Genomic DNA, 144,179 nt, shown 5'->3' on the forward strand with positions numbered 1-144,179 from the left:
CAAGTTTTTGATCATGGATCTACCTACTGGCTGATGCCTGGGATTCTTTAAGCCTCTTTGATTTATAGAGCTGGACTATAAAATCTGAGAAACAAGCCTTCCAGAGACACATATACAGCTTTCTGGGAGAGCTAGCCTGCCTATGTCACTAGACTCAGCGTCTCCAAGGACCCCGGAGACACACACAAACCGCGCCAGGCTGGAAATCCCAACCCAGTAGTTGTAATAAAAGTGAGGCAGGGATGCTGCCATGGCCTGCCTTTGGCCTCCGAGAAGATCTTGATGGCATAGCCATACCAGAAAGCCTTTGTAGCCAACTTGTACAAGATTTACTTCTAAACCAAATCTTGCAGGAGTTGTATATGTTTCCATGGCTGTCACACCTGCCCTGACTGGTGCCGCAGGTGCTTCTCTTGGTTAAGCTGCCTTTCTTGGCATTGCTTGTGCTTCCAGAACTGCAGCGCGGGTTGATAATCAATGCCCCAATGTCTTAGGCATCATCTGCAGGCAGGTGCACTGAGCATGATGAACTGGACAAAGAAGGAGGCAGGAAGGGAAAGAGAAAAATGCTAGTGAAGAGCTCAGTGAACTAAGTGGTCATGTAACATATGCTGCTACTGTAGTGCAAGCCCGCAGCCACTGTCCTGTGCTGACTGTGCCCTGTGCTCGTGCCACACCACCTGGAAAGGCTAAACCTCAGAGACTCAAGAAAGTAAAGATTTTTTTATCTGCTTTGCCATAAACTTTGTTAAAAAAAAGCAACTTTGTGCTTTGGTTTCCTGTCTAAAGAAACTGAGGGTGTTGTGGTCTCTGTAAATACAAAGGGGTGTAGAGGGCTGAGGATGTAACATCTTGGAAGAGTTTTAATACCACATAGCAAAAGCCTGTTTCATTTCTGACACTGAACAGTGACCCGTGGGTGAATGCGATCACCTGGCTATCCCCACGCAAAGGTGTGCTTTGAGTACCTCCCGTTAGATAAAAACTTCCAAATGTCTCCCTTCTACTAAAGCATCTGTGCATCCTCAGACACACATTTCTGCATCTTTCAAGGTTAAGTTTCACCTTATTTCATTTCTTCCTCTGTTTTCCTAACACAAAACCACAGACCAAAGCCACAAGGAGACTCAGGCAGTCTAGCTAGCTTAAAAAGTGGAGGAATGCTGACAGACCAGGATTGCCCATGGTCTCTCCTCTTACAGCTATTGATTGATTTGGGGAAAGAGAAGGGCTTTTTGTACTGTGCCTCTGCCAAAACAATAAAAAGCAAAAAGAATCCACTGACAGACAAAGTGCAGATTTGGCCAGGCTCTACTTCAGATGCTGAAGAATACTTTTTTTCATCTTATACGGATGGAAGGAATGTTTTTACACACTGAGACCTCCCAACAAACGTTCTTTCCACTTCCACACCAGAATAAAGTAAGCCTGGACCACCAACTTCATGTGAAAGAGGTGGGTCCAGCAGCACGTTACCGACTTTCTTCTATACCTTGCCTGGTGTACATTTCTGTTGCTGGTTCAGAAGCCTGCACTCTTGCCTGCTGTCTGCCAGCTGTGTGCCAGCTCACTGCATCGAACAAGAGCATCTCAAGGCAGTGGGAAGCCACGTCCACAGCCCTCTGACCTGCAGGAGCAGCACCCGGCAGTCCCTGTTAACAGTTTTTTGCTAAAATTTCTCCCACAGTTTCTCACAGGATGAAGTTACCTCTTCCCAACTCTAAAGCACTACCTCTAAAGTGCAATTGCAGGTCTGGAATCTCTGTGAATTTTTAACACTGGTGGTTTTTATCTTTTCTTCAGCAAAAGACAAGGTCAAGCATTTTGTTGAGTCCCAGAAGACACCAAAGGTAAAGGGCGAGGGAAAAAAAAAAAGCAAACCCTCTGTATAAAGCATTTCAGACATTTCAGAGTACTCATGCAGCATATTAGAGAGCAAAAGGAGCTTTCTGGCTCCTATCTGGCTGTTGTTGCAATTGTTAATGTGGTTTTGTTCCATTATTAATGACATCAGAAAGAGAAATCAGGCCTTCCAACAAACTTGAGAGACTCTCAGATGGCAAAGAGAAGGAAAGGAAAAAATAAAAAAAACTTAAAATAATGGAAATAAGCAAAGGGAAGGGAAACTTTAAAAATTGTGCATGCAGCAATAAAAATCCACAGATGTCTATAGCAATGTAGGGATGGTGAACTGAATCTTTTACAATGCTTCTAAATCATTCCCAGAGCCTGCTAGTTTAAGGGCACTTCATAATTAAACAAGGAAAAACAAATTTCTTAAAGTCTGTACTATATTGCTTGATACATTTGTGTTTCCTAGACCTGCTGTTTAACAGGCAGAGAAAAATAAAACCAGAAGAACAGCATTAATGGATGAAACGTCTATAACCCAGAGCGGTGTATCATTAGCCTCATCTGAATGTGGTTGGACAGGATTTTAATAAAAAGCTTTGTTAGGAAAACGCATCATGAATATGCCAAAGTATGTAATCTCGGGATTAACACTCCAATCTGGCTTTCCTACAAAGTTACTCTGAGTTAGCTACCAAATCAGCATCCCCACCGAAGAGCCAGGCAGGGTGCACCCCTTTGCTCCCACCCAGCAGAAACAGCTCCACCACTGAAGCCTCGCACCGACGCCCAAGCACCGAAGCCCAGGACCCACCACCGGCTCGTCCGCAGCATCCTCTTCAAACCCCATCCCAACAGGAGGGATCTGCTGAAGCTCATTCCCGGTTGCATTTGGGGTGCTGGAGGCAGGTAGGTGCTGGGGGGACTCAGAGGGGCCAAGCATCAAGATTAAATTTGGTTCGACTGGCTGCCAACCAGTAATACAGCTATCATCGGTGCTCCTTGAAGTCAAGTGATTCACTCTGCACTCACTTATTGATGGGGCTGCACCCCGTGGTCCCCAACACCAGCCACTACGGTGCCATGGCCACGCTCTTCCGCAGGCTGCTAGCAGAGACCCTGCCCCAAAAATCCCCCCCCCGGGTCCTCCACGGCTCCGCTACCCTGCCAACGGGCTCCCACCCTGCCCGAAGCGCTCACCCATCGCTGCCGTTTCACACCCCCACTGCATTTCTGCTTAAGAGAAACCTCGTTCCTTGCAGAGGGGATATTTGCAGCACAGCGGGAAAAAACATTGCTTGCAGTGGGCTTTCAGGGAGAGAGGAACCAGTCGGCTTTCAGATAAACAGGGTTTAGAAAAATCTGATTAAATGCTTTCTTAATAGTGGGCATTTTGTCATATGTGTCACTGTATTTCTTGAGGTGCAGTTTATATTAAAAAAACAACCTCTATACATTTTATAATTTTCCCTTTAAAAGAAGAAATCTGAAAGCTCTTTGCTGTTAATTATTGATGCTGAAAACAAACACTCGTTTCTTACCGCAGGACTGTGCATCTGACCTATACTGCAAAGCCAAAACTGCCAATATTTGGGAAGAACTCCAGACCTGGATTTCAATTTCATGACTAACATCTGTCTTTCCAATAGAGTGGATTAAATCAATGCAACCAATGTGATTCATTTTAAATTACTCAAAGTTCAATTCATTTTATATGAGCCCATGCCCCATATGTTGTGCTGCCAAAATAGGTCACTGGGCCAAGGGCTCAAAAATAATTTTAATAAAGGTTTAAAGAAATGAAAAAGGGAAATTACATAAATTTACATTACCATGAGACCTTCTTTAATGCTTTGAAGAATAAAACTGCTGTGAAGCAATGGGGTCAGGAAGAATTTTGCCACTGGGGATCTCATTTTCAGCAGGGACACCCAGACACGATGTTGGCCTGACGCAGCAAAGGGGATTTGGCAAAGCACAAGAGCAGCTCAGACAGGGGTGGAGGGGAAGCACTTCGTAGGCTGCTTTTGCAGATGAAGTGCAACTGTGCTTTCAGGCAGCCCCAGCACCACGGGCAGGCTGCAAAACCTATGTGAGATCAAATATTCGGGCAGTATGTCTTCACTGACTTCTCCTCCCCCTGTCCCTTCACGCAACTCTCATTGCTGAAGCTTCAAGAGATGCAGAAGTCAGGGAAGCTGGAGATTTTATTGCACCCTGAAGAAAAGGTAGACTCTGGAGTCCATGCAGATTGCACCCCGCTCTTGCCAAGGCCTGACCTAAACACTAGGAAGTCCCCCCTGAGGTGTGCAAGTAGGAAACCCTGATGTCACCTGGCCACACATGACAGAATCACACTTGTCTGAAAGACCGGGTGGGAGCAGGGCCCCTACAGCTGAGCCCCGAGTGAGCCCAGCTCCGCTCCTGCTCGCCCCCGCCTGGGGATGTGCTTCGGCCTCCCAGACGCCCACGGGGCTCACTTGTCATCCTCGCAGACAAGCAGTTCGCAGGGAAGCCTGTGCCAGTCCATACAGCGCAGCGGGAGACGCCCGCCCACCCCGAGAAGCCTGTGCTGACCCACAGACTGAGGTCTCTCTGTTATCCACACCCTGCCAAAGAAAACTGGAGGAAAGGGAAACACGGGGAAGAGGGGGATGGAGGATCTGCAAAAGGGCTACCCTACTGTGTAACTCCCTCCCCGGTCAGAGGGGCGGCTCTCCTGGGGGCATGCGGCTTCTGGAAGCATCCACCCCTAAACGAGGACGAATTTTCGGGATTGGGGCACTCGCATGGTTTCTAATCGTGATTCCACCTAACTCACGCTGTCCCGTGCTTTCTGAAAGAAGGGCAAGCATTTCTGCGGACCTCCTGTGGAAGACGATGGAAGGCAGAGAGGAGCCCCGGCTGCTAGTGCTGGGCACAGCGGAGCGAGAACCGGGCTCATTTTCCAGCGCGGCCATCAGAGGTGACCCCTGAGGACACCGAGATGCTGCTGCCCAGCTCCACCACCTCACCCGCGGCATCACCCGAGTCCTCGGGGAAAAAAAAAAAAACAAAGCAGCAGCACACTCGGCCGAACGCCCCGGCCCCCGGGCTCGGCTCCTCCGCCCGGCCGGGGCCCGGTGGGGCGCGGCTCGCTCCCCCACGGGAACGCGGCAGCGGGCAGGGCTGCGCGGCCGCTCCGGGCTGGGGCGAGGGCCGGCGGCCGCGCAGCGCTTCCCCTTCCTCAGCCGGCTGCACCGGTCCGTACCGGAGGATCGCGGGGTGCAGGAAAGAGAGCCCCGGGGCCGGTGCGGCGGGCGCCGGGCGGTGAGCTGCGGCCAGCCCCGGCGCCGCGGCAGGAGGGGGAGGAAGAGGAGTGAGAGGAGCGAGGAAGAGGCCTGGAGCGGGCAGCCCCTGGGGTCGGGCAGCGCTGGCCGGCCCAGCAGCTTAAATGCAACCCCTGGGGCATCGGCTTCTCTCTGATGAGACCGCTCCAGGGCTGCCGGGGACGGGGCGTCGTCGTGGGGACCGTCACCCTCTGCCTGGCCGCCGGGTGGGCTCTGCAGAGTAAGTGTCCCTTTCGTCCCCCCGCTTCCTCCCCCGGCCCTTCCCTTTTCCTCCTTCTCCTCCTCCTCCCCGCGCTACCCCGGCTCAGCCCCAGCTCCCGGCCGTCCCTCCACGGGCTCCGGCCGCGGCCGCCGGGCTGCCGGCAAGCGGCGAGAGCTCTCCCCGGCCCGGCCTTAAGCAGGAGCCTCCGCGGAGCGGCAGGGGCGGGGATGGGGACGGGCAACCGGGGGCCCGGGCGTGCTCTGCGAAGGCTCGTCCCCGCTCCCGCTGCTCGGAGGAGGGGGTGGGGGGGGGCTGAGCGGCGCCAGCCCGGGCAGCGGCGGCCGCGGGGGGACGAACCTCACGGCCAGCGGGGGCGGCCCCGAGCAGCCGCCGTCCCCCCTCTGCATTCCCGACCACAGAGGGGGAGCGGGGAGGAGGAAGCGGACCCCGGTTACCCGGCCCGAGAGGGCTCGGGTCACGCTGGGAGACGCGGTCGTGGGAGGGAAGGTGGATTTCGAGCCAGCACCCCACGGGGGCCGAGTGGGGAGGGGGCAGCAGGCAGGGAGCCGGCCAGTCCTCTCCAAGCGAGGGCTAGAAGAGGCTGCAGCCACCCGCCACGCCTGGGAATTGGAGTGGGCAGTGCCACCAGTGGGTTTGGTTTGGCAACGTCACGCCGTCTCCTTCATCCTGAAGGTGACGCAGAAGCAGGACAACGAAGGGTGGAGGAACTGTCGAACTGCCTCGAGTCTGAGCGCTCCATTTAGCGCTGTCCCTCCCATGCCAGGGCTCCTGCGTGGAGGCTCTGGCTGCCAGCCCTTGCCCACCCGCTCCCCAGCTCGCTGCAGGCCCGGCTGCGGGGCCGCGGCCGGGGCTGGGACGCGGAGCCGCACTTCCAGCTCAGACTCTCGGCCAGGCCAGCACTTCGGGGTGCAGCGGCGTGCCAGGGACGGCAAACTCACCGCACGTATGGTGGCACCGGTACCCTCTTCTCCTCGGTGCATGTTTTACGGGGGGTGAAGTGTCTGGTTCTGCAGCCAGCCGGGCGCAGAGGCCCAGCGCAGGGCGCTGCAGGTGGGTGTGATGTTTGCTCTCTAGGCTGATGCGGTTCTCTTTGGATTAGACCAGTTCAGGTGATCGAGGCAGATTGCGTATTAAAAATATTTTTGTATGGTTAGGTATTGCCTTGCCTTTTTTGGCTTTGTGTGCTGGATAGGGACAGAACACGTTTGCAAATAATTTAATGGAAGGGGGGGTTGTTTTTTTTTACATTTACCTTGCAGTCATATATTCAAAACAAAGGCATGCCTTTATCAAAACACAAAAGGGTCACTGTGGTGAGAGACTCAGCTCCTGTCTAGTCAGAAACCATGCAAAAGGCCTTTAAATAAACACATGGAGCAGAAAACAATTAGAACAATTTGCAGCGATACCAGAGGTTCCCGTCTGTTCTGTTTCTCTAGCTGGCACAAACCCCTCTTTCACAGCTCTGGTGAGTCTCTCCTGCACACAGGGTGAATGGGAGACCACGGCTTAGCCGAGGATGTGCTGGGCTACCTGAAGAGCATGGCATCCCTGCAAGGGGACTGGGCAGCAGGAGCATGACAAGATGCCCACAAAGGGGGAATGCCATGAGTGTTGGACAGCCTAGAGCCTATCTGGTTAAAAAAATACACAGTGGCTGGGCTTTCTTCTCTGCTGGTCTCACAGGTGAGGACCTGGGAATCAAAGTGTCTTCTCGAGCTTCCCTGCCCTACCTTGACCAGCAAATTTTCTGAATTCTGCTAGAGATCGCAAAAAGAACAAAGTCAGCTTGTAATTAATTTACCCATCTCTCCCCATTTGTGGTTGCTCTGGGGTTTTGGCCATGGGAAGTTTTTATTTTTTGATAAGATTTTTAAAAAGAATTTCTTTCCCTTGGAGATTTTTTTTTCTTTGCCTTTTTTAACCATTCTTTTCTCTGAAGACTCTGCAGAACCTCCAGGAGCAGCCCCAGGGGTCCTGCTTTGTGCTCCTTCATGTAGTGGAGGGTCTTGTCCCCTCTCCCCACTGGAGCGGGGAGACATTTGCAGCTCAGCATTATTTTTTCAGTTCTGCTCTTGCAGTCAGGCTGTTCCCATGGTATGGGAGGAGAGCGGGTGAGCTGCTCCAAGCCAAACCAGGAAAAGGCATTCAGCAGTGAGGCTTACTCTGCGCTTTATCTGCCTTTTGTCTGTTTGATTTTTGCAGGCAGATAACAGGATTTCAGTCTCTAGCCAAGTGTCTCAAACACGCCACTAATTATTTATAAAAAAAAAAAAGTATGCCAATTGAAACTCAGATGTTTGGTGTTCATCCAAATCTTCATGCAGAAATACCCACACGCAAGCAGAAATTATTGCAGTTACACATTAAACTAAACAGTCAGATGAGTTTCACAGTGCTATGAACCGCTCCATAATCACATCAGTAGGAACTAGGTGAAAATTAAATATTCTTTCACGTGCATTTTTGGCTGGAAATCATCAGGAACATGAAGTCCCTGACTTCACATAAAACTGTGTACCTTTGATTACATGCGATTTATCTGGCATACAACTGGCTGCCTTTACAAAGCTGTTGTCTCAAACGTTGATTACACATCCTGAAAACGTGATGAAGTCCTTGCCAAGTCTTCACATACTTCAGTCTGCTACAGTTCTCACTTTTGGGGGATGGTAATTAATTAATATGTTGCCTTGCCCATGGCGATTAAACTTTCCATTTAAATGGATTTTAAAGGAAAGACAGTTGCTGATGAATACAAAAGCATTGCTCAGTTTTCAGAAAATGTTACGCTCCCTTACTCAAAAAGACTCTTCCGAACTCTCTCCCCTTGGGTATCAAAACACTGAAACACATGCAATTACTTGTCCTGTACAGTAGAAACATTTCTCCTGACTATCACCCATTAAAAATGTGTATTTAGTCTTTAAGTACATATGTTGTTTTTATGGTCAGCAGAAAGACTACAAAGCATAATCCATCCTCTCTTAAAACAGACCACAGAGATAGGTAGAATGAATCACACCCCTGAGGTCCCATCCTGGCCTGGACGGCTGATGAGCATCACCTCCACACTTATCACCCTCCTTTGTCTTTCAGCTCCCGGAGGAGTATCATTAGTTGTCCCACAACCCAACATCAATGCAACAGTGGCACAAAACATCCTCCTCTCAGTTGAATACTCTTGCAGAGGCGTCGCTACCATTGAGTGGAAGCATGTGTCAAGCTGGGGCACCACCAAAATTGTTGAGTGGAAAAGCGGGAATTATGTCAACATATCCACGGTCTACAAGGACAGAGTGACTACTTTTGAAAATGGCTCTATACAGCTTCTGAACGTGGGCATGAGAGATGCCGGCTACTATTTTATCACTGTAACGGAGGAGTATGGAACCAACATCTATGGCACCATCATAGTCAATGTTTATGGTACAAACTAGATGGGAGTTCTTGGCTTTATCCTGTGTTTGAACATTAATCTGCTCATAATCAATTTTATATTTTTTTTTCTGTCCTCCCTGCAGAGATCATCTATGAAGATTTACATTTTGTAGCAGTTCTCCTTGCATTTCTCGCTGCAGTATCTGCTATTTTGATCTGCTTCATGTGGCTGTGTAATAAATCTCTGCATCTATTTCAGAAGAAGATGACACACAAACTAACAGGTATCTTTCTAAGAATGCAGTCAAGGTATAGGGTTTTCAAGGCTGAATTCTGAGCCTAAAATTCAGTTGTGATTCAAGCCACAAAGGTGCTAAGCAGGGACACTGAGAAACATGACTGGAAGGGCTCAGTTCAGTTATCCTGTTCACCTGTCTGCTAGCTGAGGCATCTGAATAATAAGTATTTAGCTGCAGAACAATCCACAGGACATCTAGCTGATACATCAGAAACCACAAAACACTTCCCAACATTGTTAACTGTGAAACTTAGGGAAAAAAGGCCAGAGCTGCAGTGACCTCCCATTAGAGAGCAGCAGACAAAGTCAAGAGCATCAACAATGCTCGCACGGTCTGCACCTTACGGAAAAATACTCAAACGGCCCTTGGGAGTGGCCCCCTTCACTTCATGGAGGATTGCAGCCCTCCCTCTCCTCTCAAGCCCCGCTTTCTTCTGTCCTCACATTTGATCCAGTTGCGGACTCCAATGAACACTAATATTAAAACCAGACTCCTAACACGCGCCAAAGACACCAGTCATGAAAAGCAGATCAAGGGAACACAAGGACTGCACTGAAGGGAACATTCACATATTAGAGAAGAACTTTCCAAGCTACAGCCAGGGATACTCAGCCTAGGCAGCAAGTCAAGATGCCATGCTACCGGCCTGGGCCCAATCTCTGGGCACATCCTTGGAACACGAGGTTTCTTTTACCACTTCAAAACCATTTTCAGGCATTTACATCCCTTCTTTGTTAAGTACAGATCCACCAGTGGTTTCTTGCCCTGTAGGTAAAAGGTCTGTATTTCTTCTCTAATAATCGCTGCTTAAGCTGTTACGTTACAACAAGCAGCCTAAGTATTAGTATTTTACTAGAGCAACACAGATACTCAAGAATCCTAAGCCTCATGGCCCAGACTTTGTCAACTAATATAAGAAGAGATGAATTTGGCTTGAGCTGTCTCTTCCTTTCTGCTGCTCACCTACAGCTCTACAGGCTGCTGCTGTTTTCACAGTGCACTCACCGCTCACAAGCTTCTGTAGCTTCTGAAAATTTTCCTATCATGTCAGAATACATAGGCTTTTGTTTGGATGAAGCCTCCTTCCTCCATTTAAAACCAATCTTCCTACAGAGCTGAGTCTTGTAGATTATTTGAATAAGCTGCAGTTATTTGTCAGAGTTCAGGAAAACCAGAGTTGTGGAGACTTGCCCTGTCATGTCCCAGAACATGATCCGAAGCAGGGACCTAACTTCTGCCCCAGTTCCACCTTAGAAGAGACCTCCTTTCAGAAGCTATGAAGAGAGGTATAAGGTCGAGCCCTATGGACATCAGTTTTCATAGTGACTTTGGTCATGTATTGGAAGAAAGCAGTGACACTTTAAAGACTGTGAGGGACTCTGCAGTTAAATATTTTGAAAAGATGTACTTAAAACTTAATTGTAGATGAGTAAGCTTGAGCTAATATTAAAAAGTTCAAAATGTCTTGGCTATTAACACAGCATTGTTAATTCTGGAATGCTGGCCTTCCAATCCATTTGCCAATCAATAATAATATCCTTTTATTTGCAGCAAGTACAACTGAAGAGATTGAATTGGACACCATTGAGTGTTAGCCAAGGACTGTCTCATAACAAAAATAACAATTCTACCTCAGGAGAAAGTATTGGCACAGAAAGCAAGAAGAAACCTAAAAGGTAAAATGTTTGTGACTACTGTAGAAACATCCCGACTTGCAAGCTAATTATACATTAAATCAGCAGTGTCTCATGGAGCTGTTTTGACCTGTTAAGTTTTTGGCTCTGCTAGTCAAGGTCAAAGTAAAAAAAGAATATGCTTTCATGCTGAGCACGAACACATTTTTGTGGCTAATTAATAAAATCTACAGTCTCTACCACTCTTAGAAACAAACAACCAACCAACCAAGCCTCTAATATCAACCCATAAAGGAAATGATCATGGTCTTGAAGGACATCTGTATTTTGGCTACAGCAAGTCTCCTATTACAGCCAGAGCAGTCATTAGCATCCTTCAACATAATAAATTTAGTGTCTAATTACAGTATTACATTAAAAAATTAATTGCAAGGATTGAATCCTGTTTATTGTGCCTATGCTGCTACTTTTGGGTGTAAGGAATATCCTGAAGCTCTGAAGACAAGCTGTAATTCTTCATGAGACAAAACTGACTTTGAAACAACGCCGAGCTGGTCAAAGTTCCCCCACTTACGTTTCCAGTTGTTTACGCTGCCACGGGATATTAACACACATTTTATGGCATTACTAGAGAAGACTGTTAAACAAGGAACCGTGCACAGGCACTGAAGAGGACGCTGTCTATAATGATTAGAGGGGTCAGATAAAATACTGACAAATTACACCAATGGCAAATACTAAACAGTTTCATTGTGAAAGATGTCAAGTCCTTTGCAAACTTAGCCCGCTAACAAATGTCTATCTGCGAAGAAAACTTAAAACAGCATTACTTTGAAATTTAGTATTTACAGATACAGTTCTGAAATTGCTCTTGTTGATAAGCCACCTTTGCTCTCCTATGTTCTACGAAAACATGAAGTGATCTAACTAATGTTTTCTTGAATCTGCATATTGCACTTACATTTTCCACCCGAGTATCTGCTGGGTGGAATAACATTTGCTTCTGTGAGTGAGAAAGCACTAAACTGACCAAGCTTCAAATTAGCCTGCTTTGCTTTTGTAATGAGAAGAATCTTGCAGTGTGAAATAAACTTTGAAAATGTAAGAGACCATGGACTAGTCTGTGTCTGCAGATTGCCACGTGGCTTTTTGAGCTGAACTGCTGCAACTGCCTCTCTCACGCTTCAGCTCCCTTGTTTGCAAAAACCTTTTACAGGACAGGCTGACAGAGCTTCCCCTCTGGTCAGGGGATGCTCGGGCGCAGAGATACTATGGGTTAGATTTGGAAAAACAGAGAATTTCTCACCAAGTGCATAATGATGTAAGTAGGTGCCAAACAGGTGTTTTCCAAAGCACCCTGTACACAACACCTTTAAAAAGTCATCCCCAGATTGAACTGGCCACTTGCAGCACAAAGGGCCTCTCACCCACTCATAAGTTTGGGCATCAGATTCATCTGGTTGCTCCCTCCTCCATCTAGAACAACAGGTCAAAAAAGATGAGAAATTTTAAAAAAAGAAATAATCCCAGCTACAGCACAGCTTGGCAAAGTAACAGTTTGTTCTAATTCTTCACTTTAAGTATATATTACCAGTTTTCTGTATCTTTGAGTGAACCAAGCTTTGACAAGACAGAAGAAGTTGTAAGTGCACCTGTTCCAATCACCAAGCTTGAAGTACTTTGTGAAGTACCCATATAGCATATGGAAAACATTATTGATTTTTTTTTTCTGTTTACCTATTCCAGATATCTATTATTTAACCCCTAAATCTTAAAACTTTATGAAGTTACTCATTAGGCTGAGCTGAGTATATAGCAGGTGCTTTGCCAAACTGATTTAGAAAGCATAAAAAGTGCATCTGACACGTAACACCATTATTATCTGCTAACATTGACTTGAATACTGTAATTGCCAAAGGAAAAGTCAGGAAATGTATATAGACATGAATGACCATTTGAATGCATTGCTGTAATTGTAGGCATCACTTAGACTTTCAAACTACAATATTTGAAAGCTGGGATGAAAGTAGGAAATAACCACTTAAAATTCCTCAATTTAAGATGCATTATAACAACAGTAAGAAGTTTCCAACTAGCACAGTTGTTCTACCTCTCTCAGCTTGGCTAAAGATCCAGCAACTTCAGACACCCATACTTGGCTATTGATGCTGATGCCAACCTCGCTTTTAGGTAGTAATATCCTAAATGAACAACAGGGATTGAAATAATATTCAGTGAGGACATACAGTACAGTTAGCCCAGGTACTGCTTTCCTTACAGACAATTCCTCACCCACAAATTTTACCCAGAATTTAACATACTCTACATAGGTAGGGTCACGTATAAAATATTCACAGTTTCTGAAACTGATGTTTGTCAATATGCATTGTAATATATGTATATTGTCAATATGCATTATAATATCAATAATATTTGATATATAGAACACGAGGCTAGGCTGTCTGTAGCAGTATCTTGCTACACTGGAAGTGCCTGAAGTACCTAAAGACTTGTGGCAAGCTGTTAAAGTGGAAGTTTAGAAACTAATAGCTGTTCTTACTCCAGTTGTAAACTCCATGCAGAACAGCAGCAAATTTAATATTTAGAGCATTCCAAGTGATCAAAGGGATTAAGGCATTTTGCCTTTAATTAAAGAGATGTCCAAGTTGACAAGATTGCTTTGGCAATCAACTGTAAAAGTCTTAATCATCTACTAGTATCTCCATTTCACGTTCAAAGATGCGCTACCAAGAATTTCAAGACTGTCCCTCTGTTAGAAGCAGCCTCATCAGTCTGTTTTCCATTAAAATGAGGAATCCCTGTGTATTCAACACTAAAAAGCCAGACTCTCCAGGTCCCTAATAATTTTTTTTTTTTTTTCCCCTCCCTTCAGCTATGCCTGGAAGTCTTGACATATGTCTTCACTGCTAATGTGCAGTGCTTTCACTTCTGCAACACAAGAGAAGTCCTTTTGCATCCGTTGTTTCTTTTCAGAAGGGGACAAATCCTGCAACTATGAGATCCCAATAGTGATCCTATTACTTGGTAATGGAAAGCTTATTTGATGAAAAGGCTGTCACTACATGCAGACCTGGCAATTTAGGTTAAGAACAGTGAATTGCAAAGACATGTTTAAGTTTCATACGCTCAACTTCTAATTATTAGTAAGAGATTTGTTGTGTTGCCAAAACAGCCTCATATAATCAGATGCAGAACAGATGCAGCAGGGTGATGGCTGAACTATTCACCAAGGAACAGAACCGCTCTGTGCCTGTAATCGTACAGGGTCTGCTAGCCAAGCAATAGGGGACCTGGCAGCACAGGTATTGCACAAGATTCACCAATCTTTCAAGAAGATCAAGAGACTATTTAAAACTAGTATTTTTTCATTTTCATAAGTTGTCTTGGGTAACTCATCAGCACCTGAAAGGAAAACCCTTTCTCTCTCATAGTTCAGTTGCACAGAAGCAAATACTTCAAGGAACTGAAATAATAAGATGTTCTACACTGGCAAACACCAACCTAAGTATAACAGCTGCTTTGGATACACAGAGCAGCCGCTTGCCACCAAGCAGTTGCTTAATATATATTTCCTACAACTATTCTTTATTGCTCAAGAACACAGCAAAATAACAAGTCACCATACAAGTATGGTGTTCAATTCAAACATGTTCTATGTGCAAGAAGTTCTCATATATATGTATATACACACACCCCCCCTCATAATACACAATATGGACATAAGTCTGAACCAATTCATACAGGCAGGCTTCAAAGAGACCTTTAGCAATTGATTATCAAACAAAAGAAAAGCTTTGTGCAAGAAGGCTACAATTACAACTAAAAAAAGGCAAAAACATGACTTTTTTATTTTAAAAGAACTCAAAAGAGTTATCTTCAGGAGGATATTATTGTTTCCCTCGATGATAATCAGTGCCAGCACAGAAAAAAAACAATGAAAGAACAGCACAAATGTGGAGTCCAGGGTCTACTGCATGAGAATTACCTGCTTATATCCAGGCATGAACTTACACAACTCCCCCACAAACTCAAATTGTCAGAATTTTGCAAGCACAGTAAGACTCTTTCCTCTACGTGCTTGCAAAAAACAAGGACAGAAAAACACAAGCAAAGTAACTGACACACATAGTTCTCCTCCTATAGACATCAGAGGAGAAAGATATTTGCTACAAGATGTAGCTTCTTAACACTATCAACTTAAACAAATCGTTCAGTAAATGCATCTCTCAAAAAGAAATGGGTTACCCAGAAGCCACATCAATGTACAGTTAACACAAACAAACACCAACTGAAGAATGCCACAGTGAAGACTGTTCCCTGAATCTTAAGTTTTGTTTAGCCTTAATTTTTGACAAGGGAGCTCTGCTTCTCCTCTGTTGTCCCACTTCTAATCAAACAAGTCCATTCGCTTCCACAAGGATAGCCATTCCCTGTAGTATAAGCCACTAAAAGGCTTATTGATAGCACAATTCAATTCTAGTAATGTTCATCTCTCAGAAATACTTGCAAAGTTCTATTGAGAAAAAGTAGGGGCACAAGGGGAAAAGGAATGACTCCAAGCAAACACCTTTCATGTGGGAAAGGACTACTGAATTTCAGTTTGTAAAAGAAAAACACATTAACTACTAAGCTATGTTACTTTAGATAAGAGCAATCTGCAAAGATACTGCTGAAAGGAACGTTTTCAAAAAATTGTATTTTATATGTCATTGAAAAAAGTTTTATTACAAACACTACAACAGACATACATACAGACTACATCTGTACAGGAAATAAATTTGGTTCTGCTTTCTTGGATTACCCTATAGGTTCCATTTCCCTTTGCTGCACAGGCAGTGATCGTTCGCAGCACAGTGATGATTCAAAGCCCCCACAGAGAGGCTGACAGATTATTAGCATGGAGTTAAGGCAGCCATGAGGAGTTCCATTTTATACACAAAGTTACGCCCTTCCATTTTATTCCACTGAACTTCCTTGAATGGCCCTCGAAGATGATTCCACTTGCTGTCTTGCAGTACGTCACCTTTGGGGAGATCCTTGCACTGACTCCGTGGAAACTGAACCATAACTTTGCTGCCACTTTCTGGACCATTACGTACTGCGATGAACAGAGATTTTTATAAGCATTTTTACTCTGTGGAATTCCTCATGTATGCTATACATTACTCTTACCCAATTCCAAACATGCTGAAAGCAAACAAGGGAAATTACCTTTTTTCTTTTTTTTTTTTTTCTTTTTTTTTTTTTTTTTTAGTTTTTCTCTTTGAATTTTCTTTCTTGTCTCCCACTTCTCTATGATTTTGTTGCTTTAGTGCTGCATGTTCTTGGTTAGAGCAAACCAGAGAAACACTTGACAAAAAAACCCACATGTACACTTTAAAAATGCGTTTCTTTTTCCCCTAATGATGCCAGGAAGAGCAAAGGTGTTTTGCCTATTCTTACCTTGGATGTATTCCCCACCATTCTGTTGAAAAACTTGATCAAAAAGATATTGTTTCTAGTGGATTTACCTCATCTAGTGGATTGACATTATTCTATAGAAGTTGAAAGACTTCCTCAGAAAGAGCTTTACAAAGCCTGTAGAATTCGCTTAAGAATGTTAAGATTTCTCCATACATTTGCAATAGAAAACACTACCTGAAATGGCATAGTCTCCATTTGGTGATGCGACAGTTATCGCCGATGCATTGCCAATACTCTCCACTGGCCCCAGACCAACATGATTACTGAAACTCAGTACATGCCATCCCATAACTTTCGCAAGCTGCTGAACTGCATGTACTTGGTGCTGTGACATCTGAAAGATAACAAGAGGTTTGTCTTCTGTTCCATATCTGCACCAAGCATTACCAAGCGTTTTTAATTCTGCTGTACACTAGTTAGTTATAAAAGTGACTTCATCTTACAAGTTCTCTAATTTAGGAAGAACTTTTTTTTAATAAATATATATGCTACGTAAGTGCTAATAGAGCTTTGTGTTACTTGAATTTAGACTAGTTCCTTTGCAGACAGAGAATACCACTATATTACGCAGATTATGCGGTTAGATAAATTTTTCATAGGTATATGGCATTTTATTTAAGTACTGCTTTCAATCTACAAAACCCTTTATTTAGGCCTCAAGAACTAAATAAAGTAATAGGAACAGAATTTTGATATAATCCTTTCTTTGAATGGAAATTAATGTGTAGACGTGGCACTTCAGGACATGGTTTAGTGGGCATGGTGGTGTTGGGTTGATGGCTGGACTTGATAATCTCAAAGGTCTTTTCCAACCTTAATGATTCTGTGATTCTATGAAATTAGACCTCTGCTATAAAATACATAAAATCCATGACAGTATTATCATAGCAAACTCAGGAAAAAAAAAAGTTGAGTTTCTCAGATGCACACCTATCTCTGTTAATGCTCAAGTATAAGCACTGAGCTTTAACAGCTTAAAGTTTAAATGCTAATGTTTCTCTGTATCAAGACTTAGCACTTGTAGCAAGGAAGTATCTATCACTGCTCAGCAGTTCTTTGTGAACAAGTCTGAAAACACTTGACTAGAAAGAGATACCCTCAGCAAAATCTGTTTCAACTTGTTTTCTGTGTCATGGAGTTGCATATAACTGCAATGGGCCAACCACTGTTATTAAAGACCTGTATTTTGACTATTTATAATGCATAGTAGGGAGACTGTCACCTTCTGAATAAAACCATCAGCTTGCTCTAAGCCATTAAGAAAACACGGTTCATTCAAATATCAGCTGATTTAGTAATGGCTGATGCAAAGTGAACATTAACAAGACAATGTTGAAATGACAGTAATTGTGGGCTCATTAAGATCTCTACTCTAGATAGGACTTGGTTACAGTAAGTTTTATATATTAAATACCTTCTTGTCTGCTATGACTCTCACTGACTTGTTCTGAAGTAAGCAAAAATCTTAGTGCTCCCATAATGGGTAGCACAAAGAAATGTATTTTAAATGGAAAGGGAAAAAACTATTACTTACTGACCTTAGTAAAAACTGGCATTATATATTAGTAACAGTTACTAAAGTCACTATACAAACATAGTGAAAAATTCAGTCATCCATCTTCCTATTTTCACTACATTTACGTTTTCTAACATTTTCTACATAGATAAAGGTGAGATTCTAACTTCTTCTGTTTCCCAACACTGCAAGGAAGGGAAGAATAATGTATCTGAGTCTACCTGAGATAAAAGGAAATCCTGCAGTTCTTGCTCTTGATGGGACAATGTAATAACTCTTCCATCTCTGTGCACAACTCTGATCTGTTCAACTCCGATGTTCAGCTGTAGTTGAATGGATCTTTGAAGACAAGACACATATTTATTCAAAACCTTACAACACTTAAGAAAACAGGAAGCTAAGAACACAGAATCCCTCCCGCTCATTGACAAGAACTCTAAGAACATCTAAGAGGATGGTGCAAAGACCATGGAATACGACAGCAACTCCAAACATTTCAGTTTCATCACTGACCACAACAGCGCCCTCTGTACTGCAGGAGATCTGTTCTGTGGCATGTTCCCAGACCTGGTCCACTGCTTGTTCAAGTCAAGGAACTTCCTTGAGGTGCCTCACAGCTCCCTGCCTGCCACTCTGTCTAAGTTTCATTCCAGAGGTGCAGGGGAAAATGGTGTGTGCTCAGGGCCTGTTCTATCCTACAGCCAAGACTTGGGAAGCATATGTACTCTGGAACTGAGACTGCAAATTGCACCAATGACCGCCGTCTGCTCCACACTGTGGACACAGCCAGAGAGGACTGCGCAAAATGGAAAAAAACAACAGTCATCCACTGTCAATGCATTAGTTAATTCACTGCTGGTCAGAATGCAGACATGAGTTTCTGGAACATGAGATCTCTTATTTCGGTGACAATTGTGCATAACTAGTAGCATGAATTACAGGAGTTCCACATTTTGGTACCTATGCAACCAAGCTAGGACTGAGCACTGACTAGCTCTCCATGACCAGACTGGAAGTTTAGAATCCAGCACAAAGACACTAGATTATATGAGACTCTAAAACACTGAAGCACAGAAGTGGACCTAAAAAGATGTGAAGTTATTATGGTAATTGCCTGTTCTTTCTTCCTGGATAGCGCGCTCTATCCAAAGTAAATCCCCCCTTAAAGGGCCACTCTCACCTTGAATTCCTTATTTGAAAGGAAACTGTGCTAGTTACTGACTTACTAAGCTTCATTAAAGTTTAAGGTGGGTGAATTTTTCTTAGGGTGGCTGTTCCTCCCACAACTCAGAAAAACAAACACTCACACACAAATAACGGGCTCCTACTTGTCTGTTTGAATACACTCTGCCACTGACTGCATGCTTCTATGACTAGAAAGACACATGCATTTTCACACTTACTTGCATATCTGTTCGTATCCTTGAGAAGTTATTAGAACTTTAACGCTGGATTCATAAACATCATTTATATTGGACCAGTGGGCCTGAATCTGAGGATCCTCAATACGACTAGCCAGACTATCAATGGTTCGAGCAGTTCTACAAGATAAAGACATATTCCATGCACAATAATCTAAACAGTTTGTGCCGTTATCTTGTTTAAAGGAAATGAGTAGGTTATTAGTTTGGGAGGGTTTTTTGTGGTACACCAGAAAAAAAAAAAAGGCAAATTTAACAGAATCATGTGGATCAAAGTTCTACTTCAGCACTGTTCTGGTGCTAATGAAGCACACTTATTTACTCTGTACATTTCACAAACATTCTGCAGCAGTACTAAAGTGGTGTTACACAGTGTCAGCTACTGCACAGCAAAGAATACTTAAAAAGATTTATACAGTTTAAGAGAAGTAGGGACAATTATTAGCAGCCTACGTCACAACTGTCAGAGATCTCGAAGAAATCCGATTTTTCTTTTTTTTTTTTTTTAGTAGCTGAGTGTTGTTTGCTTATATTTCATGATGAAATGTTATGTTTCACGTTATTGGTTCTTAGTACTTAAAAATAAAGACATTTTAACAGTGACGAAAGTAGCAGCTAGTTTTAAGAACACTGAAAAACGACCAATTGTATTCTACATAATGGTACATTTTATTGTAACTTTAACAAGAATAGCTTGTGACCTACCTGCGTCTCAAAAAGATATGTTTTGCCTGCTTTATTATCTTTTCCAGAAGTCCTTCATTTGATTGTAAAGAACTGATATCATTTTTATCAAAAGCCTGGGGTCCTGCAAGTCTCATTCTCTTATGGCCAAAAGGCGCACTAGCTGGATGTGGCATCACTGTTGAGCTCAGGGTTTGCTTGTGACACTGCAACAAACAACAGATGTTATAAAAGGAAGTGACCAAATACTGTATCTGCAAGAAATAATATGTATACTACAACATGCCGCTTCACATCAGGTTTTTCAAGTGTACATACTTTCAAAAAGTGACACTTTTTTACTTTATAAACTTGACAGCACTTTAAAGCCAGCTTTACACTGATACTTTGCCTCCATGTTTATGCAAGTCTTTCAAACCTTATGGAAAGTGATTTTTAAAAAAGGTGCTAGCTAACAAAAATTTGGTAGATGGCAGCAGCTCCTACTAATAAGTCTGCCTTGTATACATCTCTGGAAACAAACAGAATGGTCAAACAAAAATAATAAAAAAAGCATTTTAGAGATTAAAAAAATGGGGCATGAAAAGATTTAGCAACCTGTTCAAAGTCAAGCAAGCAAATTCACAACAGACCTGGGCATGGAGCCAAAGCTTCATGAAACCTAGTTCAGTGCTTAAAACACTGGAGTACTCCACACGACTGCGTGACTTGCAGAGCCATGCTCTAAGGAGATGAACATTCTCTGGAACACGGTTTCACAACTGCTTAGACATCTAAAATTGTGCTCCTTTCCCGAACAGACGCAACCTCAACCTCCTACCCCAGGTTATTCTGCTAAATTATATGAGCATCTAAAACACTGCAGCAGAGAAGTGGACCTCAAAAGAAGCAAAGTTATTACAGTAACTGATTGTTCTTTCTTCATGGGAGAGTATGGTCTGAACAGATGCTTACTTAAAGTACTTGACAAGCACTAATTAGACACCAAAAAAAAGGGAAACTGATGAGCTGTACTGGAAGAACCTTGCATTGCTCTTCTGAAGTGAGCAGCCAGGCCTGAGGTTAAGTAAAGAACTACTAGCTTTCTTTACTTAGTTAAAGATCTCCCTAACCACTCATACCAAAACTGAACGGTAGGTTGCCTTACACAAATGGATAGAAAGTGACTGGCCTCTAGTGGCACTTTGTTGGTACAACAGTGCCGCACACTAGAAGTCTGAACAAAAGCCCAAAAACTCTTCAGTTACTTGACCATTAATGCATTACTTCTCTGATAAGTTGATGCAAATTATGTTCCAGAACATAGAGATGATCCTCTGGATTCTGTTTTTCAGAAGCGGACTTTTGTGATTTTTTGTCATTGGAAGAGTGACACAGAGAAATCGACAGCTGCAAACCTGTACAAAACATATTAAAAAAATAATAAAATGAGGACACTGATAATTTTCAAGCATGCTACTGAGAACTGCTTTTTCTTCACATTTTATAGTCAGTATTTTTACAACCAGTATTCACTGTATCAGAGAAAAATAAAAAAATTATATTGGAGAACACAGCACCAAAGGCAAGACTGGTGCCGTTGCTACTCACTGAAGTGTTGACAGGCCAAGTCATAAATCACAACCATTTGTATGGGTCAACCCCAAACAAAAAGAAGAGTCCCCAGGACCCCATTCCTTCCCCAAAGAAGGAATGATTTAACATCATGTAAGTTTTAAGCAACACAGAAACATGTTCTTCACATGATATAATCAGTTGTGCACTCCTTGTAAGAACAGAGCATTCATCAGCCAACTCTGAGCCATCTTCATGCTGTTTAATTATCCTCATTGAAGAGTATTAGCCACCATTCTTCTGAAGACCCATTAACTCAAGTCTTAAATTTCACATGCATGCAATCCAGGAGCAATGACTTATGCACAGCTCCAAACTGCAATGTGCACGTGGCATTACAGTTGACAGCTTTAAGTGCTACAACCACAGAGAAAAACAATCCAAAATCCACACAACAGGATATGAGTAAATTAGAAACTAAAGTGCATTAGTTGAAATTTTCTATAATTAGCAAGCAAAATTCAAATTCTGTTTTTCAAAACCTTTGAAAGACATGGAGATTATTTTTTTTTCTCTCCAGAATTTCAGTTTATGTTTAAGCAATAATGGTAAGTTAAGAAGTCTTAAAAAGTTTCCTACCTGGGAAAGGCTGCGAGATTATCTGATTTTTCACAACAATGTGAGGAATTTGTGATTTAATTTGAACAGCTTCTCGTGACAGCTGGGCAAAAATTTCTTTACATAGAAGAACATTCTGTGCAGTCTCCAACTTTGTCTGCCAGTGTGGAGAACCTGAAAAATATAAATCAACATTTGCATAAGGAAAAAGTAAAGAGAAGCTAGAAAGGTATCTTCAGATACCAGATACTGTGCAGTAGCTATAAGTAATCATTAAGATAAGGTAGTCAGTATCTTCTATACAAATCGAGTATTTTCAGAATTTTATCTCAGTTAAGCAAGCACTTTAAAACACCATTACTGCATTTTACTTCAATTTTACACATATGTATATCATGAACTGCACCCCTCTTCTGGAACTGCCTATTGCATTCCCAGGCCTTTTGTGAACTCTCCTTATGAAGCCCTGCTTCTGAAGTTGCAATTTACTTTCAATGATACTTCTAGCTTTATTAAATTCACTCTACAACAAACCACCAAATAATGTTACATTCATGGATGTGCTTTCAGAGGATTTATAGGCCCGACATTGTTGGAAGATACTGGTCTGAGTAAGCTCTAAATTGTACCCTGAATACCATATGAAACATTTACTCCATACAATATCCTGTCTATGTTCAAGACTGCACAAGCATCTGTGTCACAGATCATTGTGAAATAAAATCCGGCCAGTTCATTTTAATCCTAGGGAGTTATGGATGAATTTTTAATCACGAAGGTTTACACCTTCAGATACTGTCACATATTAGTGAATCAAGCTACTATCTGCCAGGCGAGCTGTTGGTAATTAATGCAAACGCTGCCAGCACACTTTCAGATTCAGAGAAAACATATGAGCCACAGAAACAAATGATGCATTTGGGCAAAGTTAAGAGGGAATGGACGTTCAGTCCAGCTGAGCCACAATACCTTGGTTTGTTTTTGGTTATGTGCTCAAACTCTTAACGACTAACAAAAGTTGCTCTAGAATACCCAAAATACAATCCCAGTAGTTTTATTTCAGAAATTGAGTAAACACATATGAAAACTGAAGGAGTACACTTTGAAAGCATCATCTTTCCAAGCCCAAGCAGCACCTACAAAGAAAATTTCAGTTTAAATAAGAATATTCTTGTTCACTCTTCTTTCAAGCTCGACTTTTCAAATCAACATCAGATGCAAACACATTTCTTGCGAATGTGCTGAGAAAACAACATACAATTAGCTATACCTGGTTTTGATTTTGGCATGGGTCTTTTAAAAAGATTGACTGTCCCAAGGTCACCAATGTCTGGAGCTTGTTTCTGAATGGAAACCTGGGCAAAAGAGAACATTATTTGTTGTTTGTTCTTTGTTGCAAGCATACAAATAACAAAACAAAACCCATGCTATATTATTAAAGTTTCTCTGGCAAACCTTTATATAGGCTGACCCTTCCAAATCACTTGGAATTAGAACATCCAAAGGACAGTAATCCTCAGGTATCTTTTTATCCAGGTCAATGTCAGTGTTCTTTATCACCTCAAATGTGCCATGATGAAGAAAAAGGGAGCCTAAGAAAGGAAGGACAAAGACACATATACTATAAAACATCCTCTGCAAATAATGAAGCTCATACGTCCATTTTGGAAGAATATGTACTTTTAAGTCTCCAAACCTCCACAATTGTGCTTGACTCAAATTTCTTAACAATTTAAAAAAAAACAGGTAAATTAGAAAGCTTATTTCAGCACATCAGCATCTCAGTCCTCCTGTGTTTGATGTGTAATATTCTACGCTAAATTAGCAAGTAGTACTTAATAGTTATGGGAGAAAAACAACTGTGTTTCAAAATTGTGTCAGCAGAAGCAGGGAAGGAGAAAAAAAAAAAAAAGACGTTTGGCTAAAACAGCACACAAAAAAAATAACGGCCTGAAGTTTTGCAAGCAAGTAACTTAAGGTGCAACACCCCTACGGATTTAAAGGGATGCTGATGATGTTTGGCTTGCAGTCTTAAAACTATGACATTGTTGATCAGTCTGTAAAAACCAGCCACACAGCCAGCCATTCAGGTGGGACTGATAAAGGCAGATGCCCACATCTGTCCTAGTTGCACCCCTTCTGCATCCAGAACACAGTTCACCTAGTTTAGGACAAATCATCTGAAAAGAGACATATCCTGGGTTACGTCTACAGCTTCTTCATGAACACAAGATTAATAACCTGAAATTTGACAATGATGACAACTGGAGCCCCACATAACCAGTTTAGATGCCTGCTTTGTAGCTACATCTTAAGTTTGGTGAGATTCTGTATTCACTCCTTCACTCCATAAATGGCTCTAGAACTCTGGGTTGGTTACCCTCTCCTACTGTAATCCATTAAATAATGCATATTCTCAGTATCATTTCTTACAAGAGTAGGAATAACAGGTATAATAAATCTGTCTTCACTAAGAGAAAAATGCAAGATGCTTCTCAGTCTTTTAAAAATGCTTTACTGACCAAATGTAGATAAAAGGCAAGGATTAACAAGGTCGATCTGTCAAATGATCAGCTACATGGTCAATGCAGAATTGCTTCTGTAAAGGAATCTTCACTATATAATCCTATAGAGTCAGCTTTTAAAATCACTTTCTAGGTTGAGGATGACAGGATATCTTCCCTGATGAAAAGAACTGGTTTCTTCCTTTTATAGTTCTGTCTCATAACTATAACAATATTGCATTATCCGATATTTTTGTTATTAAAAATATTCCACCTGTTCCTTCAGTTACAAAAAAATTATTCAAAAAATATAAACATCCATTCGTGACAAAAACTAAAGACCCTACTGTTTACCTGCACTTCTGTAGCTCAGATCGCCAAGGATTTTGTCTCCAACTTTTCTCAGCTTCCAGTGTTGTCTCAGTCTTAGCAGTTCAGAGTTGAAGTCTCTTTGTCGCTTATTTTCCTGGTTTTCTGCAACCGATTTGGATAATCTTTCTGCACCTTTCAACAGGATTTGAGCTGCTCCAGCTAATGACTTCTTTTTTGAAATCAACTGCAGAAATTGAGGATTCTAGTAGCAAATAAAGAGAAAATCTTCTTGTATCTTAATTCTGAAAAAATTATTATTAGTGGAACTGACAGTGACTGATAACTTAGTTTTGCTGGATGCTCAGTAACTTATTTAGAATAACTGCCATGACAATATTATATAGCCACAAGTAGCATTTTGACTTACAGCTTCGGCTAAGAGGCCTTTGAAATCAGCCTCACTCCCATTCTCAGCTTTCCCCCGACGCATAAAGCACTGCACCAGCACATTGCAAGGCACGTTTTATTAAATCTTGTATATAGCATACATGAAAAACACCAGTGAAATAAAATCTTTGGTATCAAGTCATAAAAACTGCAGAACTAGGTACAATATACCTGTTTTGGGGGAAGGGGATCCTGCACAACTGGATCTAGAGTCATGAACTTTTTATCCTTGACAATACTAAGAACATCATACAACACACACATCTCAGTCAAGGCACTTCTTAAGTTGTTTCTCACTGAATCCCAAGGCCAGAGGGATGGCTGAAACTTTACCAGCCCTAAAAATAAAACAAGAGAAGGGACAACAAAGGATTGTAAAAAGATATGCTGCAAGGCTCATTCTTAAACCACAGAGATCATAACGGGGTGAAATACAACATAACAGCACAATATCTGGATCTATCCTTTTCCACTGAACCCCTGTAATTTGCTGGGACTCGGTCACGAACACCATATACCTGATCCACAGCCAACCGTGGGAATCCACGGGGGAAGGCAAGCCGGGCCCAAGCGCCTGTGGGGCTCCAGGCCGGGCAGCGCCCCAGCTCGTCAGGCCTCCGTCAGCTGCATCCCGGCGAGAGAGCTCAGGCTCCGGGCCCTGCCTCGGGCCGACTGACATGGACCCGCGGGCCCGCTGCCCCTCACCTTCCTCATCCTCCGCCTCGCTCGGCTCGGCCCAGGCGCGGCCCGCCGAACCCGGCTCGTCCTCCTCGGAGCCGGAGCCCTGGCTGAAGTCGATGCGCTGCGCCAGGCGCGCCAGATTCTGGGACATGGAGAGCGGCTGGAGATAGGTCTCGCTGCCATCCAGCCCCACCTCCTGCACCTGCTTCTCGCACGCCGACTCGATGCTGATACGCACCGCCGGCACGCCCGCCATCTTGGCGCGACCTCCGACCGCGGCTGCCGGGCGTGCGCGCGACCCCCGCGCCGACTACGGGTGCCGGACGGAGGCGGGCCCGAGACGGGGCGGGGCCAGCTCCGAGCGGGCGCAGCTGCCTCCAGAGGGCGCTCGGGAGGGGGCGGAGCCGGCCCCTGAAAGGCGGCGGCGGCCGGGGCGCTGCCTCGCGTGTGCCTCCCACGGCCGCCTTTGCTTCTCCCTGTCACGCGTCGCGGGCAAACCCCCGCCGGGTTCGCTCCCCAGAGGCGGCCACGCAGCTCTGAGCTGCTGCGGTTTCCTTCCGCAGCGTTGTTTTTGACCAGGTGTTGTTTTAATTCCCCGTTCCGAACATAAATTCACTTCTCGTTCCCCAGCACCAGCTAGGGCCATGCAGGAAGCTCCGCCAAAAATAAAAAAACCCCACAATAATGCTGCAGTGAAATTACTGTTTGAATTCAGTCATAACAATTTCAATTACACATATACTCTGAAGTTCTCCCTTTAACAAAATTAAGAAGTCGGCAGTCTACTGCTCTCATATTTATCCTTGACTGTGATCAATGTGCATAATTAAAAGCATTATAACAATCGGAATTTGTATTTTAGAAAGAGAAAGTCGCTATGCCTTCCCCGCGGCACCCCTCTCAGTCCCTCCCGATGAGGTGTGTCTCCCGGGGCCTGTCGATGCGGAAGAGCAGCTCAGCGGGCAGGAGATACCCCCGGTACTGCACGCCGTCCGGGCTGGTGTCCTGATGGTAGTGCCCTCCTTCCCCGTGGTGGCTGAAGCAGTGGGTGTGCTCCAGGCGCAGGTCAAAGCCCTGTCACCAGAGAAAGGACCGTGAACACACTTGTTCATGTCAACGTTATTTAAAAGTCCTGAGGTAGTCTCTTGCTGCCCGTTTCCACGTATCTCTCCAGCCATTAAGAAGTGGAAACTTGCTTGTGAAACTAGTAACACAAAAGAAGAGGAGCTGCACAAGGCTTTAGCACAGGACATCAAAGAGGAAAGAATTTAGAAACCCTAACAGCCGCCAACTTTTGGTGTCCTTTCCTTCCTTCCCCTTCCCTTCCTCTCTTCCTTCCACTGGGATTAAATGAAGCAGTCACACCAAGGAACCTCTACTGGAAATCAGAACCCCTTTGCACTGAACATGAAACAAAGGGACAATCTCTACTCCAATTCTGAGTGCCAGCTTAGATGAAAATGGGAAGACTAGCAAATAAAATAACTAGCATACTAAACCATGAGATCACCCCCACCAGTTCTATGTATCATAGAATCATGGAATACCACAGAATCACAGAATCACAGAATCACTAGGTTGGAAAGGACCTTCAAGATCATCAAGTCCAACCATTAATCCAGCGCCACCATGTCCCCTAAACCATGTCCTGAAGCGCCACATCCACACGTTTTTTGAACACTTCCAGAGATGGCGACTCCACCACCTCCCTGGGCAGCCTGTTCCAATGCCTGACCACCCTCTCAGTGAAGAAATTTTTCCTAATATCCAATCTAAACCTCCCCTGGCGCAACTTGAGGTCATTTCCTCTTGTCCTATCACTAGTTACTTGGGAGAAGAGACCAACACCCTCGTCGCCACAACCCCCTTTCAGGTAGTTGTAGAGAGCTATAAGGTCTCCTCTCAGCCTCCTCTTCTTCAGATTAAACAACCCCAGTTCCCTCAGCCGCTCCTCATAAGACTTGTGCTCCAGACCCCTCACCATCTTCGTTGCCCTTCTCTGGACACGCTCCAGCACCTCAACACCCTTCTTGTAGTGAGGGGCCCAAAACTGAACACAGGATTCAAGGTGCAGCCTCACCAGTGCCGAGTACAGGGGCACAATCACTTCCCTACTCCTGCTGGCCACACTATTCCTGATACAGGCCAGGATGCTGTTGGCCTTCTTGGCCACCTGGGCACACTGCCGGCTCATGTTCAGCCGGCTGTCAACCAGCACCCCCAGGTCCCTTTCCGCCAGGCTGCTCTCTAGCCACTCCTCCCCAAGCCTGTAGAGTTGCATGGGGTTGTTGTGGCCAAAGTGCAGGACCCTGCACTTGGCCTTATTAAACCTCATACAGTTGGCCTCTGCCCATCGATCCAGCCTGTCCAGATCCCTCTGCAGAGCCCTCCTACCCTCCAGCAGATCAACACTCCCACCCAACTTGGTGTCATCTGCAAACTTACTGAGGGAGCACTCGATTCCCTCATCCAGACCATCAATAAAGATATTGAACAAGACCGGCCCCAGAACCGAGCCCTGGGGAACACCGCTTGTGACCAGCCGCCAGCCGGATTTAACGCCGTTCACCACAACTCTCTGGGCTCGGCCATCCAGCCAGTTCCTCACCCAGCGAAGAGTAAACCTGTCTAAGCCACAAGCCGCCAGTTTCTCCAGGAGAATGCTGTGGGAGACGCTGTCAAAGGCTTTACTAAAGTCCAGGTAGAAAACGTCCACAGCCTTTCCCTCATCCACTAGGCGGGTCACCTGGTCATAGAAGGAGATCAGGTTGGTCAAGCAGGACCTGCCTTTCATGAACCCATGCTGGCTGGGCCTGATCCCTTGGTTGTCCTGCAGGTGCCCTGTGAGCACTCCCAAGACCAACCGCTCCATAATCTTCCCCGGTACAGAGGTCAGGCTGACAGGCCTGTAGTTCCCGGGATCCTCCTTCCGGCCTTTCTTGTAGATGGGCGTCACATTGGCAAGCCTCCAGTCTTCTGGGATCTCCCCTGTTAACCAGGACTGCTGATAAATGATGGAGAGTGGCTTGGCAAGCTCCTCCGCCAGCTCTCTCGGTACTCTCGGGTGGATCCCATCAGTCCCCATAGACTTGTGGGTGTCCAGGTGGCTTAGCATGTCCTTGACTGCTTCCTCCTGGATTATGAGGAGTACATTGTGCTCTCCATCCCCGTCTTCCAGCTCAGGGGGCTGAATACCCTGTGGATACCTGGACTGGCTATTAAAGACTCAGGCAAAGAAGGCATTAAGTACCTCAGCCTTGTCCTCGTCCTTGGAGACAATGTTCCCCGCCATATCCAGTAGGGGATGGAGATTCTCCTTGCCTCTCTTCTTGTTGTTAATGTATTTGTAAAAACATTTTTTATTATCCTTTACGACTGTGGCCAGACTGAGCTCTAGCTGGGATTTTGCCTTTCTAATTTTGTCCCTGCTTGACCTAACAAAATCCTTGTACTCTTCGTGAGTTGCCTGCCCCTTCTTCCAGAGATGATAAACTCTCCTCTTTTCCCTGAGAACAAGCAAAATCTCCCTGTTCAGCCAGGCCGGTCGCCTTCCCCGCCAGCTCTTCTTACAGCACATGGGGACCGCCTGCTCCTGTGCCTTTAAGATTTCCTTCTTGAAGACTGTCCAGCCTTCCTGGACCCCTTTGTCCTTCAGGACTGTCTCCCAAGGGACTCTCTCAATCAGTGACCTGAACAGGCCAAAGTCTGCCCTCCGCAAGTCCATGATAGCAGTTTTGCTGACCCCTCTCCTTACTTTGCTCACAATTGAGAATTCTATCATGTCGTGGTCGCTAAGCCCAAGACGGCCTCCGACCACCACATCTCTCACCAGTCCTTCCCTGTTCGTAAACAGCAGGTCCAGTAAGGCACCTCCCCTGGTGGGCTCACTCACGAGCTGCGTCAGGAAGTTATCCTCCACACACTCCAGGAACCTCCTAGACTGTTTCCTCTCTGCTGTGTTATACTTCCAGCAGATGTCCAGCAGGTTAAAGTCCCCCACAAGAACAAGGGCCAGCGAATGCGAGACTTCTGCCAGTCGCTTATAGAATGGCTCAGCTGTCTCTTCATCCTGGTTGGGTGGTCTGTACAGACTCCCAGCAGGATATCTGCCTCATTGGCCTTCCCTCTCATCCTTACCCACAAGCACTCTACTTGGTCTTCACAATCTTCGATTTCTATGCAATCGAAACACTCCCTAACATACAGAGCCACCCCACCGCCTCTCCTTCCCTGCCTATCCCTTTGGAAGAGCTTATAGCCATCCATTGCAGCACTCCAGTCATGAGAAGCATCCCACCATGTTTCTGTGATGGCAACTACGTCATAGCTGTCGCGCTGCACAATGGCTTCCAGCTCCTCCTGTTTGGTGCCCATGCTGCGTGCATTGGTGTAGATGCACCTGAGCTGGGCTATCGATTTCAACTCTGGCACGTTGAACCTACCCCTAGGTTCAACTCTAGTGAGCCCGTTTTTATCCCCTCCCCTCTCCAAGTCTAGTTTAAAGCCCTCTCAATGAGGCCTGCGAGCTCATGAGCAAGAATCCTTTTGCCCCTTGGCGTCAGTTGCACTCCATCAGCTGCGAGGAGGCCCGGTGCCGTGTAAACCGCCCCGTGGTCAAAAAACCCAAAATTCTGACGACGGCACCAGCCCCTAAGCCACGTGTTGATCAGGTGTGCTTTCCTGTTCCTTTCAGCGTTCTTCCCTGTCACTGAAGGGATTGATGAAAACACTACCTGTGCTCCCGCTCCATCGACCAGTCGCCCCAGTGCTCTCAAGTCCTTTTTGACTGCCTTTGGGCTTCTTAGCGCAACCTCGTCATTGCCAACCTGCATGACCAACAGTGGGTAGTAATCAGTGGGCCGAACCAGACCAGGGAGTCTCCTGGTGACGTCTCTCACCCAGGCCCCAGGGAGGCAGCAGACTTCCCTGTGAGTTGGGTCTGGTCGACATATTGGGCCCTCTGTACCCCTCAGAAGGGAGTCGCCTACGACAATCACCCTCCTTTTTTTCTTAACAGAGGATGTCTTGATGCGTGGGGCCGGTTGACTCACCCTAGGCACCCCCTTGGACGGACCTTCGTCAGGGTCCTCATGTTCCTGTCCCTCACATTCCAGAGCCCCATACCTGTTGTGTAAGGGCAGCTGGGATGGTGAGGGAGGCCCAGAGGGAATTCGCCGACCTCTCCGAGGAGGGACCTGCTTCCATTTCCCTTCCTCTCTTAGGTCCTCTCCTTCTGCCCGGCAGCAAGAGGACAGGGGATCCCCTGCTGCTTGTGGAGCCTCCACCAGCTGCCCCTGCTTCAGGGATGGCCGGGTGCGGCTCCACCTACCTCTCTCTCTCGCACACTCCCTAATGCTCCTCAGCCTCTCCACTTCCTCTTTCAGCTCTGCCACCAGGCTGAGCAGGTCGCTCACCTGGTCGCACCGCACGCAGGTGGTGTCCCTGTCGGCCTCTGGAACAACCGACAGGCTCAGGCACTCTCTGCAGCCGGATACTTGGACAGCCGCGTGCCTGAGCGGGAGCTCCGTCTGTGTCGCCACATTGTTTCTGGCCCCGGTTTTCAGCCGAGTGGCGACCATGGCTGAGCCTCCTCTGGGAGGCCGATGGCCACTTGTACTGTACCCCGCCCGCACGCCTTCCCTGCACGCCCTGCCTGCGCGGACTGCCGCGCGAACTGACGTGCCACGCCCTGTTCGCCGCGCTCCGGGTCGCTCGCGCTCCCGGGGGCTGCTCTTGTAGGCGAGGGGCTTTGGCCGCCGCCGCCCTGGGCCCCGCCCGTGCTGAGTCAGAGCTGCCGCTCGTCAGGAGCCCGCTCCGCCGGCCGGGGGTCGGGGGGGGAAGCTGGGGCACTCTCTCGCTCCCTGTGCTGCCGCCTTCGCGGTTTGGCCGCTTCGGGAAGGGTCCCCCGGCGTGATCCTTCGCTCCGTAGCCCTTCGCCTCGGTGGCTTCCTAGTTTGGGTTGGAAGGGACGTTTAAAGGTCATCTAGTGCAACGCCCCTGCAATAAGCAGGGACATCTTCAACTAGATCTGGTTGCTCAGAGCCCTGTCCAACCTGACCTTGAATGGTTCCAGGGATGGAGCATCTACGACCTCTCTGGGCAACCTGTGCCAGTGGTTCACCACCCTCACTGTGAAAAACTTCTTCCTTATATCTAGTGTAAATGGACCTTCTTTTCCTTTAAAACTGTTACCCCTTGTCCTATCGCAACAGGCCCTGCTAAAAAGTCTGTCCCCCTCTTTCTGATAAGCCCCCTTTAAGTACTGGCAGGCTGCAAGAAGCTCTCCACGGAGCCTTCTCTTCTCCAGGCTGAACAACCCCAACTCTCTCAGCCTGTCCTCACAGCAGAGCTGTTCCATCCCTCTGACCATTTTCACGGCCCTCCTCTGGAGCTGCTCCAACAGGTCCATGTCTTTCCTGGGGCCCCAGAGCTGCATGCCGCACTCCAGAGGGGCCTCACAAGGGGCAGAATCACCTCCCTTGACCTGCCAGCTGCGCTTCTTTTGGTGCAGCCGGGATACAGTTTTCTGGGCTGCAAGAGGATACTGATGAGTAATGCTATGGCATTTGAATGCCATCTTCTACTGCTGTCTCTGCAGTGACACTCAAACATTTCCAAAACCATAGGCTCAGCCAAGTCCTGTTGAGCTTGCAGTGGATGCAGATGGGAGTAACCCAGCTGCATCCACTACACAAGTTGCGTTGGTTCTGAACGGAGCGGCTGTTGATGGCTGGTTTCCAAGTACGCATCAGTAGACTCGGGGAAGATGTACACAATTTAGTCCTAGGCCAAAGGCTGCCACATAATGACACAATAAAGTCACACCCTTGAACGTATCCAAGCCTGCAGCATGTCTCATTTAACTCTGGGAAAAATGATTTTATACTACTTATGACTGAATTTTGATTTATAAAATAGTCATTTTCATCTCTGGTTTCCTGGTTCCTTTTAAATAAATAGTCTTCCTAATGATGAACATCTTAGTGGCTTTTGAAACCAGATTATTTTTTATCCTGAATTGTTAGCTGTTGAATTTAGTGCTTGTGAAAGATGCTACGTAACTTCCCAGCATGAAGCTTTGCAGACTTTAATTTGCATCAGCAGTTGAGACACATGCTTCAGATATTTTCACACAGCATTAACAGAGACAGTTCTTATGAAAGTGAACTACATGAACACATGGGTGAACAAGCTTCCATGCTCTTGACATTCCTCCTGGTGCTGCCAACATTGAATGCAAACTATGCTGTTGGGTTTGTGCAAACACTTGCACACTTGCAATTGGAACTAAACCATTAAGTTCAATTCACTATGAACAGCCACTAGGTTTCAGACCAGATTGACCTGGCCTCAATTCAAACCAGTGACAGAGATTAGAAGCTTGTATTTCATTGCACCGCCTCTGGAAGGGTTTAACACAATATATACACACTCCTGTTATTAAAAGAAAAATGTCACCCAAGACAAAATTCATTACAAGTCTCAGTTTACATTTAGAAATGAGAAAGAGACTCACTGGATCTCTGGAAACTATTACTGTCTGGCAAATCAGTGGAGCCTTCATTTCAAAGAATTTGAGCCAGTTATTCACATCCTCATCAGTGTTCAGAGGACAGGCAGAAAATTCCGGAGGCTACAGCAAAAGTAAAAGCTTTATAAGTGAAAGGAAGACACTTGTATGAAGGCACTTTTCCACTAGCAACTTCCCTTCACTTCCCCTTCCCCCCTTTCTGTTCACATTCCTTCTTGCCTAAAAGAAGCTCAGCAGTGCCCATTACTGTGTTTCTGCTAGAAATAGAAGTGACCTGAACATTGCTTCTTTCATTGCACAGGTACTGGGAGAACTACTGAAGTGAGGATTCTCCTCCTGGTATGTTTTAGAAGCTCAGTTATTTAAAAAAAACAGTCTGTTGCTTCTTAAGTATCATCTCAGTTCATGTGTTTCATTTCAATTCATTTTACAATAGTTCTACAGTTCTTTAGCTGTCCGTGGATTTCAAAAGAAAAGATGACAGTATTAAGGCCAAGTAATACAACATCACTAGTTTTGTAATGTCAGTTTTGTAACATCATCTCCTTACTTTAATACACTGCTTATCCTAACAGTTTATGCATACATTTAAAAATACAAAACAAAGTCAAGGCAAAGTGTTACACCCGTATTTACACTTCTGTTTTCAGAAGGATGAAGAAAGTTGTATGAATTGAGAACAACTTACCATAATGTGAATCTTTGCTTTCCCCTTCTGAATGATAAATGTACCACCCATTCCAACAGGCTTTTCTCCATAATGTTTCTCTAATATTTGTCTCAGACAAGACACAAAGTTAAGTTCCCCAGTTCTTCCATTGGCTTTCACTTCAATGACCTGGAGAATAAATTTAATTTGTCATGCTGTCTCCCACTCCAACAGTCTGCAAAGGTTTGTGAAAGCTGCTCTGAAATTCCCCCAAGCTTATAACCCAAGATTACTTTTTGAAAATGTGAGTTTCCCTTGCATCCTTCCAGTACCTGACCAACTCTCCTTCCTGACTTTCTGTTCAACGCTAGCTTTGCCTGTGGAGGGTACTGGACAGCACGTCATTTACTCACAATGAGACAATGGTATAAGCAACCCCTTTCTAACCACCAACCGGCTTCAACTCTGTTCTAAAGAAACTCTTGGAAATAGAGAAGACTGCTCCATTTCCACGCAGTAGCCAGGTTTTTGGCTGCTCTGCCAACACCTCTTTGTGCTACCTGTGTTGGGGGAAGCACTTCTACAAAAAACTACATAAGTGCCCAGACCTGATTTACACAAGTACATTGTACAACTATTACCTTAGATCACTGCTAGTTTGGACTGGATTTGGATGAATGATCTATGATGGAAAAGTTTTAGTAAATTAATACTTATCCCTCAAAAATTCAAATGCCTCTCTGTCTCCAATTCTTCCCCTTGTTCACCAGCATCAGTTCCTTATGCTTGAATATCTTTCATGGAATTACTCTTTACTATTATCACAGAAAACTGATAGGAGAACATTGAAACATGAGTTTCCCTTAAGCCACAAAGCTCTACAAGCAAAGTCACCTTTGCTCCAAGTACGTACCTTACCAGGTTGGCCCTCACTGGCATAAAGGTTGGCCAACAGCCCAAACTCACAGTCAGTGTATTTACTGCTGTACTTCTCAAGCAGGCACCCTTTATCTGCAGGATTTATCTGAGCAATGTAGCTGCCATTTACAGCGGGCTTTTTTTCACTCTTAGTTTGAACAATAGGGATAAGCTGAGAAAAAAGAACATGTAAGAATAAGTCAAGTAAGTCAACAAGAACATGTAAGAGTCAGTCAAATGAACAGAACTCACATAAATGCAATTTAACCTTTGGAACACGATCCCAAGAAATAACCCCCTTTGTCACACAGCTCACTCTCTCAGGATGAGCTCTGTACCGATAAGAAAAATACACTAATATTGTAATGTAATTGAAAACCCCAGAAAACAGTTTTACTTTCTCTGGAGAGTTAAATTAAATGTTATGTGAAGATGAATGCTAGTGTTAAAAAAAAAAAAAAGAAGAAAAAAATCTACAACAAAGACGTCTAACCATTGAGATCTGAGGCCTGCATGGAAGTATTGAAATTCTATGTAATACTTTGTCAGTGTACAGTAACAACCGCTATCATAGTGGCATAGTGACTATCTGATCTGCCACTAAATGCATCAAAAGGAGATGGCAAGACCAGAGGTTTATGCTTGAAAAGACTCTGACTAACCAAAGCCTCCACAGGCAGTAGTTTTCATCTCCCACCTCTCCTGCAGGTGATCATTTTGTATGTGGCATCTTTAAAATTTACAATGGTAAAACAAAGCCATCCAAAAGGGCAAAAGACAGGGCGTATCTCACAGGCATTTACCAGTAACTTTGACAGACATTTCTAAATCTTGTCATTAAAACCTCTGGTCAGGTCTTTGTCAATCAGTTTCAAAAAATAATGTTTCTTGTACACTTCAAAGGAATCACATGCTTCCTGGTGAATTACAAGTTAAAAATTAACCTTTATTATCTCAATAGTATGCACCTCATTGGATGTCCCTCATCTGAATTCCTTCTAATGTTTTTTATGTGCTTTTGGCATAAAAAGAGTTTATTAAATGATCATTTTATTGTAAATGGGAAATGCCCAGCATAATACTGCTCTGCTATTATGATACTTCCATGAATTCTTTGAGAACCATCACACTTATTTACTGACCTCAGCGTTTACTCCAAGAATCTTAGATGAAGCAGCTCCAGCTCCAAGAATGAAAGCTCCAGGCAGCTCTATGTCTTCTGCAACTGTATTTAGATCATAAACCTGCAAAAGAGAAACAATTCTTTGATTTTGATGTGGTATTCTGATTCAGAATGGTCATTTGTTCACTGTAACTTTTGGATGCATTTAATTCACCACACCCTCGTTAACATTTTGGATAATTAAGTTGAAAACAGTTTCTCAACAATCAACATTTGGTAGTAACAAATGGGGTACATGTCCATTTGTTTTCTGAAAGGTAGAGTCTGCCTGCACGGTCCCCTGCCATTTTACCTCAAAACTGAATTATTGTTGTTATTGAAAATTGTGTTTGTGTAAAATAAAAAATGGAAGGGAATATCATATAGAGACAGAGGGGGTGAGGTGTCAGAAAGGAGGCATGATATTCTTGGAAAAGGAGAGTAATGTGAATCCAGTTGGCCTGCAAATACAAAGACAGCCAGTTTTTACAAAGACGTGTGACTGTGACTCGAAATCACAGGCATGCAGCAAGCCATATATAAACATGCAGACAAGCCCCTTGTTTAGTAGTTCCTTCCATGGCTTCTGTCACAGGTGGTATGTTTCCAAAACTCTTGTATTTGAGGGCGGGAGAAGATGAACCATCAACCACTATATGCAAATTTTGCTACGATGTGTAAGATTTCCTGACGTAGTCTATGCTTAACACACGTCAGAATCAATCTCATAAAACGGTGAAAAGTAAACCTCTTTCACAGGTGGAATCTATAGTAGCCATTAGTCCTTAGTTTTGTTTATATTTCAACGAGATACTGCTTTTCTTTTGACAAATATATTAAACCCCACAGCTACAGAAAAAAACTCACTTTTTCTTTCTGTACAACAGGTATGAGGTAAGGAACACCTCCCACATCTGCTATTCTAGGCTTTCCACAGATTCCTGAAAGAATACAGCCAGTTAGCTTGGTAAAATGTTTTTTCTAAAAATCTTAAACAAGCATGCAGTCTAACCCACCCAAGAACCGGTTCCTCAAACTTCTAAACCCCTTTGAGAACACTATTTCCCTAGCATGCTTAAATAAATTGTTGCACTATTAAGAAGTCCAAGGACAGTAAGCCCTGAAATGATTCACAATAGGATTTAATGCTAGCAACGTGTTGTAAAATTAACATTCTCTAAGAACAACAAAATGTTACAGTGGGCAACAACTACCATTTGCCAGTTCTCCAGTAAGATGTCCTCACCACACAGTGGATACCCCTACAGGGACTCCACTTGCAAATTTTCAGCAAAGCTGGATGCCCAAGTCTCAGGACAATTCATCCCACTTATTTAGACATGCATTTTAAGAAGGGATGAATCACCTTCTGGAAGTGTTTCTTTCACTACATTGATGACAGAAGGAACTCAAATAAGTAGCACAGGTGACAGGCCTGTCTTCCAGACAGCTGATGTCAAAGAAGATGAATCCCACTCAGAATAAGACAGTTCCACTTCACTGACATACATAAATGTCAGGAATTTAAAAATTAATGGAAGCGCAGCTCCTTAGGTTCAGATAGTGACTGGCATGCATCTAAAAAAATTATCCAGCTGGAAGATAACAACTTCATTTCAAAATCTTTTCAGTACCCTGAATAAGTGCACTTATGAAATAAATGACTATTGCAATTATAGGTTAAGAAAAAAAATATGACAAGTACTTTGTAATAACTTGTCCTTGTTCATACATCAACTAGGAAGCACAACTAGAAGTAAAACGTAGCTTTCCTCTCATGCACATTCTTCACCTGAAAAACAATTAAGCTCTCCCAACATCTTTAGAAGATCAAAACCAAGCAGGATCAGGTGGAAGGAACTGGAGAGGTCTTAGTGGAAGACAGGAATGCTAGGTTACCTTTAGCAGGAAAGTTGAAGGGTTCCTGAGTCAGATCAGGACAGTCTATAACAGAGACCTGAGCATCAGCAAAGTTTTCTTTAAGCCCTTTCTGCAAAACTATAATAAAGAATAATGGCAAAGTTATTGACAATGAAAAATTACCAAGAATTTGACACGTTACTAACAGTGATGAAACCTGTGTAGGTTTTATTTCAGCAAGAGACATTAAAGGACTTATGCTTACCCTAAGTAACTCAATTGATTTAAATGTTACTGTCTGTAGACACTTGGTTCCTGAGTCAGAGCTCCAGAGAAGAGCAAAAGCTTGTTCAGAGAATTGCTAGCTACCACATTAATTCATTTTAGGAGTTTTAAAAACTTTTTAATTGAAATACAATAACTGACTGCTCCTCATAGCACTACGAGCAGCACAATGTGAAGTAACGTGGGTAAACTTAACCCACGTTCAGCAGTGGTTTTGCTTCACAAGAGCAGACAATTATGATCACAGTCAAATACCATGCGAGAGCAAAGGAGGAAGTAAATTTTAGCTGAAGTGACAATCAGTTCTTTAATTACAGTAGCTTGATTATAATCTCAAACTGTCTCTGCTCTCTGGAAACTTCTGCTGTCACAAGATATTGCCTGTCATGTTTACGTTCATATGGAGATTTTCTGGCAAGCGCCACTGTTAGTACAAGACAGATAATGAATAGTGCTGATGATAACAAACAGCACCAAATCTAAACTTTTGGTTTTGCTTGATATCAATGTTTTTAGGCTCAGAACCTGCAAAGTCACTCAAACAACAGAGAGGATTCTGACTTACACAAGTTCATTGTTTGGAAACAAATTCCAAACCTTAATTGAGTGTGGGATTGCCTTCACAACACATACACTGCTCCAAATACCATGTAGAAGGTCCAGGTTCTTTCTTGCCTGGGGGTCTGCTTTGACAGATATCTCAAACAAAAGAACAGAAAATCCAGTCTGTGGTCTGAAATCAGGCAGTTTCTTATTTACTCAGAAGTCTTTCCTGTCGTTTGTTTCCTCCAGCCAGGGTTTCAGCTGTACTCCAATTCCTGGGAGCAGATTTACCAAGCCGTTTACCACAAGGGTCAGTAAGTGGAAAAGGACATGAAAAGGGCACTCCTCAAATTATACTCAAGAGCTGAACAGCAACAAGCCTCACAGCTTACAGAAGATCCTCAGGACAGACAGGGGAAAAAAGGGAAAATTATGCTTCACGATCCATCTTTTCTGGATCTTTTCTTTTCCGGTCTATAGCAGCCCTGGCCTATTGCCCCAGCCTGGCAGCTACTGGGTGAGAAAAGCACTGAGAACCACCCAGGGTACGCCTGGGACCACATTCTCAAAGCATGGAAACTTCAAACAGACACAGATTTGGGAGAATGGCAGGCTGAACTTAAGGATCTCTCTGAAAGAAAAAAAAAAGAAAACTTTTGTACATCTGCTGCAGGAGACAGACTGCCAGAAGGAATAATGCCTTGCTACTCAGGCAAGGAAAGAAGCTCATGAAAAGGGGGTTGGAGCAGATCCCTTCCAGAGGTCCCTTCCAGCCTCAACCATTCTGTTACTCTGAGTACTTTTTGTGAAGGCTTTGGAAAGAAACAAACTAAATAAAATGTTCCCTGCAGCCTGGTTCTAAGGCAGTCACCAACAGAGGAGCCAAATAGGTTCAAGCAAGAGAACCTCCTGTGCTATACTGCATCTTGTCTGATGTGTTTTGACTAGTCCTGAAAAAGAAATACTGGAGGGTAGAGGAGGACAGATGATCCCATATGTGTAAATAAGTTCGGTCTGTAATTGTCAAACTTTTGCAACCCCTGCAGAAATCTGCAAATGCAGCAGACAGTTTTAAAGGGTTTGAGAGCCTGTTGGTGTGCTAAAATATGTCTTGGGGTTTGGGGGAGGAGTCATTGTTTGTTTTAAAGAAATAGTAACGTATAGAAAAATAGTGCTTTTCTTTACATCTCAGTGTGCTAAGAGCATGAACATTCTGCATGCACTAGCTGTAGAAAGGTTTTGAGAAGAGCTTTAAGATAAATTTTAAGAGTACATTATAAGTTTGTAAAAAGTTACATGCTGCATGACTTACCCCCAGCAAGCTCCTCCAGACTTGGAACGTGAAAAGCAAACCTTTCAACTTTGGCCATTTCCTAATTGGTGCTGATTTCTTCAGGTAAGGACAATACACCACGCTGTAGGAGCAACTGTCTGTCAACAAGGATAATAGTTTAACAATTAAAACAGGCTGTTTTCAGTATGTTACTTATTTTTCAATTTCACTCAATAATACATAGAGAGCAGTAGAATTGTTGTTCTGCTATTGAAGGGAAGACTAACTGGTGCAATATTAATGTTAATTTTCTTACGCGCTTTGGAAGAACATGTGTCTGTCAGCTCTATAGCTGTTTCAGAGCATTACATATGCTAATCCTCAAGCTTACAACTGGGTGTAGGCAAAACACATCCCACGCTGATCCAGTTCAAGGGACAGGTCAGGAGATTTATCTGTCCTTTGTAAGTCTGCAGTGATAATTTACTTTTGAAAGAAAACTGGACTTTTCTGAGCACATTAGCTGCCTCCTCAGGTCTTCCCTACCTTAATGTTTACTTTTCCACCATTGGCTATAGTGGACTTTCAACCTCAGATGTCACATGGTCTCCAGCTTACTCTGGGCATGTGTTTTCCCTTCCAGAAGGGAACAGGCTAGCAACAAAATAGAAAACAACAGCAGCAAGTTCTGCAGTATCAGGCTCTGACACAAAAAGTAACAAAAAGTTTTGTTTGAACATAAGTTTAAGAACGCCTTTATAAATGAACTATATTTCAGTCAGCCTTGCAACAGCAAAGTCAACTACTGGGGCAAACCACTAGCTCAGGGCAGAAACAGCTGATTATACACTACCTCTAAATCAGTCACAGCAATCATTAACTCCTTAGGCACATGCCTGCTGCACACAGCAGAAAAAGAAAATGGGTCCCACTTATCCAGATCTCAGGCCTTGGAGGAAAAAGCCAAAAAACTACTTACATTCCCAGACCTGACAGAGCTTTTGTTAGGAAGGACTATGATGTGAGCTAGCTGTTTATGTACACATTTAGCTTCTATTTTTAAAATATCCTAGCTTTTATGACTGCCAAAAATCATAACTGTGCTTATACCATAGGCCTCTCAGGTCTGCGTAAAGGAGAACAACCCAGAGGACAAAAGAAATAAAGAGAGTTAGGAGATCATAGCTGTCACCTAACTAAAGTCTTTGAGCTCAAAGTTCAGCCACCTCAAATTACTGCTGTAGTAAGCAGTAGCGAAAGGGAGAAATAGTAATAGTATAGTAATTCTCATCTTAGTTGGTCTTTGCAATCTCCACAGGTGACTCCCTCCCTCCTCTGGCTGTGGAGGAGAAAGTGACAGGCTGGATCAGGTACCTCTGGTAGAAGCCTACTGTCAGATGGGTGTGAATCGCACTCCAAGATTGTGTGCACCAAACACAAACAAGGAGTAATTCAGTCAGAGAATGGAATTGAGAAGATGGCTTTGGCAGCATTGTTTTAGATGATCCTCATGCCCTTAAGAATGCTTTGCCATGTCCAGAAGGAGGCTGTGCCAGCGCTCAAGACACCAGTTGAAAAAGTCCTGAAACAAACTGAGAAGACAGGCTAGAACTGCTGTTGTGCAAAAGGCAGCACCAAGACTCGGATATAGTTCAAATAAGTAGGCTCAGATATAACACATAGACCATCACCTGATGTTTAAAGGACAGTAGTCAGCTCCTCACAATCAAGAAAGGAGGAAAAGACTGTGGGAAAAGCTTGATGTACCATAATAAACCCAATGTGATTACAAGACAGTAATCCTTACCGGCAAGGGCACAAGAAGACCTCAAGGAGAGTATTCACAGGGGAATTTGTGTGGTGTGGGAGATGGAGAACCTGAAAGGAGACAACAACAGACAATTAAGATCCATTGTGGTGGGGTGGAATCACACTGAATTACTACAGAAGGCTTTAAAAGAAAGAACACAAATGCTAAAAGGACAGTAAGAGTATTAGATCTGGGATGATACAACAAGAATGGAGAGAACAAGCAACTAAAAAGACTTTAGAAATCTATCTTTCTGAAGCAGGAAGAAAACCTCAAGAGAGAGTAGTCAAGGGCCAGGAGAATGCAGATGAAATGGGACTAGTATCAAAACCTGAATTAAAACTAGTTTGGAGGGCAGAAGCCAGGAAGGAGATGTTATAGGCAGGCTAGAGATGAGTCAGGGTCGGGGGAAAAAGAAATACCAGCGAAAAATTGAAGATGGCAGTCAGTGACAGAAGAGAAATTTAGCAGTGACACCAGGAAGAGCAAAACATCTTCAGATGCGCCCGCAGAGGCTGCGTTCCTCAACTGGGGCCGTGTCAGGAGGTCCGCGCGCGGCAGAGGAAGGCTGCAGGACAGCGGGGCACGGCCGGCGTTCGGGGCGGGATCGCGGCAGGGCGAGCAGAGGCGGGCCAGGCGAGGCTGGACTCCTTAGGGAGAGCACCCGGGCAAAGGTAGCAAAGAGCGCTGCAGCGGAGAAACGCTAAAGCCGACACCGCGCTTGGCATGGCTGCGAGGGGAAAGAAGGGATTTATTCAGGCTGGAGCCGCAGGCTCGGGGCAGACCGGGCGGCAGAGGGAAGGAGAGGCGGGACAGCAGTAACCAGAGGCCGACCAGTGCAACAAGCAGCTCCTCGGAGGCTCACACCGAGCGGGAAGCGCGGGAACTGCGCCCTGAAAGGGAGTCCGGACCCTGCGGGCGAGGCAGGGAGCGGCTGAAGGGACAGACAGCCGGGAGCTGCCCCGCACTGCCCCAGCCTGCAAAAGCGCTGGCGGACGATCCCCCGGCCCCGCCCCCTGCCGCCGCTAGCGCCGGACCGCACATACCTATGCCACCGTCCGGGCTGCGCGGCGTCACTGCCCGAACCCACCGCGGGCTGGCCCCGGGGACCGCGGGCCCGGCCCCGCCCCGCCTCCCCCAGCATGGCGGCGCCGGACCGCGGGCCCCGCCCCGCCTCCCCCAGCATGGCGGCGCCGGACCGCGGGCCCCGCCCCGCCTCCCCCAGCATGGCGGCGCCGGACCGCGGGCCCCGCCCCGCCTCCCCCAGCATGGCGGCGCCGGACCGCGGGCCCCGCCCCGCCTCCCCCAGCATGGCGGCGCCGGACCGCGGGCCCCGCCCCGCCTCCCGTCGGCCCGCGCGCCTCTCGCGAGCGCCCGGCGATATTTAAGACCCAGGCGACCATGATACGCCCTTTGTGCTGGTGGTGGGGGAGGTGAGAGGTGGGCTGCTGTGTGCCTGCTCAGCATCCACCGCCATCCGCGGCGCGGGGAGGCGGGAGCGGGGTGAGGGTGGAGAGTCGGGGCGGTATCGAGTCGTGCTCGCTCGCCGAGCGCCTCCGCCGCGGAGCTTCTCTGCGGGGAAGGGCCCGGGGCAGGCTGGCGGCCCGGCCTGCCTTGCCCCGGCGGAGGTTGTCCACGTGGTGGCGGCCGTTGGTGAGGCTCTGCTCGGGAGCGGTGCCGGTGTGGGGGGGGGTCACTGACCTCTGGTAATGTGGTGGGTGCCCGGGTACAAAATGTCTGCCGTGGCGTCGGCCCCAGCGCGCTGCTGGCAGCCGAGCTCGGCGAGCGCCTTTCAACCTGAGGTAAAGCTGGGCGAAGTGATCGATGAGCTTTCTGGGAGGAGAGAAGTTTGTGTGAAATAATTAGACAGTTACATGTTGCTTGCTTTTCTCCCCGAAGAGATCTGTCTGGTGTGCCAGCTGTTAAGAGTAGAGCCGCAGTAGAGGCGGCAAACGATGCTGAGCTGGCAGCTCTAAGTACCAGCCGCAGCCTGTGTAGTTAAGTGTTGCATGTGTTCGTGCTTTGATGTTAGGCCGTCCTGTTCTTGGACGGTGTGTTTGTCAGGTCTTGGGCGAACTAATGTTAGCGGGGTGCCCGCAGTTCGTCCTGGGCATAGGTGCCGGTTGCCGTCAAAAATCGCCCTTCCTCACAGCGAAGGCAGATTGGGCCCTTGTGCTGCTGTTTTAAGTGCATTAGGATGAGTTTAAGGTCTCATGTACTTCTAAGCCGGCATTTAATGCAGCTTTGGAATGAAATATTTTCATATTGAAAAATGCAACGGGGAAGGTTCTGCCGTGAACAGTTAGATAATGCAAAAAAATCACATAAATGTAGACTGCTTAAAATTCAGTCACTGATGTACAGCTGCAGGAGATTAGTGATATCTTTATCCTCTTTGTTCTGAGAAAAATTTTGAGATCACTGTAGCTGTATGGGTTAGAGAGGAAATGGAACTTAATATTGTGAGCAGTCATGGCTGGCTGTGTCCTGTAGCTATTTGTTCTGGCCTGCTAGTCTTACTCTTTAAAGCTAGTTATATGCATCTACGATATTTTCAGACCTCTCAATTTGCTGTTGTATACCTTTGTCTTCACATACTTTTGGGATGCCTTCCTGCATCTGTGCAGTAATCTGTACTCTGAAACATCAAACACTACCTCCATTCAGCAGCAGGTTATCTGAGGACATTAGATGCGTTCTGCTACAGTGTCTTCAGAGTTGAGATATTAATGGGTATGATGATGGGTCTGTGAAACTGTAAAAAGCACAGTAAAACTCCAGAGGTACAGATCTACTGCTTTTATATAAGGAAAAATGTATTCTTAGTAGGGAAAAGGTTAAAACATGCAGAACTCGTATCTATAAGTTTCTGAATATCTGTTGCAACTCTAAAGTTAGCCTTGCTTTGAGCAGGAGTTGGACCAAAAGAGCTGTACAAATCCCTTCTGACATAAATTATGCTATGAATGTCTTGAGATAAGTGGCTGCAACTTAACTGTTACTCTGAAGGGTAGTACATTTGCTTGTGGTTCATAGGAAAATAGATGTTGAAATTTGCTCACAGATTGTTCTTATAAGCTTACCCTAATAGATGGAGTGGTGGAAGGTTAACTTAGGCTAATTAACATAGAATTTTCTTTAATTTCTTGAATTCTCATTGATTTCTAGGGCAAACTGAAATAAATATGACTGATACAGATGAATCCCAGGCTTCTGGTTCTGATTGCCCTGATGCCCACGAGCTGATATGCAACCAACAGAAAGAACTGTGTAAAGTACATGTGTGTGAAACAAATAGGCGAACGAAGTCTTCAAGGCAGAAGAATGCTGCTGCTGAGCAGTCTTCAGATGAGCTTAACAGTATATGTAAATCACCTGCTTCAGCTGAGGTTTTACTGGACAGCAGTGGTTCAGAAATGTGAGTTTTTATCTCTGTTTTAGAATTTTTCATGTGAAGAACCTGTGTCATATCATAAAAGTATACATTCTTTTGAAAGTAAATATTTTTTTCTTCTTCAGTGATCTCTCTGCTGCTAGTGGCAGTGAGTACCATCCTAAGTGCTCCATTGCACCTTCAGAGCAAAAAAGGAGATCTCAAGCTTCAAGGCAACAAGCTGAATCAGTTGCAGGAGTGTCTGAGAGTGAAAGCTCTTCAGATCTTTCTCTGTCCCCTCCAAGTCCCGTGAAATCATCTGAAACTCACCAGAAGCAGAAGTCAAAACTCAATTTGAAAGCCATTTTTGCCTATCACTTCAGAGGAAAGAAGTTTAAGGCTGCTGCACACCGAAAATACAGAGATGGCTCAGGCAAGAAGAAGAAAAAGTATGAAAGCACACAGATGCCTACAGGGAGGCCGCCCCTAACAGCCTCACCTCAAGAGCAAAAGAGAAGGCTTCTACACAGAGGTTATCAATTCCCTTTTGTTGAAAAACATTATGGGAAGAAACATATTCCCTTAAAGATGGTTCTTGGCTATGAGGTGAGTTCTCTGTCTTGCGAGACAAATGTATTCTTTTTCTGTTTAGTCTAAAAATAGTGAATTTAAGTTTGCTGTGTTGTGCTTCTACCTGATGTGCTACAGGAAATCAATGAAGCAGTTTTTACTTCTGTTAAACAGGACACTTAATGTTGTCTGTTTAATACCTTTAAGAAAAACACAGCTAAAATGTGTGTCAGTATAATACTACATTTCAGTTCATAATATAAATGCTTTATAGTGGTATTTCTAATATCTCACCTGATGCATTTTTCTTTAGCAAGCAGCTGCAAAAGGCTATTTCAAGTACATTGAACTGCTTAAATACGAAGAACATCTTAAAAAAGCTTTACAAGACCTTCAGGCTAGTGAAGACTTAGAAAGAGAATGTCTGATGGTACGGAAACACAAATATTTAGATGATGAAGGCCCCATTTCCCCTATTCAGGAGACAAAGTAAGTTTGTCTTTAGGTGGTATAAAACTTGCTTTTTTGTTTTTAACTAAAACATAAGTCTGTGTGTATACAGGTAAATGCCTAACTCCCCACTCCCCAGCTCTTGGTTACCCCCAGCCTGTTTGCTGGCATGGGAAGGATGCCAGCACTGCTTTAGTGGCAAATGCAAACTCAGCTGCTATCCTGGCTGGACCAATACAAGTCTGCTGTTACAGTTGAGGAATTCAGGAGGTAGTGCAGTAGTGTGCAATCTTGTGACAGATATTGTATGTTGTAAGTATATCAAGTTCAGTTCCTAATGCTGTCTTTTTAGCCTATATCAACATTGTGTAATCTAAATGTGAGTGTCTGCTTATGAAAGCATTGTTTATTTTGGGAACAGTGCTCAGCCACTTGGGATTCTGTGCTTGTAAATGACTTGGAACTTCTTGTAGAAAGATGTATGTTTAAAGACTGATCATTGTTTCAAGTGGTGTCTTCTACTGTCTCCCTAAAATGATGTGGTAGAAATGTTTTTTAAAAAGGTATTTCCTGAAATTAGTTCAGTTTCCTTTCTACTTTATTAAGCATTGAAGTATCATCTTGTGTCTTTATGGTCAGTTAACTTAAATGCAATAAAGGGATTAGTAAATCATCAAGAATAATGAATGTTGTAAGTATACTCAGCAGCTTGAAACTGGAAAGCCTGGAAGACAGCCCAAAGGTACAAAGCTGTCTTTCAGCTATTGTTTGCTTTAGTAGTCACTTAAACTGCTAATTTATGCAAGTTGAAGTATTAGGGTGAGCCTGTAAAATGAGTAACAATTAGTTTGCTTCTGTACAAAAGAGCAGAAGAAACAAAATGCAGTAGAATAAATGCAAGCCAGCTCATCCAGACACTCAACTCTTTGTGTATAGTGAGTGTTAGAGGAGCCACTTCCTAGTTCAGACGGAATCCATTGTATAGCATCAGTAAAAAGCTTTGGGCTGCAAGCAGTGAACTTTCACCTAGATACTGATGAGCTTATACTGAACTCTTTGACTTCGTTACATGAGGGAAGGCCCTAAAACTTGTGTAAATTAGAAGGATAGTCACATCCATCAGCAGAAGTTGCCTCCTTGAGAAAAGGAAAAGAGTGGCTTGCCTGGAGGCAGTGAAAGGATCCAATGAGGAACAAGTAGACCTCAGACCCAAATACTGCTATTGGACTGAACTCCCTCATGAGAGGAGGGGAACTTAGACTGTAAGGGTATAATTGCCCAGAAATTCTTTCAGGGTCCCTCTCCAGCATGCACCCAGCTTGAGCTGTTCTTCACCACTGTATCACTTCACATATGCCAGATGAGTGTGTTATGTCAGAGATTTTGTTTCAGGAAACCTAGGGTCAAGCCTCAGGGAAGAGGAAGCACCTGAGAGTATGTGTGGAGGTGAAAGGGGCATCCGTCAGCTCACTGAGTTTCCTGCTGCAAAGGGACTCTAGCAGTTAGTCTCGGGTGGTGTGTGTGTGACTCCTTGATTCGTGTGTGGATGCTCAGGCAGTGGCTTCTCCAACAGTAATGAGTACTAGAAGACTTCAGAAGTTTTTTGGAACAAGTCCTCCTGGTGCCACTTGCTGAAACCATAGAACTCAAATGGCTCCATCTCTTTCTGGGGAGCTCTGTCTTGAGAGGAAAAACCTGCGGATGATAGTGGAATTTCATACTTGTCTTTCATGGCAGTATGGAGGTGTTTCTCAGTTGTAGTATCAGGAAAACAGCTGTGTACTCTTGTTAACTGAGGCCTATCCTCTTTTCTTCATTGTATTCTGCTCATTTTCTAACTTGCTGACTTTCTAGCCTGGTTGCCAGTGTCATCCTAAATATCAATACTGCTATTGGAGTCTGCTACTGAATCTGTTCTGCTAAGCACTGCTTCCATCTTGCCAGTATTGCTAGTTGGGATGTAATTCTGTGGTCAGAAACTATTGTTTGAGAACAGTCTCGTGTAGATCATCTGTAGAAGTCTTATACCTACAAGCTGTAGTGCTTTATACACATTAAGAGAAACTAGGAGCTGTAGTATGAAAACAGTTTATGCATTTTTAAGCTACTATAAAAGTACAGAGCTTGATTTCTGTATTTCAGTGATGATGATGACAACTTGAATTCTGATAATCAAGATGACCTTGATGCCAGAGTAGTGGTGAGTAAATACTCCTAACTTCAGGAACTCTAACCTTTCTCTTCTGAGGTTAAAGAATTGGTAGATAATGTTTTGAGTAGTTAATTCTTGAGCTTAGATCCAGAGTTAACTGTATGATACCTGTGAATTCTGATCTGTACTGCAGAAGGAAGTTGTTTTTAGAGTCCCATGTTCTCCTCTCTGGAAATAATGCTGGAATGTCAGAGAATTCCAGAATTCCTATACTTAAAAGTCTGCAGAGTTACTACCAAAGTCTTACCCTTTAAGTGTCTGAAAACTAGACTTGTGAGTACTTCTGTCTTCCATTTTCTTAGGAGAACAGCGCTTTCATTATAAGCAGCAAAATTCCCAGTAAGAAGAAATCAAAGCCCGAAACGAAACATGCAAAATCAACTGAAGCTATTGAAATAGAGGAGGAAGACGACTATGCTGCTGAGAACTCTGGGCTTCTGCAAGGTTTACCTAGGAGAAGAGAAAAGTAATAAATGAGGGGGCAGTGGTCACTCTTCAGGTACCTTTTTCATGGGCTACTTGGTTTAAAACTTTGGTCTGAAGTCAATGCCAAACTATCAAACAAGCAACCTAGTCAGATTTGGTTTAAGTTGAGCATGTTGGGCTTGTGTCTGAGACAGTTACAAAACAAGTAAAATCTGTATTTTTGCTAAGCTTTTAAATGTCTTCTGTGCTGTCCTGTATCAAGTGTATAAGATCCTTGATTCAGTGGCTGATAATCTTGCTGAAATGCTAGCTTCTGCAACTTGACTTCTGTTAACCAATGGAACATAGAATTTATGGAATTAAAAATAGCAAAACAGGTTCCAAATAATATAACAAAGCAGCAGCACAGTATAGAAAAGTGTATGCATTTGCATGCATACATATACATGCTTATGTTACAAATGGCAATTTGCGCCCCTTTTTCATAGCTGATTTTTTTTGTGAGTGGTACTTGTATTTTTCTTTATCTTAAGGAAAAGCAGGTTATGTTTTGAAATACTTCGAGCTGAGTTAAGGGTTGACAACAGAATTGAAGCTTAATGGAAATCTTTGTGCCAACAGGAAAAAACACAAAAGTGATTAGCTTGGACAAAATCTATTGCAAAATACAGTTAATGCATTCCAATGATAAAATCAAATTGTATGATTGAGGTTGTCTATTCCATGTGGAATAACTTTTCAGAAAAATAATTCTCCACTCCTGAATCTAAAACAGTAATCTGAAGTTCTAAGCTATCTTAAAAATAACTGTAGCAACATGATGAATCTTAGGTAAAAAGATTCTTTTTTTCCCCTCTTGCCCTCATCTGTCCAGAATGGGGTCTAATATTCACATGTCTTTGCAGAAAATGAAAGCTCTATATAATGACAGTACTTAACAAGCATTGCCCCAGTTGCAAATACCTTTCTCAAACATATTTTTGGACAGTTGGAAACATGACTAGAGAATGTTTAGAAATGGTCTGAATGTGGCTAACTCCTACAAGGCTGTGTTGGTAGCAGTAGAAATAAAAAAATGTTGGAAAAGTTTACTTGTGAATCAACAAGATGTAAATAACCAAAGGGTGATCTGCCTCACTCAAATACTCTAATAACCAAATCTGTCAGCAACAAACCAACAGCTGTTGGGCAGGTAAAAGTAGTCTGTGCTGAACAGGGATGTTGTCAGAGAAAGACTTAATACCTATTGGTTTAATTTCCTTCAAAATGTAATTGACAGTCTGAGGAGATTTACAATAGGTGCTCAGGATAATGAGAGCAGGTCAAGTTGCATTCCTTATATGCTTGAATGAAGGTCCCCAGTCTTTGTAAAGGAAATCTGGGGTTTCCCAGTTGCAACTTGGTAGCTCTAGGGAGTAAGATTGCAAAAATTACTCTTCAGTAGTTGAAGATCACATTTAATACTGGTCCAAAATTAATGGCTAAATGTAACTCTTTTAGGCATCTACCTGAGAAATACTGTATGGCTTGAAAGACTCATCCTGGATCTAGGAGTGGGGTTCTTGCTTGGTAAGGCATAGCGAGGTGGTATGTGGAGTCTCGCTCATTCTGCAGTTCATGTGATGAATTTTTCTGTTCAACTGCTGAGTGACTCAGAAATGAACTAAATTTCGATTCTGATTAGAACTGGATAAATACACATGAAAACAGGCTTATTACAACTGTTAAATTGATAGCTGAAACCTAGCTTTTGTCTTTAGGAATCTTCAGTTATTTGACCATATCTGATAGTTCTTACCACTTTTTTCTTGTAGCTTATGTTAGTTTTGAAGATGAAATATCACTCAATTTTCTTGATGTATAAGGTAAGCTGTTACTTGCTTTGCAGTTCTGTTTTCTTCAGGTAGCTTCTTTGCTTTGCTTCACAATGTTTTGGAAAAAATAGTATTCCATAGTTCAAGTATGTATACATTACAGTGTTTCATAGCTCTGCAACTTCTGTGTGAAGCTTCCAAGGTGTTGAGTTCAGTGCAATGTCTCTTTTTACCAGTCTGACCAAAATTAGAGCCTGTAGCCTCTGCTTGAATGAAAACAAAACTTCTGAGGTCTTGAATACCTGTGTATTAAATGCAGTTTTTGTTAGAAGTTATATCTAGAAATACTTTGGTTTTACCTGATGTTGAGTGCTGCAGGGCAACTTTATCTGATTTGGTTTGGACACTACTTGGGATCTTCTCTGCTGAAGACATTGGACAACTACTCTACACTTAGTCTAGTGGTGCCCCACCCACAGTTTCTGTACTGGGGTGTATCATACAGCTGCAGCTTCTGATTGCTTCCCTATGGTAAAATTTCATCCTAATGCATGTCCCATGCAAGAACAGGAGGAACAGCAGAAAGAAGCTGGTAGTCTTGCATGTGTGTGTTGCTAAAGCTATGAAACTTCTTATTGTAGGGTGTTAACCAAGTTTGTGTGGCTTCAGGAAGAGTCTAGGAAATAGCATGGAAGAAAATGGCGTGTCAGATTACTGGACAGGAAAACATCTTTAATATGGGAAGCCTTGAGCCAAAGTAATGAAACCTCACAAGAACACACTTAAGTAAGAGTATACGAACAGGGCATCTTATCTGGCCATTGCTGCAGGAAGGGTACTGGACTAGGTAACATTGATTTGAAGCAGCATAAATCATTTTTAGGACAGCATATCTGATATTGGACTCCTTGCCACAGTTACCTTAGTCCAAGCTATGGACTAAAAATAGAAAACGGTGTGGAAGGTGACAGTTATTAATGGTAAGTGTATAGTAAACTGTGAAATAGCTCAAGTGCTCTTTGAAGAATAGTAGAAAAATGAAATTGGATGCATTTGATCTGTTCCAGCACGTGTTCAGTTCTTGTCTGTTGCTGTAGACAAAAACCTGGAACCTAGTGCTTAGAAAAAGTCCTTCTTTTGCAACCCACAGCTGATGAACATATTGGTTGTGTTACTTACATGAAGGGACAATATTTGCATGTATTCAGACAGTGATTCATTCAAATACTGGTGGACCTAGGGCATGAGTTTCATGTTCCTGATTTGCAGAAGTGTAGTTCAGTTACATCTGTTTCTTTCTGGACTTTACACATGAACACAACAGCTCTGCAGCAGGGAGCAGTTGTTCCTTTTTTGGAGTACTTGAATTCCTACAGCTGTTTGGCCTTCTGATGTACCTATCTGTTATGTGGGTGGACTTCTGTGCAACATGTTAGTAAAAGAGGTAAGCTTTGTGTTTCTTCTGAACTTCAGCATGAGCGTATTTGATTTCTTGAGACAAGTATTATTTCCACAGCAAGTAATCAGACTAATTTGTGCACTGTATGGTATCTGTACCCAGCAGTATCTTCCTGATGGGGTGTTCAAAAAGCAGTGCTACAGTATTTCAGCAGCTGGCATCGTTGGTTTTCAGGCGGATGTGCTGGTTAAACTTTATTTCTGGTGAAACGAGTAGATAGAAAGTTTCTTATTGGGGAGTTTGTCAAATAAAACACTGAAGAACTGTTGAACTATTATGGGATAAAAGTATAGTTAAATCAATTACTTTGTTCCAAAATATTTCTTAAAGGGGCATTCCTGTGATGTCTGGAACATGGTGGAAAGTCTCTACTTAAGGGTAAGTTTTGAGGAAATTGTTGTTTTTTCCTAGGTGGAGGTAGTTGGATGATGATCAGAAAAGTTGAAGTCTTGGCTTTTTGATTGGCTTTTTACAAAGAAGCAATAATTTATTTTGAAATGCAAATCTAAGTGCCAGAAAGCAGCCAGTGACATGTTTGGTTTTTTAAAGTTAACTGGCTCAGGTTCAAAAACAGAAGCCATTCTACAGACATTGTGGAGAGTTAATTGCTATGCCTCGTTATTCAGCAGATAGGCACAACTCACTGTGTGTCTGAATTGAAAAACGTGGCTAGAAGAGTAACAGGTTATGCTTTCCTCACTGTAAAGTTGATTGCAGTGGTGCCAATGAGACCTGTAACAGGTTTCCTTAACGGGATAACTATGCAAACATAGTTCAAAATGTAGCTACTGTAAAATCACAGGATTAGTTTGTTTTGCTATTTTTGAATTCTGCATCCTGCCTATTAAAGGAAGTAGAACTAGCATGTAGAGGAAGGACATGCAGTGCTGCATTCTTGTAGGTGGTTTATTAGAGCCTATTTGTAAGCTGTCTTAATGGTATGCCATAGGTGTTTTCTTTACATCACGGTACCAGCTGACTGTTAGGAACTCCCTTAGTTGGATCTGCTGTGCTATAGTGCTCCAGTTCCTTAAATTGCAGATAGATGTTGATCGTTGTGGTAGATGGGGCCATGGCTCTGAGTTCAAAAGAAATGCTTTGTTGCATTGTTAGCATTCAGGCAGCATAACTGAACTACAGTCTGCCTGCTTCCTATTGAGTGTAAAAGTACCTAAGTCTTCATAAATAAATACTAGAAACTTGGAACTGTTACTCAGATGCAACAATTTACTTCTTTTTAGGAAGTCCGTGATAGTCCAGGCAGAACAAGTGTCTTGGTAAGTTAGTGTGACAGATTATTGGGCTTTTTTTAATCCTTGCCTGTTGCAGGTTAGCTGTCTGTCTTAACTTGGTGAACTGGTTATATTGCTTTCCTTCTTACTGAGAAGATGCGGTGTTGCTTTAGAAAATGTAAGAGCTTATCTTTTCCCGAACTTGAGAACGCTGTGACGGAATTGTTGTGATGATTGGCAAAATGTTCAACTGCTCTGAAGAGAGTGAGTGAGAATAGCCTGTCTGAACAAATCTACTACATAGGTGTCCTTTTCATGTCACTTTATTCTGGGCATCCATTGTGAGTATTGAACAGTAGTGTTTTGTGTCAGTGAGCAAAGATGATGATTCTGACTTTCTGTTAAAAACAAACAGGAAATTAAGAAGAGTTGTCAAATTGGATAATATACAAACATTACTGTAGCTTTATTCCAGGGAGAGAGGCCATCAGAAATGCCTGTGGTGATGAGAAATCACTGAACTACTAAGTACTGTTCTAGGTTTTGCTGGTCTGTATGCATGTACATGTCAGTTTTTAACTTTATCTTGCTTTTTCAGGTGGTATGTGTTTAGAGAAAATGAGAGAAGAAATATGGGATGCCATTTCACAAAAACCTGAAGCCCCTTCTAGGGTTAGTATGACATCTGAGGTTCTGCATATTCCTTAATGTTTAAAGGGCTCTGGCTTTCAGTGGCTGGAAATCTATGCCAAATCAAGCTTACTGACTTGTGGAGTGTTTTGGGGACTTGTTTTAACACTACATTACTGTATTTTAATGTAGTATTCACTGTCTGTTAGGTGAAAAAAATATTTTTATTTTGATTTGTCCAAAGAACACTCATACAAATTTCTCAGTCAAAAAGGAGGTGATCAGCTTTACTACTTAAACTGATAGCTTTACTGCTACAAGTAGCTTACACTTAGCAGGGAAGTTACAGGGAAGATTCTGGTTTGAGTACAATTCTGTAGTTAATTCCCTTTGTTTACCTTTCAGGTAACACTAACTTTTAATGTTAAAACTGTTGCTAATACAAAGGAGTTGATTTATCTTCCCCAAATGTTAATGTGTCATTTACCCTCCTCCTTCCTCCAAATGTCTTGAAACAAATTTGAAAGACACTTAGTAGAATCTATAAGAGACCTTTCCATTCTGCTTGATTTTTATGTATTATGTTAATTTATAGTATCAGCAATGTTGAGGTCTATCCCGATAGGATCTCCTCTGTAGGTTCATGTCGTTGGAAATGCCTCACAGAATAAACTTGTGGTTTTGCTTTACCCATTGAACTACCTGTTAGCTCTGTGGGGTAAAACTGCAAGACAAATCTTAATGTAGCATCCTAGGAACTATAATAATGCATTATGTTCTCCTTTAGGTAACTGACTTAACGCTTTTGATACAAACGAAAAAGTGATTCAAGTGCAAAATCTTGGCAAGAGTTGACAGATGGTGTGTTCTGGGATTTCAGGTGTAACCTACATTGGCTGAAGAGTAAGTTCAGCCTGTTTTTTGTAGGTACCTGGTTTCTAACACTGTTTCTTGTGGTTTGGGTTTTCTGGATGGCTTTAAACAATCTAATCCCCCTCTGATCATGAAGGAGTGATTCTTTATTCTTGTTTTGGTGGCTGTAGGTAAGAAGAGACAGCACTATGGTGTCTCAGAACTTGAAGTAACTTCATAAACATGGTGCATTTCTGTTCTGTGTCAAGTAGATGCTTGATAAGTTTCATACTGAGCAGCAATAGTTGGGTTATATCTTTCAGTTTGAAGTTTTAAAGAGTTAATTTCTGAGCAGCTCAGCCAGTTTACTATTAAAATTCCTGGCTTTTGTTCTATAGAATGCAGGGTTTAAAGTAAAACAAGCAAAATATTTTGGAAGTATAAATCCTGCATGGTAGGAATATATGAAAACTTAGGATTCTGAAGCTGCTGTTCCTATTAGGTGAAATGCATGGAGTCTCTCTTCCCTGTTTTCTTTTGTGAAATGAGTACATAAATTTAGCTTATCACTAGACACTAACTGGTGCATACAAAAAGCTTGAAAGTTAAAACGAGCTGTTGTGGATGAAGAGCTACAGCAGCTCTTGCACTGTATGGTATCTGCACCCAGCAGCATTCTTCTGATGGGGTGTTCAAAAAACAGTGCTACAGGAGTTCAGCGTTTGGCATCGTTGGTTTACATTCTGCTGTGTCTGTTAAACCTGGTATTTTTGCTGATACAGGCTTTGCCCTTGAGAGGGGTTTGAATGTACTTGCTTTCTATTTTCATGTCCCAGTGTGAGAACTGGATACTGGCCTCTGGAACTTGGCAAGTGGATTCTGTTTCTTCTTAACAGGTGCTTTAGGGTACAGAACAAGGTGAACTTTCCAGCATTAACAGGATGAGCTGTGGAAGATAACCTGTCTGGGAGAGGTAAGCACTGAGTTACCAGTCAGTTCAGATGCTCTCATGCTACTTTTCAGTTTCTGGTAACTTTGTATGACTCCAGTCATTGAAACTTCAGTGAGCTGTTCTAGAAGAGGGTAGAAATGGCTGTCTAGTAGCAGAGAAGACTGGGCAGTGGTTACCCAGTATCTGGGCAGGTTGCTTATCTGTGAGTCATTCTTGTGTCTTATATACTTTAAATGGATGTCATAGTTGTGCAGCAATTTGTAGTACTAGTTTCTGAATTATACTGCTATTGGTTGTGAGGAATCCTTCTGCACTTGAAGCTTTTGACAGATTTTAGGCTTGTTGGTACAGAGCTTGGCTTACATATGGGCAGGATTGACTGGTCCTTAACAAGAAAGGATGGGCAACTTGAATTGATTTAAGTACCAGACTTCAGTTGGTGACAACAGCAGTGAGGGTACCTGGTCATTACCAAGGCTGCTAGGATATTGCTGTTTCTGGTGAGCTGTGGACATGACCATAAAGCAAGTCCATCAGACTCTTTAATTGCTGTGTGATATGGCACTAAGTCTGCTGGGAATAAAGCTTTAATGTAGGTCACAGACACAGTGCTGCCTCCTACTGCTGTTAAGGTAAGAGCAAGTTCCTGCTGAGGTATGTGGCTGTATCCTTGGGCACCTCCAACACTTGAGCTACAGAGGAACAAGAGTTCTAGTTTAGAACCTTTGTAACTTGGACTCTAGGAGCTGCTGCTGAGGGGGTGGTTATCAGGCACAGAAGCAAAAAGACAGAAGGCTGTTCTGTGCAATTTAACATGTGTTAACTCTTTACTTACACTAACTAATCTGACCCTTTAACCCATAGTGTCTGCTACCAAGTCACTGTACCTCAAGAGGGGTGAGAAACACCATCTGAGTGCCACCAAAGCAAATCTGAAGGTAAGTGTGCATAGCAAAATTGCTGGTACTGAAAAGAAATTCAAGGTCACTTCAAAGAGGGTTTGCATGGCTGAAAAACCAGCAGCCCTTAACGTGGTGACCACATACTGAAATCCTCTGCAGGATGCTATGGACACATGGTGTGTGCTATGGTCTATTTATGAGGAGATACACCTTACGGAATGAAAAAGGATGTTTATCTACTGCCCTCAAGTTCTTTTTGAGGTGCAAATGTAGGGAAGAGGCTGCTCAGTTTCATTGTGAAACCAGTTGACTTTTGCAGCACCTGGTTAAAGAACAACAGGTTGATACAGTTGTGGCATGAGCAGTCTTGCACCTTAATCACAGCTTTCTCCTTGGCAATACAGTGTATTCTTGGAGCTGCCTGGAACACATAGGTGAGGGGGGAGAAGTGGGAATGTGGGCACTGAGTGGTTATAGGAAACAAAATTATACTTGGGGAGGTATCATTGGAAATAGTGCTTTTGTTCTTTAACACTTTAAGGGTGTATGCATGTGTTCTCAGTGTTACTGCTTTTATACCAGCACTGTGTTGTGAAATCAAATTGGTTTAGACTAGAGGAAGCCATGTTATGCTAAGAGTGAAGACTTCAGTGTGAGGAAGACAACAGACTTCAAATGGGTTTTTATGGCTTTTTTTCAGTAGAAGTGCTAATAGATGCTTTTTCTCTCTCAGGTCCTGGTAGTATGAGTCTGCTGCAAGGGAGAACTGCACAGCGCTTTATATATTTGAACCATATCTGCACTGTTAATTATTGCAATAATTTAGAATTAAACATGTCATTCTAACTCTGTAAACAGAGATTGTGTGTCGTTTGGAAACCAGTTGAGGAGCAGTGAGAGCTTTTTCCCTTACCCTTTCAGTTTTGACCTCTGGGAACATGTGGCAATGCTTGGTGTTGCTAAAGTGCTTGCTCAGTTGAGTGTGTCAAGCTGTAACATGACTAGAACAGGCTTTATCAGCTCATTTCCCTCTCATTGAAATCAACTGTACTAATGTGCTGGAAAGGTTTATTCTATACAGACTGACACAGCACTTAAACCTGTGCCTGACAGTAGCATCTTGGGATTATTTCCTGTTGGTGTCCTGTGAGCAGGTCATGGCTGATGAGCAGCTGGGGCTTGCTGGTAGTAAAGTGTAGTCCTGGTCTCTTCCCTTCTGTGTGCAAGAATATTCACCTAAGAGCTGGAGCTATGATGAAGATGAGACTATGTACTACAGTGCTCATCTCTGCATGGTAAAAAGCTTCCACCTCAACTCCAAGCTGGTTTTGGCTTATGTTCTTTAGATGGGGGGTAGCAAATTCCTTTAGCTACTGCAGTACTGGCAGTAGAAGTCTGAGAAGGACCTGAAATTCTAGTTAAGTGCTTACCAAAAATAAGCCAAGACACTTCTCTGCTGCATTTTAAACAGGACCAGACTGGATGAAACAACCAGAAGTTTATCCTGTCCTGATGCTGTAATTGTCTCAACTTTTTGATTACAGTTGGTTAGAAGTAGTAATAGTATCAGGTACTTCAGGAAGTGTGGGTGCCTACAGTCAAGAGGTACATCAGTCTTGACTTGCATAGTGCAAAGAATAGAAGAAATGTATGTATGTCCCCAATCCTGAGGATTTGAGTCTCCCTAAAAAGCTTTATTTGAAAATGTTTTATATCTGTATGTTACAAGAGTTAGTATGACCTTCCTTTAAAATACTAATGCACATCAAGACAGACTTCTGTCAATCTGAGACAAACCACATTTAAAGCAGTAGTTAATCTGCTTCTGTAGTAATCTCTGCAAAACAGGAGCATACTACATAGATCTTGTTTACTTTATGATTTTCCTACAGCTGAAAGCTGAGGATTCCTAATGACTCCACAATTAACTTAATGAAGCCTGCATTATTCAGTGGTCCAATGAATTGTACCCATACAGTAGTGTTCATTGTTGCTCTGCTAGTCATGGTGCTTTCCAGGTCTTCTTGGCTCGTAGTTTTTCCAGCATTTTCTGCAAATTAAAACATGTGAGACTACAGTAGTGTTTAAGTGACTGTACTAAAACCAGCATCATTAGGTAGATACAACCAAGGTACTACTCCATGTATAACCTGCACTGTGGGACCATGAGTTCAGTTGCTGCTACTGCTCCAAAAGGCCCAGAGTTCAGGGGGAAGGTAGGCTTACTGTTACTTTGTTTTACAGATTCCATTAATTAACAATGTAAGAGCAGCAGCAATTTATTCCACTACAAGCAAGTCCAGGTAGTGAGCACTAAAGGCAGGGTTTGGGCCTGGGGTCCCTGGTAGCAGCCCCAGCCTGTCAGGATTATCAAGCCTGCCCTTCAGTTGACTGCCTGAGGCCTGACAGGGGCAGAGGGAAAACTAGCAACTCCAGTCCTCCTCTTCATCCCCCTGTTCTGGAGGAACTGCAGGCAAACTCAGACAGGATTCTTGTAACTGCAAGTTCAGGTGTACACAGCTAGGCAGAATCAGACTTCCTAGCAGCTGGAGTCCCTTAATAGCCTTTTTGCTCTACCTCATCACCAGAAAAATTCAGCCTCAGGTAGATGCTTTTTTGGAGAAAATTTCAGCCCAGTCATAGCACTGACAAGGAGATTCTGAAGTAGTATGTGCCAACAGCATCACTTACAATCCAGACTGGTTTGATGGTCTGTTTCAGTTGTACTCACACCACAAAACTATATCTCACTCTGATGAGAACTAATGGGGTGAAAAGACAGTGTTGTAGGCTATTACCTTTTGAAACTCTTTAGCCTTTTCTCTGTTCTTAGCATAAATTTCTTGCCTTGTTTTTTCTTCCTTTCTGATTTTTACTTCTGCAAGTTGATTGTAAAGTCTGTCAAAACAATAGGAAAAAAAAACATCAGGAAGAAAGTGGCAAAGCTGGAATACATTAACAAGCTCAATAAGGGTTTATACTGTCTCAATTGCTAGAAATTAAGAAAGGAAATCTCAAATCAGCTCTCCAGTAATCTAGAATCATTTCAAATTCCTCTTCAGCTGCACCTAACACACACTCCATTCAGGAACTGTACCTGCTGCATGTTACCACTAAGAAGGATGAAATGAGCAGGCTGCAGGTCCTGTTTCTCACTGCCAGCTGTGCAGGGGAGTCTCCCCAACAGATGCCTGTACCAAACACACTTGGCTTCTCCCTCCCAGCTGTTCCCTGTTAAGCTGCATTCCCCCAGGTGTAACTGGAAGATCACAAACCACTCGTACTGACCAGTAGCCTTCCCAAGGCACAGGTGAACTACTTCCATTTTTTTAATCCAAACTTCTCCCACTTGTGATCATGTAATACCTTGAAGTACGCTGCTGCATTTCAGTTTCTCCAGGCCTCCTGTCCTCTGGAGAAGACACTTTAACTTCTCCTACTTTGTTCAACTGATTGGCAATGGCACCTTTTTTTCCTTTAATAAAAAAAACACAAACCCAAACATAGCTGGACTAGAGATTTAAATTGAAGTTAACTGAAAAGCATGAGATGTTTTCAAAGATTTCAAAGCAGAAGGGAGATGATGCCTTGTGTTAAAAACAAATCTTCAGTCTCACACTGTGGCTGCTGCCTGTACTTTAAACCAGCTGTGCTTCTCAACTGCCAACTTCCAACTCCCCATTAACAGACAGTAGAGATGCATCTGTTTGCTTAGTAAGGTTGTTCTTTGATAAACAACTATTATTTGCAGAGACACCCTAGGACTACAAACGTGGGCAGATTGTGAAAATACAAAGAGGACCCATATGGGCCCTTACTACACTGAAGAGGTAAAGACAATGCAAAAAAAAAAAAGCTCCCCACATCCCTGAGAAAACAAATTAAAGAATATCTCAGTTTGCAATAGCAGAGATACAACAAATGTGGAATCTATTCCCCAATATAAAACAGCAACTAAAAGGATACCTAATGCTATGTCTTTTACCCAGATAAACGTACCACAGATAAGAGGAGACTCCTTTTGCCTGCTTAACTTCTCAGACTTTCCTCTTTGATACTGCCTGGCTTCTGGCTTTTCATTTTCTCTCTCTTTATTTTTTATTTCCTCTACTCTTTTCAGAGAGTTCTGGATGAAGTTCTTCTTACTTTTTAAAAAAGATTCTTGCAAACTTCCTGGTGGAGCCGCAAACTCCAGCAGCATCACTGTGAAAGAAAATGAAAAGTCTGAACATTTCTCACTTAGCAATGTGCAGTATCACTTCTAGCAAGTCAAGCGTTTCAATGTATTTCTCCTAGAGTGCTGAGCTTGCCTACTTGTGTAAATCTCACTAGGAGAATGACATGGTGAATGATGAGTAATCTTGCAAAACAAGCAGCAGTTCAGCCCTATGGAATCTTAGTAACTGTAAGCAGGTCTGCCAAGACAAATGAAGTGATAAATGCTGCACTGAAACCATCTGGTTGCCTCACAGCATATCAGACACATGAGAAGTCCCTACTGTGGTTAAGTTCTGTCAATTCCCATCTTTCATGTTATTGCTGTTCATCTTGGGACAAAAAATATTTCAACATTTTACTGATGTTCTACACCATCATCAGAATAGAAAACAAAGACGTTCTTTGTCTACGGAGCTTGGGGGCTAACAGGAAATAAAAACAAGTGAAGGTGTGTACTATATGTACTGTACATGTATAGGCATGTACTATATGACAACAAAACTACAGAACACCACAGAATTTGAGATTAAGTAGTTACAACACAAAAAAAATAGTGTATTATAGATATTATAAACTTTCATGAAAGATAGCCTGGCACAGGATGAGACAAGTCAATATTTCCTTGTCAATAAGACACTTACTAAACCTGGGTCAAACCAAGCCCGAACAGCAAGATGCACTTGCCTAAGTAAAAGAAGCTGGTGAGGTGTATTTTATTAATGATTTTATTAATGATTTTACTACTGTAAATAAAGGCCTCCTCTATCTCAACTTCAGTATATTGAAGTTACATGTAATTACCTGCAGTCTGATGTGATGGGAAGTGACTGCCATTGGGACTCTGGGCTTTGGAAGAACTGCTGGTCCTTACAAACACCGAATCATCTGCATCTGGAGCGAGCGGTAAAAATTCTCTCTCCTGTTTCAAAAGGAGTCAGTGATTGGAAATGCTTAAAATATACCACAAATTTGAGTGAAGTGGTATTACTGTACCACTAGCATAGACTCGATGCAAATAAAAGACTCTTTTGCCTTTGTAGCAGAGGCGAGAAAACATCAGAAATGGATCTTGCTAGCATTAAAAAGCTACTTTCTAAAAACATTTTAAGACTTAAAAAAAGTAATCCACTAAAGACCTTTTGCCCACCAGACTTCAATTGCTTGTTCTTAATATAGGGCTGCATAATTTAACTTCAACAGATGTGTTTTTCTTCCTGTTCTCTCCAGTTCTCTCCCATCACACTCTCACTGCTCTGTCTCTTCCCCCATTCTCAGCTAGAAGGCAACACCCACTGCAGAAGTACAGCCTCCACCTTACTCCCATTTCAATTACTTCACAAAGACCCATCCTTAGGCACTTTTAGGATCTTCTCTGGATGCTTCCTGCAATTGCAATGTGATCTCATCTAATCTATTACTTTGACAAACATTACTTGGTTCTACGTTACTGCTTTAGCACCCAAACTATTCTTTCATTACAAGCCAGTCCTTCTACAGTTTATGGCCTTTGCTTTATATAAGCAAACAGCAAAAAGCATACCACAGGCAAAGTAAGCATTGCAGTATAATGAGCTGACCATATTTTCCCCATAAACTTCAAACTGCTGTGTGGGTCTGGGGTAGCTACATCCACTAGGTACGGTTTCTTTTCCTTTTTGTCCTGTTTAGCTTGTAGCTTTTGTTTTGTCCCAACCTCTCCTCTTGTTCAAGCCTTCAACTAATGGGATACAATTTAGTCTTGCAAACACCAGCAAGGTGGTTCTGCTTCTCAGCAGAAGTCTTCCCAAACTCTATCTACACTGATATGACAAGGTAGTGATTTTAAGGAATAGCCCAAATTTAAGATCTATTAAGATCTATTAGATCTGTCTGGAAAGCATGACATCAAAACCAAGATGACCCAAGCAATTACTAAGCTCAGACAACCCTAACATTCTCTTGTTTTGCAACAGTGGATTAACTGCTACAGTGGGGCCTCTCCTTACTATGGTTAAGGCTAAGTTAAAATCAAAATTACATTAGATAATAAAGACTCACCTCAGTAAAAACATTAAGTTCAGACTGATCCACACATGCTGGGTTACTGATTTTATCCTCCTTAATTTTCTCTTGGTTAGTACATTCAATGTCTGATTCTGCAAAACTGATGTCGTTTGAGGTTATCAGAGTGAGTTCAGGTTCTTCCATAATACCATGCCCTGACTCAGTCTCCTAAAAGATAAATTATACATCAGTGCAAAAAAGAAAAAATTAAAAAAAAAAATAAATCACTATTTCCAGCAATAGCAACAGCTGTTATCTTGCTAGAAAGAGGCTCATTCAGCACGTAAAAGAAAGAAAATCTCCCCCCAAGCAATAAGTGAAGTACACAAAGAGCATTTTTCCCAAGGTTTTGATGTATGCAAACCCTGGAACCCAAGTCCAATGCAAAATATTTTATATACCCGTGATAAAAACAAACAAACAAAAAACCAAACAAATAACCCAAAACAACTAAACAGCAACAAAAACCACCTCTCCTCCACTTACCTTGTTTAAATTACTTAGTTCTAAGGCAAACTCCGCCCCCCCCAGCTAAATCAAAGCTATTTACTTAAAGTTTGCTTATGCTTTGGTTAAATTATTTACCTCCTTCAGACATCTAAATGGGGATAGGGGCTGTTCAGCTAAGTAACCATGTAATACAGATGCACATGCTATACCAACAGCTGCTAAAAGAGGGAGATGCAACAGAGACACTACAGCTCCTCCAACTATCATGGGAACTCCCGCTCATTTTAGCTACCGCTAATTATTTCAGCGTTACGATCTAAAAGCAGTAGTACAGCAGAAGTCCAGGCAACATGCGAGTCAAACTAGAATTGTAAAAAACAACATTTGCCAAGCTTTCAGATATTAAAAGTCTAAAATAATTTGGTTCAACCACAAAAAAAACCCACCCAACAAAAAAGCCTTCAGATATTACTGCTTTTGGAAATCTGTTTTACTCACCCAGACTGGAATACAACATGAGCTCCTGGGCACAGAATTAGAACGTTTTTGATGTCTTTCCAGGAAAGAACCATTCTGTTGTACAACAGCCTGTAAATGGATGTCTGAGTCTTCCAAGTTGGTTTCTTTGGGAACCCTTGAAGATTTTTGTACTTCTGGGAAGCTTTGATCTGGCTCCTTTATATCTGTATTGCACTGAGAATCCAGTTCCACAGCTTCATTTGCTTCATGTACATGAACTGATTTTTCAGGAATCTTCACATACTTCTTATAAAATGCCTGCATAGGTGATTTTTCAGAAGACACAGTCTCCTCTAAAAAGTGTTGAGGGAAAGTTTCATCCACTGGAACTGGTGTGGTATTGAGCTGATAAAATGATTTTTGCCCTTCCAGTGGATTCAGACTTTCATTTCGCAGATCTTCCAGTGAAGACTGGAAATTAATACATTCCATATTTCTTGCCAGTTCTTTGTATTCCTTGGCAGATGAAATACAGTTCTCACTGCCCCATTTTTTAATTCCAGGGGTTTTTTCAAAAGATCTCTGTAACATAGCTTTAAGGCCCACTGGCTGATCAGCGTTCTGACAGTGATTATTCAGAGTAGATTCTAATTGCAATGGGTGAAAAGATTCTTCAGATCCTATTTCAAAAATTATCAAAAGTCAAAATTCTAGCTAACACAACAGAATTTCTACTTTCCAAAGTCCCTCCATAATGAGACTTTTTAGTAATGTATAGTAAGAAGTGTAGTAAATAGAAACATTAACATTACATGATTCCTTCACTGTACCCAAAACAACTTCAAGAAACAACACTTTTTGTTGCTTCTCAGAACATGTTTAGGGACTGACTTCATGACAGTGCTGATGCAACCATGTTGAAAGTCAATGGATTTTACAATTTATATTCTGTAAAAGGTCCCTTTTGGGCCTCCAAGAAAGTCTCTAAAACAGGAAGAAAACAATCCAAAACACCATTACTTGAATGGAAATTCTTCAAAGTGGAAGAAAACAACCAAATTGGAACAATGATTACTGTTCCTACAAGTTACAATATTGCACCCTAAATTATCTTTCCCTTAGAATCTACACACACAAATCAAGATACTATTTTTTTTTTCCAGAACAGGTTAGGAAAAGACTGGCTATCAGCATTTTAATTACTAGGGAGGCATTTCAGCAGTAGTGAATATCAGCCCCTTTAAAAGCACAAGAATATGACACCAAGCTGAGTGGGAGTGTTGATCTGCTGGAGGGTAGGAGGGCTCTGCAGAGGGATCTGGAGAGGCTGGATCGATGGGCAGAGGCCAACTGTATGAGGTTTAATAAGGCCAAGTGCAGGGTCCTGCACTTTGGCCACAACAACCCCATGCAATGCTACAGGCTTGGGGAGGAGTGGCTGGAGAGCAGCCCGGCGGAAAGGGACCTGGGGGTGCTGGTTGACAGCCGGCTGAATATGAGCCGGCAGTGTGCCCAGGTGGCCAAGAAGGCCAACAGCGTCCTGGCCTGTATTAGGAATAGTGTGGCCAGCAGGAGTAGGGAAGTGATTGTGCCCCTGTACTCGGCACTGGTGAGGCCGCACCTTGAATACTGTGTTCAGTTTTGGGCCCCTCACTACAAGAAGGATGTTGAGGTGCTGGAGCTTGTCCAGAGAAGGGCAACGAAGCTGGTGAGGGGTCTGGAGCACATGTCTTATGAGGAGCGGCTGAGGGAACTGGGGTTGTTTAGTCTGGAGGAGGCTGAGGGGAGACCTTATCGCTCTCTACAACTACCTGAAAGGGGGTTGTGGCGATGAGGGTGTTGGTCTCTTCTCCCAAGTAACTAGTGATAGGACAAGAGGAAATGGCCTCAAGTTGCGCCAGGGGAGGTTTAGATTGGATATTAGGAAAAATTTCTTCACTGAGAGGGTGGTCAGGCATTGGAACAGGCTGCCCAGGGAGGTGGTGGAGTCGCCATCCCTGGAAGTGTTCAAAAAACGTTTGGATGTGGCACTTCAGGACATGGTTTAGGGGACATGGTGGTTCTGGATTAATGGTTGGACTTGATGATCTTAAAGGTCCTTTCCAACCTAGTGATTCTGTGATTCTGTAATAACTACTTTGGGATTACATAAACACTTAAGAGATGGGGAGATAATGCAGTTACATTTAAAGCACACAGAATGTTTCTATAAGCAATTTAGAAAGAGGGTGTTTTGAAGTTAGAAGGGAGCTTCCTAAATCCTATTTGCTGTGACCACAGGTAGTCTCAAAGTGTAAGCCTCTTCTGGCTATCTTTTATTACCTTTTTTTTTTTTTTTTTTGGTACTAGCATCTGCCAGCTAAAGACAAAAAGAAATATATAGACATAGAATAGTTGCTTGCAGCTTTAAGCATGACTAGTGTGTGTTTCCAAAAGTTATATTTATGTATATGCAAATAACAAAGATAATTGACCAGGAAAATTTACATTATATATATTTATTACTTAAAATATTGTGCTGTGTTTCCTGTTACTGTTCAGCTTTCTCTTGGAGCACCTTAAAATCCTGAAACACATGATTCTTGGTAAATAAGAGCTTCAGAAATATTTAGATTAGCACTAGCTGCATTTGGAATTTCAGATTGGTCCTTTTCTTTAGAATACATGAAATACCAAGTTAATTTGAATTCAACTGCAAAACATTAAAAAATACTTCTCCTGCTCTGAGCGGCATTTAACTTAATGCTGCTGTAGAATCATAAACTTTTTATCTACTAAATTACTAGACTGTAATCTAAAAGTTTATTCCTTCCTCTCTCCCCACCCCCACTTTATTTTGTGGATAGATAAAGCAATTCAATAATCAGACCAAATATCACAGCATGCAGTATATAACGACTACTGGTGTGACTTAACAATGGAAAAAGAAAATTCAAAGGTTTCTGAAGGACACAAAGTATAAAAGAAAAAAGAGTAAGTTCAGAGAGACTGATGAGGAATTGGTTGGATGGTCGCATCCAGAGGGTAGTGGTCAACTGCTCAATGTCCAGATGGAGATCAGTGATGAGTGGTGTCCCTCAGGGGTCTGTATTGGGACGAGTACTCTTTAATATCTTCATCAATGACACAGACAGTGGGATCAAGTGCATCCTCAGCCAGTTTGCAGGTGACACCAAGCTGAGTGGTACGGTTGACATGCCTGAGGGACAGGATGCCATCCAGAGGGACCTGGACAAGCTCAAGGAATGGGCCCATGTGAACCTCATGAGGTTCAACAAGGCCAAGTGCAGGGTCCTGTCCGGTATCAGTACAGGCTGGGGAAGGGATGGAGAGCAGCCCTGCCGAGGAGGACTTGGGGGTACTGGTAGATGAAAAGCTGGACATGAGCCGGCAATGTGCACTCGCAGCCCAGAAGACCAACAGTCTCCTGGGCTGCATCCCCAGCAGTGTGGCCAGCAGGTCGAGGGAGGGGATTCTGCCCCTCTCCTCCACTCTGGGGAGACCCCCCTGCAGTGCTGCGTCCAGCTCTGGAGCCCTGAGCACAGGAAAGACATGGACCTGTTGGAGCAGGTCCAGAGGAAGCCACAAAAATGATCAGAGGGGTGGAGCACCTCTCCTGTGAGGACAGGCTGAGAGACTTGGAGTTGTTCAGCCTGGAGGAGAGAAGGCTCTGGGGAGACCTTCTTGCAGCCTTCCAGTATTTAAAGGGGGCCTATAGGAAAGATGGGGACAGACTTTTTAACAGGGCCTGTTGTGATACAACAAGGGGTAATGGTTTTAAACTGAAAGGAGAGTAGAATCCGACTAGACATAAACAAGAAATTTTTGACAATGAGGGTGGTGAACCACTAGCACAGGTTGCCCAGAGAGGTGGTAGATGCCTCATCTCTGGAAACATTCCAGGTCAGGCTGGCTGGGGCTTTAAGCAACCTAGTCGAGCTGAAGATGTCCCTGCTCTGCAGTGACGGAGTTGGACTAGATGACCTTTAAAGGTTCCTTCCAACTCAAAGATTCTATCATTCTAACACATATACCTCAAAAAATTTTAATCAATTTAAGGAACTTCCTTCATTTCCTCGAACTTACAAAATTTTGGATATGCACAAACAAATATCTGGAAAAGTACCTGAACTGACAGTTTCAGCCAGATTTGGTATTCATTCACTAACATCATAATTACCACACAAGTAATAAGTAACACAATATCCATTACAGTGACTTGAATACACAGTCTGCTTTTGTATTGAAGTCATAACTGCTGAGGAAATAAAGGACTTAACAAAACTTAGGAGTTTCACCCATTAAAGGTGGTGGAGAAGACAGTGTATGAGAGTGCAGCAGCAGAGTTAAAACATTTCAAAGTAGGTCTGATAAAGAAGTGCAGAGTTCCTTCCCAGTTTCAACACAGCAAACCCACCTTAAGTGCTGGTATTTACAGATGGCAATAGGTTGGTTTTGAAAGCATTGATCTGACTATACTGTACATACCCAGAGTAACGTTTTCTTTAACAGGCTGCTCTTCTGATGTAATGGTGTTTGGCCCGTTTGTTTCCAGACTAGAAGGCAGATTGCTTCTTTGCATATTCAAACTGGAATTTCCCTCTTTTAGAAATGTAGGCATGTCTTGACTTTTTGTTGAAAATTTTGAAGTCTAATAGCAAGAAAAAAACAAAAACAACATACTGTAATTTAAGATTCATTTTCTCATGGGGGATAAAAAGTTAAGGGTGATGTTTGATTTTTGGATCACATTCATGCTACAGCCAGCAAAAGTACCTCCAGTAATAATATAAAAAATTATTATTGTGTTTCTTCTAAAGAAGAGATGGTATAGGGATTATACATTTAAATCTTACAGAAATCTTGAGCCAAACTATTTCCTCTATCAGAGTTTTTCTGTAGTACCTTGCTACATTCTCTACTGTCTTCTGAAATTCCATATTGAGAACAGAATGATGAAGTATCAGAATCAAGACTTGGTTCCAAAGGCTGAAAGAGCTGGTGATGGAAGTTTGGCAAATGTCTCTCTGTTTCAGGAAAATCAAGTTCAGCTGCTAGAGCTATAAGAAAAGAGGTTATTTTAAAAACAAACAACCCCCAAAACCATCCCCTGTCAAAAAACCAACAGACATATCACCCCCAAATTAAAAAAAATAATCTTTACAACATCCAATTCTTTCACTCTGATACAATGCAGGTACAAAGAGCAGCAAGGAAGTGCTACACTGATGCAATTTTTTAAATGAAAAGTTGAAATCCACAAGCACTCTGTTCAGCACTCATGAGACTGCAGCAGTAGTCCTGTGGGCTTCCCAGTACAAAACACACAGTGACACAGCAGAGCAAGTTAAATGAAGAGCCACAAGGGTGATTAAAGGAAGGATGAAGCACATGACGTTCAAAAAGAAGCTAAAAAAATGAGTTTGTTCAATCTTAAGAAAAGGCTTGGGGATGTGGGGGAAGTGGGACAGAAATCTCTGCCATCTACTACATCCTAGGAGACAGTATAGAGAAGATGCAGCCAGTCCTCTTGAATATGGTCAGTGAAAGAAAAAGAGAGAATGGACACAAGGTAGAACACAGGAAATTCTGACTGGTTCAATTAAAAAAAAAAATTAGAAGAAAGTTTAATATTTTCTTAGGTTTTCTTTTTTAACTTCTAAAATTTTAGAAGAAAAGAAAAAAGTTGCTAAAAATGTTGCTCACAGGGGTGTGGAACCTATGATCTTGGAGATATTCAGAACTTGCCTGGACAAGGCCTTAAGCAACCTGGTCTAAGTTGGCTCTACTGTGAGCAAGAAGGAGAATTTGGGTCACATAACTAGAAGTCCTTTTCTGTCTAGATTGATCTATAATTCTATGATTCTAGGCTTTCAAACATTACAGGAGGAAGTGGCTCAAATTAAAATACTGGCATTATCTTCATGATAGGTAATAAAGATGTTCTTATTTTCATGAATCAGTACTTTTTCCTAGAGCATGCAGAACTCCCACCAGTCTGTTAATCAAGTGTTTCATCAACTATGTGACCCTACGTGAATAATAAAGTATTAATATATTATCATCTCTGCCTTCCTCAAGAGAAAGTTGTGCATAAACAAGCAATAAAACTGGCACAGATAACAAGAGTCTAGCCATGGTAGCGGGAAGCTGTGCAGAAATAGACTACAATCAGATAGATACCTGATCAGACTGTCTTTTTTTATCTTTGCACTACAGTAGGCTATGTGGATGTGTACATAAAGCAAAGCATGAAGAACAGCAAAGCATCAAAGTTCTCGCATCTAGAATCCTTACTGACTTTAAAATGTAAGCTGAATATAAGTACTACAAACTAACACATAACACTGAGTAAACTCCTCCTCATTCTGAGCATGCAGCACACAAATACTTTAAAATGGCAAATACCTTGGAAACACGCATTGTCCTCCAAATACGACTTCAAGCCTCCAGTACATTTCCCCAAGATCTGGTGTATCTGACTTCCGTTATAAAGGTACATCTCTCCTTCAGGCAACTGAGTTTCAGATGCTCCAGACAAATTCTCTTGCTTCTGCTGCAAGGTAAAAGGCAGCAAGGAGTTCCAAGGGCGGCTTGCTGCTTCTCTCAAAATTTGATCTTCTGTACTATCAGAAGACAATCCTGAAATCGTAACCTAGATGTTCAGTTTTGCATGTAAACCTCTTACATGAAGTCATCTGAAAAGAGATTGCTTAATATCCTGAAATATTTGTAAAGAGCAATGGGTTTTGTTTAATTGTCTCCTGTCAACGCTCCCACAAACCTTACAACAAATGTCCACAAATTCGAGTTGATAATATCTAATTAGGTACTAGTCAGTACAGCTTAGCACTTTTAGAGTATGTTGACTTAGGAAACACTGAAACAACAAAGTCAGAAAAGAATTAATACTGTTATTTTATGCTGGCTAGCATATTTTTACTTCTTATTGCATATAAATATGTCAATCCTTTAATGTGATCTTATGTATATTTATGACATTGAGCAGTAGTTTTATTCACGTTTAAATAGAAATTGCCTAATACTAACACAAGAAATCTGAGGGAATCGAGGAAAACAAAAATCGTGTTCCTAGTTAGCACACCAACCCCTTTGTCTATACACTTACAGAATTACACAAAGCTATCAGAAAAAGTCATCATTAAGCACTGAGTGTACAGTGAAGACACAGCTAGACTTGAAAAATTTATTCATGTAGCTGAGTAACCAAAACCTTTGGTGTTTTTCTTCCACAACTAAAAAACTGTAGAAAAGCAAAGCTACAAGCAAATGATCTTAGACATCAAAAAAGCACACATTTGTCACATGAGTTATGAAGTTTATTACTCAAAATAACAGTTACCAGTTTAGAACAGTAGAGTTAAAATACAGCCTGAGATTTCAGCAGCTCAAAAACTTCAAAAATTGATTTATAAACATGGAGTAACTCATATACACATATGGTTGTTTATGATATCAGATGTGTGCCTGACTAACACAATATTAAGCCTTAAAGTAAATAAATCCACAGGTCACTATCTAATCACTTCCAAACTCACTTCCCATGTTCACAAGTGATAATGTCAGTGTGTAAAGGAGCAACTATGTTTATTATAAAGGAATTATTTTTAATTTTACAAAAAGCTAACTTAGTATCAAGAGGCAGACTGCAAGCAAAAAAGGATATGAACACATATTTCCCAAAAAACTATTAAAAGTCAATATGGCATTCAAATTACCTTTTCACAAATAAGTTATTAAGAATTACTATGGTGACAAGCAGATATGGGAACAATTCTCTTAGCAGTAAGACAACAATCATAGCTCTATAACAATCTATGACGCGTACTGATTAGAAAACTTTTGTCAGTGTATCATTTGGGGATCAATTTTTTAAACATTTTTGCCACTTGAAAACTGCTACAGATGCTTAATAAAACTCACAATATCCTTTGCCAAAGCTGATGAGCTGTAAGATTAAATTATTATAAAAGTAAAAACATCATGACTACATAATGAAATATTCTAGTTACACTCAACTCTGTAAGACATATTAATTATTCTTAAGAGAAGTTCCACATTAGCCTATTTCAGAAGAACTTATGCCCAGTGAGTTAGACCCGTTCTGCTATAAAATAAAGAGAATACACAATTTTCCTTTTACAGGAACAACGACAAAAACCAAACACTTACCAGTGTCAACAGGGCTTACGTCCAATGTTTCACTAGTCAAAAAGCTTCCAGTGGAAATCGTTGAAGATAAGTCACAGGGTATTCCTTGCGTGAAAGCCTCTGAACGCCAGTTCATGGATATGGCTTTAGAAAGTACTCCCTAAGATGAAATAACATACCTATTACCATGTATTTGGATGTCCACAATTAAAGCAAAACCACACATTTTACTCTGAGCTCAGTTCAAGTGTAGAAGCCCTCATGTTTTGCAGAGTCAGGCAAATACAGGTTCATCATTGCTCAGTACAAAACATTCACACCCAACATCCCAGACACATCACTCCTCAACAGCCCCCTCCCCTCAACACACGCGCACACAAACACACACACACACACACACACACACTTCTCAGAAAAAAATAAAGCTTCTCAGAACAGCATACAAATCATGACACCTGGAAGATTATCTTATCTTCTGGTGGTCAGATTTGGCTATTTCTCATCACAGACCCACTTCAGTAGAATTGTAGATCTCAGAGTAACATATATGCAATACATGAAAAACTCAGGAATTTTACAAGTACTTGCAAGACTGAGCCTTTTGCATACAAGACACTGACTTAAAAATTTAATTCTATGAAATTAAACAAAAAGTGTACGGAATACCCTAAACTATTATCTTCCTTAATTTTGAGATAAGCTTTACAATGTCGTAACAGAGAATGAGAGTTCTTGTACTTCCAAATTTTGAAGAATTAAATGTGAACATTTCTTCCCAAACTGAATTAAAATGTGCACTAAGAAAAAAGATCTAAGAAATGCTTCCCCTACATTTTTCACTATACACTATCCTATATAAGTATATTTAACATATACATGTAAAACATGTATATTTAAAAGTAATGTTATATACACATTATACATAGCATTTTTTAAATACTGTTTCTATCCCCTGACAAAATGATGGGATCTTTGGGTGAGGGAAAAGCAGGGGGTTATCATTGGTGTTGATTTTGGCAAGGCTTTTGACACTGTCTCTCACAACATTATTGTATCCCAGTTTGGATGTCACAACCTGGATGGACGGACAATGAGATGGGTAAAAAAACTGGCTGGATAACCAGTCTCAGAGGACTGCGATGAAAAGGTTGCACTCTACCTGGAGGTGAGGAACAAGTGGAGTAGAGTAGACAGGGCTCTGTCCTAGGACCTGTCCTGTTTAACACCTTTGGCAATGACCCAGAGGAGATGACACCACACTTTTATCAGGTTTGAGTTGGGAGGACCATCCAACACACTAAATGGCAGGGCTGGCATCTCAAATGACCTCAGGAGGCTGGCCCTACAGGAATGTTATGAAACTCAGCAAAAGCAAATGCAAAGGCCAGCACCTGGGAAGGAAGAACCCCACGCATCAGTCCCAGCCAGGGCCTGCCTGGGGAGCAGCCCTGTGAAAAAGGGCCCAGGAGTTTCAGCAGACAGTGAGCTGAGCGTTAGCCCACAGTGTGCCCTGGCAGCAAAGAGGGACAACAGCATCCTGCGCTGTATGAACAGGAATGTAGCCAGTAGATCCACCGTAGCTGACTACCTCTCTTGATTTGGTGCTTGTTGTATACTGCTGTATCTAGAATGCTGCACAGTCTTAGCCCCCCAATATGAGATAGAAAGACTTCATCACAAAATAAAGAGTAAGTTATGTTATATGGTTATTTTGATATGACTAACCGTATTATCAAGTCTGAATGATGGTCCAGAACAGGTTGTAGCTCCCTCTCCTACTTCAGCCGCAAGAACTGGTGAATCTCGAGCCACTTGAGAATCCTGGGACTGGGCTGAATACAAATGTAATAGAAGCAATAAGGAACAGGAAACAACTTTCATGTTCATATTTAGCATTTTTTTTTTTGGAACACCAGATGGCAGTAATACTCTACTGCTGCTGTTCTCACTATTAGGGCACTGACTTTGCCCATCCTTATCACTTTCTTCTCACCTACAACATACTTTCTGCTCTACTCTACCACCAATTTAATTGGCAACCAGTGGTTCTCCTTGACCAGCTTTCCTAAAATTTCTAACTGGCATGACCGCTCTCTGCAGAGCATGCAGGAAGAGGTAGAAATTCATGCTTTGGCCTTGCAGAGTGAAACATGGCTTTGCTAGTGTTATTACAGTCATTTAATTGGGGTGCGAGGAATCTTTTGCCCTCTACCATTACAATGATTACAAAGAAAAGCAGACATTCCAAGTAGATCAGAGAAATCAGAAACACTGAATTACTTAACTATAGCATGACTACTATCACATAACTGAATCGCCTTTGCCATAATGTTCTTACACTTAAAAATAAGTAAGATCAGTATCTGTGCAAAAGATGCACCATAGCAGCACCAGGAAAATGCAATTCCTATATTCAGTGCTGACAAGCACCTTCAAACTTTGACAATTCTAAGATTGTAAATTAATTGCCAACAAACAACTCTAAAATAAGTATTCTCACTTCCAGTAATAATTTTCAAGAAGTGCTAAATATCAAACTGAAGTTAAACAGTAAAAGTGAAGTAGGTATGTTCTCTCCCAATTCTACAAGGGTTGCTAGTGACAAAGACATTTCAAATCCCAGCATTTGTAAGACTCTATACTGTGGCAGATGTCATAAAATTTTGTGAATCCTAACACTAGTTTGCATCTTGTAGGAGCTGAAACTCAAATTTCTTACTGGAATGTGGAATCTAGTTGTTCCATCTTTCCTATTAAAAAGAAAGGTGGAAGAGGTTTCCTCTGTGAGGCTACACCAGTAAAGTATATGATGCAATACTTATGTATCTCTACTATGAAACATTTTGAAACTCATTTCAGGGAAGGGGAAAAAAAAATAATCTAACATTTCCTATAACCACTATCATCCAGCAGTCTTCTAGGAAAAAGTACAAGATGTGAAAGGAAATACATATAAAATATATTTATTCTGATTAAAAGGGAAGTTAACCTATTAATTCATTTACTATGTTATTACATTAAATACTAACTGACTGATCTCAAAATAAAGGGTAAAGAAATTCTCAAATGGCTACTTCCCCCCTGCCGACACTTGCAAATTCTCCAGAAACTTCTAACAGGCTTGATCCTGATCATTTATGGCATTTTGATCGGTAACAAAATCGTTGGCAATGGAATCTGCAAATAATAGGAAGAGTGGAAGAACGGTAAAGAAACACAGTAGCACTGCAATGGTAAAAATTAACTCAGCCTCCTGCAAAGCTGTGTCCATTAAACAACACTGTTCCAATATAGATAAAAACATAAATCTAAGAGCAGAGAATACTGGTTTCTGACCCCTTTTCTACAATTATGCGACAAAGGTCTTCAGGTTCACAGGAAAGATAACTTCTAAGGTTTGAGTGAAACAAGGTGGCAACAAGCTCCTTGGTTGGATTGTTGCAGTAGTGTGACTGAGTCTGCAGAAGTCTGCTCCTCTTTGAAGCAGAACATCAGAGACAGAGAATCCTGAAAATGAGCAAGGCCTTGAAGAAAATTCCTTGTATCAGCACAAAAACTGCAATCATATAATCTCTGGGTATTTATATATCTCCATAGGAAAAAAGACACATAGTACAAAAGATTCTAAACTCAGAGAAAGTAATAACAAGAAGTAGTGGCTAGAAATGGCTGTCAGACATTCAGAAACTGAAAATAGACCATTTATTTTACAATTTGATAAAAAATGAAATGGTGGAACAAGCCACCAAAGAATTCTCCATTTCCTGATACCTTTACATCAAGATTGGATCCTTTTCTTTAAGAAGTGATTTTATTTTCTAAAGGATATCAGCATGACAGGTAGTAATTTAGGATACATATGAGATGAGATTCAAGCATTTAATACTCTCTGGTATATAGAGTCTATGGAGAGCTATGCTACAAATGTTTCATTACTATTCAGTAATAACCTGCATTGTTCTTGTGACATTAATACAAGGGATGAGCAGTAGCAATTTCATGTTAAAAACAAGATTATTTAATTAGAAATACAACATGTTCATATCTCATTACTTTATTACATCAATATCCATAAAAAGTGTATTTGGGGACTCAAAGGAGGGTTTCTTATTGTTCTCTCTCCCTCCAAAATAATAGTGCAAGGTTCCTGTTCCTCACAGCTTCCTGACACCGACATGGGACTTTCACGGTCTAACCTCTTCGCCACCACACTGTGACAAAGTATTTAAAAATTGAGGCTGTAATATCCTCAATTTTTTTTTGTAAGACCTCAAAGGAATTAATGGGTGTTCCTCTGAGAAGGTGACACGGCCGACACCCCAGCTGAAGTGCCTCTACATCAGTGCATGCAGCGTGGGCAACAAACAGGAGGAGTTGGAAGCCACCCTGCTGCTAGAAAGCTACGACCTGGTTGCCATTACTGCACCTTGGTGGGATGAATCCCACGACTGGAGTGCAGCTATAGATGGCTACAGGCTGTTCAGAAGGGACCAGCAAGGAAGGAAGCGGGGAAGCGTTGCCTTCTACATACAGAAATGGATAGAGTGTGAAGAGCTGTCTCTGAAGAAGAGCCATGAGCTGGTTGAAAGCTTATGGGTAAGAATCAGGGGCCACAGCAACAAAGGGAACCTTGTGGCTGGTGTCTACTACAGGCTGCCTGATCAAGGGGAGCCTATTGACGAAGCCTTTTTACTCCAGCTACAGGAGGCATCACGCTCGCAGGCTCTTGTCCTGCTGGGGGACTTCCACCATTCCAACATCTGCTGGAAAAAGAGCACGGCGAGCTGTAGGCAATTCAGGAGACTTCTGGAGTGCCTGGAGGAGAACTTCCTGTGCCAGGTAATAGACAGCCCTACCAGAAGGGATGCCATACTGGACCTGCTGGTCACCAATGCAAGTGAGCTAATTGGTGATGTCAAGATCGGAGGCAGCCTGGGCTGCAGTGAGCATGCACTGGTGGAGTGCATCATCCTGAGGGATATGGGGCAGGTGAGGAGTAAAGTCAGGACCCTGAATTTTAGGAAAGCAAACTTCCAGCTCTTCAGGGAGTCAGTCAATAGGACCCCCTGGGAAACTGCCCTCAGGGACAAGGGAGCAGAACAGAGCTGGCAGATCTTTAAGGATGCTTTCCATAGAGTGCAAGAGCTCTCGATCCCCAGGTGTAAGAAATCAGGAGAGGAAGCCAAGAGGTTGGCATGGCTGGGATAAGACCTGCTGGGCAAGCTAAAGGGCAAGAAGGCAATGCACAGGCAGTGGAATCAGGGACCGGTATCCTGGGAAGAGTACAGCGATGCTGCCCAGTTGTGTAGGGATGGGATCAGGAAGGGCAAGGTGTGGCTGGACCTGAACTTGGCAAGGGAGACAAAGAATAGTAAAGGCTTCTACTATAGGCATGTCAGCCAGAAAAGGAAGGTCAAAGAAAGTGTACCCCCTTGGAGTGAGTCCAGAGGAGGGCCATAAAAATAATCAGAGGGGTGGAATACCTCTCCTCTGAGGACAGGCTAAGAGAGTTGGGGTTGTTCAGCCTGGAGAAGAGAAGGCTCTGGGGAGACCTTATTGCAGCCTTCCAGTACTTAAAGGGGACTTATAAGAAAGATGGGGACACACTTTTAGCAGGGCCTGTAGCAATAGGACAGGGAGTAACAGTTTTGAAGTAAAACCAGGGTAGATTCAGACTAGACATAAACAAGAAATTTTTGACAATGAGGGTGGTGAACCACTGGCCCAGGTTGCCCAGAGAGGTCGTAGATGACCATCCCTGGAACCTTTCCAGGTCAGGTTGGATGGGGCTCTGAGCAACCTGATCTAGTTGAAGATGTCCCTGCTCTTTGCAGGGGGGTTGGACCAGATGGCCTTTAAAGGTCCCTTCCAACTCGGAGATTCTATGATTTTATGATCCAGAATGTGTTTGGGTTTTTTTCCCCCCCCAACAGAAATTGCAGTAGAATAGCAGCAATTATTTTAGGGTGCAATTTGAAAGATAAAAGACTGAACAACAAACCTCTCAGTCAAGGCAATATAAAAACAGCAATTAGTCCAAATCCAACCATGCAGACAAACCAGCAAAACTTGCACTCCATGCTAGTTTGACTAAATTGGTTTTGGATAAGACAATCTGTCATAATAATGCATTATGGAAAAATATTTGGGATTACAAAAAATAAACTGAAATCTTAGGTTAGTTTGAATCACAGAAAAAATAATCATGCTTGGAATAACATCTCTGTACAGGCTAGCAATACATGAAGATAATCACATCTGGAACACTGCTCAAGGGGACTGTTAAAAATGAAGATGAATACAGAGAAAAAAGCCTGTTCATATATAATGAAGGAAAACCGTGAAAGAGATCTGTGTATCAAAACTAGTCACTATTTTCAGGCTGACTTCTGAAGGAAATGAGGTTTATCCCATCAAGGTGCCTGGCTCATCCGTTGGGTTACTCTGCAATTCCATATTTAATAATTTTTATTCTAGTAACTCATTTTAACTGAATTGGATTGGGAAGAAGAACTATCAAGTGTCCAAAGTTCCTAAATCATCTTGTCGTTCATCAGTGGCACGTTAAGAGAGTGCAATCCAAATCTTAGCCTCACTGGTGGCACTTACTGCAACATCACTTTAACAGTTACCTGTCCTCTCCGGCTGTCAACGAGCTGATCAGTTTGTGTAGCGCTTGAACCACTCAATACTGAGCACAAGGATTCATCCTCCCCTAATCAGAAGCAGTCCTCAAGACTTGTTTTACATTCAGACATGTCTGCCTCTAAACTTGAGAGGGTTAAGGATATTTTTCTTCTTGTGATAATTGGAAGAAAGAAATACAGCTAATTACAGAAATAAAAAATTTTCCTGTTACCCAACGACAAGTCTCAAAAGGAAACTCACCTTTCCTGATAAAGTATCCAAGCAGACTTACCAATTTTACCTTTTTAAGAACCTGTATAACTTTTACCTTTTTATCTTTAATGCTTTACTTTGGAAAAGCATGTAAGCAGTGATTATTAGGATTTTTGTACATCTAGTGCGTCTGTAATCACAAAAGCAGTACAACCCTTTAGCTGTAAAGCTTTAAACTATTTTATCGAAGGTAGAAACCACCAAGAACACAGCTTCAAAGAAGGTGGTCAAAGATCACACATACAAAGCACTCATTTGCTCTCACCTTTAGAGATACAATTACATCTTGAAAATACGGGAAAACTGCAGATGTGCTGGTTAGAATCAAGTAGCAAAAAATTTTTAAAATACAGTTAAGTAAAAAAATAATCAAAGCTACTATAATAAGCAACAACTTAAAATGCAACTTAAATTTCCCGTTCAGAAACTTTGTATTTAACATGGACTGTAGATTTTCTCGCTGAAGATACCGCACTAGTTACCTAAAGTACCAGAGTGCTTCACAGCCTTCAAATTACAAAGATACTGTTGACAGTTTTGGTTGTTGAACTGCTTAAGAGGACAATCCTCTTAAAGACATAATCACAGAAAGCTTTTTTAAGTAAATGTACATGTTCACGTGAAGTTTCCTAATCCTCTCACATAAAGTACTGCACCGTTCATATATATTACTCACTAATGTAAAAAGATGCTACAGTAAGATATTTCATATTAATTTGGTAACAGCTGATCTAGCAATGCTTCTACAGAAGCTCAAAAAAATACAAGCCTTTTTTTCAAATACTGTTAACAAAGACAAAACTCTTTAGTGATAAGTTTATATATAGTTATATTTCAAAGAGTATTCTGAGAATTAAAGGAAGCAGCTCAAAGAAAATGAGCTTATTTGTACTTACTCAAAACAACTTAAATTCCTAGTAAATCCTGATTGAATGGAAAGCAATGTCTCAACACAAACTGAGAAGTTAACAGGATTTGTGGCATTGGTGAAATTTCTAGCAGAGCCAGGAGGTACATGTTACATAGCTGTATTGCTCGTAAAGATGTACATGTAAGATAGCAAAGTTGCTGAAAACTACTTTGCAGCTTTAGCAAGTTATTTCTTTTAGATGGATGCCAAAAACTATACTGGACCATGAGACCACGTCACCTTGTAATAAGCTTCAAACTGCTTTAGTCAATGTTTTGCAAATTTTGTGTAACAGTTCCCAGCAAGTCAGGCATAGCATTTCTCAGTTACAGTGACTATAAACTGCCTTTCAATCTGCAGGAAATTTGGAGAAGCAAGTGCATTGCAACTGAAAGTATTGTAGTCTTTGAGTTAAGATTACGCTAAGACTAGAGAAACAAGCTAAATTTGCATAGGCAGGAAAAAAACAGTAAGCATTAAAAACCTTGACAACCACTCGTTAGTCCAATCTCTTGAAAAACTTCTCAGTAACCCCCTTTCTTTGTTTACCTAAGACTAGCCACCTTTGTCCTTTTATAAAGCCAGTCAAGGTACCCATAACATGCTTAGTAGGTTTCAACAACACTGTAACAAAATTATTTTGAACATTCACAAACCACTTTATAACAAAACCAACTTTTTTGATAACCAAAACAACTTGGTTTAACTTATGGAATCGGATTTTGTCATGGACACAATCTATCCTCAAAGGTGGGATCTCTAATAAAAGCTCTTCACAGATTAACACAAACGATCAGAATTAAAGTAATCTTTATTGCACTATTTTTATTTCTGTCACAACTAACAGCTGATTCTTTCAAAGTTGTTTCTTTGAGCTAAGGATAACCCTCAGCCTTCTATTTTTTTTTCTATCAACTGTATTTTTAAGCAAATTCTTATATATGCTGATCTTTCAGTGGACGTAAACATTGGAGTGTTAACACTCCAGAGTTCTTTTTAAGCACTCATTTCCTTTGTGTCAATCCAAGTAATCACTGGGTACTGAATCAGGCACACCACTGGTCTGCTCAAAACGGGTTCCCACCTGGTGGAGCTGCAAACCTGAACATCCCACAGTCTGAGCAGAAGGCACCTCCCTCAGGAGGAAAAAACACACCTGTGGCTTTCTACAGCAGTTTGCTCCCTATGCATGCATGGGATTCTGCTGGTGAGGGCAGGGCAATCAGGTAATGCAGAAGAAGTTTCTCTATAAACAATTCTACAAGGTACAGAGACAAAGCACATGCCTTGGATGAGAAACTGTTGACTAGCAATGAAGTTTACTGCAGCATGGACTTTTGTTACAAGAATCATAACGGACCACAAAAAACCACCCAGTCATTCTGAGACACATTGTTATTGAAACACTCTTTACACTTAAACAGTATTTAAATAGCACTGCAGGTTCTTCAACAAGTCAGATCATATGCCACAAATAAATAGCAGTAAAATTAGCAGTGCTGAATGGCATTCACATAATTCCTCGAAGGAAGAGGATTTCCTCACCTGAATCATATGAATTTTCAGCATTCAGCAGCAGCACCTCTTGTAATAATCTACTTGACTCTTTACTTTGCCTTGGACTTCCATTACAGATTCGTTCCTCGTAGTCTGTCATGCTGGAAGTTAACCTGCCTTCTTCATGAAGAGTGCAACTGTAACGTTTCACATATGCAAACTCCCCAATAGTCGAAATGGGAGAAGATTCCCCACCAACAGAATCTGTTTTATCTGAATTTAAAACATTTGTAATCAGTTTAGGTATAGAAATGCAGTGTTTTGCACTTCATGAAAAACATTAAGATATACATTCTATTCTACAGAAATAACCTGAATTCATACAGTGCTCCATTTTAATAAAGTTAGCCATATCAGGTCAGTAAAAACCTTTGCATTACACAGCCTATGGATTATACAGGTTGAAAGATTATTTTTTGAGAAGTCGATGACCTGTATAATTCCTCACGCAAGTGTTTCTTCCAAAAAAAAATGCAAACTAATTTTTCCCCATTAGTAAATCCACCAAAACTTTCAGTAACTTTTCCAAATCCAGAGGCAATATAACTTCTCCGCTCTGGCTTAAAGATTTCTTTTCTCCACAACCCTCCCAACACAAACAGCCCTTTTTGGACACCCAATCCAATAAAAAAACCCCTCAAGTTCAACTTTTTACTACCTACCATGAGCAATGGTTAGAAAATATCAATATCACCTGTGGATCATAATGGGGTTACACAGCAAGAGTATTCCCTACTCTAGAACTCCACTGAATAATAGAAACTTCAGAAAATTTTTTTGGTATGTATTTTGATTTTTAATCTTTTTTTAATTAAGATGTGTAACACTAAGCCAAGTGCTTTTGAGAATTTAAATATAATCTTCAATCAAAACCTTCACCAACAAAACTTGTTGTCTAATCAACACACCAAATTGGTCCAACACAAGTTATTCCGCATAACTGATGCTGACTAGCATTAATTACTTTTCTTTAATTAAAAAATGTCTGATATCAGCTGTTTCATTATTTTGTTCAAGATGAATGCCACCCTGACAGGCCTGTAATTACTCAGATTGTTCTGCTTAGCCCTTTCAAAAAACACTGGCACAATATTTTACTTTTGTAAAATATGCATTACATTTTAGCTATGAAGAGACTCTAAAAAAAAAAAAAAGTGTTTACATTTAGAAAACCATCAGTTTGTTCTACCTGTTAATTAATGTTCTTTACAGAGAATTACAAAGCATTGCATGCAGACTGTAACAGACATACTTAGGAAATGATAATTGCTTTGCGTAGTTGCTCTCTGGAATTTTTACAAGGAGTGTTCTGTAACTGGAAAAAACCCACAACTAAAGATGGACTAAAAATTTCCGCAGAAACCTGATACTAACTCCTTATTTAAAAGATTTCACACTCACTGTCTTGGTCCGCTCAAAAGCTAAACCTTTAAAACACTGTCCATGAACTTTGATGGTTCTCTTTACAATTCTTGTACAATTGTCTATTAACACAGACCAGGCCCAACAGAAAAATCAACAGGGAATTTGAGTCATGGAATTACAGTGAATTTTCTTTTCTTGGCGAAATTTTGTTTTGATTATGTTTTCCTAGACAGACACTGTCAGGATAAAATTTTCTCAACTATAACTCACTTTGATAGTATATAAATTATACATTAAAAACAGGCAACAGTATAAGCTATTATTTCATAATCAGTGATCTCAAAGACTCTTCAGAAAAGATTAATTTCCGCCAATCTGTATTTCTCAGGAACAGCAGCACTTATTGAACTTTTTTTTTTTTTTACCTGCAAAAGAAATGTTGCAACTCTTCGGTGTGTCTACCTCTGGTATAACACTAAGTTCATGTTGTTCCAAATCAAGCCCTAACTTTACTTTTGCCACAGGTGGTTTGGAAGATCTTCGTTTCTGTTCTCTACATAGGACTTCCTCAGACTGTTCTGTAAAACAAAGTTTTGCATGTTGCAATGATAAACATGCAGAGATGGAAGAGAACTCCACCTCAGCTGCAAAATGTGAAAAATTATAATGAAAAATACTATACAGCCTTACCAGTTTGCTCAGCTGGACTGATGCACTGTGAAATCATTTCACTCTCGTGAAATTTACTCCTGCCACAATTCTCTTGCTGGTAGTTTTCTAAGACTTGGAAAAAGTCAGTCCTATTAATCCGGTCAGGCTTTTGTGCCTCTGTCATTTCTTTGTTCATGCCGATATGTGTCACCTTCGAACGTGGGAGAAGAAGCAGGGGGGAAGCAATTGTATGTAAGATTGTATTTATACTCATTTCTCAAACCAGCATTTTCTTGTTGTGTATTCCATGCAGGACAATATTGAACATTTTGAGAAAGTAGTTCAAGCAAGGAAGATACTTGTACAGACTTGCTTAGTTTATAAAAAAAACATGCCTGAAGGACAGGATGCCATCCAGAGAGACCTGGAAAAGCTCAAGGAATGGGCCCAGGTGAACCTATCATGGTTCAGCCCCAAACAGCAACTAAGAACCACGCAACCACTCGCTCACACCCCGCTCCCCCAGTGGGACGGGGGAGAGAACTGGGGAAAAAAACTCATGGGTTGAGATAAAAATAGTTCAATAGGGCAGCAAGAGAGACGGAAACAACAATGATAACAATAATAATACTGACAAAGGAATGTACAAGAACAAGTGAGGCCCAATACAGCAATTGCTCACCACGTGGTGATCGATAGCCCGTCCCTGAGCAGCGATTCCCGCCCCGCAGCCAACTCCAGTTTATGTATTGGGCATGACGTCGTATGGTAGGGAATACCCCTTTGGCCAGCCTGGGTCAGCTGTCCTGGCTGTGTCCCCCTCCCAGCTCCTTGTGCACCCCCAGCCTTCTTGCTAGCAGGCCAGCACAAGAAGCTGGACTGTCCCTGACTACTTAGCAACAACTCAAAACATCAGCACATTACCAACAGTTTCTCACCCCAAATCCAAAACACATCCTCACACTGGCTTCTGTGAAGAAAACTAGATCTATCCTGGCTGAAACCAGGACAGAACATCATGAGGCTCAACAAGGACAAGTGCAGGGTCCTGCACCTGGGTAAGGGTAACCCCCAGTATCAGCATAGGCTCAAGGAGGAAGGGATTGAGAGCAGCCCTGCTGAGGACGACTTGGGCGCTCTGGTGAACGAAGAGCTGGACATGAGCCGGCAATGTGAGCTTGCAGCCCAGAAGACCAACAGTCTCCTGGGCTGCATCCAAAGCAGCAGGTCAGCAGGTTGAGGGAGGGGATTCTGTCCCTCTGCTCCACTCTGGGGAGACCCCCCCGCCCCAGTGCTGCGTCCAGCTCTGGAGCCCTGAGCACAGGAAAGAGAGGGACCTGCTGGAGCAGGTCCAGAGAAGGCCACAAAAATGATCAGAGGGCTGGAACACCTCTCCTCTGAGGACAGGCTGAGAGAGTTGGGGTTGTTCAGCCTGGAGAAGAGAAGGCTCTGGGGAGACCTTCTTGCAGCCTCCCAGGACTTAAAGGGGGCTGATAAGAAAGATGAGGATAGACTTTTTAGCAGGGCCTGTAGCGACAGGACAAGGGGTAATGGTTTTAAACTGAAAGAGGGCAGATTTATATTAGATCTAAGGAAGACATTTTTCCCACTGAGGCTGATGAACCACTGGCCCAGGTTGCCCAGAGAGGTGGTAGATGCCCCATCCCTGGAACCATTCCAGGTCAGGTTGGACGGGGCTCTGAGCAATCTGATCTAGTTGAAGATGTCCCTGCTCATTGCAGGGGGATTGGGCTATATGACCTTTAAAGGTCACTTCCAATCCAAACTATTCTATGATTCAATGAAAAACATTTAGATATATAGGTCATATTTAGCTCTACAAACCTCATGTGCTAAAACAATTATATAGATGTATTAGATTAGATGAGAATACTCATCATTTTTAACAGGAACAATTCCTGAAAAGTCTGCTTTTAGTTTTTCAGCTCCTGTATTCAGGAATTTTAGCTGCTTGCAGACTGCAAAAGCAAGAGACAAGGACTCTAGGCAACAGTTATTTTTCTAAGATTTTTTTTTTTTTTTTTAACAGAAAACATGAAGAACAAAAGAGGCTTCTTTAGAAAGTCAAAAATCTACTTGGGTTTTTCTTCTGTTACCCAGAAACAAGAAAATTACAAGTCAAGAGTGCAGCTGGCAAACCAATTTCTTAATGGGTGCACAGAAAAAGACAAACTTTAAAAAATAATCTATTCAAAAGGCTTACAATATCCTTTGAGGTATTCCTTAAGTATTTTTAATACAAGAGCTGTTTTACACATACAGCTGCATTTCTTGAGCTGAAAAGAACTACATTTGCAGGTATTTCAGACAACATTAACTATTTCAATACGCATTATGTTCACAGATAAGCACAGAAGTTCATACGAGTTCTGTTAGACTAAATAAAATGTCACTCTTGGGGCTTACAGAAAAGAACAACTGATTACAAATCACATGTCCTAATTAGAATTTTCATTATGGTAAATCACCTAAACCTATCAACACTCCATGAAGTACTTTGTTAATTGGTAGCATTCATTCTTAAGTTTGATCACCAACTAGATGACTCACCATGCAAAGCATTTATAAAGTTTACCTGTTTGTTCAGAAATTCTTTCAAAGCCTCTTGCTGTCTCTGCATCTGTGCCTTCAGTTTATCTTGCTTCTGTAAAAGTAGTTGTTCTTGTATTTTCTGTCTAGAAAGAAGAGCTTCTCTTTGTGCGTCTATCTGCTCTTGCAGTTCTTTCAAATACTTTTGCTGAGCTTGGATGCTTTCGGATGAGGCCAATACTCTGTCCCTTAAATTCAGTATACCAGAATAATTTAACAAAGATGCATTTTCCATTTTTGATATCAAGAATTCCTCTACACCATGGGCTTTAGATTCTTCATGAGATAAAGTCATGGGTTCAGAAAGATTGAAGGATTGTTCAAGGCTTGTTTTGATGGTGGTTTCTGCAGATCCTTGCCGATATGATGAAGAATCTACTGAGGCTGCCTGAACTATATGAGATGCCTTTGTTGCTGGCGTGAGGGGTGCCTTAAGCGGGGTTTTTTCTCCAGCTTCTGTCTCTGTTTGATGGCTAGACATCTTCTGAGATGACTCTTTAAAGTGCACTGTCTCTGATGGCTGAGAGGAATCTTCTGCTGGCAAAACAAATCTAACATGTTGTCCACGTGCTTCTGTTTGTGTTCTTACTGCAGTGGCATCTTTCGTGACTAATGCTGACAGTAACTGGAACTGAGGTGGTTCTCTGACATGATTATTGGAGTTTTCCAACATTCCGACTTGTTCCTGTGAAGGACAGCCACATGGCAAGTGAAACTCTCCATGCTTCAATTTCGATGCTTCTAAAAACTGCACATGTGCACCAGGACAAACGCTATGCATTTGGTCTTCATGTTTCTGTGCAGATGGTTTTTCCAACATATTCAATGTATTTTCAAAACCTGAAAATACAGGTAGCGAGTGTGCATACTCTTGTGCATGAACTTGTTCAGATGACCGGTATTGTTTTGGTTGCACTCCATGCCTCTGTAGAAGTGGACCTGAGACAGGCTTAATTGATTTTGTTTCCACAGAGCTTGGAGGTGTTGCAGAAGTAGACAAGTATCTTTGCTTCAATTTATTCTGATACTCCTGTAGATGCTTTCTAGCTTCTTCAATGGTCTGTTTGTGCAGCCTGAACAGAACGAAAACATGAATCTTTCCAGGGTGGTGCAAAGCTAAACATCAATTTCAATAATCTAATCAATTCAAATTATTTTGTAACAGGCAACTCAGACTCCCATTTCAAAGAGGAATTTACCTGTTTTGTTGTAGAAGGCGTTGTTGGTAATTACGAATCATCTGTAAATGGCTGTCTTCTCTAGGACTCCTGGTTTCTGATACAGTAGTATTTCCAGTCTAATCAAAATAAAATAATTTTAAGTGCACATATACAAATAACTCACAGAAAACTAGTCTCTAGGCAACTTGAGCATACACCATCCAAGTCAATGGTGCTTACATCAGCTTAGCTCAAAGAGGTAAGTGCATCCAGTGGCAAACTCTGGGAGCAACAATCCAACAGAGCTGCATTTTCAAAGCAAGCATATTCTCTGAAGAGCACAGGTTATGCAAAAGATTCAAGATTTTTAAAATATTATTTCTTTCCTTCAACATCTTCAATAAATTCCTCTCTTAAGTAGCTGTTCGAGATTCAGACTGATAAAAATGTAGAGATGGGGCTTTGCCTCCCCCACCCCAAGATTTTTTTTTTCTTTCTTGAAAAAGGACACGTGTACATGCATAATCACATGACTCTAACCAGATTTTACTAATAGGTGTTCTAAACAGACATGCTGTCCCTCAGACTATGCAAAGACAATCCAATATTCAAAGACCAGTGATATCATGTGAAATACAAGCCTCTGCATTAGACAAAAGGAAGCTTTTTTATGTACAAACTTCTGATTCATAGCATAAGAAATAAAAATTGATTGATTGTCTTGATTAACATAATTTTAAAATTGGCAAATGGCACTTTTGACTTTTATATGAAGGATAATTAAAAAACTACACAAAATTTTCTACAGTTCTTCACCTCATGTTCCACTTTGTTCTGCTGAACTGTAGAAGGAACACTGTGGCTTTGTACCAGCTGACCTTGCTCTTCCTCCTCTTTTTTTTTCTTAGCCTCCTCCAAACAGGTTTGCATCTGCATCTTCAGCAAATCAGCCTCCAAACGTGCTCTTTCTTCTTCAATCTGTTTAAGCAAGGCCAGCTGTTCCTGTTTCTGTTGCTCTATTTGCTCATTCTATTGAGAAGAAAAATGAGGGTGAATATCCAGAACTGAATGACAAAGAAATCAAAGACCCCTCACACACACCACCACACACAAACCTTTGTTCCAACTGACAGCAGAAATGTTATTGCTTGTGACTGTCATTTCTGAATTGTAAGAGGCCTTTAAAAATAGTTCAAAGTTTATAAGAATAACTTTGTTTTACTGGCTAGGTATCTCTAATAGTCCCTGAATCCATTTACTATTGCACTCAATTAATAGAACAGATAAAATCAGAATCTAACCATTCAAGACACATCATCATTTTCCAGAGACTACAAAAGAAGTCCTTTTCTTAAACTGAGTTCAGAAGTCTGCCTTGCATTTTATATGGCTTTTCATCAAGAGTTCAACACACTTAAATGTTAATTCAAGCCTTACAAAACTTCTGAAATAACTAATGTATAACCACTTTAAGAGCATTCCATAAATCTCTGAAGTGGTTTATTTTTATTCTCTTTCCATGTACCTATCAGCTACAACACACATAGATCCACACATAGCAACATAATATATGCTTTTATAATGGAAGCAAAACATTTCAAAGTACCATCAAAGATGAAGGGAACAACAGGTTTTAACGACATGGTCTGAATGGGGATGTCAAAGACCAACCCAAGACAAAACTAAACCTGAGAACAGTTGATGTGGACATAACAATATATACACGTGGGCAGGTGCAAAGTAGGAGAAAATGAATGTTAAAGAAAGTAACCACCTTTCAGAGAGAATCTGCTGCCTTTTTTTTTTCCTAAAACAATACTATTTTATCAAATTTTTGTTTCCCAAATTTCTGAACTTTAACCCTACAATTTAAGGCTGCATTAAGACCAGAATTTCAACTTTATTTTTTTTTAATTGATAAACCACCACATAACAGCTAGTAGGTCTCTAAGGATACAACAAAAATGAAAATAAAATTAAGTATATACACAATACATATAATGAAGTAATATATAAAGTTATTATTTTCTCAATGTAATAAATATAGCATTTCTGTAGACACAAGACTCTGCATTTGTTTCCTAGTTAATTTAAAAAACAAACAAACAAAAAATATATATACACACTGAAGGTTTGTAAGCTTTTCCTATGATTCTAAACACAATGCCAGAGACTTTGCTATATTATTACACAGGATTAGTAAAGTTTTCACAGAGTTATTTATTTTTGACTATGTCCTCATTAAAAGCAAAGGTGTTAATCTACAATTTGGATTCTCATTTAATCATAGTGGTATCCCTTGCCTACAGCACTTGTTAGATTTAAAGAAATTGTTTTATTTCCACTCTAAATTCCGGCTAGAGCTTAGTCATTTTTAAGAAGTTCATACACAGACACTAAGCGTAGAAAATGTAAAAGGTTTATATAAACGTTACAAGAACATCAAAAGGGTCTATAAGTGCTATGTAACCTGAAGCATTTGAGAGTCTTCTGTAAATAACTTTAAGCCATAACTGAGATAGGAATAAGTACAAACACTTACCCACTTTTGTCTCTCCTCTTCCCTTCTAATTTTAACTGCTTGCTCTTGAGGATGGATTAGAACTGACTTTTCAGCTGCAACTGTTTTTTCCAATGTTTTCAGAGAGTCTAAAATATACATATTATTCAACTGTAACTGCAGTCAGAAAGGGCCCTGGATCTTCTTTATATCTTGCTTTACAGTTTCCCAACCTCCCTAAACAAAATGCATAAGCTACTCTTCAAGAGATTACCATCTCCATCCCACTACCCTGCCTGTCTCTAAGCTGGAAAATCAAGGCATTTTGTATTATTTAAGACTTAAATGGCTCTTTATCATGTGTCTTTCTTGAATATACAGTAATAGCTTAGCTCGAACAGGACTGAAGGTTGCTTCTACCCAATTAATTGGTAGCCTAATAGCAAGATCATCCTGAGGAATAAAAAGCCACACGTTAACCTCTTGGAGTAAAGAGAGTCTAAAACTGGCAGTCTCTGGGCAAACGTTCTAACATTTGGCTATTGCACAAAAAGCAAGTCTTCATCCTGTACTATCAGCTTCAAATAGCAGCGTGTTTTCCCCTGGGGCCTGTTTTCACTCATGCGGCTCTCTCCAATCCGCAGGAATTATGCTGGTGTTCATAGTGATTGAACTATAGCACTTAATCTTGTTCAAAAAAAACAAACACCCTATGAAAGAAAAAAAAACACCACCAAAAAAACCCCAAAAACCTGCCACAACTTTATCACTTTAATAGACCTCAGAAATCCCACTTAGCATACAAGTTCAGCACTAGCATGAGCAGAAGAGCACAAAGGATAGAAATGGGAAGTAAACTCAAAATGATTTGGCTACCAGAATGGAACATCTAATTGCTATAAATTCCAGTTTTACAAAGAGGCTTTTCAGAATTGTGCCTAGAAGCAGGAAAAAAACACCACCACATGATTTCAGACACATCAGCTTATGCTTGTCTTGGGCATTTCTAGCTGTGAATCTCTGAAGCATCTGGCTTTTCCCGTTCAGCAGGTACAGAACTTCAATGACCAATTTTGCAGTGAGAATTCTACTCCTAGAGGCAAACACCTATTAAAGCATGGCAACACCAAGTGTGCCAACAACTTGGGTGAGATTTAAGAGATACAAAGATATTTTGGATATCTTTTCTCACAAGATACTAAGTTGGACGTAAGAGTAAAAACCTCTCCTATTTGTGGTTTCAACAAATACACAATGCACTGTGAGCAAAGACAGGAGAATTGTACTTTCCGGCAACATGACAAAACACCACCACTAAAAATTCATCAAACACTTTTGTTACAGGACACTCTTACAAGTCTTTTTGCTCCTACACAACAAATTTTTATTCAAGTATGTATTACGTACCTTTGGCATCACATACTGTATTTTTCTGTTGCTCATAGTTAAGTTCTAAATCACATAATGGTCTCTCTTCACTAGCAATTGTGCCCGATTCAATAGTCTCAATTTCACTTTGAATCACTTTCTCATTTTTTGATGTCCACTCCTCTTTTTGGCTTCTAATCTTGTTCAGCAATTTCTTTAAGGCAAGTTTTGACAGACGTTGGTGAGTTTTTCCTTCTTTGTGATCTATAAAGAATATATACTGTTAAGAGTTTTGGGTAATGAATGTCTTCACATCATAAAAACAAAAAATCCCTTTTTTTTTTTTAATTGCTTACACAGTTGGGCAAATAGCTCAGGTATATTACCAAGTTTTAAAAACTTAACATTTTCTCTTACCTGCAAGAGAGAAGTGGTAATTTGTCTGTGTGCCATAAAAGGAGGGCTAAGCTAGTTGTAGTGTTTCACAGACGGACTACTCCTAGACTGTACTGCTGCAGAAATAAGCAGTACTATCCCCCCTCCACCCCACCTTTATGTTCCTGCCCTCTCCTTTGTATCAGCAGTGACAACACAATGCATCAGAGACCAAAAAACAGACTGTGCCAGCAAAGGGATGTGGCAGAAATGCTTGGCCAAGCAGCGAAGTTCACTAACACACTTCTTGTTCACATCACATTATCCTGTACATGCCCCGAGCGAACGGTACACACATGCAACTGTTGCAGCCTACTTGGAATATGGAACAACTCAATCACAAACCTGAACATAAAGGACATACAATAAGTAGACTTTCATACGAAGTCAAGCTTTAACTTTGAAATATTTCAAAACACAAAATGAAAAATATTTAAGTTCTCATACCAGCATCATCCCATAATTTACACTAATTCTATAGGAATAATTATGGCTACTAACAGTGTAGTTTTTACAACAATTAAAAGTTATTCTCAGTATACTAATGAGCTGAAGTGTATTAGAAAAAGTAACATTTTCATTTTAAAATTCATAATCATTAGAGTATTACAATCTGTGATAATCATCATAAACCACCTGATAGTGAAATACTTCACAGGTGTTAAGGAATTTTAGTACTCAAGACATTTTAGTTAATACTACAGTTAATTTATTTGACATATTAAACTACATCTCTTCTGCTATAAAACCAAAAAGTTTAAGTTAAATGTAAAGGTTAAAAACTTTACTTTCTGATTCATTAGGGACCTCCTCTTCTACCATCTGTTCTGATTCTTGTCGAGTATCACAAGCAGATTCTGGTTGAGTGTCACAAGCAGATTCTTGCTCCAAAGAGATATCAAGATCATTATCTTGAGATCTGTCAGAAGGGGCTGGCAAAGGTTGTGGCTCAAACTGCAAAATCAGGTCTCCTTTCATTTCTAATTAAAAGAACACAACCACATAAAATGACCAATGCGAATAAAAAGCAAGCAACATTGCAAGACTACACTCATCTTAACAGTCCCTAAGAAGTTCAAATATCAATAGCTTGTTTCACAACAGATTTAATCCAACTTTTTTTTTTCCAAAACAGAAGATTCAAAATTGCTTACATCACTAGCCATCTATTCAGAAAATCTACAGGGTTTTCCACTAGAATATGCTATGTCTTTCAAAATGAAAATTTATGGGATAAAAGGCTCATCTTTACACAAAAAAGCAGCACATGGGAACAATTACACACAGTAGGATCCCAATAACTTCATCAGGGAAAAGACATACCTAGTCAGCAGTTCTGCCAGGATCACCTTACCCACTGCAGGGTTACTGCCTGCAAGGGGTGTGGGACACATGGGAAGCTCATCTATTTAGGGGAGGAACCAAATGCAGGGAAAGGAAAGGATCAAGTTATTCTGATGAGGAAAAATACAAGAATAACAAAATAAAAGGGGGCAGTCTACTTGTCTGGCCATGCACTCACTGTACCTGACAATCTGTCCCGTCTTCTCACTAAATTCCATTTCTAGCTGTTTTCACAGAATCATAGAATAGTTTGGATTGGAAGGGACCTTTAAAGGTCATTTAGTCCAACCTCCCCGCAATAAGCAGGGACATCTTCAACTGGATCAGGTTGCTCAGAGCCCCATCCAACCTGACCCAAGCTTTCCTGGATGAGGAACCCTCCATTTTGTATGCATGTGTGTGTATGGATATGTAAGGGCCAGCAACTGGGGACCAAGTCACGGAGGCACCTGTGTCCACAGCGCTGCCAACTGCAGAGAGCACAATGAGTGCATATTATGTGGGTATGAGTACCAGCATCCAGTGGCTAGCAAACTGCAAGCCAGACTAGCCAGCAAGAATGATGAGGCTTAGGAGCTAGGTATCAAGCAGCCATAGGACTGGGCTGGATACTGGTGAGGCCAGGGGATCTGCGAGTTGGCTTGCAGGGAGGATCAGGAGACCCAAGCATCCAAGTCAGCTACAGGAAACACCACGGGATCTGAAGCTCAACCTGCCAGCACACATGTGCACATCTCAGACTACCAGAGACAGGATCCAGGGTCAGCTACTGGGTAGACTGAGTATTTAAGGTCAGTTACCACAGGGATCCATAGCATGTGCATGTGTGTGCATACGTTCACATACCTAGCTGGGTCTGTGTAGCAATAATTGGAGTGGAGCAGCAGACCTTGGGTGCTCACATGCCCAGGAGTCAGCAACTGGGGAGACTAAAGATCAAGGGCCAGCTGCTAGGTAGAGTGTCTAAAGCCACTTACTGAGTGATTCATAGCACATACTTGGGCATACCAGTACATACGTGGACATGCACTGTAACTGGAAGGCTACAGCGTCCATGGTGAATTACTAGGTAGACTGGCTGTCTAAGACCTCTTACTGGGGGATCCGCAGTGTGATGGGTGGAGATCTGGAAAGCAGGGGACAACTACCAGGTAGTCCCAGTGTCCAAGACCAACTGCTGGAGGGATCCACACTGTACATACAGACAGACGCCCCGCTAACAAGCCTTCATCCTCATCAGCCAGAGCAGTGAACAGCATGCAGCCATTTGTGCTGCCTGTGTTTAATGTGAGTGCTGCATTTTCTGTGCTGGCCTGCGTGGCTGTCTGTGTGTACATGTACTGAAAGCCTGTTCGTGTATGTGCCTTCTGTGAATACACACAATAGCCTTGCTACCCACTGGACCTGGGGACAGGCAGCTGCAGCAGCCTCTCCTCTTCTGGGCTACCAGATTCAGCAACCTCCAACAAATTACTTACTCCTGTCTTCACTGTACATATCTTCAAATGCAAACTCCAATTCTCTCTGCCATTCTTCTTTTATTTCCATGCGTTTGTAGGCAGGCACAAAAAGTTGAGGTGGCATCTGTGCTACAATCTGTCTTCTGCACACCCGATCCATATTCTGCATTTCCTCAAGTTCTTTCAATAGCCTTTCCCTGTCCTTCAAGTATAAAGAAGGGATAACATAAACATTTAGTATTGACATTCACACAGCCATATATAAGGACTGATAAAATTCTTTCATTTTGTTACCATGAAGTTTGTTTAATCCTTAATATTTAAGTTAATTTGATTCTAGGGAGAAGGTGCTTCCTCAGAAGGCTGCATCTGACCTTTAAGCACAAGAGTCATCAATACTACCTAGAAGATCTAATGTTAAATAAAGGATCAGACTCTATACCTGTAGGCCAACTTTCCTCAACAGAATTAAATCTTCTGTTTTATAAGGTAAATGAATACTTCTTTCAGCAAGTTACTTTTGTTAGTATACAGTTCAGCAACTGCTACTTTTTAAGACATGAACTAAATACTCTTGGCACACTACAATTATGTATGAAAGCTACTTTTAAAAAAGCTTTATTTGAAGTTTGGTTGGGTTTTTTTTTCCTGTTAACTTAAGGAGCACCACTAAGATTTCCACAGTTCCCCATTTTTAGTTAGATTACTCATTCAGGGCCAATTATATCTCAACTAAAAACCAGGAAGCTTTTGCTATTTCTAGCCTCCAAATATACTTCTGAAGGTAACAGATGATAAAACAAATTTCAGAGCATACCTCTAGGTATAAAGACCTTTCCCAGTAGTTCAGTTTTTACATCTTAAAAGGAAACAATTTCAGTATTTCCAGGCTTATATGCTAACAGAACCTCAGTCTTTAAGTAAACATTTTGAAAAGTTTAAAAAAAATAAAAATAAACTGTTGCCTTCCTAATAGTAAACATTTTTTTTTCCCCTGAAGCACAGAATAATTCAACTAAAGCTGATGTGGAAAAGTAGAGCTTATCATCTATTAAAAAAGTTTATCTTAATTTTGTTACCAATTGGTTAATAGCTGGTCAAACAGACTAGCTATTATTAAGATAACAAAAATTAAAGGATGTTCTTTCATTTTCCCTCCTTCCAGATAGCCAAAATAAGCAGACAGAGTTTGATGTTCTTTAAGCACATTCTGAAAACTCCATTTAGTCCATCAATTTTCCTCCTGTGACCGTAATTCCTTTACTAATCACCTACCTACAGCTTACTTAACACTGGTCATTTTGACATTAAAAACAAGCACAACTACTTTGCCAACCTGAGCCAAATGGACCTTCTTCAAGGCATGACTTCCTCTGAGATGTGCCTTTTCAAGCTGCTCTCTTCTCTCCCTCTCTGCCTCTCTGCGTAGTTCCTCCAAACGTCTCCCTTCTTCTTCAGCAGCTAACCGAGCATCTGGCTGGCAGTCAATCAATAGTTTAGTCCATGAAGTTCTTTGTGGTAGTTTAAAGTATATGTAACAATAAATACATTAATAATTCTGCCCCAAAAGCACTTTTTTTAAAAAAAGACAGACATACAGTGCCATATGAACACCCTTGAAGGTTTACAATTCTTGGTTGCAAGCAGGACCAAACTAGTTTTTTACCTTTGGGCGGCGGGTAGCATATTTACATACTCCATAACTGTAGGTGTCAAAATGTTCTAGTTTCAAGCTGTACTAGGGACAATAATTTATATGATTTGTTATAGCAAAGTGGTTATTTTTCCTACAATACAACGTAAAATGAAAAATTCAGTTAATATTACAGATTGACTACGTCTATCCTCATGGTTTTAAGGGGGGGAGGGAGGGAGGAGGGACACATAAATTCAGCAGTATTTTCATTCTCCTTTGGGAAACCAGAAACAATCTGCATTTTTTAAATAAGAAAAATCTTACTACCACATGAAAATTAAAAAATACTTAGGGGAAAAAAAAAAATCATTGCACATAAGCAAGGCTACAAAGTTAAGAAAACCTAAAACTTCATGAATGAAAGCTTCACGAATGCACTACAGAAAATATTCATAAAACTGAATTTATTGAGAGCAATTTTCTAGTCTAAAGGAGGTTGATCCAGAACAGGAATTTAGATTGTGGTCTCACATCACCAATAAACCAAACTTTTTTGGTTCACTTTTCAATAACATTACCTTAATTCAAAAATTGCCTCTAAAACCTAAGCTCTTGCTCCATCTCTCACTTTTCCAGGTTCTCCCCTTCTTCTGATCTGACTTTGGCCTTTGTCTGAGTGTATGGTAAACTTGAGTAAACTTTCCCCTTTGGCAAAAATCTCTTCATCATTTATTTTTCCCAAATTAGACTTCTGCCATTTTGGCAAGCTGAAACTGCCAACTGCATGAACAGATGAACACAAATATGAGGTAAAGACTGGGAGTACATAGCTAAAAAGAAGGGAAGAGAAAAAAGCAGGGCAACTGCAACTATTAATTTAGCATAAGCCACAAAGCAGAAGATCTGGGTGTCCTAATGTTATGCCAGTCCTGTGAACTGACCTTCTTACAGAGCTCTGTTCACTGGAACTGTCAGCTGTGATCCTGCAAGTGACTGAGCACGTAAGAGGACTTACAAGTTTCCCCATGTAAGATTCCAATTAGTAAGTTGTGTAATGGCTGCTTTATACAAGTTCCTATTTTTAAACAAGTTCTAGAAAACTGAATTGCTGACATCCAGACACTGTATGCAATACAAAGATATATGGAAGCATGTATCACAAACACTTGGGAGTCAATCACCTGCTCTCCATCCACTTCTCTGTCCACGTAAGGTTCAGAAATATGATAACGTGTAACAGAAAAGTTGTCAGCACTACAGGGCTTCACTGCAGGAGTCTTTTTCACTTCAAAATTCTAGGAAGAAAAGTACAAGTACAGCTGTATCAGAGAATAGTATCTCTAGCAAAACAACTAAACAGAACATAAGTAATCTGTACACTTATATTAGTATTAAAAGAAAGCCACCACCCCAAATTCTCTCCTGAAAATGTTGTTTATAACTTTACATACATTTAATAATTAATAAATCACATCAGCCCAAGGCAGTTGTTAAACCCTCTAGATCTGAGAGCATCTAACAGCCTAAGGTAAACTCCACACAAATTGACATTCATCAGAGCGCTATAACCTTCATGTTTCAAAAGCATTACCTTAATGTAAAAGCAATGGAGTTTGATGTAATAATACAAACCTCACTTAAAACAGCTGTCACACTCACCTCAAAAGCAGGGCAGCCACAGATCCACAATATAATTACACCTAACAGCAAATTAACACTTCTCAAGTACAGACTTTCTTTATGAAACTCACAACAATTATGTCCAATTTAGTTAGATTCACCAGAGAAAAGAGCATTTTCCATAACTTCACTGAAAAATGTCTATTCATATAATACAAAGTTTGTTTGTTTTTTTAAAGTTTTGGGTACGCTACCACATTTCAACTCTTGTCTGAAAGAGTTTGAACACTGAGCGACCAGACGCTCCCTCCCCTTTTCCTCAGCCTGATGTTCTTAGTAGTGAGGTAGCCAGGTTAGGTAACTCAGTATTCTGTAGGACTTGCCTTTGTATTTCTAACATCTCCTCCATTCATTTTCTCTCAGCTTCCTCTTCCCTAGACTTTCTCCTAAAAAAGGATTCCTACACACATTGACTAAAACAGCAAGTTTCATAGCTCAAGCGGTTTAAAACACGACCGTAAACAAATGCACATACACAAAGAACAGCAGTAAGTCTCAGGAATATCTTAAACTTACCTCTGTGTAAGATGAGGCATACAAAATTTCAGTATTGTTTACCTCCTGCTATTTTATAAAGACTGAGAAAGCAAAGTCTTCAAATTAAAATCCTGAGTTATGGAACTACTTTTAGCCTTACAAACAGAACTTCAGTAACTTATTTTACAGTTCTTAAGCAAATGCATGTTATTCTAGTACGAAGAAAAAAAGCTATGTGCAAATAAAAGCCCACTATGAATAATTTCATTTTTATTTGTATATAATGCTGTTTAAAAATTGCTAACTTTCTTTATCAATAAATCATTGTAACTGTAACAGATCAACATTAACCAAACGCTTGTAGATATCGATTACAGCTCTGAAAACAGACAAGTCCCATGCCTAAACATCATTAGCCAGATCATCGACTGCTTGACCTATACTGTGTTACTTTCAGAATGTATAATTAAACCTTAGCCTTCTGAATTATTTAACAAATGTAAAACTAACAAAGCAGTAATTAATAGTTGCATTTAATCAATCAAATCTCTGGAATTTTATTCAAAAGCTGTGAAGGCGTGAGAACTAAGTTGGAGGCTGCAATTTTCCAATAAATGTCAAAAGCAATTTAGATTGAAAAAAATAATACTTGTAACATTATTACACCCCACGGTGGAACCACTGCAGTTAAGAATCCATCCATACTTCCATCAGGAGGTTTATAACCTCCCCTTCCCACCCCCCAAAATAAATAAATCTATACTAAAACCTGGCAAAACTGTAGCAGCAATGTACCATGAAATGGGGGGAAAAAAAAAAAAAAAAAAGAAAAAAGAAAAAAGAAAATCCAACTCTACAAATCTCATGAATACTCAAGAATACTACAGTAACATTAAAAAAATAAAGTTCACAAGAACTCTGTGACATTTGCCAATAAAATGGTGTTTACAGTAAACTTCAATTAAGTAACTTAAGAGTCAGTCTAACTAAATAAGGCCTCAAATCCTAAAAGCCATCCTTCTGAGAATTAAACTTGATTATGACAATGTACCTAGAGTAAAAACACTTCTTTCCTAACTGGGTAAAGTAACAGTAATAGGAGTATCTTCAGAAAATGTTTCTTATGTTCTAAGTAATCCTGCAATGAACATCACTGACCTCGCTCAATTTTATGAAATTTTATTCAATTGTTATTGAAACAGAGCATCAGATTACGATTACAGTTATGTTTAATAAGCTCTTTATGTAAATTGATTCAAGAAAATAAGCATGCTTATGCAGATGACCTTGTAATTTGCTGTAATTCACAGGATTTAGAGTAAAGTTAAGCAATTCAAATTCAGTGCCTTTTGAGTAATGCATTTGCAAGACAAAGCCCCAGGTCCACCTCGCCCCCCCCCCCCCAAACTGACAGTTAACATCTTTTGTTTTCTCCCTCTATACAGAACTAGGAATAAGCCACAGCTCTAATCATCGCTGATCTTTCAATTACTTAGCATTTACCCCATGCAGTACATGGCACCCAGTTACTCTACCAAGAAAATAACTTTATTCTTCAAACTGTGCCTCCCAGCAACACAGACCTATGACAAAAGAATTAAAATCCATGAGGATATGAAAACTACGAAAAAGGCTCAAAGTCAGCTAGTCTTTACATGGATCAAACTGACACACTGTATTGTATTTAAACAATGCAACTCAATCTCTTTCCTCAACAAAAGTCGAACACATCTGCAGAATTGTTGATTCAATTTGCCATTATCAGAGCACGAACTTCTTGAAAGAAAGCAGTTGGCTGAGGTACTTAATGCCTTCTTCCCCTCAGTCTTTAATAGCCAGTCCAGGTATCCACAGGATATTCAGCCCCCTGAGCTGGAAGACGGGGATGGAGAGCACAATGTACTCCTCATAATCCAGGAGGAAGCAGTCAAGGACATGCTAAGCCACCTGGACACCCACAAGTCTATGGGGCCTGATGAGATCCACCTGAGAGTACTGAGAGAGCTGGTGGAGGAGCTTGCCAAGCCACTCTCCATCATTTATCAGCAGTCCTGGTTAACAGGGGAGGTCCCAGAAGACTGGAGGCTTGCCAATGTGATGCCCGTCTATAAGAAAGGCCGGAAGGAGGATCCTGGGAACTACAGGCCTGTCAGCCTGACCTCCGTACCGGGGAAGATCATGGAGCGGTTCGTCTTGAGAGTGCTCACAGGGCATCTGCAGGACAGCCAAAGGATCAGGCCCAGCCAGCATGGGTTCATGAAAGGCAGGTCCTGCTTGACCAACCTGATCTCCTTCTATGACCAGGTGAGCCACCTAGTGGATGAGAGAAATGCTATGGATGTTGTCTACCTGGACTTTAGTAAAGCCTTTGACAGCGTCTCCCACAGCATTCTCCTGGAGAAACTGGCGGCTCGTGGCTTAGACGGGTTTACTCTTCGCTGGGTGAGGAGCTGGCTGGATGGCCGAGCCCAGAGAGTTGTGGTGAACGGCGTTAAATCCGGCTGGCGACCGGTCACGAGTGGTGTTCCCCAGGGCTCGGTTCTGGGGCCGGTCTTATTCAATATCTTTATTGATGATCTGGATGAAGGAATTGAGTGCTCCCTCAGTAAGTTTGCAGATGACACCAAGCTGGGTGGGAGTGTTGATGTGCTGGAGGGTAGGAGGGCTCTGCAGAGGGATCTGGACAGGCTGGATCGATGGGCAGAGGCCAACTGTATGAGGTTTAATAAGGCCAAGTGCAGGGTCCTGCACTTTTGCCACAACAACCCCATGCAATGCTACAGGCTTGGGGAGGAGTGGCTGGAGAGCAGCCTGGTGGAAAGGGACCTGGGGGTGCTGGTTGACAGCCGGCTGAATATGAGCCGGCAGTGTGACCAGGTGGCCAAGAAGGCCAACAGCGTCCTGGCCTGTATCAGGAATAGTGTGGCCAGCAGGAGTAGGGAAGTGATTGTGCCCCTGTACTCGGCACTGGTGAGGCCGCACCTTGAATACTGTGTTCAGTTTTGGGCCCCTCACTACAAGAAGGATGTTGAGGTGCTGGAGCGTGTCCAGAGAAGGGCAACAAAGCTGGTGAGGGGTCTGAAGAACAAGTCTTATGAGGAGCGGCTGAGGGAACTGGGATTGTTCAGTCTGGAGAAGAGGAGGCTGAGGGGAGACCTTATCGCTCTCTACAACTACCTGAAAGGGGGTTGTGGCAACGAGGGTGTTGGTCTCTTCTCCCAAGTAACTAGCAATAGGACAAGAGGAAATAGCCTCAAGTTGTGCCAGGGGAGGTTTAGATTGGATATTAGGAAAAATTTCTTCACCGAGAGAGTGGTCAGGCATTGGAACAGGCTGCCCAGGGAGGTGGTGGAGTCGCCATCCCTGGAAGTGTTCAAAAAACGTGTGGATGTGGCGCTTCAGGACATGGTTTAGGGGACATGGTGGTTCTGGATTAATGGTTGGACTTGATGATCTTAAAGGTCCTTTCCAACCTAGTGATTCTGTGATTCTGTGAAATAAAACCCACATAATTCTAGAGAATCCAGATGTCTGCAAACTCTGCTAAAAACAGCTAAAATCATGTTTGCTGAAAAGGTGAGTAAAGGACACTTGTTCATTGGTGGAAATGCATAAAATTGTAGAATTTCAGGAGATGAAGTTATGACTCTGCAATACTTAAACAGGATACTGACAAAGACCTGCCATCCAGCATAATTGCAAATGCAATCGTACCAGAACCTAGGGAAGCCTGGAAAAGGTCTCCTTGCTTGCCCCAGTGAAAAAAGACTAAAGAAGGAAATTCTGCATTTGTAAAATGGAGAGAGAGATACATTACTGATGTCATTAGATGAAAAGTATTATATAGTACTGTGTCTTTTTAGCTGTTAGATCATCTATAAATATGCATGTTAACTGCAGCTGACTTTCGGTCACCAATGAGAAACGTGGTGTTGTAGGGTTTTTTTTTTAATAGAAAGCAACATAAAACACCTCCTAAACTGCAAAAACTACTAGAAAGCAATGCCACAGCGTCTCATGCTTTTCCAACAATGGAAAACTGAGCAACACAAGTGTCTGAGAACCACAAAGTGAAGAGTCAAAATTTTAACTGATACAGCCTTCATCTGCTCCACAGCAGATACTCCAGGAACATGTCACGTGGAACATAGAACAGCACAATAGCATGAAAGAGTGTTTGAATTGACCTGAACTGTACCATACAGGACCTTATTCCATCTGTTCTAAATGCCAACACTGCATACACTTCACCAGAAATAACCCCAAACTTTATCACTCCCTTGCAACACTTGCTTTGATCCTCACTCGTATCCACCTTCCACAATAAGAAAACCCTTGTGCAGCCAGCGAGGAGACCTACAGAGAAGCATGTACTAAGTGATACAAATGAAAGTATATAGGCTCTCCTTCTTCGAATCATTCTGAAAACTGAGAGGGTTAAGCCTCTCTCAGATTTTCCAGGTACATCAGTACCAAACCCCCATCACCCAACATACTAACCTATATATAATGTGCTGGATGTAGCTGGGAAAAGCTTTGGTAACTTCACTGTCTCTGAGAGGGGCCAGTACATCTTAATTCTTTCTTTTGTTGTCAGGGGTCTGAATATTCCTGAACCTGACAGTCTGAAAGGGCACAACACCACATAAGGCAACTTGAACTCCACATTAATGAACTTCCGTTAAATTAAATTTACTAAAAGTTAACTCCAAAGTAAAAATGCATATAATACTCTTCCTGCAGTTCAGATCTGCAGTCCTACAGTAACTTCTACATGTATGCAGAATCTCTCTGAAATCAAAGCAGCATGAAGGAGGTATAAAGTTGCCCCCTAAAAAGGGTACAGCATAGAATTAAAAATATGGCTTTTATCTACTGTCCTCCCCAATAGCTTTAGGTATAGAATCATAGAATCTTTGAGTCGGAAGGGACCTTTAAAGTCCAATCCCCCTGCAGTGAGCAGGGACACCTTCAACTAGATCAGGTTGCTCAGAGCCTCATCCAATCTGACCTTGAATGTACTGGTTTCCTATCAAAATTAAACAGCTTACCCTACAGTTAGTATTCCCTACAACAAACAACGAAATTGGAGGAAAAAGCCCAGAGCTAAAGAGGTAGAACTATATTACAGAACTGAACAAAATGCTACTACTGCACTGTTATGACAGAAGGCTGAGGTGGTGTGTACATGTTGAGAAAGATCACTGTAGAGTTTAATACCACTGGGGCTATTAAATGAAATGAAAATGAGATCATGATAAAGTTTAAGACATGTTAACCACAAAAATAAGATCTCAGGTGACAATAAAATCCACACATAACAAGAGATCAGAAATAAACAAATACTAAAAGCTTAGTAGTAAGAGGTCTGCTAATACATAATTAATGAATTTTCTTGATTTTTGCTGAACCACTCTCCTATAGTATGCAAATACCAATTATGGATATCCTGTTGTGAGCAATCAGACCAACAAATAAATGATTTGTATCATTATATGATACCTTGAAATTGTGATCACTATTGCATCACGGATACATACCTCAAGAGGACGTGATGGAGGAGGTGGCAGGCTTGCAACTTTGGCTGCTCTTTGTCTTTCCACTTCCAGAGCATGTTTACGTGCATTTGTTCGGCTTGGGAGGAAAAACAAACAAAACAAACAAACGCCACACACATGCAATAAAACCCCAACAAAATCAAATATAAAACAACACACACAGAAGAGAAAAGGAAAATTATTCAAGCAACAATGACAGCACTGTGCAAAACAAAAGGCAAACCTAAAAATAAACAGATTGAGATGTACCTGAATTGAATGCTTGGGAGATAGGGATGGGCAAGCACATTGAAAAGTCAAGAGAACCTATGCTGGCAGGCAGCACTGGAAAACTAATCTATTGAAGTAACACAAAAATGTTAATACACACAAGTGTCTAAAGAACAAACCAAAATCCCTGCTTTTATCTTAAGTTTTCAGAAAGCACTGCATCACTTCAGCATATTTTAATTGCTCAAGTGTGGACAAAACTAAAAATTTAATCAATAGGTCTCAGCTCTACTCAAGCACAACTATCCCCGAGAGTACACAGTTCATTTTTCATGCCAGCTCAAGTTTTGTCCAATCTTCTTAAAAAAAACCCAAAAAAACAAAACAAAAAAAAAAACGCTAAGAAGGAAGACCATGACCAATGCAATAGGTCCTTTTTTCAAGTGGGTAACTCTCCATCAGGAACTGGTCTGAGAACATTTCATTTCATATATCACTGAATAGCTGTCAGCCAACAATCCAGACTGAAAACAGCAATATAGACATGAAAGGCCCTCCACTCATTGAGAGTCTATTAAGGCCAGCTCATATACTTGACATTTTTGTCTTGGTTTTAAAGCTACAGTTCTTATCAAAATATGCAAGCTTTGGCCACAAGCATTAATTCTATAAGCCGTAAAATGTTAAGATGAAAAAAGCACCAAGCAGTAAGTATGAGGATTTTTGCCTTTCACCTTGTGACATTGTAAAAAGCATTCTACGCTTCATAAAACTAGGTAACTATTGCATACCGGGCTTGCTCACGAAGTAACTTTTCTTTTTGGTACTTCTGCTCTTTCAGGGCTTTCCTATGTCTCATCTCTGCTCTTTGTTTCCTCTCCTCTGCTTGTTTTGCCAGAGCTTCTAAGTCAGGTTCCTTAACAACAAGATATTGCAAGCACTTAATACAGGTTTTTACTCACTTCTCATACTATCAGTGTGCTATTTCAAATTAAGTACTGCTGGTAGAATCACAAGTTCAAAATTACTTTGTACTGTATTAGAGCAAAAATACTCTAAATGATAACTGTTCCTTCTCTAGCACCAACAAATCTGCCACATTCCTCAGCCAATGTAACCAAATATTGCTGTGGAAACCTTAGCTTCTCTCTGCATCTCTTTGATAAAGAGGGTAATATAAATATACTTACACATTTTAGCAAATGCTGGCCAAACTGTACAGCCAAAGCATGTTACTACCATTCACTCATTTGTTACAACACTTGTGTATCAACAGAAACATTTCTTTATTAGTTCTCTGCTCCTATGGCATTGGTACCACAGTGTTCCACACACTCATCCATCCTAGCATTGGAAAGGACTTTACAAAGAAGTTGACTTAAAGACACTGAAATGTGGAAAAGTATAACACTATTCTACTTGGCTTAAAAAGTCTGACTAATCGGAAAGTAAGCTAGTTGCAAAATTCATGCAAGAAACCTGTGTCACCACTGATTTCTATAAACTTGGTTCAGAGAAATCTATGGAAGAGTTCTACCCAACAACCTCAGTGATCTCTCAAAGAGAGTCTACACCAGTCATAGGATTTTAAAAAGTGAAAACAGTTTATAGGTGCAGAATTAAGAAGTGACACCAGTCTGCAGTCTAGGCAAAGGCCTCTGAAGCCTTTACCAAGACTTTCCATGTCACTTGAGCACTGAAGAAAAAAAAGCCTATTTTCTTAACCATAGAAAAGATACTGTTACATGACAGAATTAAAAAAAAAAAAGCTACTATATTACTGGCATACTTCACAGAATCACAAAATCACTAAGGTTGGAAAGGACCTTCAAGATCATCAAGTCCAACCATTAATCCAGCACCACCGTGTCCCCTAAACCATGTCCTGAAGCACCACATCCACACATTTTTTGAAAAATCATCCACACTTCCAGTGATGGTGACTCCACCACCTCCCTGGGCAGCCTGTTCCAATGCTCGACCACCCTCTCGGTGAAGAAGTTTTTCCTAATATCCAATCTAAACCTCCCCTGGAGCAACTTGAGGCCATTTCCTCTCATCCTATCACTAGTTAGTTGGGAGAAGAGACAGTGATTCACCATGTGCATTTTAGTCAAGTACAAACATACATTATCATATATGTGTACAATCCAACATAAACAAAGTAAGAGTTTGCACAGCAAAAGCCTTCGCAGATGGGCCCGCTAGACCAATATAGACCAATCCTGTTCTTGTGGAAACGTATCCGCAAAACTGTACACAAACATTTCTAAGAAGTTTCCATTCTTAAAAAACTGACGTTTTAGGTATTAGGACTGCAAGATCAAGAATATAAAAAACCAAAACACAATCTTGGTATTTCTAGAACATCAAGAACTTCACTGACAATAATATTAAGCTGTTTCACTTACGTTCTCCCTGGCTTGTCGATGACCCTCACCAATTGCTCTTAAGCTTGATAAATACAGTTCTTCTAAGGCTTTCATCTTTTGATCCTGTGCTTTCTGCCATTCAGCTCTCAGTGCCTCCTCTAACTGATGTAGCTGTTCTTCTCTCCTCTCCTTTACCTTCTGTCTTATCTGCAAGGCGATATACTTCTGTTGCTCTCTAACCTGTGGAAATAGCATTTGTTTTGTCCGCAACTTAAAAAAAGCACAATATCTTTTGCAGCAAGTCTTTCCACAACATACGCTACCCTCCTTTCAGCTTTCCATCTCATCTACTATTCCATTAAGAAACAATCTGTCCAGAAAATACTTTAAAGTCACTGTTACCTTTTTCCAAAATTAATATATTAAATAAATTTATCCTTTTTTACAAGTTTCAGTTAAAATTCAAAGAGAAACACACAGATGATAAATAAAATGCAAAAATTGCTTGGAATATCCTTCCCTCAAAAAATACAGCAGTAATTTATTAAAGACTCCTATTACAATACAAGATGGTTTAAAGAAAATCAGCAACTGTACTGATAAATTAAAGTCTGTTTACTAGTTTTTTGTCTTCTGCTTTATCAGTAAAATCCTCTTCACTGAAGAGAAAAACATATAGAGAAAAAAAGCCCAAGAAAGGGTGAAAGATTAGCACACAGTAAATGTCTTGAAGATATATATTTTTTGAAGATGGGAAAGACCTGAACAGCTTGTGTAGGACAAAGCAGAGGAAGCCTTAGAGAAGAGCAAGACGAGAAATGGAGAAATAGCCCTGCGGTCTGACAGCAGGACAGAAATGGAAGAAAGATGAGATGAGCAACAGACATGTTCTGAAGGACATCAAGGTACTCTGCTCAGACATGCTAAATGCAGCAGTGCTTAAAGCATTTAGATCTATGTATGACATATTGTAGCAATTCAGTTCATCTAGTAGAAAGCTGTGAAGTTCTATATTAGCAGTAGTTGTCTTATTTCTTCTGCGTGATGACTGTGAAACACCTGGAACGCTGTAAGAGGTATGACTCCTGACACAAGTGACACATCAGCAGAAGAGAAACAACTCCATGTTCACGGCCAAATAGAAGTGGTAGATACAAGGAAGCTGGCAGGGAAGAAGAGATGCTGGAACAGATGCCAGAGTGAATCTAACAGAGAAGGTATCACAAGCAAAATATGCACTTAGTAGTAAATAAACATGAGAAAAGGAAAATAATTCACAAACTAAATAGAAACCTAATATACAATATTACGACTCTAAAATTTAATTTACAAAAAATAATTTTTCAGTTAATTTTCCTAAATTATTTATCACATCATTAAATGAAACACACAAAGTGCAAAAATACAGACATACTTGCTGTAGCCTCAGTTTTCTTCTTCTTTCATATTCTTCTTTCAGAAGCATGGTTTCTTCATTAGGACTAAGTCTCAGTTTCCCAACTTTTGCAACTTTCCTCTTCATCTTCGGAAACACTAAATAATCAACTTGTATGAGATCAACAAGAAAAACAGAAATTGTGCATACGTGGTACAGGAAAACCAGCTATAAAAAAAAACAACAGACATTGCCCTAATCTTACAAATCTGTCATGGTACCTGGGAGCATGAGCTACAACCGTTCACGTCTGTTTCAACTGTACTCAGCAGCACTGGCACTGGCTTTGTCACAGCCACAAAATGTACTGCTTTTGAACTATTATGCTACATAGCGAACTGCAACAGTATTATGTTCATATCCCACACTGTGGACCAGACAGGCACATCTGCAAAGTGAATAGCAAACACCATTCCATTTCTGGGAAGATTAAAAAAAAAACCAAAGCAAAACAAAACCAACTGAAAACCACACCACACAGTAAAGCAGGCTGGTCACTTAGTTGTTTTGTACCGAAATAGTCTCATAACATTTTTAAGATATAAGGTACTGATTTTGTTAACATTTTTGACTGCAGTCCAAGGTTTTCTGCTTTAAAGGCTATGAAACTCCAACAACAACTGCGTGCCAAGCATTTCACTAGAATGTTAGAATTGCTCACTGACGATTTTTTATTCGAGTTTTCTTAAGCAGCCATTTCAAATTATCCTTCCCTGTAGATTTTACTATGGAACCAGGATCTGCTGGTTCTACAGATCACTTCCCATTTTCCTCGCAATTATAATTTTCACCTGCACAGCAAAAAAAAAAAAATTTCAGCCCAATGTATAGCCTAGTCCAGAGCTGCACCCCCTAATCTTTATTTGATCTTTAAATATTTATATCCGTGAAAATACTCTCCCAAAACAAACCAAACACTTTCAAAAGCCACTACTTAGTTCTAAAAATCAAAAGCTTATTACTAATGAACAATCCATGTAGCACTAACGACTTAACCAACATGTTACACCTGGAAAGTTTTATTTTGAGTATAATAAGAAAAACAACCACCAAACTCTAAAGAAATCAGGTGAGGTGTAAACACGAAATAATTATCCAGAAGATACTTTTAGTCCAGGGTTATTAAGCCAATGAATCCCAAGTTCATTACAGGATAAACAGGAACAGCATATCACGGCTCCTGCTAGCCTTCCCTTATTCAGCTAATGAGGTACAAAGCAGAAGTTTATCAATACACATAGTTAAGGAGCAAATTACTACATTCCCTCTCCATCCTTCAAACAAAGAAAAATATTAGAGGATGAACAATACAAAGTCTAGATCTAACACTGAAAGGATAAGAGCACAGGCACATAACACAAACGCCACCGTGAAGCATTCAACATGTGCAGATTCACCGGCAGCATAAAGCAATCGGTAAATACACGACAGTTAAAAACTGAGCCACCCTTCCCCGGGAACGCTGAGGTTCCTGTAAGCAACGTTAACACCTCTTACTATCCTGCCCAGGACAGCTGGCAAAAACCACTTCTCCATAACCAGCAAGTCGAAAAGTAAAAGTTAAAAGGCAACGACCAGCGCAGAGCTCCGGCCAGGACTCAGACCCGAGGCGGGTAGCTCGGGGGCAGCGGGGAGAATGGAGTAGGCCGGAGCACACGCAGGCCCTCAGGGAGAACCCCACCGCCAGCAGGCTCTGCCCATGAGGCCCCGGGCCCGCTCGGGCCGCTCCCGAGCAGCCCCCGGGAGCCGCGGCTGCTGCAGGTCCAACAGCCCGAGCCGAGGAGGGACAATGCGGGGGGAGGAGAAGGGACAGCAGGCCCTCGCCCGGCCCCAGGCGCGGGGGAAGGGAAGGAAAGGGAGAGACCCCCGCCGGCGGGGCCGCCCGCACCTACCCGCCGCTTACTCCCGCCGCCGCCTGGGCCCTCCCAGGAGCCGTCGCCAACGGCTGCCGCCTGGTCCTGCTGCGTCACCTCCGACGCTCACCGCGCGCGACCAATGACTGCGGGCGCAGCGGGAAACCAAGGGCCACTGCGGGACTCACTCTCTGCGCATGCGAATTGCTCCCCTCGCCGCTTGCCGCCACACCTCCCGACACTCCAGTCTCACAGCAGTACGCATGCGCTACCGAGCCACCCTTCCCCGCCTCCCTGTGTGCCTGAGCCCCGCCCCTGCCTCCTGGTGACCAATGGGACCTGAGGAACGCTGTGACTGGCCGGTGAGGCCGAACGCGGCGAATCTAAAGTGGGCGCTGGGGGGTCAAGGGAGGCCTTTGACTCCCTTCCATTCCCGCCGGGCTCGCTGCTCTCAGTCAGCCCCTTCCCAAGCACTGACTTAAATGAGCTTAATGTTTTGCCCTCTTCATCAGGGGTTTATTGCTATGATTGCCTGGCGGCATTGCGCCAGCAGGCCTCGGTCAGGGTTCCCAGGCGCTGAAGCTCGTGTGGGAGGGGTGTTGGCTAAGCTGCAGATGGTGAGGGAGCAGAAGAAAGCTCAGCACTGCTAGTCTTACCTCACTAGTTCTACCTCTATGTCGCTTTCTTTCACACTCTTTTTGGGTGCGCTGTATGAGTAGAAGGAGTAAAATCGGAGCAGGACAGAAACCCCGGAGTTTAGTGCGGCTCTGCCTGTCTTCCCGCGTTGCTTACGGCTGGGTAAGGTGCTGCTGCAATGAGCGGATCTGTGCTGCCACCTCAACCTCATAACTAGTGCTGATCTTTCTTTTATAAACCTCTTGTCTAACTAACATCTGCTTCTTGTAAGTCTGATGCAATACCTGTTTGCTTCTCTGCTTTCATCCTCGTGTTTTTGTTTTCTTTCTAAAAGGGACCATTTATCCTATGTGTGAGGCCTGCAGCAGGTTAGATTTGAAAGTGGAGTCATCTGATATCCTTGATTTATAAGGAACATAAAATGGAGCAAAAACTTGTTATTCATATGGAAGAAACAATTCTGCTGCACATAAGGATGAAGCAAGAGAGGCTGTGCTAGACTGTTTCTTCGCATTGAGTATGTTCCCAGGGTCTGAGCTGCTGCAAAAATGGAAGAAATGCTTGTGACCCATAACCCATCAGGCACAAAGGAGATAATCGGTTGCCTTGCGCTGAAACCTGAATGCAAAAATATGGCTACTTTCTGTGGCAGTTTATTCTAGAAAAAGGAAAAAAACAGTTTTGTACTAGGAGCTAAAGTAACACACCATATTGTACCTTACAGGACTGAAACCTGGCTGGCTGAGATTACTTAATAACACTTAGCGGTTTGGTGTGTGCAGATGTATGGCCACACAGGAAATTCACTAAAAAAAAAAACAGGACTGCAAACCAAAAGATATGAGCGTAGGAAGAAGAGGTAACATAGCAGCTGAATGTGCTTTCTTCCCCGCCTTCTGCATTTTACTGCTAAACAGACTTCTGTGCTATGGGATCAGTTAGGGAGATAATTTGCTTTCTGTCAAGTGCTTGCAACTTCCTGCAAACTGCTGACTCTAATAGCTGCTACCAAGTTAATACCTGATTGTACATTAAAGACACCCAGATGTTTCACAGTATGCATACTGAATAAATTAAACTCGAGCAGTGCGGCTCCAAATGTGTTTTCCAGTCTCCTTATTGGATTGGTTTTTGTCCTTCAGCATTTTCATTATGGCAGTGGTCTTCACAATAACATCTCTTCTAAATAGCTTTATCCTGCAGGTCAACAGGTAAAAAAAAGACAGTCTATTAAGAAAGTAATTGAGATTATAGATTTTAGAATCCTCTGCTTATAAAATGCGAAAGAGGTCAAATACATGCTCCTCAATTACACTGTTGGAAAAAAGGGATATTATGGAACCTACATGTGCTGGGTAAGAATTTTGTTTCAAGGGTGTTTTCTAGTCAATGTATTGCAGAGTTATTTCTGCTACCACTTAATTCACACACATACACTGAAAAACAGGGATTTAGCAAACAGTTATTTTAATACTGCAATGTTTTCTACTTTTTACTATGCCTGTTAGAATTACAGTATTACCGGCCTGCCTTAATTCTTTCCCCTTGTGAAGTAGATAGTGTTCCTTTTATAAAAGGTGAATAGTGATGCATCTAGCCAGGCATATATAAAACTGGAGATAATGGCTCCCCTGTGCTTCCGCTACCGGTCGCATTTCTCTCGGGAGGCAAAGAATGATACTTGGAGGAATTATCTTCAAATTACCAAGATAGTTGGGGGAAAATCTGAATTTATTTTTGGGAACACAATGTTTTTTGTACTTAAAAAATGTCTTGCCATATGAACCTACACGAAAACACAGATTTAAAAGGAATCGTTTTCATTTCATGCGTTTGAAGTTGAAGAGGCGTTGTACAACTGTAAAGTCTGCCGCTGTGGTGGCCTGCAGCATGCGATCAGGAGCCCAAATCACAGCTTAGGCCAGAAAATGGCTTTTGAGAGTGGGACTGCCTGTACTTCCCTATCACAGAGGATGTTTATTCCACCAGCGGGTGAACCGCTGCCAGAGACGTTGGCACAGGCACGTTGCCTTGGTGCGCTCTGTGGGACTGTTTAGTCTGGGTATAAGACCAGTCAGGCTGGAGCTGCCTTCGTGTGCCTGGAGCGAACAGCCTCCCTGTCTCGTAGGCCGGTCGAGCAGACCGGCATATGCAGCCTATACCTCTTACTGCCACACAGGAGCACTTGCTCCTTTCTTCATTAGAAATTCTTAACTGGCCTCTTTCTTCCTCTCACTCTCGCAGGGGAAGGACGACCTTGCAGGCTTTTCTGCATCTTCAGCAGGGAAGCACTGGTTTTATAGGTTTCTGAGATCCAGTAATGGAACTGTACAACCACCTGACAGCTCACCCTTGTGCAGGACTTGGCACCCTGCAAGAATTAAGTATTCTCCTTGAAAACCTCTGAAGGAAGAGCTTTAAGGAAAGTGTCATATTCAGCCACTAAACCCCCCACCCCGAGTCCTCTCACACCTCATTAGACAGTAATGCAGTTTTCTGTTCTTTGTCTCCTTCTTGCTGATTACTGAAGTATCTGAATGAAATGAGAACTTCTCTGCTTTTGAATAAGCCTTTCTCTGCATTCAGTACTCCTCAGTGTCACACACCACATTATCTATCATATGGTCTGAAATGTTCCCCTATGGTTCATTTTGTTTTGATCTGTGATTACTTCTCCCATGCTGTTTTACCTCTTTTAGCACTTGACACCGAATGTCTGATTATCATGACCACCAGGAACTAACAGGATGTGGTTTTACAAAGGTTTGTAATCCTCCAGTTCATACAGTCTCAAAAGTGCAAAGTGCTTATGTTAAATAGTTTGCATTAGCTGTGTTTTTTTACATGTAAGCTTTGCAAACATAAACGAGAGTTTCCTAACAAGGAAAATAGGATAACCTTTATTTTTGAGACTGACTTATCTACTATGGTCAGGCCATGAAAGTACAGCCTATAGCAGTCTCTGCCTCAGACTGATTTGGAGATAAATTTTCTTGACAGATGTGGAAGCATAGCTTTCATTATTCTACTCCCTGTCACGAAGGCTGCAAAGCTACACTTTCCAATAGCAGAGCAACTGTATCCAGAGCTGTGCCTGTATAAATTCTCAACTTGTAGATTGTATTCATAAAAAAATGCTACAGTTAACAACAACAAAAAAGCAGCAAAATATGAGGCATAAAAAACTAAGTACCTGGTGAAAGCATAATTACACATAATTAAATTAAATGCAATGTACATCCTAAAATTCTTGTCATGGAAAGACAAAGAAATGGCTGTAAATTCAGATCTGTTTTTGCTTATAAATGGTGTTGTCTTAGAGAAAAAAAAAGCATGCTTTCTTATGACATTGCTCCAGAAGCTCTTATTAGGGAACCCAGAGCAACCTTAAGCAATGCCCCTTCTCTGTCACAAATGTCCCTGGGTCTTCACCCAGCATCCTTAGTCCAGCTTAATGGTTTGGGTCTCTGGAAAACAACCAGCCTTGGGATGGTAAGAGCAGCAGCAAGCGCTTAAGAACTTATTATTCATGTATGGACCATGGTTCTGTGTAAGGTTATTTTAAAATGGGCTCTCAAACTCTCAAATAAGTGAACTCTCCCAAAGCTTGAAGCCAACAGAACTGAGCTGGATTCAGGTTTTCACGGGCAAAAAGGAACCTTGTGTAGCTACACTGCTGCGTGTCCTCAAAATCAGTCTAATTCCTCAGTGTATGCAGAGTTCTACAAGACAAATTTGGTGTGTGCGCATTCATTTACTAAAATTGTGTGATCTCTGTTCAGCATTCTAAAATATATTGGAACCATACATAGAATTTTCCCCAACTGTTATAATATGCATAGTAACTACGTGCACAAATAGGCCAATTATGCTCAGTCCAGTGAGTTCACAGCTGGTCTTTGCCGGTTTTTCTCAGCTACTGTGCCATATCTTGTTTGGCTAACCTTCCTTTGTTTCTTCTTGTAATATCTACTTTTCTTCCATTTCAGAAAGTATATGGAACATTACTTGCTTTATTGCAGGTAGTTTCAAGCAGAGAATAGAACTGTGCTGGATTTTCTGGTATTTCCTTTAAATAATGGATTCTACTCCAGCAAGATCTCTTAAATGGCTTAAAATTTTACTTTGTAGAAAAAGACCTCCTTATGTGATTAAAAACACTGTTTTAGTTTAGTCCCACATTAGTAGTAAGCATCATATTTTCAGCATGTAGTACAGCTGAAACCGGGAGAAAAGTAATTTTTTCCTGATTTTAAAATGATTACTTTTTCTCCAACCTAAATTGGCTTGTTTTGTAATGTTTGCTGACTCCTTTTGATTGCCTATGTTTATTACATTGTGTGCAGGAGGTGTTGGAGTTTTCACAAGGTTCAATTTCCCTCAGATGTGCACCCAAATGCTGTGCTGTAAGCAATAAAATTAATGTAAGAACATCTTGAAGAATAGCTTAAGACATTAAGTCCACAAATGGCCAAAGAAGAGGTTAAAGGTTCTGGATGAAAACATAAAGAACAAGTGAATGGTCCTGCCAACTTAATGATTGATTCAGTCAGAATCCCCTTTGACGTCTTAAGAGTCATTTATACATAGAACAACTAAAAATGTGTGCTAGAGCTTCTGCTATCTCTGACAATTTCTACAGTGGGTGACATACAGAAGAAGATACAGAATGCAGGTCTCCTCTTGGGAAAGTACATGTCATTATCCTTGGATATCTATTACAATATCTTAATACTGTTTATGAAATGTCAGCAAAATGTCCGCAGTGTAAAAGCGTGGATCCTGGTTTGATCAAGACCTTCAAATCAAACAGACTAAATCAAACGGACTATATGATCAGACGGACCTGTGATATACCAGACTACACTTCTACCAGAAATTAGCTTTGATGTTTTATTTATTAGAAAGAAACTGATTATATAGATGGAGTCATTAAAAGGCTTTATGGATGAAATATGTTTCAAAGAGAACCTTACAAAAGGAACAGATGCTAAAGAAAAATTTACAAGGAATGGGAATGAATTTGCACGAAGAGGATGAACTTCACCGCACAGTGAACAAACAAGCGTTTAGAAGAAAGCAGTGCACATGGAGCAGTGATATATTGGTTCTTATTGCTCCCATTTTACTCTTTTTAGCAGAAACCAATCTCTCTATAAACATGGAGACATTTTCTGTCATAATTTGGATAAATATTGTAGAAAGCAAGGAAGGATGAAAGAACAAAGGGTCTTTAGTCACTGGAAAGTGGTAAATTTAGACTCAAGTCTGAGAGAAGAAAACGTGGAAGGGAAGCTGGTTAATGACTTAAACGCTAGTTTGGTAAAGTGGAGGCTCAACTTCAGTTTTCTGCAAGACCATAGTTTTTTGTGTGTGTGATCTTGGCTTAGTCTCTTTGGGATTGATCTGATAAATGGAACTAAGTCCCAGAATCCTGATCCTGAAAAGCCTTGCTAAGTTACTAAAGTCTAGAAGTAGTTATTTTTTAAACCTAAAGATCCCTGAGCTTCTAGATTTGCTGACCTTTACATGTTCAAGCTCTTCTAATGTTGACAAGACTGAATGGCTCAGGACCTAAACCTGGACAAGATTCAGGAATTACATTTTTTTATATATGTCAACATCTAGTGTACTCAACGTACATGTAACACAACAGCTGCACAGGTTCTGCACAAAGCGTGTTACTATCTTCTTTTGTGATTAGAGAGAAGAGGCAACTGAAGACCAGGCCTCCTGTTTTCCGTGTTTTTGTCTGAAAAGCCCAATTAGAGTCATCTGCTCAGTCTCTCTATGGCCAAATGAATAGTGAATTACCTTTTGGACAGTGGCATGGCTTCACAGGAAGAGGCAGATGATCCCATTTTCCTCGAAAGAGCTATGCCTGGTGGTTAGAACATCTCTGTGGGAGCTGATTCTGACTTGTACAAAAAAACATTGCCTTTTTCCCACTTCCTCCACAAGTGCTGTGACCACCAAACTGCTGTTAAGTTGATGCAGTTCCTACCACCTGCTCCTGCTGGGGAAAAAAAAAAGCACTTTGCCCAGCTTTTTTTTTGAAAATGTGGGTTCCTATATTTAGTAGAGGTTTGAGGCTAAAGCTATATTTTCTGAAAAGCATGTCCCTACAGGTCTGAGAGGTGGAATTTAAGATATACTCCTTTTCTCAGTATTTCCTATAAGCTAGTGCTAAGTAGCTGCACCTTTGACTTTAAATGGTTCCCTACTGGTGTTCTCACCATCATCATCCTTAGATCATACCTCGAGGTTCCAGTAGTGCCTAGGTGATGTACCCAGCAGTATGAGCCTACATCAGCCCTAAAATCAGAGGCATCTATTGAAGCTGGCCCTTTGTTTCAGATATTAAAGTAATACTGAAGTTAGTAAAGGGGACAGCAGTGGTAGTGGAGAAAGACATGGACAGCAGTATCATTTGCTCCAGAAACATCCTTGGTAAAGCAAAAACATTTGTTTCCCACTGGCCCAATAAAATTGCCTCAATCTGCTTCCTTGGGTGATCAATGCTCATCTGGAATTTTATCACTGTCCTTTTTAGAGGATAATTTAATTGTTTTACATTTATAGAGGCAAGGTAATAACCTCAGATTTACATAGAGCTAATTTCTTTCTTTGTGAGTGGGTTTTGCAAGATGTGAGCAATTAAGCTTCTGTGGGAGGATACAGGAAACATGATTAATGGATCAAAGAGACACCATCTAAGGCAAATGGGTATAATACCAAGGGAGATAATACTCCATTTCATAATAGTTATGCAAATATGCCAAATGTTGGAGAATTCAATTAATATTTGACAAATGGATTTTCTGTGATGCAGAGTAAACACATCCTGGGGAAAAAATAAAGCTCTGTTGCACATTGTCTGTTAGCTTCCTCTCACGCAGGCTGGGTTGGCTGGTCAGGCATCTCATTCCACTGCAGGTGGCAAAGAACAGCTAGGCACAAATCAGTGCCAGACAGTGGTATTCTTTGGATGAAAAAGATTGACCAAGGTTAAATTCTATGCACACAAGGCCAACCGGTGCTTGTCAGCGTGCTTAGCTCTATTGCTCAGTCCTCTGCTGAAAGTTAAATTTTAGTCCATGTAAATGAAAAGTGGTTTATGAATGGAGACAGAATTAAACAACATTTATGTTCTTGATATTCACTTCTCTTTTCTTATCTGTAAAAGCAACATTAGTAGAAAAAAACTATAATCAAGTAAGAACAGAATGCCTGAGCTAGTGGAAGACACTGGGCTATGACTCAAAAAACCTGAGCCTCAGTTACCCAAGTATAAAATGAGGTTAATACTAATGATATATAAAGGCAATGACTCATTCAGATACTGTAGTGATGCGAGATGCACAAATATCTAGATTTACTGAAAACATAAATTTCTTGTTTGTTTGCTAGCGTCTACACTGGATATGGTATTTTAATCTCTATTCTAAAATACTCGGTTCCCTTACTAAAGATGTAATATGAGGTTTTGTTCTGAGAAACCCGGATCCAGAGAAGGCAGGCATTTGAGAAGTATATTGAAGAGTTTCTGACCATACAGACTGGACACTGAGCTAACAAAATGTGGCAACAGTTATGGAGCTGAGGTTTTAAGTATGAAACTCAAGTTTGTCCTTTAGTTGCAACTGTGCTGTAGCTGGGTATCAGGGCTATGCCTGTATGGACACCCTTAAGCCATGAATTCCCTGGGTGCTCTAGGAGGTCCCCAGCTAGTCATCTGCATTGATGATTTAGATCATCGATTTGAAACAATGGACCCACTTGAGACAAAGCGATTGACTGGACTTCCAGCCACCTTCACAATTAAAAATTTGACTTTCACAAAAGCTCTCCAGGTAGGAATTTTGGATAGTTCTAGAGATTTCCCCAGGGAGCTCCTGCTGTCCCTATATCAATTTATATGTCTGAGTGTGTTGATTAACATTCTGGGTGAAGAATCTGGTTGAGAGACTCCTTTACATGGTTCTTGCTACAGATTGACCAAACTTTACATAGACATTTGTAAATAGGCAGTAGAAACTGTTCCTACATATGCAGAAACAGCCACATAGGACCTTTGTAGCTACTTACGACAGTTAGATGTTTTGTATGGAGATTAGGATAATCTGTAGGAATGGATCATATACATGCTGGAGTGGTCATGTAGCACCACAGGCCAGTTAGATTATCTATGAATTGAGCAAAACAGTAGTTTAAGAAGCTGGATCACATGATTCCAGTTAAGATGCCATTGCAAGGACCCCTTGCAATGCCAACTCCCATTGCCATCTCGACAGCAACCAACTGTCCTGTTTGAGAGATCTAATTCACCATGCAATCTTTACCCTGTGCCAAGATCCCAGAAGCTATTTCATCTTAGCCAACGCTCTGAGTGTCTGTGCAAAACAAATCCTGGGCTGTTAGGACATCTCATACCTTGCAGTCAGGAGGAGTTCTAGGGACATTGCTTCAGTTCCCAGAGACAAGAAGTTGGGAAGAACTTAAGAAAGTAATCTTCAAAATTCCGTGTTCCTCAGAAAAACCACACTTGGAGGTGGCATGCTCCTACTTGACTTGGAAGCTCTCTCAGTGCTTCAGATGAGACTTCTGTTTCTCTCTCTTTTCTGTGAAAGTAGGTGCCTACCCTGTGAAAACAGAAGTCCACTGTGATGCCACCAGGAATGACTAGGCAAGCTATAAACCTATATATACATATCACACAAGGACTGCATTTTTTTTAGTGTAAAGCATGACAGCCAAGTTACCCTATTTGCAAGTGATACTACTGTTGCTTCTTCAGTGCTGTTGCTTAGTAGTCAAAGCAGTAACCCAGGGCAGTGGAGATGTGGGGTTGATCCTTAGCCTGCAAACGCCCTGTCTCAGGCTAGGAAGGTCTCTTTGGGGCATGCCCTGTGCCAACTGGGCTGCTGTGCATCCAGGAATGAGACTGCAAAGAAAAGCAGACAAGGTGGTGCCAGGCTCTGGAGGGATGGAGAGAAAGGTGAGTGGACCTGCAAGTCAGGCAAAGATTGAATTCTTCTCTGCTGTGCTCTGAACTATCAATGCATTTTGCATTAGGTAATCATGAAATGAACATTCAAACCTAATGAGGGAGTTGAGAGCCCAGTTCAGGCTTGTCCTTCAGCCATTCCATTCCTCTAGAAGGAATGAGACATGCTCGGTTAGGCCACTACAGTGAGGGGAAGGCTCTGTGCTCTATATCCCGAGTGGGTAGAAGTCCAGGAGAAGTGCTCAGACAAATGTTATCCTCAGATTTTATACTGGCTGGTCCCCAAGCCCTTGGGTGGCATTCTGGGCTACCCTGGGGAAGAGTCTAATTCTTTTGTTTGAGAATATGGACCTTAGATGTGTAATTTCAGTTCTTTGATTCACCCTGCTGAGACCAGGCTTTGTGATACCTGTAAGAGTGCATAATCCTCGCATCATTTAAGTGTGCATTTTCCCTTTGCTTTTGACTATGGGGGAGGATTTGAGCCTTATTTTCTACTTGCAAGGCATATGTTCATTAATTTTGATTCACTATGGTCAAGTTACAAGATCTTAAGAAAATGCACATCTCTTTTAATAAGCCATCTATTTAAATCAGACATAATAAATTTTAATAAACATTGATATTTTCCTGAGTTTACGATTTCTTTTAACAAGCAATTTTGCTGTGATCTTTGAGTTATTGCTTCTCATAGATAACTTCCCTGTTATCAGGGCTGATTCTATCTCAAAATGTATTAATCTAACCCACATGTACACTTTAGTTAAATGTATCTTGGCAGACATCCACCACTGGAATCAGTGCTGAACACCACAGAGTATTTTTCTAATTGGACATAAAATTCATAGTTTTATCATATGATTCTTTGCTATACAGTGTGCCAAATTAGATTTAATGAGCTCATTTTCAGGACAAGTTGGCCAAACCAGTGCTATTGCTAATTTATAGAGGCTACAGAAAAAGTTACTTGATTAATTTCTTTCCTAAATTAAAACTGTCTAGGAAATATTGTTGCTCCTTTTCCTTTTAGCACGTGAATAAAAAAAAGCCTAATTTTGGAAATGAAATGTTTTTCTAGTGTGTAATTTCCAATGATTGTTGTAATATCTTGCTTTTTTCCTGCAAACGTTTTGGCAACAAAGATAAGTCTAGCGTATTCTTATAGCATGTTGAAAAAACCAAGCTAAGTAGCATGATGACTGAGGAACCAGTAGCAACATAGCTATCATACCATGAATTGAACAAGCCAGGATGAAATCCTGTGTAAATACTCAGCAGCTGGCACCCAGGCTACTCTAGCTACACTGCCAGCTCAAGAGTTCAGTATAAAAACATCCTTCTTTAATACAGAACCGGTTTAACAATGTTTTTCTCTGGAGAAATTATCTCACTGGACACAGTCATGCTGACTAGGACAGAAGGAAGTTTCAGCTATTACCGTCTGAATTCACTAGACCTTGCAAGTGACACAAACCTGACCTGGTCCGTGCTGGAAAGCTGTGTACTACTGTCCTGGTTTCAGCTGGGATAGAGTTAATTTTTTTCACAGAAGCTAGTGTGAGGTTGTGTTTTGGATTTGGGATGAAAATAGTGTTGATAACACACTGATGTTTTCAGTTGTTGCTGAGCAGCCAAGGACTGTCCAGCTTCTTGTGCTCTGTCCTGCCAGCGGGAGGGATGGGGTGCACGGGGAGCTGGGAGGGGACACAGCCAGGACAGCTGAGCCAGGCTGGCCAAACGGATGTTCCCTACCATAACGACATCATGTGCAGTGTATAAAGCTGGGGGAAGAAGAAGGAAAGTGGAGGGATGTTCAGAGTGATGGCATGTGTCTTCCCAAGCAACCATTACACGTGAGGCAGCCCTGCTTCCCTGGAGATGGCTGAACCCCTGCCTGCCCATGGGGAGTGGTGAATGAATTCCTTGTTTTGCTTTGCTTGCGTGTGCGGCTTTTGCTTTACCTATTAAACTGTCTTTATCTCAAACCATGGGTTTTCTCACTTTTACCTTCCGATTCTCTCCTCCACCCCACTGGCGGGGAGTGAGCGAGCGGCTGTGTGGGGCTTGGTTGCCGCCTGGGCCTAAACCACGACAACTACAGACCTCATGCAAGAACTGGCCCCCTGGGGAGATTAGAGCATGGAAAACAACACAGAGGAAGGCCTGTGTCGTCGCCTTGCACCGTCACCATTTGGCTTCCTCGTCACTGCGGCAGTGGCAGAGGGGATAGCAAAGCAGGCTGGTAAGTTGTGAGTTGAAGATGCAATGCAAAACGTCAGCGTTAACGCAGAAGGTTGAGAAGAGTGGTATTTGGAAAAACAAAAGAGATCCAAACACTTGAGACAGCCATTCACAAGGATGAGCTCTCTAGCAAGATGATGCTATTTTATGTGGCACCCTTCTGTCTTCCACCTTTCATCTAACATCAGTGTGTAGATGATGGGAGCTGGTAGGCCAAGGTTCTCTTTCCAATTACGAGAGCAGGGCTGGGAGCAGCTCTGTGGGATGGCTGCTGCTGGAAACGGCAGCCCTGCTCTCACCCTTCTCTTCCCTGCGCTCGGCTGATATAGAGACATAAGTATCTGCTTTTAAACACTTAGATATTGATCCTTGTTCATCGTCTTCTGTTTATTCTTTTTAAAACTCACTTACCAAGGCTGGTGCCTGTGAGGTCTGTTAAGGGTCAAGCTTATCAAGGACTGGTATTTGTCAAGGACTGTCTTGCTAAACAAAGGCAGTGATAACAGGAACTACAATGTTAGTCTTATCACAGAACCGGCTAGAACTTGTTAACAACTGTTGAAATCATCAAGTAAGAAGAGAGCATGTGTAAATGACTAAAGTTCATCTAAAAGACAAAAGAGGAAGATAAGACCCCTGAAGAAGTAAACGACCACCAGAGACAGATCATTGATAACATAAACTGCTGATGCAAACCTTTTGAACTACTCTGCCTCACTTCATATGTATGTTTTGTATTGCATAATCATATGAATATGTATGCTTTTGTGTAATAAATATTTGCTTGCTCGCCAAAATGGTGTGCAAGTTGGGACTAGCGATCCCCCTTGCACCAGGTGCCGTAATAAACTTACCTGCTTTATAACTCTTTTGAGTTGTGAAGTTTGTTTCCACATGTCACGGCCGCATGGCTTCCTCTCACCTCCTTGTGCTGGTTTAACCCCAACCGGTAACCAAGCACCACAGAGCAGCTCGCTCTCCCTCATCCCCTGCGGCTGGTGGGATGGGGGAGAGAATTGGAAGGGCAAAAGTAAGAAAGCTTGTGGGTTGAGATAAGAACAGTTTAGTGACTGAAATGAAATAAAAATAATAATAATAACAATAGTAAATTGTAATGAAAAGGAAAACAACAAAAAGAAAGGGAGAAACAAAACCCAGGAAAAACAAATGATGCAACTGCTCACCACCTGCTGACCAACACCCAGCCAGTCCCCGAGAAGCAATCACTGCCCCCCAGCAACCCCCCCCCCCCCAGTTTATACACTGAGCATGACACTATCTGGTAGGGAATATCCCTTTGGCCAGGCTGGGTCAGCTGTCCTGGCTGTGCCCCCTCCCAGATTCTTGTGCCCCTCCTCACTGGCAGAGCCTGGGGAGCTGAGAAGTTCTTGACTGAGTGTAAGCACTGCTCAGCAACAACTAAACCATCAGTGTGTTATCAACATTATTCTCATGCTAAATACAAAACACAGCGCTACACCAGCTACCAGGAGGAAAATAAACTCTATCCCAGAATCCCAGAATCCCAGAATCCCAGAATCCCAGAATCACTAGGTTGGAAAGGACCTTCAACATCATCAAGTCCAACCATTAATCCAGCACCACCATGTCCCCTAAACCATGTCCTGAAGCGCCATATCCACGCGTTTTTTGAACACTTCCAGAGATGGCGACTCCACCATCTCCCTGGGCAGCCTGTTCCAATGCCTGACCACTCTCTCGGTGAAGAAATTTTTCCTAATATCCAATCTAAACCTCCCCTGGCACAACTTGAGGCCATTTCCTCTTGTCCTATCACTAGTTAGCTGGGAGAAGAGACCAACACCCACCTCTCCACAACCCCCTTTCAGGTAGTTGTAGAGAGCGATAAGGTCTCCCCTCAGCCTCCTCTTCTCCAGACTAAACAACCCCAGTTCCCTCAGCCGCTCCTCATAAGACTTGTGCTCCAGACCCCTCACCAGCTTCGTTGCCCTTCTCTGGACACGCTCCAGCACCTCAACATCCTTCTTGTAGTGAGGGGCCCAAAACTGAACACAGTATTCAAGGTGCGGCCTCACCAGTGCCGAGTACAGGGGCACAATCACTTCCCTACTCCTGCTGGCCACACTATTCCCGATACAGGCGTTTTTTCACTTACTCGGTGAGGCGGGGGGGCGAGCCCCAAGGGGGGCTCTCGCTTCTGGCGCCAAGCGGGGACAGCGGCAGGTGGGGAGTTTGACTGGGCGATACACCCGTCAAAGCGTAACGCAGGTGTCCTAAGGCGAGCTCAGGGAGGACGGAAACCTCCCGAGGAGCAGAAGGGCAAAAGCTCGCTTGATCTTGATCCCAGCCAAAACCAGGACACTTGTTCACTGGCTGATTTGTTTAAGCAAGGCACTTGTCCTAGTGGGATCACTTTCCAAAGCTGCAAAATGGGAATAATATACCCATTTTTGAAAAATGCATTGGGAACTACCATAATGAACCTCAGAACAGGAGTTGGAATTACCGTTATTGCAGTTTTACTTGACCCTACTTGCCTTGTGACAGTGTCCCAGGCCATGCTCGCTTCATAAATTGCTAGTTCCGAGTTATTAAGAATTAAACAGTTACATTCCTGTTTGCATTGGATAGACATATACTAAGGCTTTCATGCCTGGTATCCTTGCTACTTCTTAGAAATATATTTCTCTTTTAGATACAGAAATAATGAGACAGAAAAATGTTAAAAGGATTGCCTGAAAGCTGCATATCACTTCTGGCAATAATTATTTATTTGTCCATCATTTTGTCTGTGTATATTTTATTCTCTCTCAGTGTATATACAACAACAAATTACTTAGCTGAATCAAAGCTACTTATTTTAAATTTACAATGCTCTCTTTTGACCTGTACACAAACAAGCAGCATAGTGGAGGACATATGCACATTTTACACTTAGTAATCTGTTGGTGTTAATTTATTTACATGCATCTAGTTGCTTTCCTAATAGAATAGACCAGTCTTCCTTCCCTAATGAAAGTAGTCATGGGAAAATTGCTTGAGGTGTTGCAATGAAAGCCAATATATTATAATGTGTCTTTAACAGAGTGGGTTAAGCATGAGTACCTTGTACGTTAACTGTTTCTTTCACCTGTACATTACAAATTTTGCACTAACGATGAGAATGTGTTAGCATTTTACACAGTGAAGAGTCAACATTAACTAAATATCCTTGCCATATACCCCGAGAGAGGAGAATGTCATTAACCTCTTTTACAGATGAGGAAACGACATCGGATTAGCATTGTAACTCTGTTGGATTCTGTGGACTTATTCCAGATTTACACCAGTAGAAATAAGACTAACATTAGTCCTCAAAAGAATAAGCCACTTACTGATGGCTTTCTAGTTACAAAGCTGCACACTTAAGATTAGAAACTGAAGACATCCACGTTTCCTTTGCTGTTATAGTAAGACTTTCTACTGAAATAACATCTTTAAACGCTTAGCTAGGATAACTTAAAAAAACCCACACCACCACAGAATCTTACATTGTTCTCCCACTTGTGTCCAGGAATAATTGCCCTGTGTCTAGAAAGGTCTGCATCCTATGGAAATAAATGAACAAGAATAAATTATTTTTGATGAACTCCTACTTGCCCAGAAATATGAATGTTTTTCTGGGTAAATTTAATAGCAGCAAAGAATAATGGGCTTCCAAAGATTGCCAATGAGCAAAGAATGTAAGTTAAAAGGCCTTTTTATATGCAAATGCTTCATTATGTTTGGGGGTTTTCCTCTTTTTTGTCTCTTTTTTTTTTGAAAGCAAAAGCACAATGGGACATCAGTTATTTCAATTTGCATATGAATACCCAGAATTAACTTTCCATTTACAGGTATTCCAGAGTCCTGGTGGTACCTGTCAGTATTTGAGGTTGGAGTAAAGTGGGAGTCTGCTGACTTCTCTAGACAGAGTGCTCCGCAGAAATTAGGGGTCTACACTATTTCTGCAAAAATAGAAAATCTTTTTGCAAGATATGTGTTCATTCCTAAGTAAGGGGTGGCAACAGCATTATTTCTGAAGCAGTATGCCTTGAAAACACTTACAACTATCAGGTGTCCTAGTTAAATTATTTCTAATGAATCCATTATAAAAACTCTTTGGTGTCAGTTATAATACACTTACTCCAAGTCTGGGAACTAGAGCTGAAATTCAGCTTTACACAGAGGATCAGTACCGAGCTTCATGTGTAAGACCCACCTGAAACAAGGTTAAGACCCACTCATTAATCTCCTTGCTCTGAGTGGCCCTTATGGGTTGGATGGGCATTGACTGCACTGGCCAGTGTCCCCTTACCATTCCTGGGTGGTACCCTAATGTGAGGAATGAGTGATTCGTGTAAAGAAAATCTAGTGAATATAAGCTTGAAGCAAATGCCATTTATATTGAAATAAAGGAATATATGTAGGGCATGACCATAAACAGGGGAGTGGTAGTCTTTATGTAACTTCCTGATAAGTATAGTTTGGGTAACTCCCTTGATATGTGTAGCTTATGTAGCCTCCTGATATGTAAGTTAGTTCCTGATATACTAGTGCAAACCAGTGTTGTAGATAACCGCAGAAATGTCGAGAAAATGTATAGCCAAATAAGGTAGCATAATATAAGTAGAATAACGGAGCGCCTGCACAAACAGAGAGGTCATGTAGAGTGCACTGACGAAGAGGAGCATCTTCCTCCCAACGACCACTGGACGACCACCTAGAAAAAGATGAAGCATGCGCAGACCGGGGAAGTGGTGACGTACTTAAAGAAAGAGTCATCTTCCAAGAAAAAGGCGGAGAAAGGCGAGAAACGAAGCCTAGAGAAGTATAAAGGAAGGAATTGTAAGAAGTGAAGGTGTGCGTCTTGGTGGAGCGGAGACTCTCGGCGCACCCAGCGCTGTTTGCTTGCCTCTATTCGTTTAATAAATTGTAAACTTAAATTGGAATCCTGTTTGGGACTAAATCATTTATCACACTAAGAATTCTATTTCCTTCTTGAAATCACGTTAGAAGGTAACAGTAACTAAACCTTGAGTATTCCAGTTGAAATAATATCAGATCTGCAGACTGAAAAACTGCTTTCTGGGTCAGAAACCAACATGGAGACCAAAGTTCATGAGACAGTTCGCTGATATCACTGACACTACACAGGTGCAAAGTCATATGGAATCTGGTCTGCTGAAATTCAAACTAATATTCCAATGGGGCTTGATATTCTTCTGAAAATTTTTAAAAAATAAATATTTTAAATCTGAAAATCTAAATACGAAATAAAACATTTATTTCTTCCAAAATTGTTTTCCATGTTGAAGTCCTTCCAATGGTAAGTGTACAAGGAAACCAATTATGTAAAAGTCTTTGCAAGACCAACTTTGAGCCAGAAAATTAAATCCATTCAGATTTAACAGAACTCTAGAGATTGTAGTCTATTTCCAAAAATTTGCATAGATGAGAATCAGAGATTGAGAACATCCTACTAATCTCAAAAATCAAATGCAGCATTTTAAAAAGTATGGATGGGTTATTTATAGTAGCGTAGAAGTAACCACCACTGTTAAGTTGCCAAATTATTCACTGATAATTAATATTCAAAACCTCAATTTGCAAAGGGAATTTGGAAAATACTTATCACTGTTTCATTATTTCTATTATCCACGAGTGCTGCTTTTCTTTCTCTGTCAGAGATGCCTCTTTCCTAATACAGCTTATCATCAGGTGGGATTTTTATCTGTCTCACATGGCAGCACTTGAACACGTGCGAGATGCTGGCAAGTATGGAAAAATTTTCCTTTGTAAACAGTAATAACAACCCTCCTGTACAATAAACTAGAAAGCCTATGGATTCCTGGTTCTTGAACTGTATTACCAAATAGTCATGAAGGTGAATGCTATTTCATTGGCTGATGTTGGCTTATTTAAGGTAAGGCTTATTCACCTTTATTTTTAACTAATTGCACTAGTAAAACACAATGGGACTTAGACGCTAAAAGCTGAGCCACAGCTAATGAGATACATTCTCTCTAGGGAAAATCTACGATTTACATATGGATCTGTAGTCTTATGTGGGGGGGATGCGTCCCCGTCCCACTCTGTCCCTTCCCTGCCTTCTCCCCCGCCACGGGTCACAGAGCCACAGGGTGGGAGACTATTCTTTGTCAGGGTCGGTGTATCACCAGGTCTGCAACATGAATAACTTACCCCGGGGTTACACTCACCCACGTTTAAAGCACTCGGCCTCCTGTTCAGCTTGCTTCCTAGCAGCGGCTTGTCAAAATATAAACCCGCAAGTCCATCTGGGGTACGACAGGATCAGGCCAGTGCTTAGCCAGGAGTACAGGCTCTTCATTCCTTCAGAATTGCACTCTCTTAGTTGTCCTTGCGGCTTTCAAAGACGTGGACCAGGAACAGAGGAAAATGCATTCCTTACTCACAGGACTTGGCGTAGGAGTTCCTTACAAAACACAGTGCAAAGTGCTGTAAGACGGTAGTTTGCACAAGTACTGCAGCAGTGGCCACATGAATGGGCACAGCTTTATCACCGCCAATGTGGCCCCAGTCTCCTATACCTTTGCGTCATTTATGCACAACTTATTTTGGTAACAAAAAATGGCTAGGAGTCTGAAACACTTCTGGGATAAAGCAATGCTCTCTGTTCAGGAACAGGAATTTTCACATCCTCTCTTCAGAGAGTTTTGTGGCTGCTGTGCCACAAACCTTTGTGTCTCTGCCACAGACCTTTTTATTTTGGGGACTTGAACAAACCAAACAAGGACAGGTCCAACTCCGTCTGTAATCAATGGAAACAACTCCAGTTGACTTCAGCCAGATTGGTTCAGGCCCTTAATCTCCCTGAACGTATTTCCATTTGAACAAGCAGCAGACGTTGATACTACCAGAGAAAAGGAGGGTGACATGAATCTATCTCCAAACAAAAAAAGATTTACGGGCCAGTTGGAGTTACAGCACATTTATTTTCTTTACAGTTAATGAGCGGCATAATCCAATAATAATTGTATCTTACTCTTTTCATAAAGCTCTTAAGGCATTTCATAATCAATTAACAGCTCAAGCACGTCATCATTACAGAACATTTTGCAATAATCCATTAGGAATTAATGTAGAGTGAGCTTTCCATCATCACTAAACAAACCGCTACACAGCTAGGATCCATGCCAAGCAGACAGGCTTTGAATTTTCTAATGAAGATTATACATTCCCTGCAAGCATATCGCCAGGACTTTCTATTTGCCTCCTCCCCACCACCTGCAAATTTTTTTATGTTTAGCCATTTCTCTGTTCTCTGGTGAGATTAATAAAATTCAGTGTTTCTGTGCCACTTTACCTTTAATTCAGATATTTAGGCCAAGAAGGATCACAGAAAATGCAATATGGAGTACTTATACTCCTGGATTGAAAATCAGTCCCTGGAGTGACTTCATGTATTTCTGAAGTCTTAACAGGGAATAAGGTTCCCCTCAAAATTTTCTCTGTCTCTTCTTAAATCTTGCTACTCCTCCTATTTTTTCCAGTTAATAGTTCTGGACATGTCCCTACCTCCTCAGATCAAACACAGCAGAGAGGGAGAGAGCACCCATGTAGGTTTTTCCAAGCTGTTGCCAGACCTAGCAGTTAAGTGCCTGGCTCCCACCGGTATTTCAGGGCAGCAGTAATGCAGTCAGGCTCCTTATATTCCAGAGCTCCTTATATTCCAGTCTAGAGCTGCAATTCCAGCTTGCACCTAAACAGCTCCATCGCCTGGCAATAGCAGGCTATTCCCGCTCCTCCTAAGGTACTGGTGGCTTTCCACACTCCTCTTCTGCCCAGCAACAGTTTGTCCCTTCCGATCTGCAGCAAGTCTCATGCGAGCATCTTGCCCTCAGATCAGCAGCAGGAACTTACAGGATGATTTACAAGGCAAACAAGCCTCTTCTTCAAAGATTAAAACTCCTTCAGATGTCTGACACCGGGCCCCCACGCTGACAGCATCACACAGGATGTAACTTTTAAGCCGTTTAAGCGAGACATGTTTTTGTTTTACAAAGACAGCACACAGTCTATTATTAATCTTTTGCGCGAGAGACGTGGCAGTTTCCCCACTGTTATGCCAGACAATACGGTTTGATTGCTTCTGCCTCCTGTCAAGTCTGCAGCTGGAAACATGTAATATGAAATGAAGTGCAGCAAAACAGATAAGGGTGTGCTGAGGTAGTTAAAACAATACTAGGGTAATTAAGGATTGGTATCTACACTAGAAACAAAATAAGCCCACTCTTTGGATGGTTTGATTAACACTTCAGGATCGTAAGGCTACCGATGACACATACTCTGTACAAAGTGGAAGGAGAAAAATCATCTTAAAATAGGAAAGTTTGACACTAAATGGTGCACCCTGGGAATATTTAATTTATTTAAAGGTTTTCAGGACAGATTCTCCTCCAAGCAGAAACAGGAATAGAAAATGGTTCTTGCAGCAGCTATAGCAGCAAGTTATACGCGAGAGGCCACTCTGATTTTTTTGCGAACATGTACTGCATCATTATGTGCTTAGACCTGTGGCAAATGTAGCACTAACGAAGGAGACTGAATGCCAGTGGCAGAAAAAACTAGTAGCAACTGACTACATAAAACGTGAGAAATTCCTGTGCATGCCACAATTAGAAAAAAAAAGCCAAGAGCTCCATCTTTCCCTGCACCAAAAAAAAAGTACTGCCTAGAACAGCAGTGCTGAACCATGAATTGCTCTTATTAATGCTGTATCATGCAGCTTCAGAAAACAACCTGCTTTGCTCCAGAAGGCACCAGAATCCAAGCAATGGGCTGAAGCTTACAGCCACGTGTCTGACCCATAACTCCTGTTCTTTCACATCTCTCTTAGAGGTTACATTAGCCCTCGGTACCCTGTAACCTTACAAGGATTGGTCCCCTCTTGTGTCCAGCTGCACTTCTTTGAATATCAAAGAGATTAATTAATTCCTGAGTCCTTGATTCTATATTTACAAAGTAATGATCCCTGTTCTTTGGAGAAGAAACACGGTCTGTGCACAACTCTTAAGTTATACCCATAGATGTGCAGTGTATGCAGTGTACGTGGGAAAAGGGGAAAGGGTGGAAGCATAGATTTGCATCGGCTCCACATGGGATATATGACCAATAAAGGAAACAAAATCTCCTTCAAAAAGATCAAGAAAAGATGAATGAAACAATTCCCCACACAAGATATATTGCCTCTCTTTCTTTTCCCTCCTGCTAACCATGTCTTGCGTGCAGTCATCATCTCTCTCTTCGATGAGGGAGATATTCATGCAGTGTAGCCTCGCTCAATCTGGGAATATCCTTACCTTATGTCCCAAAGTGAACATATCAATTGAACCAACTCGTCAACTGGAAATTGCCATGCGTGAGCCAACCCCAGCTTTCTGTGTTGTCAACTGAACGACGCACGTTGCTGACAGGCTCCACAAAGTTGTGAGCTGCAGAGTGATTCAGCCAACGCAGATTTCTAGCAGCATGCTTTCCTAAAGAGCTACTGCTTCACCTTCCCCTTGTGACACAGCAAGCGTTAGGGACGCTCCACCCTCATTCCTTCTGCGTGAAAAAAAAAATACTGCAGTGATTATTTCTAAATAACGATTAACACCAGAGGAAGGCATATTAATACCGGCAGTGGTCTTGTGACTAGTGTACTGCTAGGAGGCTGCTTAGACTCGGTTCAAGGCTAAGCTCTGCTGGGCCTGCTGGATGCTCCTGATAAGTATTTTACCTAACAGCTTGCTGATAAAGATCCGAGTTTGAATGCAGCCTAGGGCATAAGTGCCCCCGTTGTTTCTTTTGCCTTAAAAGTTTGAGCTTGTTTTCCCATGAAAGTACCATAATGTCCAAGTTACAGAGCACTCTGAATGTCTCTCTTGGCCACCTTTGCTGAATCTGTTTGACTCTGTGTAGAATAGTTAATATTCACGGGGACCTGAGAGAGTATGGCTTGTAACTTAGTGATTAAGGTAGGCATCTGGAGAGGGGATGGAGTTTCTTATATGTTCTTCAGGGAGGACAAGAGTTTTAATTTACTAAGTATGTGATTGAAAATTTAAGATGAATGCTAGGCAGGCAATGCACAGTTAAACAGGCTTAAATTTGGTCATAACACTGCTCAGAGACAAACTGCTGTGATAAAGGAGCGTCTTTATTACGCGCTTCTCCAGTGTGCATCACAACTGGATTCTGGTGCCATCTGAAGAGACTTCAAACTGTGATCAGTGCAACACTCCAGGGTAATCCTGGGGTAATCCTAAAAAGTCAAGGGGTAATGGTTTTAAATTAAAAGAGGGTAGATTTAGACTAGATCTAAGGACGAGAATTTTCACAAGGAGGGTGATGAACCACTGGCCCAGGTTGCCCAGAGAGGTGGTAGATGCTCCATCCCTGGAACCATCTCAGGTCAGGTTGGACGGGGCTCTGAGCAACCTGATCTAGTTGAAGATGTCCCTGCTCACTGCAGGGGGTTAGACTAGATGACCTTAAAAGGTCCCTTCCAACCCAAACTATTCTATAATCCTATGATTCTAACCCACCTTTTTGTAGTATCAAATGCAGTAGCACATGTGTAGTGCGGTGGAGGAGTGCCTTCCTCTAACTACGCCTGAAGGAGAAGGACCAGGCAGCTACATGCTCCTTGGATGCACAGAGAGTTGTTCAATCATTTAAATCAGCTCTCATGACATTGTTGGGAAACAAAGTCAGGATATGGCAAGCTTCAGTACGTCTGCAAGATGAAGTGAAACCTGTTTCCTGTTGTTGGGTTTATTTTGTAATCACCTTGCCATATAACACTTGAAAAAACGATTGATTCGATTTTCAGAAATTAGTAGAAGATTCCCATTGGATTTCAGTGGGTCACAGAAATCACTCATTCCAAACCATCAGTCTTCACCTTTGAGAATCAGTTATTAAACTAGACCAGTCACATTTTCTAATAGAAATAATTTTCTTTGGAAAGTGCCATTTCTACAGAAGTGGGGATTTTATGTGAAACTATCAATTTCAAAACAATTTCTATTAGGAAATAGTGAAAAGCTTCCTCTTTCGGTATTCTCCAAATGATAAATGTTTAACTTCAATACTGTTTTCCATTTAGTGACGAAGTTCATATAAAATAAATTGAAATTGAAACAAAATATTTGGAACAGATTAAAGTAAAACATGGGAACTAATCTAAAAATAATTTCATTTTATTTAACAGAGACAATTCTCATTCCAGTCACCTCCCTGCCCCTCAAAAAAAAGGAGAAGAATCTTTTGTCCCACTTGGAATAAGGAAAAATTCCGTCCCACTTGGAATAAGAAGAGCTGATTTCAGATTTTCACAGGCTGAAAGAAATATTTCCCAGCCACCTCTACCAAACAGACTACTGTGTCTCAGAGCTCTAAATACAGTTTGCAGATCTTGCATCTGGTATTTGTTTACAGTGATGGTAAGCTATCTGTGTAGGTAAGTCAGGTTTTCCATGACAACGGTGTGTACTTCTACGTTTCTATCCAGTGGTGGTTCTTGAAAACACAAGAGTAGAAGAATACAGAAAAAGAACCTTACAGAAAAACCAGCAAGAATCTAAAGAGGCAGGATTAGCTAATGCATAGAGTAGCTGAGCTTGTTCAAGTAGGTAATTGTGTTAGTATTGACTCAGTGTAACCATCTCTCTTTCATAAACGAATGCTTTGCATGACTGGGTTTCTGCGAGTATAAATGCATTGGATTTTTTGTTGTTATTGGATTTTGTAGGGAAAAAACCCAACTACATAGATGGAGGTGAAGAAAGCTAATCTCTGATATTTTATATGAAAGGAAGTATGAAACATACATAGCAGTGAATCAAAATGTAGCTAGAGCTTTTTTGAACTGCTAGGGTGCATAATCACACTTCTCTCCACTGGAAAAAGATCTGAAACCAAAACTCCAAGTTTGAAGCCCTCAGGAACGTACTATTTCAAATACCCCCACTCCCGACTGTGAGCTTCTATGTGGATCCAGTTTTAAAACAGAATTTCAGGCCCATCTCACCTTTGTGAGATTGCCACTGCAGTCCCTGCTCATGCTGAGTAGCACCTACTCATGCAAGTTATTAGACTGGAGGAGAAGGGGTAAGACTATCTCCCCCCTTCACTTCTCGCAACACTGCAAAAAAGTGCAATACCTTTGCGTTATAAATATGAAACCTTGGTGGGGGGGAAGGGTTATGAACTTGGCCTCTGGGATCCACAGGACTGAATTGATAAGAACATCCACGGGTATAATATTAGGTATTATAACTACAGGCACAATGTGGAGAAAGGCTTTGGAACTGAGTCCAGAAAGAGCTGCTGATGCAAGACAGAGTTCCTTATGCTTCTCCTAAAACCTCAAAGTCTGATTTTAATAAATAAAAAGGGGTTTAGGCTGGAATTAAACTTGCACAGTTTTATGAGGGACAGGATTTTACTGCCTGGTTTGATTTGCATGACAATATAATCCTCAGACTCTGCCCAAGCTTGTGAGAAATGCGCTAGTTGGGAAGGTCTTTCTGGTCAAGTCACGAACTTCTTTTCAGAAGGAGGTAAACAGACACCAATCATTCTGGTTTTATCATGTTGTGTATGAAAATGTCTTACAGTGACATCATTAGTGATATCACTGGAACCTGCTGATGTACAGCCAGAATCTACTCCAGCCCTCCACCCAACTGCAAGCATAATCCCCGAGCCCTGCCTTCTGCCACAAACACATATGTCCACCTTACAGCCCAAGCCCGACTGATCTCCCTTCCTAGGCCAAAGCTGGCTTGTGAACATGACGTCCCAGGCAGCCAGTCTGAAATCGTCACCCTCTCCAGCCACCAGTCTACACGGTCCAGCATTTCACTTCTGATGGTTTTGGTGGAGGAAAAACTAGATAAAAGTACATCTGTCCAGTTCTGCCCAGGCAAGTAAGGGGGCAAGGGAGAGAAAACTTCCTAATCACTTCAGGAAATCAAACAAAGTCCTGAGAGATGACATTTAGTTACAGCCATTGGCCTAATACAGAACTGCAAGTCCTATAAGCAAAGCAAGGACTACGGACACAATTCTGCTCACTATGCGACGACATACGACGAAAGGAAACGCTTCGCAGATTCATAGTTCCTGAGACCAAAAGGAACTGCAATGTCTCCAGCCCATAACCTCAGCACATGTGCTGGAAATTTCTGCCAGATGATTAACGCATATTTTGTAAAAAAGATATTAACTCCTACCTTTAAAAAAACTAAGTTGTAATGATCTACCACTTCCTTGTTAAGGCACCCTACTGTTTAATTATTCTTACAGATTGAATTTTATTTCAGGGTTGAATCTATCCCACTCTGACTTAAAGCTTTTGGATTTTACAATGTCATCAAATGTGAGGGCCCATCACAAAGAATTATAGTGACATCTATGTCAAAAAAGCACAGGACCCAGCTCTCTGCTAAACGTGCTAAGCACAAAGCTGGATAATACCGCTGTGTGATTTTCTAATGTTATCTGGGGACATCTACACTCCCTTTAATTATATTATTCTACGTCCCCAGTCACTGCTTCCATCATCAGGGAAGCAGGAGGAAGCAGAAGGCTCCATTATGTGTCAGAAAGAATAAAGGACATGCTGTAAACAAATCTATGTGCCAAATGCTACTGGACCTTTCAACAGATCATTGAGCAGTCAACAGCTCCAGTCTAGAATTACGCTGACTGTTTAGAGAAAAAGTCCTCAACCAAACCAGCCGTTTGGCTATCTGGCTGTTACGATGTAGGAAAAATACAAAAGAGCTCACAGCGTTAGCATGTTTATATACATAAGGGAGGCAAATTATCTGCTGAAAGTCATCGAACTGCGCATTAACTTTTAGAACTAAAAGCTTTTTACACTTCTGTTTCTCCAAAACATTTTCTCCTCTAACACTGAAGATAACATCAACAGCAGCAGCAGAAGTTGGTGGCTGGTGTGAGAATCTTATAGGAAGAGACAGTAGGTGTTTGCCAGTTAAGAATATTTTTATGGCAAGAATTAAAAATAGAAAATGTCAAACTATACCTAAAAGTAACTATAAATGTGTAAGCTAATAGAATTAATTTGCACTTGATTTCTTTAAAAGTTTCAGCTCTTCCTGTAAATAGTCAACTTCCTTCAATTCCTAAAAGATCAATAGGAGTTGAAAGCATTTAATAACTTGCAGGAAGTTGCTCACCACTACACCATGGTGTTTATAGTGCAGATTTTGAAAGCCTGGCAGGTATGAAAGGTTCTTCAGAGAGAAAGACATCTTAAAGCGAAGAAAATCTTTTCTCAAGCGTACGTCTTCAGGCATGCACCATAAGTCACATAACTGTTAATATATTTATGACGATTGAATGTGAAAATGTTATACGTAGACATCAACTTTCAAAATGGTTGTGATTTAGAGAGCTGCAGGTGTTGCTTTTGTAAACTTCATATAGTTCAGTGCCAAAAGAGGTGACAGCGTGAAAAATTATATGCAGATCTACTAAAGCATTTATATCAATAGTCTGTACCGAAGCAAGCTTTGTCAACGTCCGTGACTTATCTTTCCACTTCTGTAAAACATGGTACAGATGTAACTGCCTAATCCGACTTTCTGTCACAATATTTAGCTACCTGAAAGTTAAAGTATAGTATAACACTATACATTTCTCCTCTTTCAATCTTTCTGAACTTTGGAACTGTGAGCTTTTGAAAGCAGATGACATAATCATTATCAAGTAAATTTTTAAACTGTCATTTGATCACTTGTGACAGTGAAGGAAATGTAAAAAGACTAAACGTTCACTACAGAATTAGCCTGCAAAAGATGATAGTTATTGTAGTATATCCAACATACAAAACATAAATTATCTGTCAGAAGTTTCTGAATAATATTTTTATGCTTGTCAGATAAGATCAGCCAAAGTTCTGGTGATGTCACATTTCTATAGTATCTTTCAGAATATTACACATCCTGTCGTGCTGAAAAAGCAATTCTGATGTCCAAGAGTCCTGCTGTAAACTGGAGTTCTAGGGAAAAAGGATAGTGTCTTTGTGTGTTTCATTCGTAACTTCAAATGTTCATAGATCAGAATTTCTCCTTGTGTACATCAATAGAATTTCACTGCCTTCAGTGGAGCTTTGCCAAGTTAACAGCAGCTGATGAAGCCAGTCTTTTGTTTTCTATCACAATTCACATGTTCTTCTAAAGGTTATTTTAGGCTCTACACTGAGCAAACCATTGCAACTGTGAAACTGTTATCCAGACTTCAGAAGAAAAGCGTTCTGCAGGATGGCGACAGTGCAAACCGCTTCTTTTACCTGGTCCATAAGGACCAGCTTTCTGTTTGAAGAACTTATCTCATAGTTTGTAAAGTCAGAAGAAAGGACTGTGATAATTTACTCTGACTTTCTGTATATAGAAGTCATCACAATTTCTGGGCTCAATTCTTCTGTGAACTACTGCAATTTTTTTAGGAAAGCATCCTGTCTCAATTTAGACGTTACCAGTATTGCCACTTCTCAAGTCATACTGGATGCATATTACTCTCCTTATTTATTTGCTTGCATGTTTTTAATTTAATTCTTAGTGTGAATGTGTTGAGCTCTAGCTTTCATCTGGGATCCTGAAGAGTCTGTTCCTGAAATCCTGTTCCCCACGTAGGTACTTCAGTTCACAGCTGATTTGCTCCTTAAAGCATCTCTTTGATACACTCCATCTACCACAGTTAGACTGAGCTCTGAGAGTCTCCTCTCCAGATGGGAAAGAGTAACATAGCTTCTGGGTTATAGAGTAATATATAGCCTCAGTGAGAGACATTTATCATTGTCATCTCTGAGAATACAGATTAAGAGACAGGTAGGTGGATTTCGCATTTCTCAGAGACTACCAACCTCCTTTCAGCCAGTAATAATTAATGGTCACTGGGGTTCTGAGGTAGCTGCTGAGCTAGAAAAGAAGGCACTCGTTATCCATCACCTCAGGTACCACTGTTACCAGGACAAAACACTTCTGGGTGTTATCTTTCAGTACTGAAATTACTGAGAGTTTGTCTTTGACTTCACTGGTAACAGAGAAGTCTCGTAAGATGGAATTCATCTCATCCTGCTTTAAATGTCTAAATCTAATCTACTTCTTATGTACTTTTTATAGTCAGTGAAAGATTAACAGGCACTTCCATGGCACATCCCTCCCATCCAAAACCTGACAGATGAATATCACCTAGCTTGAGTGTTTCAGGTAACCGTATGGGAGATGGCCGCGGTAAATCTCTAACACGAGAGAAAGAACACTCTGATGACACGATTCAGGGGAGGTCCCACAGGACTGTGGTATGCACAGAGAATAACAAAACTGAGCCCAGAGTAAATTTGAAGAAAGCATGGAACAAAAAAGAAATCAAAAACAAACAAATGAGTTCTTGAGAAGTAAAGACACCAGCAAAACCCAGAGGCAGAACTGCACAGAGGTGTGAAGGAAGAGTGGGGTGGCTCTTTGGAGAAACAGAAGTCCAGAACTGCTGACATCTGTGAAAATCACAAATCCAAAGAGAATCGACAAGCAACATTTGTTTCTTATTATCAGGAAATATTTTCACAGAATCACAGAATCACTAAGGTTGGAAAGGACCTTCAAGATCATCAAGTCCAACCATTAATCCAGCACCACCGTGTCCCCTAAACCATGTCACGAAGCACCACATCCACATGTTTTTTGAACACTTCCAGTGATGGTGACTCCACCATCTGCCTGGGCAGCTTGTTCCAATGCTTGACCACTCTCTCCGTAAAGAAATTTTTCCTAATATCCAGTCTAAACCTCCCCTGGTGCTACTTGAGGCCATTTCCTCTTGTCTTATCACTAGTTGGGAAAAAGAGACCAACACCCACCTCACCACAACCCCCTTTCAGGTAGTTGTAGAGAGCGATAAGGTCTCCCCTCAGCCTCCTCTTCTCCAGACTAAACAACCCCAGTTCCCTCAGCTGCTCCTCATAAGACTTGTGCTCCAGACCCCTCACCAGCTTCGTTGCCCTTCTCTGGACACGTTCCAGCACCTCAACATCCTTCTTGTAGTGAGGGGCCCAAAACTGAACACAGGATTCAAGGTGCGGCCTCACCAGTGCCGAGTACAGGGGCACAATCACTTCCCTACTCCTGCTGGCCACACTATTGCTGATACAGGCCAGGATGCTGTTGGCCTTCTTGGCCACCTGGGCACACTGCTGGCTTATATTCAGCTGGCTGTCAACCAGCACCCCCAGGTCCTTTTCCACTGGGCAGCTCTCCAGCCACTCCTCCCCAAGCCTGTAGCGTTGCATGGGGTTGTTGTGACCCAACTGCAGGACCCAGCACTTGGCCTTATTAAACCTCATACAGTTGACCTCAGCCCATCGATCCAGCCTGTCCAGATCCCTCTGCAGAGCCTTCCTGCCCTCCAGCAGATAAGATTTCGCCAGTTAGGATAGATGTCATCTGCACGGTTTCGCCACTGTATGTTCTCAAGGAAGAAAAAAATTCTCCAGGGAAAGACCCTTGTAGAGTATACCTGTATGCATCCATACAATTACATTATGTATTTGAATTGTAACGACTACCGCACTTATTGCACTTCAGTTACTGCTTATGTGTGATTTTTTCTCCCTGTACACACGTGTATGTAAAAATATATGTATTTATTAAAAGACTAAGCTGCTACTGTCACGAAAGTAGGATACAGCAAAAGGAAAAAATACTGAATTTGGTAATAGCATTTCCCATCCTTTTACAGTACTATATAAAAAAAATCTATAAATTCTGAGCAGGTTTAAGGGAAGATTACTGCGCTCTGATAGCTCAAGCCAAAAGACATTTCTTCTAGATTAAAAATAAAATAATAAAGATTATAATATAATCCCGGCAGCAGATTTTTACATCTGCATCCAAAGTATGTGCAGGTTTATTAAAGAACAGTGCAATGTCTTAAAATGTGAACCAAACCTTTTACTGAGCTGTACTGCAGACTCCACTGCTGCAATCAATACTCCACACAGCCCTATTTTTCTTGGACAAAAAACGTACGTATATCTGACATTTGAGGAAGCCAGGTGAATAAATCAATAGCTAAACAAAAATGCACTTAATCATATCTATTCTGGACAGATGCAGACTGGAAAACCCTATATGGTTCACGTATTGCCTTCTGCTTAAAGCTTAAAAATGAATCTGTGCTTCCTAAATGACCATGTCCTGTTGCTAGAGCACTGCTGAAGCCAGAGTGATCACAGCAGCAATTAACTGTGTGCCAGCCAGCATTAGAGAGAACGATTGCTCAAACTTCAATCCAGGTATTGTTTGTTGAGTACTTTAGCACAAATACATAACTTAATAACCGACAAATCACATACTTTATAAGTGTCACAGCTTTATTGGAATATGTAGGAATGATTCACACATTCACTTTAACCTTAAATCTACAGGGCTGCATTTTCTTACCTAGAGTCAGCCCAAGGAGGATTTTAGTGCATTCACATACTTTATCTTTCCTTAATGGTTTTAAGTGGTGACCGTTACTGGACTTTCCTCATGGCATCACAGGTGATCATTAAGCATACATAGTAGCCCTACTAAACGATTATAGATAACTCTAATGACAAAAATTCCTGTGTTCAAAGGCACGTTTGTGCACAGGAAGGCTGCTATGCTTAAAGGTGCTCTTTTACTTGACATTACTTCATAAAGCCCTTTAAGATAACTTTGCAAGAGATGCTTTGGAAAAACACAATTTTATTTCTTCTCTGCTTAGCCCTAAGCGGTATAGCATTTTTTGAACATCAGCAACAGCACTTCTTTACAACTTCAAAGTCAGATTCTAATCTCAAATTGGCAGTGCACCTCAAGATTAAAAATCTGCCTGCCACTGGAAGAAATAGACGTTTTCAGCAGAAAGAAGAGCACTAGGAGGTAACAACACGACAATCTAATATCACTCAATTAGAAGGTATATTAAGGTTACACTAAGGTGCCTGACATGAACGCTCTTACAGGAAATACTTTAAGAAAGGCATGAGGAAAAGGACAACACCATTAAGGTTGGTAAGAGTTTTGTAGCTGTTATTAACCTGGAAGACAGGTGACTGACCTTTTCAGCGAAAACCTCCATGTCAGGCGCTCTGCAACCATGAAGCCCAGGTAATGTCTTTTAGTTTCAAAATGCGTAATCCTGGAAAGAAGAAAATGCAAATAGATGTCTGAGGTCTTTCATTTTCTACCAGTTACAGCTACTGTCTGTTTAGGAACATGGTGAGAGGTCTCTTCTCCCCTTACTCCTCAATAAGAATATCTCTGTGGTGAAGCCAGCCTAAAACACGGAAACTGGGAAGCACCTACAGATGTTTTGGGGCCCTGTCGGTACAGAGATAACAGCAGTTCAGGATGGGTGCAACGAGGTTCTTCAGCAAATTCAGTTCTGCTGCTGTCCCCAGTCAGCCCCTGTTCCTGGAGGACGTGGGGATTGCTCTCCATTTTTATTTTAGGCCTGTTATTGCAGAGTTTGATCAACTCAACAAGCACTTCCATCCTGCTGATAAGTAAGAAAGAAACTGCTGTTGTGATTTCACCAGTTTTGGCGTTCTCCTTTTTAATCCACCAATAAATGCAACTTCCCACACCTCTCAAGGGGACGGCCTGCAAGACGGGGACTGCAGGAGCAAAGTCCCTCCCACTGTAAGGGAAGATCAGGTTTGAGACCACCTGAGGAACCTGAACATGCACAAGTCTAGGGGACCTGACGAAATGCATCCCAGAGTCCTCAGGGAATGGGCTGATGTAGTTGCCGAGCCACTCTCCATGATACTTGGAAAGTCCTGGCAGTCAGGGGAAGTCCCTGGAGGCTGGAAAAAGGCAAACATTACACTGATTTTTGGAAAAGGGTAGCTAAGAGGACTCTGGGAACTAGCAACCTATTAGCTTCACCTCTGTGCCTGGCAAGATCATGGAACAGTTCCTCCTAGGAGCTATGCTAAGGCATATGGAGGGCAGGGAGGTGATTTGAGACAGCCAGCATGGCTTCACCAAGGGCAAGTCCTGCCTGGCCATCCTAGTGGTCTTCTAGAATGCAGTGACCACATCAGTGGACAAAGGAAGAGATACTGATGTCATCTATCTGGACTTCTGTAAGGCCTTTGACGTGGTCCCTCACAACATCCTTCTCTCTACCTTGAAGAGATATGGATTTGGTGGGTGGACTATTTGGTGGATGAGGAATTTGTTGGATGGTGGCATCCAGAGGGTAATGGTCAACGGCTCAATGGCCAGATGGAGATCAGTGATGAGTGATGTCCCTCAGGGGTCCATACTGAGACCGGTACTGTTTAATATCTTCATCAATGACATAGAGGGATCGAGTGCACTGTCAGCAAGTTTGCAGATGACACCAAGCTGAGTGGTACAGTTGACACACCTGAGGGATGGGATGCCATCTAGAAGGACCTGGAGAAGCTCAAGGATGGGCCCGTGTGAACCTTGTGAGGTTCAACAAGGCCAAGGGCAGGGTCCTGCACCTGGGTCGGGGCAACACCCGGTATCAATTACAGGCTGGGGGAGGAAGGGATGGAGAACAGCCCTGCTGAGAAGGACTTTGGGGTACTGATGAATGAAAAGCTGGACATGAGCCAGCAATGTGCGCTTGCAGCCCAGAAGGCCAACCATCTCCTGGGCTGCATCCAAAGCAGCGTGGCCAGCAGGTCGAGGGAGGGGATTCTGCCCCGAGGAGACCCCCCTTGCAGTGCTGCGTCCAGCTCTGGAGCCCTGAGCACAGGAAAGTCATGGACCTGTTGGAGCGGGTCCAGAGAAGGCCACAAAAATGATCAGAGGGGTGGAACAGCTCTGCTGTGAGGACAGGCTGAGAGAGTTGGGGTTGTTCAGCCTGGAGAAGAGAAGGCTCTGGGGAGACCTTATTGCAGCCTGCCAGGACTTAAAGGGGACTTTTAAGAAAGACGGGGACAAACTTTTTAGCAGGGCCTGTTGCAATAGGACAAGGGATAATGGTTTCAAAGTAAACGAGGGCAGATTTAGGCTAGATCTAAGGAAGAAATTTTTGACAATGAGGGTGATGAACCACTGGCCCAGGTTGCCCAGAGAGGTGGTAGATGCCCCATCCCTGGAACCATTCCAGGTCAGGTTGGACGGGGCTCTGAGCACCCTGATCTAGTTGAAGATGTCCCTGCTCATTGCAGGGGGGGTTGGGCTAGATGACCTTTAAAGGTCCCTTCCTACCCAAAGAGTCTATGGTTCTATGATTGCGTGACTTGGAGAAATGCTTTCCGTGCAAGCGCCGTGTGAGATTCGCACTTGGACAGACAACGGTTTCCACACCCGTCTCGGGCCCCCTCCCACCCCCCTGTCCCGCACAGCCAGCGGCACGACACCTGAGTGCTCCGAGGCGGTCGGGCGGTCGCGTGTAGCTCACCCAACCCCACGGACACCCGGGGGCTCCCTTCAGGCAGGCGCTGCTCGCCGCCCTGCGGGCCGCCGGCCCCCGCCCGCCGCGGCGGGCGCTGCGTGGCGGCGGCTCCCCGCACCTGGCCCCGCGCCGCCAGAGGAGGGGCCGCGCCGCCGGCCCGCCGCGGCGGCAGCCGAGGAGACCGGGGCGAGGCTCGGGGGCAGCGGGTCCCTCGGCGGGCGGCAGAGGGCGCCCCGCGTTCCGCCAGAGCGGGGCCGGGAGGAGCCTCCGGCGCGGCGGGGCTCGGCGCGGGAGCTGCCACGTCCTCTGCGCCGGGCGCCGGGGAAGGCGGCCCGCGCCTCAGCCCCACGTGCGGCCGAGCGGGGAAGTTGCCGGCGACCGGCTCGGACTCTGCCCCTCTCCCGCCGCTGCCCGTTCCTGCCCGTCCCTCGGGTGAGCGCAACTCCAAGTAAGGGCGCGCGGCGGCCCGCTCCCGCCCGCTGTCCCGGGGGAGGCCGGCGGGGCGGCGGGTGCTGGGGGCGTTGGGAAGGGGGCGGCGGGGAGGGCTGAGGGGCCGCGGGTCGAGCCCGCGTGTCCCCGGGGGAGCCGCGGGGCAGCGGGCTTGGGCTCCCGGGCGGCCCAACTTCCTGCGGACTTCGGCTCCGAGCGCTCCTTCCCGGGGCGGCAGAGTGGCCCGCGATCCGGCGGTCGGGGCGCCGCCGTTAAAACCGGGAAGTTTTAAAAGCCGGCGTGCGGGCTGGGTGCCGCGGCTTAACGCCGGGAGGCGGCGGCGGCGGGCGGGCGGGCGAGAGCCGCCGCCTCAGAGTATGTGGCGGAGCGGGGGCCGCGGCGGGCGGGCGGCTCGGAGCGCCCTCCCGGCGTCTCTCGGCGGGGCGGGGGCGGCCGGCTCCGAGCCCTGGAACGGAACCGCCTCAGGTGGAGTCCCCGCCGCGGGGGACCCTGGGCGGGGAAGGAGGGCGGTGCCGGTGCCGGTCCCGCCGTTCCGGGCGCGGAGCTCAGGTGTGCCGCCGGCTTAGCGGGGCGGGAGGCGGGCCGCCGGGCCGCGCCGTTGGGGCCGAATCGCAGCCCCTGAGAAGCCCTGCTGAGAGATTGATGAGGAAAATAACTCTTAAAAAGACTCGCAGAGGACTTTCAGGGTTTTGCTTGCTTTTTTTTTT

At 42.1% G+C, this 144,179-nt stretch overlaps 5 protein-coding genes across 5 annotated transcripts; 2 read left to right on the top strand and 3 right to left on the bottom strand.

The window, feature by feature from the left end:
* Nucleotides 1-4,551: 4,551 nt before the first annotated feature.
* Nucleotides 4,552-10,678, top strand: VSTM5 (V-set and transmembrane domain containing 5; the record flags this gene model as incomplete). The annotated part of the gene is made up of 4 exons (XM_082001338.1): nt 4,552-5,400; nt 8,503-8,832; nt 8,928-9,068; nt 10,635-10,678. Exons 1-4 carry the CDS (start codon nt 5,316-5,318, stop codon nt 10,676-10,678), a joined length of 600 nt encoding a protein of 199 aa, XP_081857464.1. The 5' UTR covers nt 4,552-5,315.
* A 4,885-nt stretch (nt 10,679-15,563) lies between these two features.
* MED17 (mediator complex subunit 17) lies at nt 15,564-26,255 on the bottom strand. The gene is made up of 12 exons (XM_082014379.1): nt 25,963-26,255; nt 25,429-25,595; nt 24,853-25,072; nt 23,450-23,586; nt 23,265-23,349; nt 22,016-22,168; nt 21,089-21,219; nt 19,844-20,028; nt 19,121-19,258; nt 17,939-18,056; nt 16,376-16,535; nt 15,564-15,836 (listed from the first exon to the last, which is right to left on the bottom strand). The coding sequence occupies exons 1-12, from the start codon at nt 26,192-26,194 to the stop codon at nt 15,631-15,633; spliced, it is 1,932 nt and encodes a 643-aa protein (XP_081870505.1). The 5' UTR covers nt 26,195-26,255; the 3' UTR covers nt 15,564-15,630.
* A 583-nt stretch (nt 26,256-26,838) lies between these two features.
* Nucleotides 26,839-40,256, bottom strand: LOC309403919 (ester hydrolase C11orf54 homolog; the record flags this gene model as incomplete). The annotated part of the gene is made up of 8 exons (XM_081998216.1): nt 26,839-27,012; nt 33,455-33,571; nt 34,158-34,307; nt 35,032-35,208; nt 36,179-36,280; nt 37,066-37,139; nt 38,098-38,196; nt 40,199-40,256. 8 exons carry the CDS (start codon nt 40,254-40,256, stop codon nt 26,839-26,841), a joined length of 951 nt encoding a protein of 316 aa, XP_081854342.1.
* A 4,898-nt stretch (nt 40,257-45,154) lies between these two features.
* On the top strand, nt 45,155-49,044 carry TAF1D (TATA-box binding protein associated factor, RNA polymerase I subunit D; the record flags this gene model as incomplete). The annotated part of the gene is made up of 5 exons (XM_082014921.1): nt 45,155-45,387; nt 45,489-45,948; nt 46,226-46,401; nt 48,505-48,562; nt 48,877-49,044. 5 exons carry the CDS (start codon nt 45,155-45,157, stop codon nt 49,042-49,044), a joined length of 1,095 nt encoding a protein of 364 aa, XP_081871047.1.
* A 9,799-nt stretch (nt 49,045-58,843) lies between these two features.
* Nucleotides 58,844-108,277, bottom strand: CEP295 (centrosomal protein 295; the record flags this gene model as incomplete). The annotated part of the gene is made up of 28 exons (XM_082011889.1): nt 107,791-108,277; nt 106,416-106,616; nt 104,796-104,920; nt 103,777-103,870; nt 97,261-97,374; nt 95,780-95,920; nt 94,462-94,645; nt 92,428-92,619; nt 91,244-91,468; nt 89,879-89,985; nt 88,153-88,365; nt 87,376-87,473; nt 86,163-87,249; nt 83,606-83,777; nt 83,341-83,493; nt 81,539-81,763; nt 73,909-74,015; nt 72,205-72,343; nt 70,420-70,653; nt 68,917-69,071; nt 68,500-68,662; nt 64,051-64,691; nt 63,097-63,270; nt 61,861-61,978; nt 60,841-61,044; nt 60,208-60,316; nt 59,640-59,739; nt 58,844-58,891 (listed from the first exon to the last, which is right to left on the bottom strand). Exons 1-28 carry the CDS (start codon nt 107,896-107,898, stop codon nt 58,844-58,846), a joined length of 5,631 nt encoding a protein of 1,876 aa, XP_081868015.1. The 5' UTR covers nt 107,899-108,277.
* Nucleotides 108,278-144,179: the final 35,902 nt, after the last annotated feature.

This window comes from Phaethon aethereus (genome assembly GCF_964289735.1).
Source record: "Phaethon aethereus genome assembly, chromosome: 1".
Lineage (NCBI taxonomy): Eukaryota > Metazoa > Chordata > Aves > Phaethontiformes > Phaethontidae > Phaethon > Phaethon aethereus.

What these genes read in the sequence shown, in the direction of transcription:
- MED17 (XM_082014379.1), bottom strand. Translation starts at nt 26,194, where the DNA reads ATGGCGGGCGTGCCGGCGGTGCGTATCAGCATCGAGTCGGCGTGCGAG. An exon ending in CATGCCAAAATCAAAACCAG is followed by an intron (nt 22,169 to 23,264) that starts GTATAGCTAATT and finishes TATATTTTTCAG; the next exon opens with GTTCTCCACACTGGCAGACA. An exon ending in AGGATTTCCTTTTATCTCAG is followed by an intron (nt 16,536 to 17,938) that starts GTAGACTCAGAT and finishes GTTATCTTTCAG; the next exon opens with ATGTCACAGCACCAAGTACA.